The 144,179-nt window shown below is 39.2% G+C and overlaps 4 protein-coding genes and 1 pseudogene across 9 annotated transcripts in view; 3 read left to right on the forward strand and 2 right to left on the reverse strand.

The window, feature by feature from the left end:
• Positions 1–26,027: 26,027 nt before the first annotated feature.
• On the forward strand, positions 26,028–62,705 carry LOC128734227 (grpE protein homolog, mitochondrial). 2 transcript variants are annotated; one of them, XM_053828292.1, is made up of 5 exons: positions 26,028–26,223; positions 26,291–26,465; positions 26,523–26,687; positions 46,174–46,329; positions 62,469–62,705. In XM_053828292.1, exons 1-5 carry the CDS (start codon positions 26,165–26,167, stop codon positions 62,574–62,576), a joined length of 663 nt encoding a protein of 220 aa, XP_053684267.1. In that variant the 5' UTR covers positions 26,028–26,164; the 3' UTR covers positions 62,577–62,705. The 2 variants fall into 2 exon arrangements, with proteins under 2 accessions (XP_053684267.1, XP_053684268.1); XM_053828293.1 differs by having other exon boundaries at positions 26,029–26,223; positions 26,523–26,684; positions 62,469–62,701.
• LOC128734226 (putative pre-mRNA-splicing factor ATP-dependent RNA helicase PRP1) lies at positions 62,621–104,765 on the reverse strand. Its single transcript, XM_053828290.1, has 8 exons — positions 104,587–104,765; positions 104,063–104,503; positions 103,185–104,005; positions 102,866–103,129; positions 76,214–76,336; positions 75,967–76,157; positions 63,152–63,314; positions 62,621–63,092 (listed from the first exon to the last, which is right to left on the reverse strand). The coding sequence occupies exons 1-8, from the start codon at positions 104,634–104,636 to the stop codon at positions 62,965–62,967; spliced, it is 2,181 nt and encodes a 726-aa protein (XP_053684265.1). The 5' UTR covers positions 104,637–104,765; the 3' UTR covers positions 62,621–62,964.
• A 6,028-nt stretch (positions 104,766–110,793) lies between these two features.
• LOC128735878 (uncharacterized protein K02A2.6-like) lies at positions 110,794–114,921 on the forward strand. The gene is made up of 4 exons (XM_053830362.1): positions 110,794–110,973; positions 111,482–111,533; positions 111,591–113,329; positions 113,449–114,921. The coding sequence occupies exons 1-4, from the start codon at positions 110,794–110,796 to the stop codon at positions 114,919–114,921; spliced, it is 3,444 nt and encodes a 1,147-aa protein (XP_053686337.1).
• A 10,659-nt stretch (positions 114,922–125,580) lies between these two features.
• On the reverse strand, positions 125,581–126,334 carry LOC128735879 (protein l(2)37Cc-like; annotated as a pseudogene).
• A 2,084-nt stretch (positions 126,335–128,418) lies between these two features.
• LOC128738371 (1-phosphatidylinositol 4,5-bisphosphate phosphodiesterase gamma-1) overlaps positions 128,419–144,179 on the forward strand; it is a 375,128-nt gene continuing 359,367 nt past the window's right edge. For all 5 annotated transcript variants that reach the window (XM_053833430.1, XM_053833431.1, XM_053833433.1 and 2 more), the window contains exons 1-3: positions 128,419–128,638; positions 128,697–128,898; positions 128,960–129,453. In XM_053833430.1, coding sequence (XP_053689405.1) covers positions 128,495–128,638; positions 128,697–128,898; positions 128,960–129,453 — 840 coding nt within the window. In that variant the 5' untranslated portion in view covers positions 128,419–128,494. The remainder of the gene's footprint in view (positions 128,639–128,696; positions 128,899–128,959; positions 129,454–144,179) is intronic.

The raw sequence follows: 144,179 nt of genomic DNA on the forward strand, positions 1-144,179 counted from the left end.
TTCATGCATACAAGCTACATCCGTAACGGTCATCAAAGTAGAAACATTGTATACATTCAATCCTCAACCGATTTTGGAGTTATATCCATGAATTGATTGAATCTATTTTATTAAAACGAAACCAAGTTAGCAACTAAACCAAACAGTAAATAAATTTGTATAATATGTTTCTACGTTGAATAGTGCTTTTCCTCTGGTAATCGGGTAGACGGTACGCGCGAGTTTTCAAAAAGTTGAAAATTTTGCGCAACTTTTCTCCGGCTTACAAAAGGGCACGGATAAAGCATTTACAACCTGCAGACGTATTGGAAGTCGCAGAAAATGTCGCCTGTGACCAGAAAACTTATTACCGTCATTGGTTGGTCGTCCGCAATGGCCAAAAATCAATTATGGTATCAACTGGGCAGGAAAATGTAATAAACTCTTCAGTCGTTGTGTGGCCCTTAAAAGAACCGATTGTTTGATTATCATAACTCCTGCTTACAATAAACTTGCACTAACGCATTAAACGTAATTCTCTGTTCGGTAAATTGGAGTACCGATAACCGCTAACCAGGCACGGCTTGTTGCAACGGACCAACCGGGAAGTCTCAGCAGCTATGCGATCAACGAAACCGTTCGTGTGGTCCTGAATCACGATGAAATACCACTCCAAGTGGCCAGCTGCAAGTGACGTAGGATGCTTCATGCTTCTGGTCGTTTTGTTGTCGCGAGCAGCATATGTTGTCCCAATTCCAGAACTCCTGTCGCCAGATATTCCATCACGGCAGCGAAATGGTGCTTCAGCTCCAACACACAGTCACACGGTCAGCCGCCGATGAACACGTGCACGAGTCGAACGTGACTCCCGTTTGCCCTGGCAAACGATGTTGGCACTAGCTCAGCTAGCGTTTGAATAATGCTGTTCGCCGGCTTACCACGTATTATGTACCAGAGCAAGCGACAAGAAACGACCACACCCATTTTTCTTGGTCCTTCATTCTATCATCTACGTGAAATAAAAAATAGAGCATTTTAATTTCAGTCTGAACAAAAGAGCAAAGTTACCAGCAACAAGCGACCAGCAGCGCGAGAGGTGATCGGTTAAAATTATTTGAAAGAAGCGAACAATCAGATCAATCTAAATAAATTTAAATTTAAATTTAAATTAAAACAATTTAAATAGAATTTAAATCTGTGAGTGAAAATTCCTCAAATCTTCATAAACATATGTTTCGTTCTTAAAAGAACGGTTTTTCGACGTGATATGCTGGAAATTTAAGCCTTCTTTTCCGTCTTCTTGGGCAGCAACAAAACAGTTTGGATGTTCGGAAAGACACTTCTCATAGCAGCGGTGACACGGGACAGCAATTTGTTCAGCTCGTTGTTGCGTTGTTGTTGCGGATGGCCAGCTGTAAGTGACGATAATTCTGATCGTTTCGTTGTCGCGAGCAGCATATGTCCTCCCAATTCCAGAACTCCTGTTGCCAGATATTCCATCCCGGTAGCGATCATTGAGTGCTCCAGCTCCAACACCTCGCTTGGTGAATTTGCATGTCTTCGTTGCCTTATCCATATGAAGCAGCAACAGCTGAACGCTCAACAATTTTCGATCGGATTCTATAGGGCGTAAATTAAATACAATCATAAGGAAGCTTAACCCATAGCTTATATCGTATATATTTCTGTCATCCGTGCTACACTCAAAATAATCCGCACATATCTAATGGAAAATTTCCATACGAAAATCCTTATGATTATTATGTGCCCCATATAAACACAATCCGCCCAAAAGTACACATGAAAATTATATGCACATGAATAGTATGTGCAAATTTTAAAGGTAAATTTTAAAAACACATAAAAGGTAACTGTTTGGCACATAAAGTTCATTTACTGGGCACATGGAAAAAATCTATGTGTGAAACACATAGAAACTATACGAAAAGTTTTTTCAGTGTAGGGAAGCACTGACGAGGGAAGGCAAAAATATGAAAATAATTCAAATTTTCAAAATCAATTCAAAAACAACAATTTTTCAAATTCATTTTCAAAAACAAAATCAATAGTTTTCTATATTTTCAATCGATTTCCCGATCAATTGGTGTAAATATCTTGGAAATCTATTGAAAATTGACTGAATTATAAGCCGAAGCGTTAAAACGCGTTTCTACTTTGATGACGTCATTTCCAACAACCAATCACGAAGCGAGAATTCTGGTAAAACATAGGTTCATTATTTTCAATTTTTCAATAGTTCAACATCAAGAATCCACACTTTTCTTTATTTGGGTCAATTTTTAGAAGATTTTCCAATCGATTGGTGTAAGAATATTGAAAATCGATTGGAGAACCGCTGAGCTATTAGTGCTCAAAACCTTTCATTTTTCGTGACGCTCGCATTTTTCGATTTTTTGGAATGACACCCTATCTCAAAACTTGCCGTAAGACGTAGTCCTACGTCAAAAAAGAGAAGGAAGTATTTTTGCTATTGTTTTCCCACAAGTTTTGACAATTCGGCATGGGTTTTCGTGTAAGTGCGAACAGGCTTGAAAATTTCATTCACTTTTGTAGTCACGAATTCGCGTTGAAAGCAGTAAAAGAGATTTCGTGGCTGCTCGCACTTACAGGAAACCTCGTAACGAACTGTCAACGTGTGAGTAACGAAAAAATCAAAAATATACTTCCCTCTTTTTTTCTCACGCCTGAACAATATCAGCAAAACCGCGAATCATCGATGTTTAGCTTTTTAGCGAGAAAAAAAACAGAAGGAAATATTTTACTTTTGACATCACGCACGCATTGCCAATCCACAATGAGATTTCGTGTGAGTGCGAAAAGAATTGAACATCCTTTTTTAGTTTCGCGGAAGAGCCTGCTCGCGCTTGCACGAAATCTTAAACGGGAAGATAAACAAAAGGAAAAAATATTTCCTTCCTTTTTTGTCATGAACAAACCTCAAAATATCAGCAACACTTTGCAGAGCTGCCAGATATTTTTTAAAAGAATTATTCTTTATCGAATTTTAACGCCGAATCACGGAAACAATGATTTTGTGCATTCTGTTTCATCTATTTGGATTTATATTGATTTCTAATATAAACATATCTTTTAACCATGCCGTATTTATAATATATGTGTACAATATGTGGTAAGCTGAAAAAAGCGGGATATCTGGCAGCTCTGCCCAACACCAGCTGCAGGTATCGCAAGCGGGCGCTTCAATCACTTAAGAGAATGCAAGTGGCAATAAGCAGTTAGATGTCGCTAGAGTCATTTTACACACGGTTTACGAAGCTTTTTGTTCTAGCTTGGATGTCTGTTATCTGTGACCAAACTGATTATGGTAATGACGAAAACGATGGTAATGATTGAAATGAAGACTACTCGTATAATGATGAAAATGATGACGGTAATGATGAAAATGATGATGATTATTACAAAACTAATGATGGTAATGACAAAAATGATAATGTAAATGACGAAAATGATTATTGTTATTACGAATATGGAGAGGGTAAGGACGAAAATGATGATATTTATGTCAAAAATGATGATGAAAACGGGACAATGAGAAGGATGATAATGACCCAACCGATGATAGTGATGATGGAAATGATGATGGTTATGATAAAAATAATCGTGAAAATGACGAAAATAATGACTATAATTACGAAAAGGATTATAAAAATGACAAAAGTGATGATAATGACGAAACTGAAGATGATGATGAAGACAAAAAATTGATGAAAATAATGTTTTATCAAGATAATTTACCAGAAGAGTAGGAGAGGGGGTGAATGTAGGGAACGTACGAAGTTAGAAGAATTAACCTAAAAATAAATCTAATGAAACTAAATCATTTGTTTCAGTGTAACTGAAATTGCTTTGCATGTGTTGCGAGAATGTGTCATACGAACGGTAAGAGACAAGCAGAGCAATCTTGAATCGCTCAATATGAGACTCACGTATACTCACACATGGCATGATAAAGCTTGCTCTAAAAACAAAGAGTCAGTTTTTGGACGAACGTAGACGTTTACGGACGTTGTTCCGTGTTCCGGAGGGCTCGGTCGGAGGCAACCGAGACAGACACTACAGACTCCGCGTTTAAAGTTAATGGCGGCTGTAATCGGGATGCGGCTGATGAAAACGGTATTGAAAAGTCATTCCCTGAAAATCGACCAGATGATTCTATGGACTGATTCCAAGACCGTCTTGGCGTGGATACAATCGGACCATCGCAATTACCGTCAATTCGTCGCATGCCGAATAGGTGAGATCCTGTGCAAGTCGAGCGTAGAGTAGTGGCGCTGGGTACCGACTAAAGAAAACGTAGCCGACGAGGCGACAAAATGGGGGAAAGGTCCTTGTTTATCTCCGGAAGGACGGTGGTTTCTGGGCCCGGATTTTTTGCGTCTACCAGAATCGGAATGGCCCACGAGTGCGCAACATATTCTTGAAGAAACAGAAGAGGAACTGAGGTCATGCATGGTTCATCGAGAGGTAGGACGAGAGATCGTTCTTTGGCACAACTTCTCGCAATGGATACGTTTAAACCGTACCGTTGCGTACGTGCATCGCTTCATTAAACTTATGCGACAGAAAGAACGGCCAACAGAAAAAGAGATGGCAAACGTGAAATCTGTGCTTCGGAAGAAGAAATGGTCCCTGTTGGAATTTGATCCGCTTGAACAGGAAAAATTATGTTTAGCAGAGATTACGATTTTCCGATGGGTGCAAAGTGAATGTTATCCCGACGAGACGAGAATGCTTATGAGTAATCGAGGGGTGCAGCCAAGACGTCAGACGCGACTGGTGAAAGACAGTCCCATCCGCAAAGCTTCGCCGTATATGGACGAGGCCGGTAGTATCCGATCGGACGGAAGAATAGCAGCAGCGACATGTATTACGCTTTCCACCAAGTTTCCAATTATTCTACCGAAACAGCATCGAGTGACTCAACTAATCTGCGATTGGTACCATGAAAAATACCACCACGCAAATCGAGAGACTGTAGTTAACGAGATGAGGCAGCGCTTCCATATCTCGCAGCTCAGAGTGTTGGTGCGAACAGTAGCGGCGAATTGTCAGATGTGCAAGATAAATCAACCGGTTTGTGTAGTGCCACGAGAGTCTCCGCTTCCCGCAGCCAGACTGCAGGCGTAGGTCCGCCCATTTTCCTATGTGGGCGTGGACTACCTTGGCCCGATAGAAGTACGAGTACACCGTAGTATCGTCAAGAGATGGATCGCGTTATTTACCTGCATGACCGTACGAGCTGTACATTTAGAAGTGGTATATACGCTTTCTACCCAATCCTTCAAAATGGCGCTTCGCCGGTTCATTAATGCGCGGGGGTCCCCTGTCGAAATCCACAGTGATCGAGGCACGAACTTCGTGGGAAAATGATACTGATAATGAACTAAGAAAAGAGTTGAACAACATTAACCGACAGCTTGTCGAAACCTTTACCAAACGAAATGGGTATTCAACCCACCTGGGGCGCCCCATATGGGCGGTGTTTGGGAGCGGTTAGTGCGATCGGTGAAAAGAGGGCTTGCAGCCATAGATACGTCCCGAACACCCAACGATGAGACTCTAGTGACTATGGTGAAAGAGGTGGAGAGTGTGGTAAATTCACGGCCGCTGACTTACATCCCGGTGGAAACCGCAGAAAAGGCGGCTCTCACTCCAAACCATTTTCTCATGCTAAGTTCAAGTGCAGTGGTGCAACCTAAAAAATCATTGGCAGTCGTCAAGGAGGCAAGTCGGAACGATTGGAATAACTGCCAGATGATGATCGACCAATTCTGGCGCCGTTGGATACGAGAATACCTCCCTCCCAAGCAGCACTATTTATTGCATGAAGGGTTACGCAACTGTAATTGAAACATTCAAATATGGTAAAAGTTCGCATCAGTTACCTTTATCGAACTGTTATGTGATTGAAAAAGCGCAAGAGGTGGAGCCTATATGCAACCAATTGTTACACAGATGTTTTGTGGAGCATCAATGCGCGTTATCTATCCATCCGTGACTACGATACTAAAAGAGATTTTAAGCCTGTTCGCACTCCCACGAAATCCTGTGCCGCGTTGTCAAAACTTGCGTGAAAACTAAAACAAAAATACTTCCTTCTCTTTTTTTCTCGCACAAAAACCAATGCGCGTTATTTAAATACAAGCAGGTATTCGCTACTACGATACTAAAAAAGATTTTAAGCCTGTTCGCACTCACACGAAATCCTATGTCGCGTTGTCAAAACTTGCGACTACGATACCAAAAGAGATTTTAAGTCTGTTCACACTCACACGAAATCCTATATGTCGCGTTGTCAAAACTTGCGTAAAAACAAAAACAAAAATACTTTCTTCTCTTTTTTCCTCGCACAAAAACCAAACAATTATGAGCAACTTCGTAATCGCGAATTATGTTTAGTGGGAACCGGGAAACAAATTTCCTCTCTGCCGAAAATTATTTTCATTATTGCAAATTGCATCAAAAACGCGAAATGCAAGAAACTTGCAAACATTTTGCAAGCAAAATTCCAGCAGTGAGCCGTCAATTATTCATGTCAATTTATTGGGATTGACACTTGCAATAAGTTGACATAAATATTTGACAGCTCGCTGCTAGCATTTTGCTTGTAAACTGTTTGCAAGATTTTTGCATTTCGCATTTTTGATGCAATTTGCAATAATATCCTTCCATAATGCGAAACAAAACTTAAGTTTGGTCCTATTATGAGCTAATCTTCATGCCATTCAAAATTTATCGTGCAAAATATAATTTTGCTTTGTATTATTTGATGCGCCTCGTGAAAGTTATTAATTTATTAATTTTCAAGTTTATTAGAATTAGAACAAGAATTAAACCAGCCAGATTAAGAATTCATTTACGATGCAAAAATGCGGTGGAAAAATCGAACTATATATTGTAATCAAATAATATTCTAGTAAATGCCATGGATTTCTGATGAATGTTCGTGTAATTATTAAAATATTAAAATAAGAACATTTCTACGTTGAAAAGTATTTTGTCATAAAAATATGGCGGAATATGATATTACATTGATTGTATTTGTTTGGTTACATTAAATTTAAAAGTATGCCGTAATCAACATGATGCAACATCATGTGACATTATTGTTTAGCAATGACATTATAATAACACGATGTTGCGATGAAGTTTCATGTTACTAGATATAGACTAATATATTTGTGACAGCCAGTATAAGTATTGGATAACCTGAATCTAACGTATTAATAACATGAAGTTGCTTATTTGTTGCGTGTTTCAATACTGTAACCGGTGAAGTTTTTTGCAATTTAAACAAGACTAAATAGCAACATGGAAAATGTTGCAAGTGCTGCTTGGGCTACTATAGCACGACGAACCAAATGGTTTGAAGAGGTGAAGCAAATTGAGGTCGGCGATTTGGTGATCATAGTGGAAGAGAAGGTACGCAATGGGTGGATTCGTGGGCGCGTAGTACGCGCTATCACCGGACGTGATGGACGTGTGAGGTCAGCGGTTATCCAGACGGGTAAGAATACGTTCCTCGAAAGACCGGTAGTTAAGTTGGCACCACTTGAGGTTAAAGGTGGTAAAGCGGATTCGGAGACCTGACCAGCTTTACGAGTCGGGGAATGTTGCGAACGAACGCACCTTGGTCAAAAGTACTTTGACATGTTTCTTGAGCATAGCTGTTATGTCAGCTGTCGGGGCAAATGGTAAGAAGAAGTAAACAGAGGAAATTGAAAGTACAAGAAGAAAATAGATTGATTGCAAAATTGAGCGGAGAATTGAAGCGAAAGTGAATAGTAAGATACGAAAATAAAGCAGAAAATATATTGCGATTATTATCTAAAATTTTTCTTTCGTATAGGTTTAGTTTAGCTGAAAGTAACACAATGTTGCTGTTTAGTAACATTGTAATGTTACAAGGTTATCAAAATTTGACGTAACATTTAAATAAAAAAATGGTAGCATTGTTACGTTCAAATGTTACCTGTAGGTTATGTAACAATAACATTAAGTTTGTTACATTTCAAACTTAATGTTCTTGTAACATAACCTACAGGTAATATTTTAACGTAACAATGCTACCATTTTTTTATTTAAATGTTACGTCAAATTTTGATAACTTTGTATCATTACACAAGGAAACTATATACCGTGTACCCCCGTTGGTATGACCTTCTTTAATCTGAACATTTTTAATCTGTACCCCTATGGTATGAATGCGTTCACATTAAAAACCGATCAAGCGTCACACACAATTGACGTTAAAGTGGACCGGTAAATTAAAAAAAAGCAAAAAATCTTAATGCGTTTCCTCTTGCTCAGGAGCTTTGGCAATATAGCTCATATGCAACTTATCTCTCTCCAGCACTCAAAATAGACCATTTTAGTCGAAACTGCCGAGCCATTTTCGTATTATACAAACCGAACCTTTAGAATTTGCGCATGTTTGAGATGTTTTCAAAACGTTTGTTTTCGACAAATCAAAACAAGTTCATAGGGTGCGCGTCTTGCGCTTGTGTGAAAATGAATAGAGTTACCAAATATTCAGATTAAAAATGAACTCGCCCAATCTGAACGAGCTGTTTTTCATATTAGCGGGGGTTGAGTGTATATAGTAATTACCCAGTCAACACTGAAAGTAACACAATATTGCTGTTAAGTAACATAAGTCCAGCGCCTCTATGATTCAAAGGTACAAGTACCAGTGAACCACATGCCCTGGCGGGTGTTGTGGGTTAGAATCCGGTTATAATCTCAGATTACAGCTTGGTTCGACTCATGCACCTTCCAGCATTGGACAAAAGGTAGGAGTCAAAATGACTACTTGTCAAACATAGCTACCAATACCCCCCCCCCCCCCCCCCTTTCCTTTCCGCTCTTCCCCTCCTTCTCCAAAAAAATTTTCATTTCTTTCCCCTAACGTCCCTTCGTCAATTGTAGAACCATCGTTTCAAAAGAATTTTATCTGTCAGATAGGAGCAAATGAACACAAAAAGTTCATCCAGTTCCAATCCGGATTGAATAAACAACATCCCGCCTAATGTTGCAGTTCCGCATTACAGGTAAGAAAATAATATTCAACCTGTTTCTGCGGGATTTAGTTTCTGCTTTTAAAGCCTCACGAAACATTTTAAATGGTCGATTCCAATAACGTGCGTGCTCCGTGCATTCTTTTTGTTTTCAAACCAAAGGTCCCGCTCATCTGGTTTCAGCTTCTGAAATGCACCGAAAACTAACAAAAATAAGCTGAACGTAAGAATGAACAATAAAGTAGTGTGAAATGCGCAAATGTATTATTGTATTTATTTATGATGACAGCTTTTTTTAATCAAAAAGTTACGCAAAAAACAAACCGGTTGAATCGGTTTCGGTATCGGTTCTGTTCGACATGGCTGACAGAAATCGAACAGAAATCTGGCAGACAAAACCGTTAGGCGAAATTTCTGCCAGAATCGGTTGTTGCATTTCTGCTAGTTTTCACGGGTGACGGCGGCCAGAAATCTGGCAGAATGCCTGGCAGAAAAAGTTTTTCGCTGCCAGACCCGCTTAGGCGCGTCCAGCAGAAATCGAACAAAAATCTGGCAGCGAAAAACTTTTTCTGCCGGATACCTGCATACGCGTTGGATTGGTCGTCTGCTCGATAGAGCATTGCACGCAGATGTCAGTGCGTTTTATTCCTCCCAGATTTGACAGTGTTGTGAGGTTTGTTTTGATTACTTATTCGCAAGACCCAGAAGCAAAAAATAGCAAAAAGGACAAAAATATATGTTGTACAGAACTGGGGTGACATTGCGCATCTCGTTTCGATTGATTTTGGTTTGTTTCGACCACGTTAAACAAATCGGGCGTCTCGAACCAAAATCACTCGAAACGAGAATCGCAATGTCACCCCTGTTATCATTTTCCTGCTTCGAAAAAGTCGGGTATTTCCGGTTTCCGCAAACAAGTGGTACCAATTACAAGTACCCAAGTAACCATAAACATTAATCTAAAACCGTATATTGAAAATATTTCCGCATCCCTAGTGCCAAACTTTTGTATATTAGTAATCTTAATGCTTATAAAACCTATAAAATAACATTGTTGATGCATAGAAGCATTAACGTAAATCAGCATTAAAGAAAGCAATATATGCGCATATAACGTAACAATATAATGCATTTAGTCAATTGCATTAAAATGAGCCGTAAGTGTTGATAAACGGCTTGTACTTGACTTCTTATTTTGCTATTCTACGGCCACTATTCGTGTCCTCTTCCACCCAACGAAAGCCGTCTTTTTCTACCCTATTGGTAATGCAGGACAAGTAACTATATGATATGAGAGGGAATATCACCAAGATTTAAATACGATTAATTTCAACTCACTCAATCACATCCGCTATGGTTCAGATAGCAAAGGTGCAAGGAATGAGGTTGCATGACTAACTCCCGGTTCAAGCCCTGTCTAGGTGGTAACATTATCCAGCATTTCAAAAAATGCTAGATGCAGTAAAAAAAATGGCTTGCTTTTTTAGTTTTTTAAATCCCGACCGAATCTATTTTTATTTTCCATATCAAGGCTGTGAACCATTTCGCGAAATTTTTAACTTTTTAGTTAAAATTTGACAGTTTGATGGTTATTTCTCCTCGAGTGGTTAAAATCAGTTCAGAATGCGAACCATTTCATATTTGACGTATTGATAGTTTTTTTTTTGTTCAATGAGAGCCTATAAGGTGATGATGAAAATATTGTTTATTCTGTTCGAGTTAAAATTGGATGAATTTTTGATGTTGATTTGCTTTTATTTGATAGATAAAATTCATCTCATTTCAACCCGGGTTGTTTGAACAAATTTATTATGCGATAAGCATCCATACCAATAGACTAATCTCAAGATTTTAGTCTTGACCTTGGAATGAGGTCATACATATATTAATATTTTTTTTTTTTTTTTTTGAAACGATGGTTCTACAATTGATGAAGGGACGGTAGGGGAAAGAAATGGAAAATTTTTTGGTGAAGGAGGAGGGGGAAGAGCGGGAAGGAAAGGGGGGGGGGTATTGGTAGCTATGCTTGACAAGTAGTCATTTTGACTCCTACCTTTTGTCCAATGCTGGAAGGTGCATGAGTCGAATCAAGCTGTAATCTGAGATTACAACCGGATTCGAACTCACAACACCCTCCAGGGCATGTGGTTCGCTGGTACTTGTACCTTTGAACCATAGAGGCGCTGGACAAAAGGAGACCGCAAAATCCACTTCTCAAGGATAGCGACGCGTTTGGTTGGGTTATCGACACATATTGTGCCGCTTCCTGCATCAATTGCAGATTACCACCGAGCGAGAAGTTTTAATCTAACTACTATTTACTTTCAGGACGACGACACTATGCCGGCCCTTACGACTTGCAAGGTACTGCACGTGACGCTGTTCGTCTGTCAGCGTATGTTAGCCGCGTTTCTCGGCGCGGTTTTTCGAGGGAAGGCCCCGTTCCTATGTAATAGACTAATCTCAAGATTTTAGTCTTGACCTTGGAATGAGGTCATACATATATTAATATTTTTTTTTTTGAAACGATGGTTCTACAATTGATGAAGGGATGGTAGGGGAAAGAAATGGAAAATTTTTTGGTGAAGGAGGAGGGGGAAGAGCGGGAAGGAAAGGGGGGGGGGGGTATTGGTAGCTATGCTTGACAAGTAGTAGGAAGCGGCACAATATGTGTCGATAACCCAACCAAACGCGTCGCTATCCTTGAGAAGTGGATTTTGCGGTCTCCTTTTGTCCAGCGCCTCTATGGTTCAAAGGTACAAGTACCAGCGAACCACATGCCCTGGAGGGTGTTGTGAGTTCGAATCCGGTTGTAATCTCAGATTACAGCTTGATTCGACTCATGCACCTTCCAGCATTGGACAAAAGGTAGGAGTCAAAATGACTACTTGTCAAGCATAGCTACCAATACCCCCCCCCTTTCCTTCCCGCTCTTCCCCCTCCTCCTTCACCAAAAAATTTTCCATTTCTTTCCCCTACCGTCCCTTCATCAATTGTAGAACCATCGTTTCAAAAAAAAAAAAAAATATCCATACCAATGTAAAAAAATTCCAACGAAAAATCAGTGAAACACGTCGAAGCTCTCTTCCTCACCTGTGCATATCTCATTGGCTCTGAAGCGAACCATCGAACTGTCAAAACCTTGGTCAAAACTAACCATGCTCCCGAGCAGGGTTATTTTCGAAAAAACATCGAACTGTCAAATTTTAACCAAAAAGTTAAAAATTTCGCGAAATGGTTCACAGCCCAAGGACACAATATGCCGTCGATACTTTTTCGATACGTCGATAATGTAGACAAAATGACATTTCGATTAAGCCTCAAACAAACACTGATAATGTTTATTTGATGCTTGTGGCGTAGCATTTTAATAACCCTCTATTTCGCCTTTTTAGCATTATGTGAGTTCTACAGAAGTATATAAAGAAAAATATGCTTTTAATCATACACTCAAAATAATCCACACGTCCTTTCCACGTGAAAAATCACGTAAATTTCTCTACAGGGATTTACGTGACTTTCAGCTGATTGTTATTGGAAAAAATAATAACATCTATCTGATTTTCACGTTAACGCATTAGTATGCGTGCGTACTACCTGAAAATCACGTAAATAGTACAGGAAAAGCTGGATGGAAAATATTCACATAACTTTTCAGGTAACTTCGACGTGAAATATATTTTGAGTGTAGTTCTGTATGCTTATATAATGTTGTCCAAGGACTAGTGTTAAGTGCTTACTGGTTACTTGGGTAATAAACCCACTAGCAATAAAATTAGGTTACAAAGGGAATCAAAACAAAACACACATAAACGTCAAACCAGAGTTGAGGATAGGCACCGTGCAAAGGTTTACACGCTCAACCTCGGCTACTCAAAATTGAGTTAAAAACTACTCAGTTTCGGAAAAACCGTGGGTACGCAAAAATGAGTAAAGGTGTTGTCACTCAAAAATGAGTAGGCATACATTTTCTCCAAAATGAGTAGTTTTTGCTCAGTTTTATTTACTTGGATAAATGGGTGGAAACTACTCATTTTTGAGTAACCGGGCATTTTGTCAAAACAGAGTAGTTTCTACTCAGTTTAATTAACTAGAATAATGGGTGGAAACTACTCATTTTATTGAAGGAAATGGTTAGAAAATACTCATTTCGAATATGTTATTTCAATTAAAATATCTAATTTAGTATGATGTATTATTATGAATATTTATTTGTAATTAACCTTCGTAATGCATCGGAAAAAGTTTCACATTATTTGAACTTAAGTTTTGAGTTTGCCCTCATTCTACCGTTTTCAATCCGAATTTCGTTTTCTTTATCTCGTTTCAAAAATATGACCCAAAACTGGCACCTAAAGTAAGTTGAGGAATATTTTGTTGACTAATGGCCACTTCAGCGTCGGTTTCGGAACATCCGGTAACTGTTTCGGGTGACATTTTTGACGTAGGACTACGTCTTTGTTTACATATACTGGGTAGCAATTTGTGAAAACGAAAATAGAAGTGTAACGTTTTAATGAATCTTTCAAATGATATTGTCAGTTGCAAGGAAAATTGTCCAATCAATCAGTGCGCAATCGCTCATAAAAGTGCTATTTTAGCTTAAATCGTTTCAGTCTCTTAGGCGCACTTATTGCTTGGAAGATAACGAAAAAGTGCGCCGAAGACACCGAAACGATTTAAGCTAAAATAGCACTTTTATGAGCGATATCGCACTTTGGATGGTACAATTTTCCTTGCAATTGACAATAATAACTACTAAACTACTGAATGAAACCGAACCGGGATTTCTGTCTATCTGTCTGTCTGTTCGTATGTTCCTTATATACTCGGAAACTTTCGGCGTAAAAATTTGCATTTAGGGGTTCTTGGGGCCAAGAAAGGTTCTTATGATAATTAGAGAACCGTATCTCTCCTAATACGGGGTGCTCTCATACAAATGAAACACAAATTTTTGCATAACTAGAGAACTTATCAAGCAAATGGATCCAACTATGACATGTGCGGGGTTTTGGAGGCAAGAAATTTTTCTATGGTGAATTGAGACCCCTCATCTTTTCAAGAGGGGGCTCCCATACTAATAAAATACAAATTTCCTCTTAACACAGACATAACTCTTATAAGAAAAATCAACAAAAATTATCGTACCTAACATTTAGCCTGAACACTAGCACCATCTATGATCGACATTCCCAAATATCAAATAGCAACATGGGTATCCATCGAAGTAGCAAGTATTTTTTATGAGGAATTCCACTTTCGTCAAAAAGCACCAATTTGACCAAAACGGAGACATTCCCAATTGGGTCCTAAAGCCCTATGTCGTTTTTAGCTTGAATCGATGAGGTTAGGGTTAGGAACACATATTTTGATATTCAATTTTATATTTTTAGGCTATTGCCGTTAAAAACCTTTTTTTTTAATTTTGTGAAATTTTGAACAAAAAATAAACATTTGGACAACCTTATATAGACAAACTATAGTTGTGCATGGTTGTGTCAAGCGGTGTCTAGACAACACGAATTATAAAAAGAAACCATAGTATGTCTTGAAATGTCACGGAAAACTTTTTGTTTACCTTCACGCTCATGTGTGTCAAAAAGTCAAAAGTTGCAAAGTCAGGAAATGGCTTGGCAATCGCGACCTAAAACATTTTCTGAGTTTACAGCTCATTTTCCGGTTCCGGTCATCTCAGTTTAATTAAGGCCTTTATCAAAATCAGCAATAAGCGTAGTGACTGCACTTGGCCACAGCGTGGATGGCTTCAGTTTTCGGATGCAACACCCGCCATCGAGATGCGACCGTGTTTAGTTAGAAACGCACAGAAATTTTTGGTCTGCCGTTCTCCCTACTGCTGATTCACATCGGAGTAGCAGAACATACCAATCTGATTGATAATACGGTGCCATTTTCGGTTGGCGTTTTTACCTTTGTTATACTATAACAAAGGTTTAGGAATTGGTCGAAAAACACGAAATTGATCCGAGGCCCGGAGGGCCGATCCACATATACCAATCGATAGGGTTCGACGAACTGAGCAATGTCTGTGTGTGTGTGTGTGTGTATGTGTGTATGTATGTGCGGGGCGCAACTTTTCTATCGCCTGTTTCTCGGAGATGGCTGAACCGATTTGTTCGCTATTACTTTTATTTGAAATGTATTATTGCCTAGTATATCACTATTGAATTGTTTCGAGGTCCGACATTTCGTTTAAAAGTTATAAGTAAAAACGTGAAAATTACGTGACACGATTTTCTCCGGAACCAAATGACTGATTGCAACGGTCTTGGTATCGAATCAAAGCTCTTGTTAATGCTAAATTTTTCGGGTAAATTTTATTGAAAACAAACAAGTAGTTTAAAAGTTATCCTAAAAAAACCTGTTTTGACAAGGTAATAATTATCGCCTGTTTCTTAAAGATGGCTAAACCGACTTAGGCGCTATTAGTCTCATTTGAAAGGTAACATAGCCTAATAGACCACTATTGATTTGTTTTTTGATTGGACGTTTAATTTGAAAGTTATGAGCAATTGAATACAACACATGAAAATTTACAATAATTTATAACTATTTCATCTAGGATGATTTATCTAGTTTGAATTATTTTTGCATCAAATTAGAGATTTTAATGCTGCAAATATATCTGCAAAATTTCAGAAGAATTGGTTTTGCCGATCAAAAGATATTAACCCTCCAACACTCGCGCCAACTTTTGTAATACGGTTACTCGCGCGCACAATGGCCCAAAGCCAAAAAGGCATGCGCACTAGAGTTTTGACTGGGAAAACTTGGTTTTAGGTTTATCGAACCTTTGGAAGAATTTCTTGAAATTGAAAATTCTATCGTCTGGTGCAATTTAAATTTTGATTAATCCCCCTAAAAGAGAAATAAAAAAAAATATTTTTCTTCAGTTTCAATATAACACATTGAAATCCCTACGCTTGTTTTGAGAAGATGTGCGGAAGCTCTCTGCGAACCATTGCGTTTCATCTGCAACCGTTCAGTAAGCCAATCTACATTTCCGGACCGTTGGAAGAGCTCGATCATGTTTCCAGTGTTTAAGAAGGGAGAAAAGCGGAATATCTCTAATTACCGTGGCATAACATCACTAAGCGCAGGATCCAAGCTGTTAGAAACGCTAATCAGTAAGCAGCTTATACAAGCCGTTAAATCGTATATTTCAACCGATCAGCACGGCTTCTTTCCTGCAAGATCTATTTCCACAAACTTAGTACAATTCACGTCACATTGTATGGTGAGTATGGACGAAGGCATCCAGGTTGATACCGTCTACACGGATCTGAAATCAGCGTTTGACAGAGTCAATCATAAGATTTTAGTCGCCAAAATCGACCGGTTAGGTGCTCCAGCTAGCTTTGTGCAGTGGGTAACATCATATCTTGCCAATCGACGAATGCGTGTGAAACTGGGATCCCACGAATCGAATGATTTTGGAAGTGATTCTGGTGTACCACAGGGTAGTAACCTTGGACCGCTACTTTTCTCTATATTCATCAACGATGTTTGTTTCGCTATATCCACTGGATGCAGGATGTTTTACGCTGATGACCTGAAAATTTATGTAAGGGTGAAGTGTATTGAGGATTGCAAGCAGCTACAATGGATGATAGACTTGTTTGTAGATTGGTGTTCTGCGAATCGCATGGAAATCAGCGTGAAAAAATGTGCAATTATCTCTTACTCTCGTAAAAAGAATCCACTGCACTGGCAGTACAGGATTGGGAATGAGTTGATCGATAGAGTCTCAACCTACAAGGACCTCGCAATACTGCTCGACACACAACTTTCGTTTAGAGACCACTACTCTTATATTGTAACAAAGGCTAATCGGAACCTTGGATTTATCTTCAGGATCTCTAAGGAATTTAACGATCCGTACTGTCTGAGGTCACTGTACTTCTCGCTTGTGCGGTCAATACTCGAAACGGCAGCCGTGGTGTGGAGTCCATATCATGATATCTGGATCAAACGGATCGAAGCTGTTCAGAAAAAATTTATTCGCTACGCTTTGAGGTTTTTGCCTTGGAATAGTCCGAACGACCTGCCACCTTACGAAAGTCGATGTGCTCTGCTTGGCATGAATACTTTGTAGAAAAGGCGCGACATTGCAAGAGCTGTGTTCATTGGAAAACTGTTGAAAGGCGACATAGATGCTCATGAAATTTTGAGGCAGATTGATGTGAACGCTGTTCCCCGAAACTTCCGGCTCCGGCAATTTCTCAGGCTAGACTTTCATCGAACCGCGTACGCGCAGAACGAACCCATTAGAGGAATGTGTGTAGTTTTTAATTTTGTGTTTGGCCAATTTGACTTTAATGTTGATATCAATGTATTCAGAAACCGATTGTACTTGTTTCAATTTTGACGATTTAAATAGTTGTAAGTTAATTTATGTAGACCTATGTGTTCGATTGATGTATTCTGCAAAGTTTTAGAGCATATTATTACAAGAAATTTTGCTGAAGACAGTAACCCTCTATCTCTTCAGCAAAACTAGAAAAATCTTATTTATTGTATATGAATTAGTGAAATCAGTTTTTTATTTTAGCTCTTTTCGTAATTGTTGTATGGCTTTTTCATATATTACAAAGTTGCACAAATAGTAAAAATACATAACTTTTCTGTATATAGTATACCTCTACGTTTGCTTGTACGTTGGAACTGTAGAACTTTGATTATAAAAAATACCCTAATTTTGACCCCGAATTACTCGACTACCAACAGACGGATACATGTTAAATATTTTACATTATTGCTGATTGTTTTGATGCATATAGACACCATTTTTCCATATGAAGAAACGAGAGAAAATTCCAGTTGGGCCAATTCCGGTACACTTCATATGCTGATGCTTCATTTCTGTGATGTCAGTTTATGCTGATCTATTTTCCCAACAATTTAAAGTATTAATGCATTGAATAATTATGACATTTTGCTCATAACAAGTTTATTGAAGAATATACGTTAGTTACACAACGAATAGTAACTTTATAACAATGTGGCGTTTAAAAACTGACACGTGTTATACAAAATACAAAAGCGTGAGTAGCCGAAGGTTAATAAAAATTGATGAAATTTATTCTGGAAAACTTTATTGGTGTGAATCAAATAGGCATTACAGGAAATTATGCATAGTTCAAAAATCTATAAACTAGACCTTTACTACGCAATGTATATGTTGAAGAATAATATTTGCTCTTACAACTTACCTTTACTTGCACTTACTCAAATTATTAACAACTTACTTATCCTTACTCAGCACTTTCATGAAAAAAGGATCTATCAAAATTTATAAGTGGTCATATTTTGTTCACATTTTGCAAACTTATTCAATTTTCAAAAATTTTATGTAAAGCAACGCGCTACGTAACGTTAACCAATAGATGAATTATACTCCGAAGACGTGTCGATTTCTATCTCAAATAGCAAGTAAGACCGTATAACAAAGGTTCCTTTCACCACTAGGTGGATTAAATCGGGTTTTTTTCATACTGTTCTGCGGGGTCGATTGTACCGAGATTATACTGTTGGCCATCAGTTTGACATCGTTTAGTCATTCTTAGCGCAAACTAGATTTGGACAAAGTCTAGCACCGTGAATCGATGGATTGGAATACATTGCCCGAATCAAAACTTTTATCCGATAACTAGTACAAATTTGATGTTCCACTTCCTTACGACCAGCAAAACGCAGACAAGCACAAGAGACAACTGCGAAGCTGTAAGCTGTAACTGTCAAAACGATCAGCTGCTCTAATGTCAAACCAGAGTTGCCAGTGAGAAAAAGTTATCATTGTTGCCAGAAACGTGTTATTTTCGTTATGTCAAGGAAGATCTCTAATGTCAAGGGAGAATAAATTACAATATTTTTGTTTTTTAATTTTTTAGTGCTCTGCATCTTTTTAAAAAAGAAAAAACTATACTCTGGTAGTCATAATGGGAAGCTTTATCGTTCCTTCTAAAAAAATCATCTTTTTATAACAAATTTTAGGACCCAATTAACCTAAATTTGAAATGACGTTTTAATCGGTACGAAGAATGGAAAACGAGTGTTATGTCTGTTTGTCTGTGCTCTTAACTTGAGGACTAATCAAGCAAATGGAAACAAATTTGTCCTGTGGGGGGTTTAGGAGGCAATACTTTTTGACGTAGGACTACGTCTTTGTTTACTATACTGGTAGCACTGGTAGTCAGATGCTATACATTAGTTGAATAAGCTACTTGTAAACAAAAATGTTTCTCGTGACGTGATTTTGCGGCTGCCGTGCGGGAATGGGATAAGCAATTGCAACAAAATATGTTGGAATGATAGCGTAAACCGAAGATATCAGATGGCTCTGCAACATGTAGGCTGACTGACTTTTCCCTGAGAGGGCCAGGCTAAAATACTCAGCAGGTTGCTATAGGCATTTCCTTGCAGCATGAAGGATTTCGTCACTTCACAACTTAACTTATCAATTTAATAATTTTTGCAACAAGTATGAGTATGAGTTGCTATTAAAAAATGTGATGTGATTTCATTATTTTTTCGTGCATGAAAATCTTACGTAAGAAATGATTAAACTCCCTCCCCCCATCATGCCTGGAAACAAGCAGTTGTTTTACGATTCATTAATAAATTAAATAACTTATGTAGCCTAAAATCATCCCAAACTCGGGAACCGTATATTATACGACTCCAAAATGTTCCTATTGTACATCAGTCTCATTTCATCATTTGTTCCGGGATCGACGCTGAAGTCGCCATTAGTCAACATCAACAAAGTATTCCCCAACTTACTTTAGGCGCCAGTTTTGGGTCATATATTTTAAACGAGGCAAAGAAAACAAAATTCGGATTGAAAATGGATGAATGAGAGCCAGCTCAAAACTTGAGTCGTATTCACCCCAATGAATAATGCTCATGAACATGAGGACCACCTACCGGTAGTGTCGTATAAACATGGAGAAACGCTGGCAATGGCTATAGATTGGATAAATTCCAAGATTTGTGAGAAGGAGAAGCTACCAGAGGACTGGATGGAAGGAATGGTTTGTTCCATCTACAAAAAGGGCGATCGGTTCGACTGCTGCTGACCCTAGAAATGAGCGCAAATTCCGCCAATGATCAATTCCAAACAATTCCGGGGCAAAATTTGTGGCATTAACCAAGGTCAGGCTGCAATAGGCCAAGGATACAACATCTTATTCTGCTCCCTGAAAATAGAAAGACGTACCAACTACTAAAGATGTGTAAGAATAAAAAAACAAAAGTAGTAAAGTAGTTGCTTAATAAACCAATACATACATAAAGAAATTATGAGAGTGCATTCATTGCAAAGCTTGGTTAATAAATAATGCATATAAATTATTATTGATATTCGTGTGCAATAATTGATGTATTCGAAATTGATGCAAGATTACAGAGGTGGGCACTGCTAATCAGCTAACCGCGAACTAGCTAGCGCATAGTGCGTTCGTCAGGTTTCAAATGGGTTAGTAGTTTTGTTAGCTTGGTATAATAGGTTTTTATAATCTTATGAACGCATAAGGTAAATGGTAAAAGATGGTAAATGGTTGGATAAAGCGCAAAACAGATCCCATAGTTGTGCTTAGCCTCCTATCCCTACGTCCACGTGATACCAGCCGAAATACGAGCTACCTCAGCGGAGATCCGGTAACCAACCCCGGTAGAAACAGAGGTCGTATACCAACAGGGAAGGAGGCACAGTGTTGTCTCGACACTTTAAGATGGCAACCCCATCACGAGACTTGGTAGCGTAGGGCTTAGTACCGTCTAGTAGTGTCTAAATCTAAAAAACTAAGAGTCAAGAAAATTGTACTCAGAACATTCGGCATAGACAAAGGCGACGTAATAAGGACATGCAATGGAATCTTGGTACTGCAACTGCAACTGGAACTGCAGATCGCTAAATTTCGTTCGGTGGCGACAGAGTGCTACTCGATCAGTTAGAACCCCGAAATTTTAGCATCGTGGCACTGCAGGACTGTCGCAAAGGCGAAAAGGTATGCAGGGTCCGTGGCGGCAACGTGCAATTTTACCAGAGCGTCGGAGCGACCAACGAGCTGGGAACGGGCTGATGGGCAAAATGGAGGATCATAAACATGTATTGTCCACACGAAGGTAGACCCGACGACGAGAAGGAAGCGCTCTATGCGCACCTCTAGCCAACGTACGAGAGCTGCTCACCACGGGACATCAAGATCGTCATCGGGGATATGAACGCCCAGGTCGGCAAGGAAGCAATGTTTAGACACAGAGAATAGACATTCAAGCAAAAGATCCCCACTAGGATAAAACTTATGTCAAATTAGTTGAGAAACTATAGAGATTTTGTCGCTAAAGACGCATAAAATTCTACAATAAACTCACAACAACTAGCTTCTGGCGCTATTGTCACGCTTATATACTAGCGCCTGAGGAGCCAAAGGTTATCAGTGTGCAAATCAAAAGAGTCATTTAGTTGGGAAACTATAGTCTCTGTGCTATAGTGGTGGTGACGCTAGCACACGCTATGTCCGAAGGTACTTATTATTTAATTTACATACACTTCAGATTTCTCTTCACAGGATTCACAATCCCCCTTGCAGTGACATGCAGTGAAAAATGAGTATTTTCGAAAATCTGAGAAAAATGGAGAAGCGTCACTGCAAGGGGGATTGATCAATCCGTACAAAACTTTGAGAAAATGAATGTGGGGTCGAAATGAGCAATTATCCCAAATTTGGTTGAAATCGGAGGTGGTGGAATACAACGGATATGATCACTAGAGAGGGGGTGACCCCTAAATGACCTTAAAAATTGAATTTTGCAAAAAACCTAAGATAAAATATTTTAAGACCTTCATTGAATTAATTGTTTTGACTAATACTAACATCCTGTGAAGAGAAATCTGTGGTGCATGCCGGTTAAATAATAAGTACCTTCGGACATAGCGTGTAGCATATTAGGTGTTTTAATTTGAAATTTTGTCCGAGAATTCCCGAAAAATTTGAAAGAGTCTAAAATTACTCGAGTTCGATTAGTTGTTGAGTTACGCAAAAATTTCTGTTTTATTTGTATGAGAGTCCTTATCTCCCTACCACAGGGGTAAGGGGTCTCAAACTATCATAAAAAAATCCTGCCTCCAAAACCCCCCAAATGCCAAATTTGGTTCCATTTGCATGATTAGTTCTTGAGTTATGAGGAAATTTGTATTTCATTTATATAGGAGCCCCACCCCTCCTCAAGTTGGGAGGGGTCCCAATTCACCATAGGAAAAATTCTTGCCTCCAAAAACCTTCACATGCCAAATTTGGTTCCATTTGCTTGATTAGCTCTCGAGTTATGAGCAAATTTGTATTTCATTTGTATGGAAGCCCCCCCTCTTAAAGGGGAGAGAGGTCATAATTCCCCTTCTAAAGAGGGGAGGGGTCTCAATTCACCATAGAAAATATTCTTGTCTCCAAAAACACCCACATGTCAAATTTTGTTCCATTTGCTTGATTAGTTCTCGAGTTATGCAGAAATTTGTGTTTCATTTGTCTGGGAGCAGATACCCTCTTAATGGGGGGAGGGATCTCTAACCATCATAAAAATCTTCCCCGGCCCCAAAAACCCCTATGTGCAAATTTTCACGTCGATCGATTCAGTAGTTTTCGATTCTATAAGGAACATACGGCCAGACAGACAGAAATCTATTTTTATAGGTATAGATTTGTATGGGAGCCCCCCCCCCTCGTAGTGGGGCAGTGGCGACTCGTCCGCATGTTCAACCTGTTCATAGGACAGGCAACAAAATTCAACCCGACAAATTTTTTTTTCATCACTAGTTCATGATTTCGTTTGAACCGACGCATATGCAATACGAATAATTCGGTAAATTATTAGTTTAGTTTACGAAGCTGCTGAGCAAACCGTTCAACACGACGTTTGAACGTTGCTTTGATCTCAATGCACAAGCATATATACCAACACATTATTCCTGATGTTGATTCTGGGTACGAAGGAGATAAAAAGAGAATGTGAAACAGCTTTTACTCGAAAGCGCGGGCGCATTATTGTCTCATTACTCGTTCATCTTCAGCATTGAACAACTTACTACCACATATCCCTATGGCCTGCGCTTTGATTCCATTTTATCTAGTCACGAAGCTAATGAGCAAAACGTTCAATACGACGCTTGAACGTTGCTGTAGAGATTAGCACCAGGAACAATGTATTGGTACGAAGGGGATGGCATGCATTATTCGCCAAATTTTCTCATTAACTCGTTCATCTTTAGCATTGAACAACTTACGCATATTGCTTGTGGTGCGTGTGGTGGTTATTCTTGAATTTGGTTCAATAGGTAAATTGAACGGAAAGTCTTAGGTTCGTAGTTAAAATTCAGAGACGAGTTTGCTGGTAAAGTAAACCGCCGTATTCCGTTGTTATTTAAATAATAGGGGTATTCACGTAGCGCTTGTTATGTTGCGTATACGGAGTATTGCGTATTTATACTGCCGCTACTCTACCGCTTCCATAGAAACCGGAACTGCTATGCGAATTGCGGCAGCATATACACGAAATACACCGTTTACGCAACATAGCAAGCGCTACGTGAATACCCCTAATGTTTGTTTTATGAATAAAATATAGAATTTCGATAATAAAAAAGCTGCGTATTAATTTGTATTTTTCGCTGGTTGAACAGGTAAGCTAAACCACCACGAGTCGCCACTGTAGTGGGGTAAGAGATCTCTAACCATCATAAGAACCTTCCCTGGCACCAAAAACCTTTACATGCAAATTTTCACTCCGATCGGTTCAGTAGTTTCCGATTCTATAAGGAACATACGGGCAGACAGAAACCCATTTTTATAGGTATAGATTACCAACAAATGCATATTTAATTTTTATCGTAGAAGCCACTCAAAAACAAAACGCAGCCTTCAGGGTTTAATTGGCTTTGTAAGCGAATATCGTTTGCCAGACACCCAAATAAGTAAAACTGTTTTTAGTAATCATTATAAAATAGATACGATAATAAGAAAACCGCTTAAATAAACAAGAGATAATTTGACAAAACAGATCTTAAAACATTTAAATCAATCAAAAACTGAATTGCTTTCCATCTGGTTCCTCTCTGACGTCACTGTTCTGGGGCAAATTAAGCAGTGTCGTTTGGCCGACTGGCATATAGGCAACACCTCGCGATATCCTCTGCAGCCTCAATTCTTCGCATTTCTACAAAACCGTCATCGCCAATTTAGCCAAAAAAATTCGCTGCTTCAGCATTCCCCTCCGCCGATACGACAGCGGCTTTCTTCTTCTGTTTGGCCTTCTCGATTATGAAACGATCTTGTCAGCTTCCCGTTAGGCAACTTGTTACATTTATATCGCTTGGGTAAATTCATTGCTGAAAGTCAAATGAGTAACGGAAATGTGAATTGGCCAGGCTGAAGCCGACTTGCGTGTGTCGAGACGCACAATTAATTGGCTACGAGTAGCGCAGGATTAAGTACAATGGAGAGGAATTCTTGATGCGGCAAGTGCCACCGCGGCTCTCGGCTGGTAAAGAAAGAAGAAAGTTCTGGAAGCCTCCGATAAATTAAATATTTTCAAAATAATAACAAAAATAAGCATGAGATGGAAAAAATGATAAAACTGACCATTGGCGGTCGCGATGCGAGTAAATATAATTGATATAAATAGATAGTTGCATTATTTCCAAGAAAATCCTATACTTATTTAACTAAAGTTTATTTAGTGGAAGCTAATTGGAAGCGTTAACCCATTTAAAACCTAGTGAACACACTATTCGTTAGCTAATTCGCGGTTAGCTGATTAGCGGTGCACACCTCTGCAAAATTAAATTAGTAAAACATAAAAAGTCAAATTTAAAACTATACAATTTACGATTCTGCGTTTAGCACGCAGAACATCGTAGTTATGTGAAATAATTAAGTTCAAAACAATCTCACCGGCACTTACAATATGTTCTCTTGTCCGTTTCACCAGCAGCAGCACATCTATGAATTTGCTGCAGTCCAAAGCAGGTCAAGGTCATCTCCAACAGTAATTAAACAGTCAGCTCTAACCGCTCCAACTCGCGATTTGCACCGAACATCCACCAGCAGTATTTAAAAAGTTTGATGACTCGTGCATCTTGCGTTCACTTTTGTTCACAAAAATAAACCAGTAACTATTTTAAAAAACTTAAAAAAAAACAAACGAGAGCGAACAAGCGTTAAATCAACAACAAATTTTCGCGAAAAAATCTGATTGCGGCAACACTCAATTTTGAGTAGTTTTTGCACAGTGACAATATGCAATTCTACTCATTTTTTGACAGCCCCATACAACGATTAAAAAATGAGTAGTTTCAACTCAGTCACTGAGTAGCCCTGGCTAAGCGTGTGTATAGGAATGACACTGACAGATAATTGTCATTCCAATGTTGACATTGTCGCCACTCTATATATAGTCACTCTACTCTCTACTAAAAATGATTCATGATGTTCATGATTATAGATACCAATGATTACTTAAAATTATTATTGATTACTACACTATAATTACCTAGATAATTACCATTGATTACCTAAATAATTGGTAAACTTACAAAAGTAATATCTGATTACTACGCACTTATACGCCTTACTGGAAACCCCTTGTATACGCCTTACTGGAAACCCCTTGACTCTCACTTCAGGAAATCGAAGAAAATCCAAGAGAAAATCTCATGCCGAACTGTCAAACGTGTTCTTTTCCCTCTCTTCCTTTCTCGGTCATCGATCATCGCGAAATAGGCGAAATTCGCTATGTAAGCACAAATCGATCTCTTGTACTCTCATGGAACTGCCATATGGAAAGTTTGTGAAGATTTGGTGCAAAGTTTTGTCTATCCTTTTCACTCTTTAACAAACCTGTGCACAGACTTCACAAATAGAACAAACTTGGGAAGGTGGCAGCACCGTTTCGCGCACATAGTGAATAGTGACTCTTGAATACATTGCAGTTGCAGATTGCATACCGACGTCACGCTTTAAACTATACAAAATTCGTATAGTCTTTCAATTCAAAGGTCGTTTTCAAGTATCGTACAACTCCTGTTGTTTTAAATAATTTCAGCAATACTTAACATGCAAGCAATATCGCAGTTAACGAGGATAAAACCGAGATGCGTGAAAACTTTATTGAAGTAAGTAATACATTCAACGCAGCATTTCAAGATGATGTAATCAATATGCTCAAATTTGTAAATTTAGTTCTACAAACCAGCTCTGGACTGTGACAGTAACGTCCAAGTTTTGCGGAGTAAGAAATACTAACGAAGTTCCAGAAAAAGATGATTCCCTGGAAGCTGAGAGGAAATTGTCCATCGAGATAGACGACCTAAAGAAAGAAGTTGAAACACTTAACAATAAAACGAGAGAGCTTGATGTAACAGAATGTAACAGAAATAAACAACGTAATTGATAATACCTATGTCAATTTCAGGATAAGTACAAACGAGCTCTTGCTGACGGAGAAAACTTGCGACGTCGATTGACGAAGCAGATCGAAGATGCCAAACTCTTTGGTATACAAGGTTTCTGTAAAGATCTTCTTGAAGTGGCGGATATTTTAGGACATGCAACTGAAGCCGTACCTAAGGAAGAGGTAGTTTGTAGATATTAGTTTTATATATATTAAGGCCTCTTCGGAGTTGACCGACTAGCGATTTACAAGATTGTCTTTATTTTTTATTTAATCTCGTTTATTTGATTTGGCTCTTTCGTAGTAACTTAGCGGAGCCGTACAATATGATATATTTTAAACCTCATTGGGAGTCGTAAGGCTTTTTTATAAAAATGGTTTAGAGGTGGTAGGGGCAATATGGGCCACCTAAGTAAAACGCGTCATAAAACATGTAGCGCGTAATCAAAATTTCAATAATTATAAATTAACAATGTTAGAATATTGATTGACTGTGAACAGCCATCAAATTTGATTGTTTAAAAAATTATACTTTTTGCTTCTCTCTAATCTAATCTAATCTCACACTAACGCAGCCAATTCTGGAAGGCATCCTGGAAAATGACGATTACTTGAATCAATCATTTTTCTTGTCAACGGCCAGGCCAACTGCGCAGCATGTACCGCAGAGAGAATTCCAAGGAATCAAGTGGAACTAGAACAAATACCTAATTCCATCAAACTCCTTGAAATCAAGGGAAGGAAGAAAGCGTGGACCTCCCGTACCAAACGCTTCCCATATACATAGATAATGATTTATTTACAGTCGTTGGGAGTATCTTTGCTAATAAGGGTTAAGTGATACTCCGGACCCTCAGGGATGAACTAATGGCATTTAGACCAGAAGCCAGGCTGCAATTGGCCAAGGATATAGCGCCTTATTTCGCTCTCTGAAAATAGATTAGTTTACCAAAAAATTAGTATAAATCATATAATACTTGAAATTAAAGTCGTGTGGTTTAATGGTTGCCTAAAACTACATTTGTAAGGGTAGGACCTGAAAACCGCACGACCCCGCACCTCCTAGCTTGGCTACTCAATTATACAAATTGAAGTATTTCCAGGTATGGCCACGTGGAGGCGCTAGGTAGGGGCTTGGGATGGCTAGAGCTATGTTGGGCGCTTCTTCCTAGTTGCCTTCCCCATTTCATACCCTAAAAAATTATACTTTTTGCTTCGTTCAAAAACCATACGAGGCATAATGGGCCACTATACGGGGCAATATGGGCACTTTAGTTAAAGTTACCATTTTAGCCAGTATTTACTAGAAAATAACAAAAAGATTATATAATATAAAAGAAAAGAGAAATGAAATGAAGAGAACTATTTTCATTTCATTTACCGGTTGTTTTATGATTGCTTCTATTTACCGATTTTTTTTCAGTTGAACAACATAGGCAACATGGCGGTTCAAGTGGCAGGTAGATAAAAGACACAACTTTTGCTCTGTAACTGCTATTTTCGGGTTGATTGTTGCGTACAATTACGCAGCATTGTACTTGACTGTGTCATTTTAATGTTTATACCTATTACTTTCCAGCGTTTATTGGTTATGTAAAAAAACATTGCCAGGTATGCTCATTATGCCCCTTACAGCTATGCTAATAAAAAATAATCCTTAATCAAATTATCGAAACTGATTGTCCAATATGGTCAATACTTATTGTTTGCCAACTAATGAGCGACCTCTGACACAAGGTACTATAAAATTCATTATAAGGTTTATAAGGTATAAGGTCTATCATAAATAATGCCATCAATCGCACCCAGCTTAGCTAAAGAATTAGCCTTCTCATTACCCGGTATGGAGCAATGAGAAGGGACCCAGGCTAAGGTAACCTTAAATTTTTTATCAGTTGAAGCACTCATAAGCTCTCGTATTTTCCCCAAGAAATATGGGGAGTGCTTTGCAATTTTCATCGATCGCAGAACCTCAATGGCACTGAGGCTATCTGTGAAGATGAAGTAGTGGACTGTGGGCATAGTTTAGATGATCCCAAGGGAGTATTGAATTGCAGGAAGTTCTGCGACATACACGGAAGCAGGAGCATCGAATTTGTAAAAAGCAGTAAAATTTTCGTTGAAGACACCGAAGCTAGTGGACGCGCCGAGGTAGGATCCGTCAGCGTAACACATCTTATCGCAACTAACACTTTTAAATTTATTGAAAAAAATTTTGGGGATCTCTTGCGATCGCAGTTAATCCGGGATACCGGAAGTTTCTTCTTTCATGGTGGTGTCGAAGAATATAGCAGACTTAGATGTATCTAGTGATGCGACACTTATGGGAGCATACTGGGAAAGGTTGATATCTTGAGTCATGTAGTCAAAATATAAAATCATAAATCTAGCCTGAAATTGAAGTTTGATCAGCCTTTCGAAATTACCAATTACTAATCTCACATCGAATGAGTAAACGATAGGACAACTCCCAAAATCGATTCTTCAACGGTAGAATCCCCGCCAGCACTTCGAGACTCATCGTATGGGTCGATTGCATGCAGCCCAAGGCAATACGCAACGGTACTGTATTCTTTCTAGCTTGATAATATGCGTGCTAGCGGCGGACCGGAAGCAAAAGCATCCATATTCAAGAACAGACCATATCGTTGTTTGATGTAGCCTTCTAAGGTCTTCTGGGTGAGCTCCTCACCAAGTTCCGGTAATTGTACGGAGAAAGTTTATCCTCTGTTGGCATTTTTGAATCCGATACCTAAAGTGGCATGCCCAAGTGCACTTTGAATCGAACCAGATACCAAGATATATGTAAACCAGTACCTGAGCGATCGTTTTACCCATAAGTAGAAGCGGAAGCTGTGCTGGATCATGCTCCCTGGAAAAAACGACCAACTCTGATTTTTCCGGAGAGAATTCGATACTCAGCTTTAACGCCTAATTGGACAAATTGTGCAAAGTATCTTGCAAAGGTCCTTGCAAATCCTTAGCCGTGGCTCCTGTAATGGAAACAACGCTATCTGCAAGTTGCTTTAGCGTGCCTGCATGACTCTTCGAGACAACCATCAATGTCCTTGACATACAAGTTATGCAAAAGAGGACTTAAACATGAGCGCTGGGGGAGACCCATGTAGCTACTTCGAGAAGTTGTCAAATCATCATTGTAGGGATCGAGCGGGGCGATAAGAGAAAAATATTGTTTGTTTGTCTGTGGTTGAGGACTTAGAAGCAGTAGAGATAGGGTCACGTACTCTCCGCACTGAGAGAGTAATACTGATGTGAAAAGGGAGAAAGGAGAAATAAACTCAGTCTTGTGATTGATCATGTTGCGTAAAGACGTGTATTTATTTCGCATTTACAGTTCGCATTTAACAAAATGTCCGTCAATTTGCGAAATTGCCACAATCATGTGTAAAAATCATGCGTTTTTCCGACAACAAATTGAGCAAAAAGTTGTTCAAGATTGGTGAAAGTCCCTGCAAGTGAAGTTTCTCGGTCAAGAGTTCTACAGAGACGCAATCAAAGGCCCCTTTGAAGGATCATTTTCTCCATTAATTTTCGAATGCAGGAAAGCATCGCAATCGGCTTATAAGAATTATGATCGGAGGCTGGTTTTCCGGGTTTCTGAATGGCGATGACTTTCACCTGCCTCCAGTCCTGCGGAACAATATTCAGCTCGAACAGGTTCAACAAGCGTCTTTTGGTAGGGTCAGGCAAATTCTTCAACAAGTTGAATTTGATTCTGTCTAACCCTGGAGCAATGTTGTTGCAAGAGAGGAGAGCTGTAGAAAATTATACAATTGTGAAAGGAGGTTCATTCGTAGTCAAAGGGGACGCGTCGCGAAAAGATCTCTGAGCCGGGACAGAGTTCGGACAGACCTTCTTGGCAAAGTCGAGAATCCATCGGTTGGAGTACTCCGCACTTTCATTCGTAACGTTACGGTCCCGACGCGTCTAGCGGTGCTCCAAAGAGTGCTCATCGCTGTTTCTTTCGACAAACCGTTCACGAACCGGCGCCAATATCCGCGTTTTTTCGCTTTCTTTAAGCTTGACTCCAGTACCTCGTACTTCCAGAGCAGATCTATCGAGTCGTGTTTTCGAAATTCCTTATACGCCAGGGACTTTTTCGCGTTTCTGAGCACTCTTTGTCCCACCAAATGGTGGAAGACCGCCGATTGATCGTTCTCTCGGGCATCGGTTTCGTCTGAGCTTGAGTCGAGGCGTCGAGTATCAAGCCAGTGATAAAGACGTATTCTTCCTCCAGAGAAAGTTCTTCGCGCGATTCGATGTTTTCCGAGATTATGGTCGATGTTTTCCGAGACTATGGTCGCGTAGTGTTTCCAATCGATATTGCGTGTGAGGTCAAATGTAACATTGATTGAATTCACGGGCGAGTAACCATTAGTAATTGATATAAGGATTGGCAGATGATCACTACTGTGGGGATCATTGATTACTTTCCATTTGCAATCTAATGCTAGTGATGTCGAACAGAGAGATAGATCCAGTACGCTTGCGCGGACTGGAGGATTAGGTATACGTGTCGCTTCCCTGGTGTTTAGAACTACCATATCGAAGTCGTCAATCAGGTTATTAATCAGGGAGGATCGATTGTCGTCGTATCGCGAATACGTCACAGTTGGAAATATTTAATTATTGTTTGAAAAGGTCGAATTTGGGGATGATACTTCTGCAGTTCCACTGTAAGACAGCGATAGAGTTCTCAGCATTGTTTGACGTATTAGTCATCGAAGGATACAATAACTGAAAAGAGGGGCTATTGTGCTGCTAGTTGCTTCAAAAATGGTTTAACTGTGGGAAGAAAGGCAAGTAGAAAGCTTTTGAGTAGATCCGAGATGTTGAAAATTTCAAATCTCCAGTCCACAATGTCAGAGAACTTCAAAAATCCCTTTCCCGATTTGATCTCTGAATGTAAATTGGATGCGCCAGGGGTTTTGGTGCACCAGAAAGCGATGGGTACTCCTGGTTTGGTTTACAATTTTGCAACCCTGAGGGTACGGGTTCGGATTTTTTTCATAACTTTTCTTTGCAAATTTGCTAATTACGTGATATGGTGTACCGTAGTCGGATTCACCTAAATTATAATGAAACGATTCAGCTCGCTGAATCGTAGCAATATGATAATTTAGTCTGCAGTGACCAGTCAGTGATCTGACAAGAGTACTGCAATTTACCTTTGAGTGTTGCAAAAGAAATTTCGCCACCTTCTCATAAGGCTTAACAATGAAACGTTTCATTTGACGACAAGTTTCAAGTTTCAATAACGTTCATGTTCAGATGAAAACCAAGATCGAATCTTTTGTTTTATCCAACATGCCGCAATTGGTAAAGTAGGTTCCGGTCCGAAAACCGACTTTTCTGCTCCAGATCTTGCTAGTTCATCAGCCCATTCATTTCCGGTTATACCAGAATGGCCAGGAACCCAAACCAGATGAACGGCATTTAGAATGTTTAGTTCTTCTAATTGGGTGTGGCAGGCGATGACTGTTTTAGATTTAGAATTAGCCGCACAAAAGGCTTATATAGCGGCTTGACTGTCAGAACAGATGTAGATAATCTTGCCTATCAGTTATTTTTGAAGTGGAAACTGAGCTCCGCACATAATTGTAAAGATTTCAGCCCGAAAACGGTGCAGTAACTACCCAACGAATAGGATTCCTCCAATTCCAGCGAAAGATACGTTATCAAACGCGCCTTCAATATCTACAAAAGTTACTAAGCAAGATTCCTTTTGTGAAAAAGCAACCTCAATTTTATCCGTCACATCATGTAATAAAGTGGTTGTAGACTTGCCACTTTGATAAGCATGTTGTGCTGAATGAAGAGGAACTTCTACTAAGCTTGTTTCGCGGATGTGATGATCAACAATCCGCTCAAGTGATTTAAGCAAGAAAGACGTTAGACTGATTGGTCTAAAACTTTTTGCTTACTCGTATGTCGCGTGTCCACCTTTAGGAATAACCTTAATGGTTATTTCACGCCATTGAGTTGGGATGTACCCAATAGCAATACTACACACAATCATCCTTCTCAGAATGTGTTTGAAGTACTTGAATCCTTTCTGCAGTAGAATAGGGTATATTCCATCTGTTCCAGGAGATTTGTATCGAGAGAAGCTGTTCACGGCCCACTCAATCGCTTCAGTTGTGACAAGTCTCCGAGCAAAAGCCCATGAGTCTAAGCCACCTAAAACGATTTCTGGATCGTTTCGTATTTCAGCTTCCACACAGACTGGAAAGTGACTATAAAAGAGACATTCCAGGATTTCATTGTCATTCGAACAGTATTCGCCGTTCAAACTTCGAATGTTATTAACCTGATAATCTTTCGATTTTGACAGTATTTTATTAAGTCGACTTGCCTCGCCGAAACTGGAAACGTTGCTGCAGAACCTGTGCCAGCTCGTGCATGCTGAAGATGCTGCTTGAAAGGCTCCACGCCATCCCTACGATGTCCATTCCAGGCTCTCCTGCATCTGCATCGTTTCTTTAGTTCCGCGAGATGAGAGTTCCACCATGGTGTTCCTATAGTCGTTTTAATAGTTTTTAGCGGGCAGGCTACTTCAAAAGCTCGTCGGTTCGAATCCTTGAAATTTCGTCGCCAGTTCCCAGTAGGAAAATCTCGGATTGCGAAATGTTGCAGCGTTCAAGGAGACACCCAAATAATCAAAATATATAAAGCAATGATCAGATATTGGTGTCTCATTTGAAACATGCCATTGTGCCAACTCATGACTGATCCTGTTAGAGCAGAGTGTTGTAACTAACACTTCCTCTCTACCAGCTCGTATGAAAGTTGGACAATTGCCAATGTTGACAATTCCAAGGTTGGTACTACTCAAATATTCCATCAAATCAGAGCCTCAGATTAATATTCGAGCTGTCCCAAATGATGTGATGGGCATTGGCATCACTGCCTGGGAAACGGTTCATCGTGTGGTAAGTATGCAGAACAGTGAACATAGCGCCTATGGACATCATTCACGACGAGTTCTACTGTGACTGCACAAATATCTCGAGTAGTCAACTCAGAGATAAGACATGCACTTATTGACCTATGCAACAAAATGCATGCCCTGGGACTTCAGCAAAACTGGTGCGAAAATATGGCTCCTGAACCAATGCGATGGTGACAGACCCATTAAAAAGTTTTTCGCATAAATACAAATTTGCTGCCCGTTTGTGTTGAAGATTTATTTGTGCAACTCTAACTATTTGACTAACGGAGTGTATGCACAAACAATCTCCAGCACAGATCAGACAGCAAATTGTAAGCGAAGCCAATTATGTTGGCCAGAACGCACTTGGCGTAGAACCCATAAGGGAAATTGGGCAGGACTCCTATGTTGTTATCGCGAAACGCAAGGGACAACAAAGATCGATCGTATCAGAGCCTCGCATGGCACAGTAGGGGCAACATGCCCAAAGCACTCCGTTCGCGACTGGCATGTTTTCACCCCTCCAGCCATTTAGTTATCGGCACGGAGTTAGACCTTGACTTAGGGGCTCCTGATTTGCCGACTCTCACGGCAGGATCAGGTCCCGTGGCTCAATTTTTGCCCGAACGTACAATTAAGAGTCTCTCTCTCTGTGCTAAGACAGCAGAGAAAATAACTCTCTCCCGGTGTGCCTAGACCCCGCAGCCACGCCCTCCGAAAAACCGGCGCCGAACTGCATGATTAGGTAGCCGGAAACCACACAGCGAGTGTTCCACCTTCTCTGTCTGCGTACGACAATCAAGGTTGCGCTTGTTAAGGACATTACACATCATCCTCCCTTGCTGGTTACTATCCGTCAACAAATACGTCTTGACGTGACCACCGGTCGTCTACTATGATTTCGCCCATGCGGACTTCAGGGAAATCCAAAGAACCCTGACTAGCATCAATTGGGATGCAGTTTTGGACAAGGATGTTAATTCTGCCGCAATGACTTTCTCCAATATCCTGAACTACGCTATCGATCGACATGTCCCAAAAAGAACTATGCCGCTCTGAAGCAGATACCCTGGGTAAACGCTATGTTACGACGTCTGAAATCCGAGAGAAAGACCGCTCTCAAGAAATTTTCAAAATATCGAACGTTGCCACTCCGTAACCACTACTTGTCGATCAACACGCGTTACAAACGATTGAGTCGCTCCTGTTTCCGGAACTACCTGAGCAACATCGAACGTAGACTGAAAAGGAATCCCAAATCCCTTTGGAAGCACGTCAACGAACAGCGGAAGGACAACGGGCTTCCTTCGGTAATGTTCCTGGGTAGTGAAACTGCCAGTAACACAGAACAGATTTCCCAACCATTCGCGCGGAAATTCTCCAGCGTATTTACTGACGAAAGATTCACAAGAGTAGAAATTTCCGCAGCCATCCAGTGCGTCCCCGTACTTAGCAATTGCTTAACTCACGTTTCCATCGCCGACGCGATGGTCATATCAGCCGCCGCGAAGCTAAAATCCTCTCGTTCTTCTCGACCGGATGGTATTCCGTCTGTTCTGCTGAAACAGTGTAGCAGCCAAGGCGTTGCTGCTCCGATGAGCCACCTGTTCAGTTTATCAATCAGTACAGGTGTCTTCACAACAATATGGAAATCGGCATACATGTTTCCTGTTCATAAAAAGGGGAATAGGAGAAATGTGAATAACTATCGCGGCATCTCTGCACTAAACTCAATATCAAAACTGTTCGAGCTTGTTGTGTATGCACCTGTATTTGCATTCTTTAAGCAATATGTCGTAGACGATCAACACGGCTTTATGTCCCAGCGGTCCACGACAACCAATCTTCTAACTCTTACGTCCGACGTGATAAAAAGTTTTGACGACCGGTCGCAGACGGACGTTATTTACACGGACCTTTCTACTGCTTTCGACAAATTGAACCATCGAATCGCCATCGATGCTGATTTTTGCAAAATAGTGCACAGACAACGGCATGCTGCTAAATTCCGATAAATGTGAAATAATTACATTCTCAAGGAAATTGAACTTTCTCCTTTTCGACTACATTCTATCAGACGTGCCTCTACGCCGCGAAAATTGTGTTAAGGACTTGGGAATACTGCTTGACTCTAAGCTCGACTTCAAACAGCACATCGCATATATTGTCGATAAGGCATCTACTGCTTCAAAGCTCTCTACTGTGCTCTTGTCCGGTCCAACCTCGAGTACTGCGCTCCTGTGTGGAGTCCGTACTATTAAAATGGAGTTGACCGAATCGAGTCAGTGCAGCGCCGATTCATACGTTTTGCACTTCGAAGATTGCTCTGGAACGACCCCTTTCAGCTGCCCTGCTATGAACAACGCTGCACACTCATCGATCTTGACCCGTTGAACACTCGTCGCGACCTGATCAGAGCAATGGCAGTCGCCAACATACTGACCTCGAGAGTGGATTGTCCATGTCTACTCGCGAACCTCAACATATACGCCCAAAGTCGTGTTCTACGCAACGGTCCATTTCTGCGTGTACCGCATTGGCGAACCAACTATAGCACATTTAGCACAATCATCGGTCTGCAACGCCATTTCAATCGATTTACACATAGCTTCGACTTAAACGTCAGCCGCGAGGTACTGAAAACTCGTTTCCTGGCACTAGCACGTATATTCTAGTTTAAGTGTATCAGTAGGGCCAGTAGGCATGTTGAAATTTTTTTTACAAATAAGCAAATAAACCAGCTGCGCAACTTTGGTTGCCGTAGCCCAGCCGGCACCTCGTGGAGGTAGAGATAGGAGTTAGAAAACAGAGGTGATATATTTGCACATGTTCACTCATTTGCCAGCCTGAGGGTAGCTGCTTCGGATTTTTTCACCGCTTTTCTTTGAGTTTGATGTATTTTCCGTTCCGCTCGGGGATATCTTAAGTCCTTTGCGGGTAAGTCGAGGAGAGTAAATCGTAAGAGCATAAGAACATCCTTCGAGCGGTTCGTCAGATGTACCCTCATCGGTTGGCTAAAAGGTATAGATATTTTCGTTGGTCAATGGCTCGGCTCTCTTGAGTATTCTGCAAACGAGCGCTTGGAGCGTGCCATAAGGGAACGCTTAATTTTTTCCTTGCGCTGTTTGTGGGACATGCCGCGAGATCATGAGGGGTTTCCTCGTAGTAAAGACACTTCTCAGTGTTTTCACTGAGAGCGTTCTCCACATGATTGCCGCCACATTTGCTACAGCGCGCCTTGTTGCAACAGTAGGTGGCTGTACGGTCCAACTGCTTGCAGTTCAGGCAGTTAATGACTACGGACTACGGTACGGCGGTACAAACAGGCGTACAGGCAGACGAACCCTATCCAGAACGATGTAGTTTGGCAATGCTGATCCGGCGAAAATTACCCGAAAGGATTCCGAAAGGTGGAATATTTTCTTCCCGTTTTCGACCGATGCTGAATGCAATTGCTTGCAGTCCAGCACCTTCACTTTTTGCAGCATGGGGTTCTTGAAACAGCCAACGCCAGCCTCCAAAATGTATTCGACGGTGAGCTTCCTATTGGTAACTACACCGTCAATCTCTACTTCCTTGGCAGGGATGTACACGCGATACTCCCTAAAGCTCGCAGCTAGCAATTGTGTTTTCTTGCTTCAAGCTTTTCACGGCAACTCGCAGTTTATTCGGTCTTGTAATCTCGGTTACGTCCGAAAACTGTTGTGCCATGTCTTTACCAATTTGTATAATATTCAAAGGTTTCATTTTGGGCCGGAAGAAGACAATAAACGGCCCCTTCGAGTCATCCGGATAAGCCTTAATCCGTTGAGTAATCTGTTGGTCCGAGGCTGGCGAGCCGGACGGAGGTGGGGAACCAGACGAGACTGAAGGACTTGGCGGAAAGTTCAAAAGAGGTGAACTAGGCGGGGTGATATCTAGCTCATCTATTTCATCCTCATCCGTTTCGACGTCGACAAACATCGCAACGTTGAGGTTTTCCTTTTTAGCGGGAGCAATAAGCTCTGCCGCTCAAAAATCTTATAAACTCGAATATGGGTTGGTTATCAATTGGACGGTTTAGAATCAAGAGCCAAATTATTAATTAAAAAAAATATAAATAAAAAAATTAAATAAATACGAAGATCACAATGCTTCACCGAACGCAATCCAAACCGGCTGGTAGGTGAATAGATGATATCTTCCAATCTAAGCGCCGCACGAACAATACCACAGCACCAACTGATGTCGTTCGATGTCTGCTGGCAATAGGGCTTTTGTCTAAGTGTAAGTGTATTAGTGATCTGGGAGGCACACAAAATCTCTAAGCCAGGCAAAATGGTATGCAAAATGTGCTTGACTAACGTTTATTTTGAATATTTCAGAATTTGTGGTCCGTTAGTAGTACTCAAAAGTATTTTAGTGATAAGTTTACTAGATGAATAATGTTGTTTGCGGGTATTGAAATAGATGGTTTTCGGAGGTCTATTCACTTCCAGGTGTAAGATTCCAGGAATTCTTAACACATTATTCACAGAGACTATTTATTTTGATATTGTTGAAGGGAATTGGACATTTTTGCAAGTTTTCGTGTACGAGCATGCTATGAAGCATTAGAAAGTCAAGGCAGGAATGACTTCATTTATAAATTAAAATTTGTAGGCGGTGACTTTTGCAAAAGTGCTGTATTTGTAATTTAATATCCACAGAATTGTGAATTCATTTTTAGTCAGTTAGTGTTAGGAATCTAGCCTGGTCAACCTTCAGGTTAGCAGATTGTCAGATATAAACATTCAATGCTACAGAAACCTATTGAGTAAACTGAAGGAAACTTTGAGGGTGCATCCAAGTTGTATATTAGGTATCTAGTCCGAATGTTCGTTATTCTTGCACTTCTCCCTGCAAGGCAGCATTTAAATGTTAAATGTTATGAAATATTAGGTATTTGAGTTTTGTCGCTTTTAGATTAACGGTAGCAACTAGCAAATAGCAGCGTGTTTCGTTATGCCAAAAACACCATTCTGCAGCGCACATACGGCTAGTAGCACGAAAGTTCGGGAAGCTAAACAATGGTGCTTCACATTGTTGCGACACACTTGTGTCGTGTCGAAGCGAACGACACTATGCACTATGTACAAATTAACAACCTGATTAACGCGAGTAAAAACGAAATTCATTTACGAACAATCGCACAATACGTTCAGAGGTGGCACCGCTAACATTTTAGCTAACGAGTAGCCTGCGCGTTCGCTAAGTTTTAAATGCGCTAGCGCTTTTATTAGCTTCCAATAAATATAAATACCACTAAATAAACTAACAGTCACTAATGTATGAAATATATTACTGGCCTGAATTTTGAATAGGTCATAACTGCAAATGAGAGATTCTCTTTGCGTCTATTACAAGTGCCTGAAAGCATTTCAATGCAATTTTTCTTAACGATTAGATAGCATATGACGCCAAGAATTATATCGTGCGAAAAAGATGCCGTCAAGTGTATTCGCAGCGTCGTGATAGACGTAAGAGAGGAGACGTAAAGAGAATCTTTCATTTGCAGTTATGACCTATTTAAAATTCAGGCCAGATTTACTCGCGTCGCGACCAACAATGTCCAATTTTATTAATTTGCAAGGAATCACACGTTTATTTTTGCTATTGTTTTCAAAAATTAGCGGCTTCGGTGGTTTATTTAGTAGCACTTGAACTTATCGGAAGCTAGCGAAAGCGCTAAATTATTTAATACCTAGCGAACGCACTACTCGCTGGCTAAAAAGTTATCGGCTAGCTGATTAGCGGTGCCCATCTCTGCATAATATGTTTATGTTATATGCTTTAGAGGTTCACAAGCTTACAGTTGATGACAGCAATCCGCAACTATGCTATGTGTGAAAAATAGCTAAGAAAAAGGAAGTATGTTTGGTTTTGTTTTCTCGCAGGTTTTGACAGTTTGGAACGAAGTTTTGTATATGCTGAAGGGGGCTCTGCAGCCGCATCAAAGTCTGCTTGGACAAGCGAGTAATTGTAGGTTCGAATCTTAGTAACAGGCTTGTTATTTCCTCACTCATTGTGCAAAAAGTGCAACTTTTCTTTTCAACACAGTGAGCAGAACTGCAGTCAGAAACGAGAAATAAATTCACACAAGGAGAAACAGACTAAACACAAAGAGAAAAACTGACGCGCAGAAAAACTTCTTATTGCGCTCTTTAAATGAGCAACTTTCGGTTTCGCTCTCGGTCCTCTCGGTAGCTACAGCAGTAAGCGTGAAAACGAAACAACCGGTGCGCGTACAGAAACTATAGACTCAGAGGTGTCCAGGCCATCAAAACTCGTTAATTTTTTAATCTTAGCGGAGAATTAGCTTTGTTATGGGAATTCCAATGTTGTCATATCTAAATAACATTGTTGTGACTTGCCTAACCATATGATGCAGTTGTGATTTTAGTATGGGTCAAAGTGATTTTAGTGTGGGTTTATTTGTAGGATTGATTCGTCCTACGATAAAACTGAACCTTGTCGTGGTGAATACCCACATTCAGAAGTAAACGTGATAAACGTTTACTGATTAGTTAAAAAGCCCTACAATATGTCAAAATACTTTTGTGATTTCAAGTGGGTCTCGGGGTAAAAATTTACCAAACGTGATTGTTGCGTTGTTCAGAAAGTGCTTTTATTTCGTTTAAGTATGAGGATCTCTGATAATTAATAGATGAATGTTTCTGGGATTCTTTCCTATTTATCACAGCTGTCAAACAAAGCGTCAACGATCTCGAACCGATCCGTTGCGGCTTTTGTGAAGCCAGCTATCATATTAATCAACAATGCTGCGGTTTCAACAGTCGAGTGTGCAAGGATCTATTCCTGCAAGGGAAAATTATGTTTATTTGCCCTACATGCAGAGACATGCTCAATGGTCGTTCTATCTCGGCTTACATGGCAAATTTGCAACTGAACGTGCCATCACAGTCGCAACCTCTCACCGAGCTACCAGCGCAGGTTCAAAAGCTGTGTGATGTTATTGATGGCCTAAGCAAAAAAATTGACAATTTGCCTAACAAACCGATGAATGCAGATCATGAAACCTCCTCTACTTTGCAGACCACTCCTGTGTGGCCAAGTAAGAGTGTGAAGCGTCGCCGAACCGAGCGGGTACCGTTTGCTGCTCAATCTGATCGTGGTGAAAATAACATCGATCTTAGTGATCTTTCTGTGCCATCCATTGCTTCCGTAGCAGTACAGAAACGCTTTTGGTTATATTTGTCGGGATTGAATCCACAGCTAACCGACAACGACATACAAAAAATTGTTTCTCGCTGCCTAAATACTGCTGAGCCTGCGGTTGTTATTCGTCTCGTGAAAAAAGGAACGGATACGTCCACTTTTTCGTACGTCTCCTACAAAATTGGTCTGGACCCGGAGCTGAAAAATGTTGCCCTAGATCCTGTTTCGTGGCCCACTGGACTGCTGTTTCGTGAGTTTGTAGATTTGCCAAAAAACTAACTGCTGGATTTGGCCCGGGACGCACCGAAATAAGCAATTTGGAAGCCCCTAATCCACTCAACACAGTCGCGCAACTGCAGCCTGCGTTCATCAGCCGTCCCGGTCCTGTGTTTGAGAATGGAGAGGGGGTCTTCCAGCTTGCTAATGTAGGCAAGTATTCCTCTTTCGATTTTAATTCCGAGCAATCGGTACCTGACGAATGTTCTTTCTATGTGCAAAACGTCCGTGGCCTCAGAACAAAAATTGACGAGATTTTCCTATCGACAACTGACTGCAACTACGACGTTATATTTATAACTGAAACTGGACTAGACGACCGCATTAGTTCACTACAACTATTTGGCACATCATTCAACGTGTTTCGATGCGACCGAAACCCAAGCAACAGTAATAAGTCAACTTTCGGCGGTGTTCTGATTGCCGTTGCGCAGCGTTTCCCCAGTTCGATCGTACGAACAACGAATGGTAACCATCTGGAACAGGTATGTGTAAGTGCAACTGTTCGGGGTAAAAAGCTATTGCTGTGCTGTGTTTACTTGGCGCCTGAAAAATCTCGAAGTGTTGACGTCATCAATGAGCATATTTCATCCGTCTGTGAGCTGTGTGATGCCTGTGCGGAGCATGATAACGTAATAGTTTGTGGCGATTTTAACCAGCCACGCATTGAGTGGGAACCATTCGACAACACGATGCAACCCGTCTCCACTTCCCTGTTGCCGTGTGCCAGTGCGGCACTGGTCGATGGAATGAATTTTTTGAATCTCTCCCAAGTAAACACGCAGCGAAATTATCTTGGTCGTATGTTAGATCTTGTGTTTTGTTCTTCGGATTGCGCTCTTACAGTTGACGGTTGTATCACTCCGCTGGTTCCCGTCGACCCGCACCACCCTGCTCTTGTATTGTCGCTGCCAGTGAGCAACAATAGTGCCGTGGCAGATGCCTGTGGAGACGATAGAAATAAACTGAACTACAGGAAGATTGATTTCGCCGCTTTGAATGAATTTTTGACAAATATTGACTGGAGTTTTTTGTTCGTTTGCGAGGATGTTAACGAAATGGCTGTACAGTTTTGTAATACCATTTCTCAGTGGCTGAGCATGAATGTACCGCTTGTAAGACCACCAGCCAGTCCTGCGTGGTGTACTTCCCGCCTCCGACAGCTAAAGCGTGTACGCAATAGTGCCCAGCGTGCTCACCGCCGTTGGAAAACAGTTTTGACTAGACACAATTTTAAGCATGCTAGTGATCAATACCGCCGTCTGAATGCATCATTGTATAAATCATATGTGCTGCGTGTGCAATCCGATCTTCGCAGGCAGCCTAAAAAATTTTGGAACTTCGTCAATTCTAAAAGGAAATGTTCTGTAATCCCTTCCAACGTGTACTACGATGACGTCGAATCAAGTTCAACTCCTGCCTCTTGTGAGCTGTTCGCGAAGTTTTTCGCCTCCGTTTTTGCTGATGGAACTGCTTCTGACGGTGATGCTGATATTGCGGCTGCGCATGTCCCGACCAATTTGGTGGATTTGAGTTTGTTTAACATGACTACTGATCTGGTGATAACTGCAACCAAAAAATTGAAGCGCTCCTTCTCTGCAGGGCCTGACGGTATTCCCGCCGTAGTTTTAAGTCGATGTATAGAAGTTTTGGCGAATCCGTTGTGTTCAATTTTTAATAAATCTTTCGAACAAGCTAAATTTCCTGACATTTGGAAACAATCGTATATGTTTCCGGTATATAAATCTGGCGATCGTCATAATGTACGGAATTATCGCGGAATAACCAGTCTCTCTGCGGCATCAAAGTTGTTCGAAATTATCGTGAGTGGTGTAATACAGTCCCGCACTAAGAACTACATTTCAACGGCTCAACATGGCTTCGTGCCTGGTCGATCGGTCTGTACTAATCTGGTGGAATTCACTTCGATGTGCATTTCGCAAATGGAAAACAAGAAACAAGTTGATGTCATTTATACAGACTTAAAAGCTGCTTTCGATCGAATTGACCATGTAATACTTTTGCGGAAGCTTTCCCGACTAGGTGCTTCCCAACAAATGGTCGAATGGTTAAAATCCTATCTGAGCGGTAGAGTGCTACGAGTCAAACTTGGATCCAGTATTTCATCGGAATTTATCAATATATCTGGAGTCCCTCAAGGCAGTAATATGGGACCTTTGCTTTTCCTGCTGTTCTTTAACGATGCTGCGTTACTGTTGGGTGTTGGATGCAAGTTAGTGTATGCTGATGATTTAAAACTGTTTGGTACCATAAGTAATAAAGACGACTGCTGCCGCTTGCAAGTTATGCTTGATGTGTTTGTTGGCTGGTGCAAACTGAACTGGCTTATAGTCAGCGTTGCAAAATGCGAAGTGATGAGCTTTTATCGCATCAAAAACCCGATAAACTTTAACTATATTATAGATGGTACTGAGCTGCGCAAAGTCGAACAAGTTAATGACCTCGGTGTCATACTTGATACTAAACTGACATTTAATTTGCACCGTGAATCAATTATCTCTAAAGCATCCCGGCAACTTGGATTTATCTCCAAGATAGGGAGAAACTTTAAGGACGCCCATTGCCTTAAATCGTTATATTGCGCCCTAGTTCGACCGCTTCTGGAGAACTGTAATCTGGTTTGGTTTCCGAAGCAGCTTACTTGGACCATACGAATTGAACGCGTACAAAGAAGATTTATTAGACTAGCTTTGCGTCATCTCCCTTGGCGAAATCCAGAAAATTTGCCACCCTATGGAGATAGATGTCGTCTACTTGATCTCGACACACTGGAACACAGAAGTAAAATGCAACAGGCGATATTTGTAGCTAAAATGCTTAACGGGGAAATTGATTGTCCACAACTGTTATCCATGCTCAACTTCCGGGCATCGCAACGAACTTTACGCTCAACGGGACTGCTGCAGACACAGTTCCATCGGACGGCATTTGGATCTTGCGAGCCAATGACTGAATGTATAAGAACTTTTACAAAAGTGGAAGAGTTGTTTGACTTCGGCGAACCATCGCGCGTATTTGCAAGAAGATTAAAAAGATCAAGCTTACTTTAAGATTTTTATTCATGTAGACTAATTTTTTTGTGTCAGATGAATTACCAATAAATAAATAAATAAATAAATAAATAAGCTGTCACAAATATCTCCGAAAAATGTCGGATTGATTGGGTCAGTCGGGCTTAGGGTTAATCAGGGGATGTAATCGGGATAACAGATCCGGTTGTATGCCAAAGGACCACTATACAATGATTACGGGTAATAATAGAAGTGCATAGGTATCAGATGGGAAAATTAGTTCAATTCGTGTCGTGTGTTTGAGTCTCCGCTGAGCGGTGCTGCTAAATAGAGTCAGTAGGATTTTTGCACTGGCCCGTAGCTGTCCTGTGCTCTGATGGCCGACCACGGGGTCTGTCGATGGGGAAGGGCCGAGTCTTAGAGAGACGTATAAGCCCACAGCTTTACTGCACTAGCTCTTTGGTCCCGAGGGTTGGAAGGCGGGTGCGTCTCTATATTTTAAAGCTTCTGTCGACTACCGCGAAAATTGAAAACGGTCGCGCGGTTGAGGACCGGTGTTAGGCGGGGCTGACGAATCCTCCACTTCCTCACTATACTACATTTTACAACTCAAGTAGTACAATAAGTCCAAAGCATTTACAAATTCGATCTACCATTTTTCTTTTCATCATCATCATCATCATCATTATATTTAAAATATGACAATCCGGACTTTGGCAGAGAGATCTTAGAGTCAGTTCGTGGAGTCCGCGCTGGGTCGGAACGCCTCCGCCTGCGGGCTTAGGCGCAACGGCTATGCTTGGGCTCTACCTGTGTTTTAGTGGGCGACATTGCCTGTCTCGTCAGGTAGAACTGATGTTTGAGGTCTTCCTAACATTTTGTTGACATCACGCAGTTTTATACGCTATTAAGCGACCAGTTGGATAACCCGAAAAAAAAGAAAAAAAGGTTTATCTGTAGGATTGATTTGGAATTTAAAAGTATTTTACTACGCGAAATTAACTAGAAAACTTAGAACTAGTTTGTTACCGTATGCTTCACTCGGTAGTTTTAGCAAAAGAGAAAAAGTTTAACGATAGAAAATGTCTTTATATATTTGCTTATGCATTGTGTGTTTGATAACGGTAACGTCTGAGCACTGTTATAGAGGGGCACACTGTCAATTTCCACACTTCTCCTCAGTGCGTGACCCGTGAATCCCCGTATCCATTCCCAGTATTCTAGAAAAACGTCGCCAAGCCGCTAAAGGTTTTGTCAGTAGATCTGCAGCCATCGAATCTGTTGAGCAATATTTGACGTCGACCTTCATTATCTCGCTTAAATTTTTCACGAGCTGCTGCCATAAGCGTCTCGGAAAGTTTAGCGTTTGTCATTCCAAATTATACATCTAACTTCTGGATATATTAACCCTAGATCAAAGTGTATTTTCCTTTATCACGAGTAAATTCCATGCCTAGGAATGATTTCTGTTTACCAAGATTCGTAATGTCTCAAACTTTCCAAAATTTTAAGAGTTGTTGCATTATCGGCACAACCAAGAACGATATCGTCGACATATACTGGCAGATATGCCAACTTGCCGGGAGGCTGCTTCATAAACAGCTCCTCCTAAAGCTCGCCGGGTCGATACGCTGCTTTTACATCTAGAAGCGTAAGCGGAATGTTGAACCGACTCGTAACAGCAAGTAACGTCCGGAAAGAGGTTTTATTTGTAACGGGGGTGTATACTTACTCGTTGTCTTCACCATGATGCTGTGAATAGTCTTGCGCTACTAAACGAGCCTTGTATTTGACTACTTCTACGAGCGCATCTAATTTTACTTTATATAACTTTTCTTCTGCCGGGAAAGTCGTTTAATTCCCACGTCCCATTCTTATCGTGGCTTGACAATTCCTCTTGCATAGCCGTTTCCCAGTTGTTTGCTCCACTAGATTTTCTAGCCTGTGAACGTTACATGGCTCCTCCTTGGCAAAACGTACAGCATTAGCTTCAATAAAACGACTTTCTTCGCTTTAAACCTTTATTGATTTGCGATGAGTGTCGCAGTTCTTGAAGCAATTCTTCACTTATGAAAGAACATTAATTTAAGTAAACTATATGAAAAATATGACCTATCTTGCCTCGTGACCCGCCTTGCCTTATCTTATCTTACCTTATCTTATACCTTGAAGTTTTTTAAGCAGGCATGAAATATTACATATATTTTTGCATAAGATTTCAGATAAGAATCCTCATTTGAAGAATCTATACGAAGGGCTAACAATGACCAAGGCACAGCTTAACCAGGTGTTCAAGCGTCATGGATTGGAACAAGTTAATCCATTGAATGAAAAGTTCAATCCCAACCTTCATGAGGCGTTATTCCAACAGGTTTGTACTATTTGATTCATATTCGCTCGCTAGCATGTTAAATTCTTATGAATACATCTTCCAACGTCCGTATAGAGTAAGGAGGGGTAAAAGTGCGATGCGGGTAAAAGTGCGATTCAATGATTTATCGGTGCAGATTCCGAGTAAATTTTCTACATTGGCATGGATGGGTGATTACTTTGACAGCTTGAATCTAACGTAAACTTGACCAAACTCGTGACTTTAGTCATGACCTTGAAATGCGGTCAGGCATATATTAATATTTATTTTGAAACGATGATTCTACAATTGATGAAGGGACGGTAAGGGAAAGTAATGAAGAAGGATTTTTTCGGGAATGAAGGACCAGCGCCTCTGTGGTTCAAAGGTACACGGGTACCAGTGAGCGACACGCCATGGCAGGTGTTGTGGGTTCAAATCCGGTTATAATCTCTGATTACAGCTTGGTTCGACCCATGCACCTTCCAGCATTGGACAAAAGATAGGAGTCACAACGACAACTTGTTAACCATAGCTACCTATTACCCCCCCCCTTCCTTTCCACCCTTCCCCTTCATTCCCGAAAAAATCCTTCTTCATTACTTTCCCTTACCGTCCCTTTATCAATTGTAGAATCATCGTTTCAAAATAAATACTAACGTAAACTTTGATTGCTTACGAAGCATAGTTGCAGAGTTATGTGCAATTGTTATTTTAGGGCGGTTTTGATGTAATTTTTCGTTATACGGCAAATACGATATCAACAAGAGAATATTACTTGTTGAAAATTTGTAGCAGCGTTTTACATCACTCACATATCTGTTTTGAGAATACGGCGAAAATAATTTACAAAATATATTTCGCTTTTCCGTAATTTAATCTAACCCCGTCAAGCGCCTAGCGGGGTAAAAGTTCGATTCACGGACGGGGCAAAAGTGTATAGCTAATTATATACAGCTTTAGGCACTATATTACAGATACTAGAAATGAAAGATCTGCACAAAACTGTGTGCTCTACAGATGTTGGCCGAAGAAAAACAATGTGTTTCCGCTGATGAAACAAAAAACAAACGTTTGGAAAAGTTTCGATCTAACGGTGGCTGCAATACACCAGCGCCAAATAGAAAAGGTGCAAATTGAGAATATCATCTAGTGCTTTTGATGGTGTACTACCGGTTGCTCCAGAAATGGAAATTGTAGCAAATCTTTGCAACTTCTCCAGTCTATTCTGTGCATGTTTAATTTTAGTTTTCGGCCACCATACTAAGGCTGCATATGTTATTCTGGGTCTTACTATTGCCGTATAGATCCAATGAATCATTTTAGGTTTCAATCCCCATTTATTTCCAAACGTTTTCCTGCTTATCCATAAAGCATTCATAGCCTTATTTATTACTTCATCTAAATGTAAATTCCAATTTAGTTTGCTATCAAGTGTTACTCCTAAATATTTGACTTTTGGAGAAATATCTAGTTTGATACCTTCCAGGTACAAGTCGGGAATTTTAGTTTTTCTTCTTCGTGTAAAAGAAATCACGGTGGTTTTGTGAGGGTTTATAGACAGCCCCTCGTCCCTACACCACGCTGTTGTGACATCGAGAGCGTGTTGTAACCTATCCCTAATGACGTGTTCGTATTTCCCACGAACTATGATAACAATGTCATCAGCGAACCCAATTATTTCAAATCCTAACGTTTCAAGATGCGATAATAATTCGTCAACAACAAGTGACCATAGCAGAGGCGAAAGAACTCCTCCTTGTGGGCAGCCCTTTACAGTCTTTACCGTGACTGTTGACATTCCGTGGTTACTAGTTATTTCTCTATTTTGTAACATTTCAAAAATCCAATCTACAATAGCTTTGTCAAAATGTCGTTTTTCCATAGCATTTTTCATTGAAGTGTGAGATGCATTATCAAATGCTCCTTCAATGTCCAAGAAAGCAGCTAGCAGAACCTCCTTGGCCTCAAAAGTCTTTTCAATTTTTGTTACTAGTGTATGAAGCGCTGTTATTGTTGATTTTCCATGCTGGTATACAAACTGATTTTTATTTAGAGGGATTAGTTCTAAGTATTTTGATTTAATATAGTCGTCAATTAGTTTCTCCATCAATTTTAGCATAATTGACGAGAGGCTAATTGGTCTGAAAGATTTTGGGTTTTTCTTATCCTTTTTGTTCGCCTTAGGAATAAAAGCAACTCGAATTTGCCGCCAACTTTTTGGAATATAATTTAGGCGCAAACTGGCTCTAAACATTTCAGTTAGACAAGCAGTAAGATTTCCATTGCTTTTCTGAATCATTACTGGACGAATTTCATCATTTCCTGAGGTTTTGTATGGCTCAAACGAATCTATTGCCCATTCAACCTTTGCTTGAGTGAATATACTACTTGGTAGATCTTGCGAGTATTCTCTGGTCACGTTTTGCCCAGTTGAACTTGCAATTTCATTTTGTCCATTGGAAACTGTAATACTGGTCTTTTCTGACCCAGCGCATGAGTCCGAGGAAGCAGTATCTCCACTCAAGATTGGCAGAGATCCTGGAAAGTGTACTTGCATCAACAGATTTAAAGTTTCGGTAGCATTGGAAGTGAAACATCCGTTGTCGTTTTTCAAAGTGCCCAAACCATTGGTATGATCCGTTGACAGAACTTTTTGTAATCTAGAAACCATAGGAGTACTTTCTATATTTTCGCATAAGTGCCTCCAGTTTTTACGTTTGGATTTTCTTATTTCGTTATTATACAAAGTGAGTGAATACACACAAATAATGTGTTGTATACGATTGCTCATAACTTTTGAATTAAACGTCCAATCAAAAAACAAATCAATAGTGATCTATTAGGCTATATTACCTTTCAAATGAGAATAATAGCGCATAAATCGGTTCAGCCAACTCTGAGAAACAGGCGATCATTTGTACCTAGTAAAAACCGGTTTTTTAAGGCTAACTTTTAAACTGCTTGTCCGTTTTCAATAAAACTTGGTAAAAAGTTTAGTAATAGCAAGAGCTTTCGTTTGGTACTAAGATCGTTCAAATTGGTTGCGTAGTTCCGGAGAAACGCGTATCACGTAGTTTTCACATTTTTGCTTATAACTTTTAAACGAAACGTCAGACAGCAATGCAATTCAATAGTGATATACTAGGCAATAATACCTTTCAAACAAAAGTAAAAGCGGTCAAATCGGTTCAGCCACCTTTGAGAAACAGGCGATAGAAAATGAGCTGCACACACACACATACACACACACACACAGACATTGCTCAGTTCGTCGAGCTCTATCGATTGGTATATGTGATTCGGCCCTCCGGGCCTCGGATCAATTTCGTGTTTTTCGACCAATTTCTAAACCTTTGTTATATAGTATAACAAAGGTAAAAACATGCTTTGGGTTCCTAAGTTGACGCATGATTTTTGCCGTGTACTTTATTTGACGCATGGTGTTCCTTATTTGACGCACTTGGAAAATAAGTTTAATACCGTCAAACGGGGTAACTTGCAACAGCGGGGTAACATGCAACAACGCAATATCGATCGAATTTTTTGTATTTTTGATGTTTTACTTCAATTTTTAATCTTTATCAGTCACTGAATCTTGTTAACAACAGGTCAAAGAAGCCTTAGAAATTGATATGTGGATTTTCTGCTGTTTTGGTAATTTAAAAAAATCTTACAACATGGTGTCAAATTTATTGCCATTTTTTCGTCTGTAAAACGTTTGCTACGCCCACAAGGACTTCAAATAAAAGAAGCCTAACATGCATTTTTTATATTAAAGTGAATAATAAGGAAACCAAATATTTGATTTATGATGACTAGTTTTGTTTATCCTGATTGTTACCACATTATTCGTAAAACAAGTACTTAAACGGGGTAACTTGCAACAGCTGGTAGATGTACAAAACTGTGTTTCGTTAACTTCACGAAGCAAATTATCATTTAATTTTGCATCAAGCTATACTAAAAGCACAGCTGAAGAGTGTAAGGTGCTTTCGGTAAGTCGGAAATATGCCAGTTTTTTTGAGATTCAGTATATCCCAATGTTCATAGAAGAGGCCAAAAAGAAAATAATCTCACTGAAAGAAATCGACCAGCAATATGCTAGTTTCTAGTTACGATCACTCGTAACGTAATGAACATTCATATATTACGTAACCAAGATATCGATGATTTTTAACCCCCCTGATCCCCTTTATTTGATTTTGTATAATGGATATACGACGTGGAATGCGTTGTTACACAACTCCCGCTCCCATAAGTACGTTACGTAATTTGTGAATGGACCTTAAAGAAGCTCTATAGGATCTAGACACGGAATATCAACTGCATGAATAACATAAAAACTAAAATTCATAATTTCCGGTACGCGGTCATAAATTATTTTGACCAACATGACATAGGACATTTATGCGAATATTCATAGCAAAAGCATTAAATATTGCAAGTCGTATTAACATTTGCATATTGAAGTCAAAAGAAACTCATACAAATCATTAAATTCGTTCAATGTCCAAAAATATATTACTTGTTGCAAGTTACCCCGTTGAAGGGGTTACTAGCAACAAACTAATTAAAGATTTCTAAAGCAACCAATATCGATCGCATATTTTTTCTCAATATGTGAAGTTATTCTATTCTAGACCTAATAACTTCATATTAATTAAATGCCCTCAAATGTGCTGCAGATAAGTTTTTACTTGCGCTCATAGTTGAGAACTGTTGCAAGTTACCCCGTTTGACGGCATTAACAAAAATGGCAGTGTCTTTTGTATTTTAGATAATTGCGCGTTAATTTCAAATAACTGGACAAGCGTTATTTATATGGACGTATTTCTCCCCAGTTTTGGCGAAAATGTCGTGAGAATTTGAACAGTCGATTTTTTCATATTGCAAACACAAGCAGACTTATAACAATCTGTCGTTGTTCGATGTTACATAAGCTTCAAAGTAACTGACCTGTTTATACGTTAACCCAACATGTACGATGTCGAATTTGGTAAAAAAGAGACACCAGTATTTTTAACATTAAGGGGGCATAGTACTTTTTCAATTTTATAAAATCGAAATTTTTTTATTGATCATATCGAAAAATTAGCATTTTGAGCATATGTGTTTGAAACCGTTTGGATGAATTCCAAAAAATGACAAAGTTACAGCTATCTGTATCGCGCATGTCTGGAGCAATTACACAGCGAATAAAAACTTCAACGCCGTTTTTCTCGAAACCAGGTCTTTAAAATCGGAACCATAAATATCTCAAGAACGGCTCAAGCAATTCTCTTGATTCTTTTTTTGTTTAAAAGCTTATAAAATTATCTAGTGTTTGACCCATCCTTTTTTGAATATTGCAGTTTTTATATTTTTTAGAAATGTTTAAAATCAATTTTTTCGTCTAAAACCCTTACTTTAACATTTCAATGTCTGCCATTTCGTTATGTGCTCGAATTTTAAAAAAAGAATGGGTCAAACACGAGATAATTTAATATACTTTCATATCGTTTTGGAATTTTCCAATTCGAACAAGCCCCCAAGCGCCACTCCATGGTACCGCAAATCATGTTTTTTCGAATAATCATGTTTAAGGAGCCGTAGGGGAGAGGGGAAGAGGTTCACCTATGAAAACAAAATTGTAAATATTAGTATAAAATGCGATGTTTAAAATGCAAAAAACCCGAATCGATTCGCTTTTCGCGTTATCGAGAAAAAAAGATTTGAAATAAGGCAAAAAATATGGTGTAAAAAGTAGTATGCCCCCTTAATACCGAAATAGCTCAGGATCGGTCTAACTGCATACACGAATCAATCAGAGGATAGACCGATAGGAGCTAACGATCACTTGATCAGTAGCCATCCGATAGCGAACGAATAAACGCAAGCACGTACGCGTCCAATTTTATAGCCTGAAATAAATGTATTTTATGAAGAACAAATATATGAGAGTTCACTAAAAGTGCTGTGATATTTTTATTACGCCGAATTCTAAGGAAAGGATTTCGGAGAAGATTGGATATTGGACAGCTGGAAAGAATTGGATATTGGTCAACGTCAAAGGAATATAGGATTTCTAGTTACATACTGATAGATAGGCTAGAAGAGAGAAGCTGCCAGCCGTGTGAGTACGGTCCTATATTTAGTGCGATACGAAATTTGTCTTGGTTAAGCCCGCGAACCACCTCCCAATAATATGATGCCGTGCCCAAGACTCGCGGTTGAAGCTGGTCTATTATTCTGAAGGCATTGTATAGTACAAAGGATATATTGGCACTATTCCGTCATTTTGCTGGCACTTGCTTCGATTGATTGGATTTGAAATATTCCACCTATGACGAGCTACAGTACATTATAGCAACCATATTGGCATTATAGTGTAATAGCAGCATCGGTCGCATTTCCTTGGGCTGCTAACTAATAATTAAATACAAGGCCTATATCAAATAGGCCACAGGTGAGTGGCTTTCCAAATCTTCAAATTCGCTTTTCGGTGCTTCGTGGATCATTTTTGTCTTGCATGTTATTACGTCTTGGAGTATTGGCGGCTTTCATGGTTCGTAGCAGTAAGCAACAGCATATCGGTGGAACTCAAATCGGTGACGATCATCGGCGGTTAAGATCGAGGTACTCTATATAGGACATACTAAGGCGGAAGCTAAAATTATTTGTTATATATTCAATCAAGGACTATTATTGACAGGCCTCAGGTGAGTGCCTGTCCAATATTTTCGGAGTAACGGATTTCTCAGTAAATGTAGATTTTCTCATCCTTCAACGAGTGACGTCTGTTTTACCAGCAGCTAACGTTTCCGTATCAAATTGGAAAATTCCGAGAGCATTCAACTGGCAGATCCAGATTTCAACATAAGCAATAGGATCGACCTTTTAAGTGGTGCGGAACATTTCTATCGGTTCCTTTACAAGCGACAGCTGAATCAAATTAGGTTGGGTCCTGGTCTTCCCGTTTTGGTGGATACTGTTTTCGGTTGGATGGTATCGGGAAAGGCCACAAAGGAAAAGGCTACTTCTATTAATTACTGTCTGGCCACAGCATCGGTAAATTTGGAAGGTTTACTCGAACGTCTTTGGGAGATGGAGAGTTGGTCGAGAGAGGAACAAGACAGTGAGGCTCATTTCGCGAAAACTCATAGCAGATTGGACGATGGACAGCTAAATTTCGACAGGATGTTGAGCGACTCTAGAAATATGGCGCTAGATTGATTTATAAAAATGGAAAAGCGATTGGACTGTGATTTAAAGATGAAAAAACAGTACCATTCCGCCATACAAGAATATTTGGACTTCGGTCACATGCGGAAATTCTCAGACGAAGAAGTGCAACTTGAGTCTGATCGATTGGTGAAGCGACAAGTATATTTCCTTCCGCACCATGCGGTGGTTAAGCAATCAAGCAGCACGACAAAATCCGTATTGTTTTCGACGGGTCAGCCCGGTCTAATAATGAATATTCTTTAACACTAGATATACCAGTATTTTAAATATACCTATTTATACCAAAACCAGTCAAAATAACTGGTGGTTAAGAAACGATTGGTGAACGACTGAATAATGTGCAACACAGACCCCACAGTGGTGCTTAGCCTCTTATCCAGCAACTTCTATCTCCACCTCGTGGTAGGGTAACCAACCTGTTTTGGACCTAATCTGCAGCTGTACATAATTTGGACACTTCCATTTGATTTTGCTGTAAGTGTCCAAATTATGTACAGCAACAGATGGGGTCCAAAATAGGTTGATTACCCTACCAGCCGGAATACGAGCCTTCTCAGCGGAGATGTGGTAACCAGCCCCGGTGGAAACTAAGGTCGTATACCAACAGGCAAGGAGGCACTGTCTTGTCTCGGCACTATACGATGGCAGCCCCATCATGAGACTCGGCAGCATAGCCCCTGGCAAGTTTTTTATATCTAAAATATTACGAAAAATCAAGAAAATTCAACTAGAAATATTTAGCACGGACAAAGGCGATAAAACAAGGATTTGGAATGGATGCTTCCTACCTGGAACTGTAAATTACTAAATTTCGTGGATGGTGGCAGGATGTTGCTTGTTCAGTTAGAACCGCAAATGTTCGACATTGTGGCACTACAGGAGATATGTCGCAAAGGCGGAAAGGTGTGGGGATCCGTGGCGGCAAGGCCTAATTTTACCAGAACGGTGGAGCAACCAACGAGCGAAGAAACGGGATTCGTAGTGATGGACAGAACGCAGGATCGCGAGAGGATGTGTGTGTTGAGGATAATAGGCCGTTTCTTCAACTACATCATCATAAACGCGCACTGGCCACACGAAACATATGAAATGGGAGCACTGCCAGTTGTCAAAATCATCTCGCACGGTTGCCAGATCTATCAGATTATAACGAATTTAACAAATCTCGCAGATCGGTACAGCATCGGCACAGTTCGGCTCGTTTCAAGTCGCCTAACATAAAAACGACTGTGCCGAGTGACCGACCCCTTGGTCGATTTTCTTGTTCCACATTCTTGCTGATTGATAGAGATTATATAAACTTTTCTTGATGCAGCACACTTTATATGCGCTTGATTCATATCCAGGAGGTTCTTTCATAAAAAAGGTTTTATCCAAATCACCATAAAGGTACGTCATTTTTACGTCTACGTGTTTCATCAGTAAGTTTGTTTTTCCAGCAACAACCACCTGCAGTATCAGGGTGAATTGCTCCGCGACTGGTGCAAACACTTCGTCATAGTCGTAGCCATGCTTCTGTGTGAATCCCTGTGCTACTAGACGCGCTTTGTAACGAATTACTTCACCTTGATCATTTTCTTTACGTTCTGCTCATTTGCCAGCTAGTAGGCTCGTCATGATCTACGTATTGTTGCTTTTTAAGGAATTATTTCTTTATCCATGGCAGTTTTCCATTCATTCCAGTGTGAACTATTCTTTGCTTCCGAGACTGTACGTGGATATTGCGACTTCGCAGCTAACGCCGTGTCACTACAACGTAGAGGTGTAACTCGCCGTCTGGGACACGATCATGTCTTACAGAATGTTGAATTTCAACAAACCGCCTTCGTCTTCTTTAATGCATAGTGTATCATCTGGAACAAATCACACATCTTGACTTACCGTCAGCTTGTGTGTAATCGCATTGATCAATCTGATGCCTTTGTGGCAATCGGAATATCCAAACATGGTCCTCTTTATAGCTTTGGGATCCAGCTTTGATTTTTCTCCTTGGAAATATAGTCAAATGCGGAGATTCCAAAAACTTCGATGCGCCAAATCTGGTTTCTCATTGTGCCATAGTTCAAACGGTGTCTGCTTTATGCTATTGGGTCTGCTGTTGGGAGTAGGTTCTACAAATAATTCGCCGTATTTACAACTTCTGCCCAGTGCTTGTAGGGTAGCTTCGCCATCTCAACTAATGATCGATTCTTGCGTTCCGCAACACTATTCTGTTAAGGTGTGTACGCTGCCGTGAATTGCTGCTTTATTCCCTCTGCTTTGCAGAACGATTCCATCTCAGTGTTTTTGAATCCTCTTCTTTGGTTTAATCTAAGAATATTTGAATTGCTTGAAACGATCTATTACCTCTAACTTCTGCCTTAAGAAATGTATAATCATGCACCTGCTGTAGTCGTCAATCAGCGTCAAAAAGTATCGGCAGCCCCCAAGAGTTTGTGTATTCATTGGCCCGAATTAACTCACACTCTTAAATGATTCTACCTGTAAATAGGTCGGATTTAGTTAAAGCTAGGTTGAAACTACTCAAAATGCCCTTAAAGTGTACAAACTCAAACTTTGGGTAAAAATTTCAACCAATTTTGGCTACTTGCTACCGATAATTGAATTATTCTCTATGACAAATAACGCAATTTTAAGTTCCTACTACCAATTTTTTGGTTGAAAAGCTACTCAAACTCTGAGTTTGTACACTTTAAGGGCATTTTGAGTAGTTTCAACCTAACTTTAACTAAATCCGACCAATTTACAGGTAGAATCATTTAAGAGTGCAGTATTAGGGTACCGCCAGAGTGCAAGCGACATGCGACGCGACGCGACATTTCTTGCTGAAGTTATACGCGCAGCCCTTTTTCGCCCGAAGCAGGACTGTGCATTTAGCAACATGAGAGCGATGTCGTGTCGCGTCGCTGTCGCGTTTACTCTGTACGGGGCCTTAGAATTGACTTAGTTTTGCCTTCTACCGCGTCATCTTCCTTTCAATGCAGCTTTCACACGTACCGTTTCGAAAACCACAATTGCGGATTTTGATTTCAGTTGCAAGTTCCAACTTCTCTAGTTTCAGTATCAAACATAGATCCGACGACGAGAAAAAAGCGTTCGATATCCAGCTGGAGGCACTATACGATAGATGCTCGCCACGGGATATCATCGTCATTGGGGACATGAACGCTCAGTTCGACAGGGAAGCAATATATAGTGATAACGGCCAGCGATGCATCAACATTGCAGCTTCCCGAGGCCTGGGGATCAGAAACACATTCCTTCCCCGCATAGATCTACAAAATCACCAGATCACCTAACCAACTAACATTGAACCTAATCAACCATATTCTCATCGAAGGCCGGGGTTTCTCGAACATCACCAACGTACGCTCCCTACGGGGTACGGATATCGACTCAGATCATTACCTAGTAGAAGTACACGTGCGCTCAAAATTATCGACGGTATATACCTCACGACAAAGCCACCCTCCTCGGTTGAACATTCGGTAATTAGACAACCCGCAAGGTGCTGAGAACTACGCGCGTACTACGCGCCTTCCTCTGTGGCCAAGGGCTTCGACCCTCGAAGATAAATGGAGCAGGATACGTTCGGCCATCAGTGATGCCGCAAAACTCCAGAAGCAGAGCTAGAACCACAATTTCAGGCTAGTGAGATGCGCAAGTTCTATGAGAAGGTGATCCGATCTCGTAAAGGATACACACCGATGCCTGACATGTGTAGGATCGAGCAGGGGAACCTGGCCACGAGCGCGACGTGGTTGGTGAGTGGAAGCAGTTCTTTGATAGGGATCTCAATTGCTGATATAGCAAAAGGAAATGGAGCAAAAGTCAACGTATGAGAGCCTATGGGCGTTTCAACTTCCGATCTCAAAGAGATCCCGTCAGCTGAAGAATAGAACCGCCGAAAAGGACCGACTCTCGACAAAACTCTTCAAAAATGGCCAAGAACCATTAGAAACGGCACTTCACTGAATAATTTCATGCTTCGGACTACCCTTTCTCCCGAAATGCTACATTTCTTCATAGAATCTCGCACCAGTCATTTTGATTGGTGTTGGTATAAATGGCAAAAACAAAAATTATATTTGTTACTAATATATATAAAGTAACATTAAGTTCATAAAATGTATTCTCTACTTATAGTTACAAAAGTCATAACATCGTTTCTAAAAGGAAATGTTATATGTTGTAGAAATTTCAAATTGAAATTGCACGACCAGTCAAAATGACTGGTCTGGTATATCTAGTGTTAAAAGAAACGTTACTCAAAGGGCCGATAATTCAAGATGAACACTTGAGTCTTCGTAAACGATTTCGTAAACATGAAGTGGCGCTAGTAGTAGACTTCGAAAAGTTGTATAGACAGGTTTGCGTACATCCTAATGACAGTCCACTTCAACGAATTTTTTGGCGGTTTTCTCCTAACGATACGAAAATTGATGGACAAGACACACACGTATCGCTCTTACAACATTTAAGGATAAAAACAATAATAATAAAAATTATTTTTACCTACACGTCGACCGGTTTCAGGCACTCTAAGTCTATAATCAGGACGATGCTGATGTCCAACTGATTACGTGTTGTTTGTCTGATTGAATCCACGTCAATTTTCGTATTGTGGGGCTCTTACGGTGGCACGGAAGCAAGAAAAAGTTCTCCTAACGAGCCTATCGGCGTGTACGAACTATTAACGGTTACGTTTGGACACCTTCGCCATTCTTAGCAATCAGGGTACTTCATCAGCTGGCGGTCGACGAAGGGCTTAAATATCCAAACGCAAAGGCAGTTCTGCTCAAGGATTTTCACGTAGATGATGGTGGGAGTTCTAATATCGATGGAGCGATTCAGTTGCGTACCGAACTAAATGAATTGATGTCCAAAGGTGGTTTTCTATTCTATTTGGTTTTCTATTTCTTTTGAATTAAATCCTGGAGAAGAAATAAAAACTTTAGGAATTATTTGGGAACCGCGCTCAGACCAACTCTGTTTTGTCATTGACGTCGACAATAATAACGTCATCTGGACTAAAAGGCACATACTCTCTAAAATAGCTAAGCTGTTTGACCCGTTGGCGTTGATATCGCCCATAGTTATATCAGCAAAAATCATCATGCAAAAGCTTGCGTTGCTGTAAACAAATTGGAATTTGGTGGTACCTCAAAAGAAAAAATGGACGGCCTTCTATAGCCAACTACCCAAATTAGAAATACGCCTATATCGGTTCGCATTCATTTCGGAATGGGTTGACGTTCAGATATATTGTTTTGCCGATGCTTCAGAAGTAGCCTATGGCACTTGTTTGTATGTGAGATCAGAAGATCGGCTAGGAAACATTCACATTGAGCTTTTGTCCTCCAAATCTCGTGTCGCACCTTTGAAAAGGTTGACTCTTCCGCGTCTAGAACTATCAGCAGCCAAGGAGGCGGCGATTCTGTACTCGAAAGAATCGCAAGCGTTAGCTCTTAACAAGGTTACCTCATATTTTTGGCCGGATTCTACAATTGTACTTCACTGGTTGAACTCACCTCCTAATACGTGGAAAACCTATGTAGCAAAACGCGTTTCAAGTCTTCACACATTGACCTATGGACACCAATGGCGCCATTTTGCGGGGAAAGAGAATTCGGCTGATCTAGTGTCGAGAGGAATGTCCATTGACGATTTCTTACAGAGTCAACTTTGGAAAAGAGGTCCATCATGGTTACAAGAGACTGAAGAAAATTGGCCTTCTGAGACATATTCGTGTAGCTATTCGGAAGAGATGTTAGAGACTAGACAGCTTGTACACACTATAAGGATCTTATCCGACACTAATGAGTTGTTCATGTTACGTTCAGTTTTGGAACCACTTTTTCGGATAACAGCATACTGTATACGCTTCTTTCAGAATTGCCGTAACCCAGATGAACGCAATCGGTCTCCTTTTCTTACTGTGGACGAAATAGCAACCGCCACTAAACTAACATTACTAAAGCTGGAGCAGATGGAATGCTTTGAAAATGACCTGAAACAACTACGCAAAGGTCACGCTGTGAACCACAATTCTACGCTCAAATTGTTAAGTCCCTTTTTAGATAAAGATAACGTTATTAGGGTTGGCGATCGCCTCTGCCACTTCAAAACTTCCACTTCAATCATCCATTCATAAAATTCATCATAGATTATTTTCACAGACAAATTATTCACGGAGGTCGTCAACTAACGTTGTCGACGATGAGACAAAAGTTTTGCCTATACACGGTAAGCAAGCGATCAACTCAGGCTTGCGAAAATGTTATCGCTGCTTTCGCTTTAATCGAACACCCATTCAGTAACCAACTGGTTAGCTCCCAAAAACGCGTATTCGTCCAAGTAGTGCCTTTCTCATTACAGGAGTTGACTATTGTGGGCCGTTTTATTTAAAGCCCCCGCATCGACGTGCTGTTGCTCCCAAAGCATATATAGCGGTGTTCGTCTGCTTTACGACGAATGCAATGCATCTGAAAATTTTAAGTGATTTGTCAACTACTGGATTCCTCTCCGCCTTTCAACGCTTTATTGGATATCATTAAGACTATCGCAGTGGCCTTTTAACCCAAAGCCCTTCTGGCATACAAAAAAATTGGATATCATGGCTTATCGCGCGAAGTTCATTCGGATAATGCAAAACATTTTGCGGGGGCTAAGCATGAATTGAACGATTTATATTGCATCCTAAACGATGAGTCAAGCTATAAGCGTATAAGAACAGAACTTGCCCAATACGGAACTTCCTGGCATTTCATTCCTCCTAGAGCACCAAATTTCGGAGGTTTGTGGAAGGCAGCCGTTCATTCTGTCAAAACATGCCTCAAGAAAGAAATCGGTGACCGCCGCCTCTCTTACGAAGATTTCTCGACACTACTTGTCCAAATTACAGCGGCTCTCAATTTTCGGCCGTTAATGCCATTGTCAGATGATCCCACCGAACTGAAGGTATTGACGCCGGCTCATTTTTTAATTGGGACTCCCATGCAAGCTGTACCTGAACGTGATTTGCGCAATGTTCCCACTAACCGCCTCATCCACTACCAGCAACGACAGCAATTGTTCCAGCACTATTGGTAACGTTGGAGCAACGAATATCTCACCGAACTACAGGCAACCAGCAAGAAGCGATAGACAACAGCAGTCCAACAGGGAAACATCGTGGTACTACGTGAAGACAAACTACCGCCGTTACGTTGGCCTATGGCGAGAATTATCGACGTGCATCCTGGAGCTGATGGAGTAGTTCGCGTCGTAACTGTGAAAATGACTAAAAGAATCTACAAACGTCCAGTCAATCGAATTTGTCCCTTGCCATAGTGGTATTTAAGTTTTTTTGTATATACACTAAAGTCGCTTTTTACGCGGTTTTTTACGCGAATTTCGGAATTTACGCGGTTTTTTTACGCGAATTTCAGAATTTACACGGTTTTGATTTACGCGGGACGTATCCTTCGCGTAAAAAGCGACTTGAGTGTATTCGTAAATGTTTTGCTATATAAGATAAGGATTGAAGCGAGTTCAAGGGGGCCGGCCACCGGATTCTGAGACACATACCGCCGCTGAACATGACTTCGAAAAAAAGATTTTTTGCGGTAACCTTTCAACAAGATCAGATATCGAAAAATCATTTCGGCGCAACACGTCTGAAAGTGTTAGCCTGCCGGAAACTGTAATAAAAAATTCGATTATATTTGAAGACATGTCAAATTGTATCTCATATGACAAATAAAATGGTATAACAAAGGTTCCTTTCACCAACTGGTGGATTAAATCGGGTTTTGAAGTAGGACTACGTCTTTAATTTATATATCGGGGCGCACTTTAGAAACACGAAAAGGAATGTATGTAACGAAAAGTGGTTATAGTTTGCACGCTGATAACTCAGCCATACCTCAAGAGATTTTAGAAATAAACTAACTAAAACTCCACGCTCTGTGATTAGTCGGAAGTAGTAGTACTGATTTACGGTGGCGATAATGATGTTTTCATATCACAAGCAGTACACTTATTCTAGTTTTTAAACTTGCATTTAATGGTTCTCGTTACTTTTTTCCTCTATTTTTATAAAAAACATGACAAAGATGATACTAATTTGATATCTGTGCTTGGGAACGCCAGAAAAGGTGATAAAGTCCTCTCGTCCTAACAACATTTCTTAGGACTGCTATAAACCTAGACCTCACCTCACCAATCACCTCAATGCCTGTGTAAGGGAAGTGCGCCAGAAAAAGTGATAAATCTCCTCATCCCTGCAATATTTCTTAGGGCCACGATAAAACTAGTCCAATTTCATGTCCTGAAAGTGAACAATTATAAAAAAGTGACCGACCCTATCTTTCGCCCGATTGTATCCGTATACTGAAAGAATTTATTCAAAACTGATGTACTATATGAAAATTTTTCGCTCAACCATAAGTTGTACGTCGAAAGACAAATATTTTATGTTTTAAGCTAGATCCTTAAGCCAATTAACATACGTTTCAAGCAAGTTACCTAACGTTGGCTAGTGCTACAACAAGTCACACAGAAATTTTCAGAATGCGACATCGTCGCCAATCACCAGAAGAAGTGTGATTGTGGCCTGATGAAACTCTTAGTGGAACTACAAACTCTAAGAAACGGATATAACTGATATACAGAGCACGAGCATTTATCACATCGTAAATTAAAAGTTTGCACGACAAACATTTGCAAAATGTCAAACTTTGTCGAATTGAATTGAGCCCCACGTTCGTGCTCCTAATCACAGACTTTCATAATTTTTCTTTAGAATGTAGACCATTAGGATAAAATAGATGCAGTCCGATGAATTTGGTCCTATGCCTAAATATGAGAATGAGAAATCAGAAAACTAAGATTATCTATCATTTCTAATCGAGCAGTTTAAAATAGATATTTTTTCATTTGTATTTTTTCAGGAAGTGCAAAATGTAGAACCAAACACAATAGTAGTGGTGAGCAAGATTGGATACAAGCTGCATGAGCGGTGCATACGACCTGCTTTGGTAGGAGTAGCAAAAGGATAATTCTGGTTAAAACATCAAAAAAATTGAATAAACAAATTCCGGTTTATTTGTTGTACTATTTCGAGGTTTGATTGTATTACCAGTTGCGCGGAACGATATATTAAACAATAGTTTAGTTAAGAATGTGATCCCACCTTAATAATGAGAAATGCCTTCCATGTTATGCATCGAAACTGATATCTTTATTCTTAACAGCAATTCGTGTAACTATTTGTAACGAATATGTATCAAGTATGTAATCAGATACAGTGCAATTTTTTATTCAATAGGACAGTTTCATTACAATTACTGAGAAGATTGGGAAAAATGCAAAACTAAGCAAGTGTAAAGGTACATCGGAGTTAAAACAAAAATATGTAGTATCTAACTGAAGAATGTATAAACTGAGCTAGAAACCCTGTTGATACTGCTTTGATTCAAGTTTAGCTCCTATCACTTCCAGTTGACGTTTGGCTTCGCATTCTGGAAAATTATTCATATCGTAGTATTGTGGTGCAATTAATAGTAACCATTCCGCTGAAAAGGAAAATATTATTTAAACGCCATGAGTTAACTACAATAACTGCAAAGCTTACGTTTAACATCCGTAACTGTACGAATGTAGTTTTTGGTCGTTAATACAAATTCGTTGTACATAACCCAATTTGGCCTGTGACCTAAGCAAGTAGACGGATGCAGCTGTACTATCTGATTATCTTTAATAGTAACGTAGTGCTTCGTTTGTTCCAGATATGCCACCTGAAAACGACGAACAAAGTAAAAAAGAATTAAAACATGAGGCTTTATTTAGTATTATCTCTGTGTTCCTCTCTCCCGTCCTCTTCTCTCTCTCTCGCCCTCTATTTTCTCTCTCTCTCTCTCTCTCTCTCTCTTATTCAGGGTAGCCACGCATTCGGGAAATGCGGGAAAAAGTCGGGAATTTATCAAAAGTTGTTCTAAATCGGGAATTTATGAATTTACGTGCCAAAGGCTGACGTTTAGTGCCAAAATATTACTTGGAGGTATTGACAGTCCTGTCATTCTGAGAGAAATAAATATGCACCCCCCCCCCCCCCCCATTAACAAAAACTTGTATCTGCCATAAATCTCCTCAACCTGCAAGAACGAACTGCAACCTGAGCGTAAATATCTAATAGCAAAGCGTTATATCTGTCAGTTTTCTCGTATATGTGGAATTAAAAAAATCTAAAATTTATCTGTAATTTTTTTTTCAAGAGATATTTGGTTTCACTACAAAAACTATTTTTATGCCAACGTAAGAACCGATAACTCAATATTTAGTGAACGTGATATTTGGTTCCTACCGCCGGTAGTGCTGGATTTACCGGGAATGTCACTAACCGCTAAAGTTATCAACTACCCTTCTAAACACCCTTTCAGTCGCTTGGACATTGACTTGACGTACTATGCCATAGTTTCTCTCAAACACTTGAATAACGATTCCTAGAATTTATTGCTTTCGGAGATTAGCATCTATGATGACAACTAAATCTCCCATCTTTATGCTTCTGATTTTCGATCCATTTTTATCTCCTATTCAGGGTAGGTAAATATTCTTTAGTCCAACATGTCCACATTTGGTTAGCCTAGACTGTTTGAAAGCATCCGGCAAAGCACCTTCATAGCAAACAGCAACATCCACCGTCATGTCCACATCCTTTACAGCACCACGCAAGACATGATTAGGTGTAATCGTCTCATTTTGTGGTGAACCTGGTAGGAGATATAGCGACGGGCGCGAAATAATTATATCTTTTGCCTCGGATAGCGACGTGGAAAAAATTGCATTCATCAGCCTTCGACCGTCATCTAATGCTTGTACAATTTATTTTCCTTCCACGAATTATTTTAAACTGGTAACGCTAAACACGCAACCGATGGCACTTACAATACGAGTAACTTTTGATTAAGCCTAAAAAAATATCAATTTATGTTGCAAATCTCTATATTTTACACGTTTTTTAAAACAGATTGGAATGTCCGTTTTCCTTTTATGGATCTTGTTGTTTATAATAGGATAGCGACCGGGGCCATTAAAGGAATTCTGGTGTGTTTTGCATGAAGAGGGTCCACTAATGGCGACAGTTCGCATTGTTAACCATGAAACGGACCCTAGCCTGTTGAAAATATCGATTTTAAGGCATTAATCATTAAATTCAGCTGAAATTTTATAAACTGAGCTGTAGTGTGATATGTTCAGTACTATCTGTTTCACGTCATATATCCTCGGAAATAAGAAGCACAAGCTAATAAACGCCGAAACTGTACCCGAGGTCCATTATAGGTAAAGGGTCCACTATAGGTTAATTTACCCTACCATGCATTCCTCGTTCGTGTGGGAATAAAGCTCACTTTACAGTGGGATTCGTAAATTTTTCTGCTGCTTCATTATTATTTCGCTTTATTCTCGCCAATTCATGGCTGCCGACAAAATTTAATCTGAAGTTCCGCGATCGTTGATACATTTCCGAATTTCCATCAGGCATCAAGTAGATGAAAATGCCACTCACCTTATCCCCCAGCGCCCAGCGTCGTCTTACATCAACTTCTACCGGTCCTAACTAGTCTACACCCGTCGACCTAAATGGACTGAATTTCTCGTGATAGCACAATATTAATCTGTCAGTAACCGTATGTTCCTTAGGGAGGATGATCGGAAGGAAAATCAGCCTCCCGGAGTCTGCTCCAACAACCATCCAGCATAAGACACATTTTATATGTATGAGTGGACCTTTCGATTGACACCAGAATTCTTTGTGATTCCTGGTTCAGGTTTCTTTGCAGAGTTCCTCATCTCTATAAATTAGCAATAACGTTGATGATGCCATCAGATCATAAAATAGTTTTATAACTCGCAACATCCTAAAAAGTCGCTGGATTGATGTGGGATTGGATTTAAGTATTTTATTTTGTTTTAGGATTGATTTAAAACTACTGTTGGCTAACTAACTGCTTTTTAAGCCGGTCAAAATGATGAAATATTTTGTTCGCAGGTAAATCCGACCATCTTCTATTGGAAAGTTGGAGAACTGCGTCCATTATTTTGAATTATTCTGATAATCCCCGGATTTATCCTACGCATAAAGCTTGCTTACTAAACTTGTAGTGATAGGATAGCAGCAACATCGAGAAAGGTGCAAATCTGGGATAACTTGGTTTATAAAACTAGTGAACCCTGATTGGTAATGCATGCCAAGTCTTCGTAGATCCTGAAGTCTGCGTCCTAATAGCGCTCCACACTTTTACAGAAAAAGTTTCGAGATTTTACTCTCGACATTACAAAAATGACAAATATCATCATATCATCAACCCAAAATTTCGGCCAAGATTGTTTCAGCTCACTTAGTGATGTCCGGATTATTCGATAACCGAATAATCGGTGAGCGTTGTCTGCACTAATCGATTAATTCAATTATTCGTGCTAGTAGTGTTCGATTAAAAATATTCGAATATTTCTTTGATTAATACGATTAATCGAACGATTATGAACGATTAACGAGCATTATTCGGGAATTATTCGTGCTCATTGAACTATTCGATTAATTCAACTATTCGTGCTGGCAGTATTCGATTAAAAATTATTCGAATATTCCTTGTGTTATTCGATTAGTTGAATTAATCGAACGATTAACGGACATCACTTAGCTCACTCTACCGCACTCAGTCAGAAATTCCCTAGAATGGATCTGGGTGAATAAACGGAGAACTAAAGCCGTATCCAGCAGGTTGGAGTTCATTTCCTTCTACGCCTGTATAAACTTTATTCTATAACTGAAAAACGAAAAAAAAAATTGCCAGGAAAAAGTCAAATCCTATCGGGAAAAAGTCGGGATTTTTTTTTCCAAGGAGTAGTGTGCCCTGCCTGTTATTTTTACCATCTTTTTTTAAATTTTACATCCGAATCCGAATGGCCGTATTATGGCCAAAATCCCACCTATGAGATTTTGCACAACCTCAAAATCGACATGTTTTGCATATTTATCCCTACTTTCTTCATTTCTTCAACTGTTTTGACTACTTTAGGATATTTCAGGAGATTGTGCTCCATAAGCCCAGTATTTTTCGATTGGCAGCAGCTCCGGCGTTTTTGGGGGGTTGTGATCTTTTGGCCCGAAATCGACATTATTTGTCTTATGCCACTCCAGTACGACCGTTGCGTAATGGCGTGAAGCCAAATCCTACCAGAAGATAGTAGGACAGTAGTGAGACTTCAGTGGAATACTGGTTCCCCGGAATCTGGTTGTAGTCCGCTTTCACGTAGGCCTCGTCGTCCATAACCCATTTTCGATGCAGGTACTTGTGCAAAAATTTTTCACGAACCTGGCTCTTCTTTCGACACCATTTTTTAGATCTTTGCACGCCTTATGAAAAAACTCATACAGTGTAAACAATGCACTTTGAACTTTCTCCATGCAAAATTTCAATTAATTTTCCCCAACGCACATAAGAAGGGCTCCATATAAAGTAGCGGCCAAAATTGCCGAATGTAAAATTTCACATTTTAGCACATGCTTAAACGCGGTTTTGTAGCAAATTACCTATATTTTTATGATTCGCGAATTAAATTTTGATAGATAAAAAATATCATGTAGAAATAAGCCGTCAAAAGTAGTCCATTTCAAAAGTTTTAAAAATAAGTCATTTTAAAAAAGTCAAAAAATTAAATACATAGTTATCGCGGATGTAAATCTTATTGTTATACAGTAATGACCCGATTTTGTCACCCCCATGATGAATTTAGGGGTGACAAAAACGGGGCAGTGACAAAATCGGGTATTTTTTCCAATTTTTATTTTTTTGCAGATAACTTAGAACGAACTACATATACTTCATTCTGATCACTTTTAGGGCATGTCGGACTTCCTTCTACCTCTATGTGGACATTTGTCACCTTTTCACAGCACTCCCAAAGGTATGAAAACACGCGTTTTTTAATTGCGCCGAAATGGTTGATTATACTGATTAACTATGTTCAGAGAAATTTCACAGCGTAAGAAGCTCTTTCTTATGGTATGAACGATTCTTTGATTAACCCCCCTAAAAGTAAGATAGAAAATTTATTTTTCAAGCAGTAAGAGATAGAGCAAAACAATGTTCTACAAAACTTTTGAAAAGATTATTATAAAGAACTTTGCCAAAGAAAGTAATCTTCTAGTTATTATAGTTCTGGAGATAAGAAACAACTTTTGTGGAAACTCCACGATAATCAACTTTTTGAACACAGTTCTTTTCACGGTGCACGCTATGTCTGAAGGGTGCGATTATGCAACTTTGATGTACATAAAATTTTCTTTCACAACGTGTTAGTACAGGTCTTCACGATTCAGAATATGCTAATTTAAAAAAAATCCATCGGGAAAAAATTGAAAAAAGTCAATTTGAATGTTTTAGCTGCACCCGGTTGATACAGGTGTACGCACTGATCAACAGTGCTCCGATTTTGTTCAAACTTTGTAGATTTGTTCTTTTTATGAACATTTTAGACACGTATTTTTAATTTGGCGCTTAGAGTGCCCCGCTTGATTCGGGGTGGTCCCAAAAATCAGCATCATAGTCATGACACTTTCTTTTGAGTGGCCAAATAGTATTAAAAACAGTTGATTTTTGGCTAACTTCAACATTTTTATCGTGTGATATTCTCCAAATTTGCTACATAAACAAATAACAAACAACACGGTTTTGTAAAAAGAAAGGACGACGGACGAGGCCTTCAAATTAAGTGAAACATTTTTTGGAGAGACAAATCCAAGTGTCGCCATATTAGATTATACCAAGAAATCGACTTATTGCCACATTAATCGATTTCATCTAAGATCTATGATGGCCGCTAACATTATTTCCATTAAATTTGAAAGCACTATCTTTCTTCTTTACAAAACTATGCTGTTTATTACTTATTTCATAGCAAATTTAGGATATATTACATTACGAAGATATCAGGATTTGCTAAAAATCATCTTTTTTGAAAACTGGTGAGCGAGGGGTTCACTGTTTCAAGTTGTTAAAAGTGTAATTCTTAGTTTTTAGTCATTTTCAGTTAACCAAGCATAACTTCAATATTTAAAGACCCCTTGTCCGTAGTGGTCTCGTTTTAACCCCCAATTGATTCTCATTCTATATTTTATTGTCTGATTTCGGTATGTTTCTATTCGCTATGTGCGCGAAACGGTGCTGCCACCTTTCCAAGTGTGTTTTATTTGTGAAGTCTGTGCATAAGTTTGTTAAAGAGTGAAAAGGATAGACAAAACTTTGCACCAAATCTTCACAAACTTTCCATATGGCAGTTCCATGAGAGTACAAGAGATCGATTTGTGCTTACATAGCGAATTCAATCGTTTGAATAGAAACATAGCAGAAGAAATTTGAGTTTGGAACAGTCAAAGTCTGAAACCCCGATTTAGATCAATCGGGTATAGGCAAACCCACTTACTAAACTGTATCTCCAAAACAAACAAAAAATAAACGATTTTGTAGAAATTTTTTTTTTATATAAAAGCTGGGATCTTATTGTCGTCATTGCATGGAAAACATGTTCAAGGTTTTTGTAATTATGCCATGGTTTGGATGGTTTGGGTTTCATAGCTAATATAGGTTATAATGCAACGTTTTTATTAGATACTCATTAATGTACCTCTCGATTCCTATCAAAATTGTTGTTTTCGGTTGAGCAATTCAAAAGTTAAGTATTTAAGAGAAAGTGTCATGACACAGATGATGATTTTAGCACCACCCTAAGTGGTCCACACACCGTATCCCAAGAGCATGTACCCTAAGCATCAAACTAAAACTACAAGTCTAAAATTTTCACAAAAAGAACAAATCCTCATAGTTTGAACAAAATCGGAGCACTTTTGATCATGGAATTACTATGTGCGTACACCTGTACCTGGTTGGTTATAGCTAAAATATTCAAATTGACTTTTTTCAATTTTTTCCCGATGATTTTATTTAAAATCAGCTTATTATGAATCGTGAAGACCTGTACTAACACGTTGTGAAAGAAAATTTAATGTACATCATAGTTGCATAATCGCTCCCTTCAGACATAGCGTGCGGTGTTTTAACACATTTGACGAACTAAGCTTTTGATAAATCAAAAGCGTGACAAAATCGGGTAAAAAACGTGACAACATCGGGGGTGACAAAATCGGGTCAAAAACGTGACAAAATCGGGGAGTGACAAAATCGGGTTACCACTGTATATAATTTTAAAACTAATATCTTAGCCTATTAAAAAATGAAATGAAAACAAATTTAAACTCAATGAGGTGCGCCATAGGCTTTAATAAAAATGAAATTCTCATAAACTTTAATAAAAAAAAACAACTCTTATCGCCTCTTGTCGCCGCAGTCTTTAAAATTTTAAGTACTCTTTCAACAAATGTGATTATCTTTGTTACTAAATTTATTTAGTACCTGAAGAGAGTTTCAATGAGAAAATGGGAGAATCCCCGCGAGAAAGAAATTTTTTTTTGTCAAGCAAATATTTATATCGGAAACATTTGATCATTTTTCCCCAAATCACCCTAAACAACAGTTCCTATAAGTTTAAATCATTTCTTGTGTAACAAATATAATCTAGAATCAATTTGAAACTAAAAAATAAATTTGGCCAAAAATCGCAATTTTCCGACTATTGTGCAACGGTTCAAAAGCTATGGAAATTTGAGAGTGTTGCATTTTACCGTGGACACCCTTTAACCTGTTTTCATTAGCGGAAGCCACCTGAGAGAGATTTAGCCCCCCCCCCCCATAGAAAAACGAACCTGGCCGACCAAATAAAATGTTCGAAAAAATTGCCGGAGGCTATAGCCCCCTCTAGAAATAGAGCGCTAGTTCCGCCAATGCCTGCTTCTCAACACAATGAACGGGAAATGAATCATAAAACCCCAACAGCCTTGTTTTGAATGATAAAAGTTAAATATTTCGCGAAATGATTCACAGCCTTAGAATAGCATGCAAGTAATTTGGTAAAATCGGACATTTTCAGTGGCATTTTCAACAAAGTTTCCTATGGGCCATGTGATCGGTGTTAACACAGACCGAACCTAGTCGCAAAATTAAAAAAAAAAACTGAGTTAATGACAGCAAACGATCAAGAATTTTCTAAGCTGTATTTTATTCTAATCAGACTACATAAATATTGCAAACAGCCAGAGTTATGAGACGATTTCGAACGATTGGTAGCTGTAAACTGTACAGAGCAGCAAACTTTAAACGCGTTTTTCTCGAAATCAGAGTTTAATCACTTGGTTCGATCTGACTTAACACTGACCATGTGTTCTACCTCATACTTCGAAAAAGGTCGAGTTCGAAAAAAAGTACCAAAAAGTCGATTTTTGACAATTTTTTTAATATTAACACCAGATCCCGACTATTTCTTGCTAGAGGTTAAAAATCTGTACACTGATTTTTCGAGTTGATTAAATTTTAGAGCCCACTGATAATTGATTTGATACAAAAATTCTTTACTCCTGTCCAAAAAGCCTATTTTACAGGGGAGTGACAAAACTTTAAAAACAATTTATAATGACCTAATTTCATAATAAAAAGTGCTCCGATCTTGTTCAAACCTTATAAACTTGTTCATTTTCTGAAAATTTTAGATAAAAATTTTTAATTTTGGGTGTTCTTAAAAATGATCGACCCTATTTTATTAAAAAGTTATATTCCCAAACCGAAAACATGAACGTTTCTGAAACTTTGATCTTTTTAGGTATCGCATCATAATTCATTGATTTTAAAATTCTGCAAAAGTTTGAATGCCAAAATCTAATATTTTTCATATAAAGCTCGTTTAGGTTATTTTTCTTGAAAGCTTATTATCAAATCTTTCAGTAGCTATCAAAATTATTAAAATCGGTCGAGTGATTCAAAAGTTACGAATTAAAAAAAAGGCCTAATGGCAAGGATTATTTTTGGGACCACCCTAAATCAGGAGGGGGAAGAGGGGAACCCTAAGCGTCAAATAAAGAACACAGGTCTTAAATTTTCAGAAACCGAACTAGGTTTATGGTTCACAGAATCTAAGCGCTTTTTATCATTAGGGCAACCAACATATGGTGAACCCCATCAGCAGCTGTACATAGGTTCCGAAAATATTGGGTAAGACCAAAAACATTCCATCAAGAAGACTGACTACTCTGCCAAAAGTCGAGAGACAGCAACAGCAATGCTCTCTGCCGAGTTGAAGTTGAAATACCACTAGTGTGTGTATATTAGAATCAGGAATGGTTCGATCACTTTGACTCAATTTTGATTCATTTGATAGTACAGTAGTCTTAACGGGGCCAAATATGACAAGGTTATATTTGGGATATTTGTAGAACAGGTTATTCTTCTATATAAAAATGGATTTCTGTCTGTCTGTCTGTCGGGATGTTCCTTATAGAATCAAAAACTACTGAACCAATCGGCGTGAAAATTTGCATGTAGAGGTTTTTGGTGCCAGTAAAGGTTTTAGTGACGGTTAGAGACCCCTAGCCCCACTAAGAGGGGGGGCTCCCATACAAATGAACACTTATTTCTGCATAACTCGAGAACTAATCAAGCAAATAGAACAAAATTTGGCATGTGGGTGTTTTTGGTGACAAGAATTTATTCTATGGTCAATTGGGACCTCTCCCCTCTTTAGAAGGGTAATTATGACTACTCTCCTCTTTAAGAGGGGGGGCTTCCATACAAATGAAATACAAATTTCTTCATAACTCGAGAACTAATCAAGCAAATGGAACAAAATTTGGCTTGTGAAAGTATTCGAAGAATATTTTCTATGGTGAATTAGGACCCCTTACCTTTTAAGAGGGGGGATCCCATACAAACGAAATACAAATTTCCTCATAACTCTAGAACTAATCAAGCAAATGGAACCAAATTTAGCATGTGCGTGTTTTTGCAGGCAAGAATATTTTTTATGGCGAATTAGGACCCCCCCCCGCTTTAGGAGGGGGGGCTCCTATACAAATGAAAAACAAATTTCCTCATAATTCGAGAACTAATCAAGCAAATGGAACCATATTTGGCATGTGGGTGTTTTTGGAGGCAACAATTTCTTCTATGATGAATTAGGACCCCTTACCTTTTTAGGAGGGGGGGCTCCCATACAAACGAACTACAAATTTCCTCATAACTCTAGAACTAATCAAGCAAATGGAACCAAATTTAGCATGTGGGTGTTTTTGTAGGCAAGAATATTTTCTATGGTGAATTAGGACCCCTCCCCACTTTAGAAAGCGAGTTATGACCCATCTCCCCTTTAAGAGGGTAGGCTTCCATACAAATGAAATGCAAATTTCCTCTTATCTCAAGAACTAATCAAGCAAATGGAACCAAATTTGGCATGTGGGAGTTTTAGATGGCAGAAATTTTTTCGAAATTTAGGAGGGATGTCTCCCATACAAATGAAATACAAATTTCCTTATAACTTGAGAACTAATCAAGCAAATAGAACCAAATTTGGCGTGTAGGAGATTTTGGTGTCTTGAATTTATTTTATGATGTTAGAGACCTCTCAGCCCTGTGCTAGGGGGATATAGACTCTCATACAAATAAAACAGAAATTTTTGCGAAACTCAAAAACTAATCGAACTCGAGAAATTCGAGATTCTTCCATAAAACATTAGTCAAAAACAAGACAACAAAAACTATCTATAATAACACTAGATCATTCAGGACGAGACGGCTGCGAGTGTTGCCGGTGACCCGCCGTCGGAAGCGCCGCCCACTGGGGCGAGGCAACTCCCCGCAGAAATCACTACTGTCTAGGTTTATTTGTTTTCTTAGGTCTACCTGGGTTTCCTGGAACGAGCGATAGCGAGTAAGGAGAGGATCGCGAAATGGTACTTTCCACAAAAAGTTTTCCGTGAAATGGTACATTCCGCTTAAGGTTTTTCGCAAAATGAAATTCGGCGAAATGTACAATCATGGCAATTTCGCTTTCTATCCGCTATCCGCTTTCTGGCTGTGCAATGAGGTGACAGGGGAGTTGTTTTCTACTTTACTGTGAGGAAAAATTGCAAATTTGTATATTAAACTGGTAACTAATAAGCAATAACATAAGCAGCAAATCAGCGTATCTGGCATTTTATACTGAACGTTGTTGTATATTAGCTTTTTGACTGCATAGGTGTTGTAAATTTAAGGCAACTTAAATGCGTTTTCTTTCCGTACATTCCTTTAGATTTACCGTGAAAGCACGGAAAGAAAACGTGCGATGTATTAGGGAAATGTCAAAAATGCTGCTCAAATATTACGAACACGTCCGCCATTATGGCTCGTAAGAAGCTGGATAGCATTGATGATGCTTATTGGTTACCTGGGATGCTTTCATAGTTACGTAACTGCCAAAATGAATCATCTAAGGTTGAACTTCTCAGAAACTTGCAAAACTCGAAATTGTGACAAAGATCATCCAAGACTCATGATTTATGTACAACACAGTTTAATTTGTGGCAATACGAAGTTTTTCGGGTCATCTAGTCTTATATATAAATTCTGCATATATAAAAATGGATTTTTGTCTGTCTGTCTGTCGGGATGTTTCTTATAGAATCGAAAACTACTGAATCAATCGGCGTGAAAATTTGCATGTAGAGGTTTTTGGGGCCAGGGAAGGTTCTTATGATGGTTAGAGACCCCTCCCCACACTAAGAGGGGGGCTCCCATACAATAATTCGAGAACTAATCAAGCAAATGGAACAAAATTTGGCGTGTGGGTGTTTTTGGTGACAAAAATTTTTCCTATGGTAAATTGAGACCCCTCCCCTCTTTACAAGGGGAATTATGACTCCTCTCTCCTTTAATAGGGGGGGCTTCCATACAAATGAAATACAAATTTCTTCATAACTCGAGAACTAATCAAACAAATGGAACCAAATTTGGCAAGTGAAGGTTTTTGGAGGCAAGAATTTTTTCTATGATGAATTAGGACCCCTCTCCTTTTTACGAGGGGGGGCTCCCATACAAATGCAATACAAATTTTTTCATAACTTTAGAACTAATCAAGCAAATAAAACTAAACTTGGCATGTAAGTGTTTTGAGAGGCAAATTCTTTTTCTATGGTGCATTGAGACCTCTCCCCTTTTCAGGAGGTAAATTATGACCCCTCCCCCCTAAAAAAGGAGACGCTCCCATACAAACTCTCATACAACAGAAATTTTTGCGTAACTTGAAAACTAATCGAACCCGAAAAATTTTAGACTCTTCCATAAAACATTAGTCAAAAACAAGATCACCAAAAGCTATCGATTAGGTTTATTTATTTTCCTAGGTCTATTGACCTCTATTACTTTCTTTCACTTGGGTTCGAGCGAGCGACAGCGAGTAAGGAGAGAATAACCCCTGCGAAATGATACTTTCCACGAAAACATTTTCCGTGAGATGGTACATCCTGCGTAAGGGGTACGAAGGCAATACGAAGTTTGTCGGGTCAGCTAATTATCTATAATTTTGCTGAATAAAGGTTTGCTGATCTTTTGTAGTTACGGCGCTACAATGCTAGTATCTTATTAGATCTGATGAGTTACGAGTGTTGTAGCACCGTAACTACAAAAGATACAGCAAAACTTTGTTCAGAAAAATTGTAGATTAGAATTAGTTCTACATATGTCCCATATACAACATTGTCATATTTAATATTTTTTTGAAACGATGGTTCTACAATTGATGAAGGGACGGTAGGGAAAAGAAATGAAAATTTTTGGTGAAGGAGGGGAAGAGCGGAAAGGAAGGGGGGGGGGGGGGTATTGGTAACTATGCTTGACAAGTAGTCATTTTGACTCCTACCTTTTGTCCAATGCTGGAAGGTGCATGGGTCGAACCAAGCTATAATCTGAGATTATAACCCGATTCGAACCCACAACTTGTACCTTTGAACAAACTGGTACTTGTACCTTTGAACCATAGAAGCGCTGGACAAAAGGAGACCGCAAAATCTACTTCTCAAGAATTCTCAATCAATTGTAGAACCATCGTTTCAAAAAAATATTAATATATATGTATGACCGCATTTCAAGGTCAAGACTAAAAACTTGAGATTAGTCTATTGTCATATTTGGCAGCTGAGACGGTACTGTCAAATGAATCAAAATTGAGTCAGTGATCGAACCATACCTGATTAGAATATGGATGTACACAAACGCGTATGAAATGCATTACCACACTCGCATATATCTTGTCCCACCCAAAGTTCACACAGCTTCAACTTTTGTCGGGAGGGGTACGCTGTTGCTTCTGTTACTTGTCATTTGTATGGGCGCGAGGAATAGATGCCAGTCTTTCTTGATGGAATGTTTTTGGTAAGACTCAGACTTTTGATACGCCTGCCCACCTTCTACAAATCTACAATAATATAAACCCACTGACTTGCTGACACTGATTAAATTTACTTGCCTGCATAAAGAATCCTTGTACCAATGCTTTCCGAATATTGAAATAGTAGTTGGTCGTGTTGAAGTCGGTACTCGTACGTTTCAAATTGAAACGATCCATAATTCGAGATAACTGTTGACGTACATTATCGGCTGACTTTAATGAGCGGTAGTTAATAAAATTATCGTAGCACCAACTAGGATCTTCATTATCTGGAAATATTAAATCATATATTAGTCAAAAATATTTTGGTTTCGAGTACACTTACTTTGTTTGAACGCATGATAAACGTTTAAGAGAGTCAAATGATCGCCGTCAAGATGGGCAAAGCGTTTCTTCGCGTCGTCTGCAGCCTTTTTCATCTCGTTCGGACGTACGAAACACTGCGGGACTAAACACAAGTAGGGTATGGGATGCACACCGCAGAAAAGCCGAGCGCACGTCCCATCAAATATAGTTGTTTGTATTGGGCAATTCATTGGTTTAACCTAAGACTTTAATTATTTAGTTGAATTCAAATATGAACTGAATCAATTTCGATAAGCAAGAATAACCTACAAATCTTTTTATAATATTTTAATAGTGATTCTCTCGATAATTCAGATCACATCAGAATTGTAATAGTGAAAATAAATTATATTGCTTCGAGATGGAATTAGAGTTCTAAATATGACATGGAGTTAAGAGAAGCATATGGTCAAGCGTCTTTTAAAAAATGTTTTTTTATTTTATATTTCCTTTTAAAAGAAAGGAAAATTTGCAATGTTGTTAAAATACTAACTCAAAACGATTGTATACTATTCCCCCGAAAACCATTCCCCAGAATTCCAAACCCCAGAATGAGCCATTCCCCAGAAAACTATTTTCCAGAATATACCATTCCCCAGAAAGTCATTATCCTGAAAATACCATTCCCCAGAAAGCCACTTCCCAGATCCTACCATTCCATAGAAAATTTTGTCCCAGAATGAGCCACTTCTTAGAAAGTTAGATAGATCATTCGGGCGAACGTCACTGGCCGAATATCAGTAGCTCGACTGTAATTCTAGCGGTTTGGAGGATCTCACCGTTTCAGTTGTGAAACGTTTTTTGTTTTTTTTTGTATGCCAGAAGGGCATTGGGTTAAAAGGCCACTGCGACAGTCTTAATGATCGTCTTTTGTGGCAGGCCCCGATTGCTGTACACAGTTTACGGACCGCTCATACCCATTGATGGAGTTGAGCGGAATAGTTGTAATCCTGTGCCCCAATTCGGTACTACATGGTTTATAAAGCCAATGACCGTTTTGGGATTTAGGCTCCATAGCTGATATGGAGTAAGAAGGAAACTTCCTAAGAAGTTGTGCCTTGATAATGCAAGAGCTCCGCAATAGCAGAGCAGATGCGCTGAACTTTCAGGTTCAGAGTTACAAAAGCGGCAGGTGTCAGATGATACCTTGCCGATATTCTTTAAATGATAAAGAGCGGGGCTGTGTCCTGTTAGGAGTCCCGTGATCGTACGTAGTTCACTACGAGTTAAATGGAGTAGTTTTTTAGCTAATGCAGGGTTTGGGTAGATAAACTGTTTAGCTTGTCTACAACCCTGTGTTTGATTCCAACAGGATGCTATTTCTAGCTTTTCCCATGTCATCAGTTCGCCTTTCACGGCGGATGTGGAGGTGCCCAGAAACGGTTCAGGACCAATAAATTGCTGAGCTGATCCTTGTCTTGCTAGGTTGTCACCAAATTCATTGCCCTCGATTCCGCAGTGACCGGGCACCCAAAGTAATAAAACTTTGTTTTGGCGGGAGAGTTCCCTCAATGCTGTGCTGCACTCCCAAACTAATTTGGACACGCATTTGGCGGACTTGAGAGCCAGTAGTGCTGCTTGGCTGTCCGTGAAGATACCGATTTTCGCATGCCTGTACTTTCGTTTCAAGCATATTGTCGCACAGATGTATATGGCATATACTTCTGCTTGAAAAACGGTGGGCCACTTTCCTAATGAGATAGTTTCCCTGATGCCGGGTCCGTAGACTCCGGAGCCTGTGCAGGCCCCCATTTTTGAACCATCTGTAAAAAAACAGATAGTTCCAGATGGAAGATCTGGCCCTCCATTATTCCACATTGAGCGATCTGTTTCAATCACCTCATATGGAACGTCCATATTGGGCCTAGCTTCCATGCAGTCAGAGACTGAAGTTACTAAGGGTGTCAGATTGAATTCCCGAAGTATGCGAAGATGAGCGATTTGGTCACCTTCGAGTATGGTTTTACTCCTTTGCAACCGTAGTGCGCCGAGCTCTGCTTCCTTCTTCACATGAAGATGCAAAGGCAGTAAGCATAGCATTGCCTCCATGGCTGCAGTAGGTGTTGTACGCATGGCACTGGTAACTGTAAGACAGGCCAGGCGCTGAACTTTGTTTAGTTTGGCTTGGGCTGTCACCTCATTCACCTTTGGCCACCATACGACTGCAGCATAGGTTATCCTAGGCCGTGCAATAGTAGTATATGACCAGAAGGCTAGTTGAGGTTTCAATCCCCAGGTTTTGCCAAACAGTGACCTGCATGCCCAGATAGTCGAAGTTGCTTTCTTAACAGCATAATCTAGGTGGGCAGCCCAGTTCAGTTTTTTATCGAGAATTATTCCGAGGTGTTTGACTTCATTACTGAAGCCCAGTCTGACACCATTCAGTATAGGCGGAGTAATGGTATGTTTCCTTCGCCTAGTGAATGGTATAACGACTGTTTTGGTGGGATTTACATTAAGTCCCTCTTGTGAGCACCATAACATGGTGGTGTTTAGAGCTCCTTGCAAGCGACTTGACAGTACTGCGTCAAACTTTCCTCTGACGATAAGTACAACATCGTCGGCGTAAGCAATGGTCTCATAACCAAGCTGTGACAGCTTGTGAAGGAGTGCGTCGGCCACCAGTGACCAGAGCAGGGGGGAGAGAACTCCTCCCTGTGGACATCCTTTGATCACCGAAATCGTGACCGACGTATCTCCCAATGATGCTGTAATTTATCTGCTCGAGAGCATTGCTTGAATCCAGCTCATTGTAGTGTGGTCGATTCTCTTTTGACAGAGAGCCGTATTAATTGACGCAAAGGACGTGTTATCGAAAGCGCCTTCAATATCAAGAAAAGCACAAAGTGCCGTCTCTTGATATTTGAGCGATTTCTCAATTAACGTCACTAAGCAGTGCAGTGCGGTTTCCGTAGATTTACCGTGTTGGTATGCATGTTGATTTACATGTAACGGAGAGTTTTTTAAAAACTCATAGCGAAACGTTACGAGGTCACACAGTGTTGTGAATCAAACAGTTAGAATCAACAGGTAATCAGTTACTATGAATATAAAGAACAAACAGATGGAATTTATTGCGATAACTGAATTGAAGATTTCCAGGACCTGCACTGCCCAAAAGCATTGTATTGTACCTTAGTTCGCCGCATTTTTGCAAACGCCAACGCGCGTTTAATTTGGACTCCGCATAAACTTTATTGGAAGCTTCAAAATGAACGAGTGCGGAAGAGGTTCAAACAATTGGCCTTGCGTAGTTTGCCTTGGTACAGCCTAGAAAATTTTCTCCTTTATCCCGATCGCTACTGATCTAGATAATTAGAAAGTCGGAGCAAAATTCAACGGGCTTTGTTTGCGGTATACTGTTACATGGTTGATTCACCGCAATTACTTTAGTTAGTGAATTCCCATGCAGTACAAGAATCTTTGTGACCATCCCCACCAATAATTCTACCAATTCGGCCTAGTCAATTGTTGGGTATATGCTGTACTTACTCGCTGCCGCTCATTCGGACTTAACTAAAGGATAACCCCTACTATTCAGTAAGCCTAGGAAATGCCGTACGCGAGACGGCCGTAGTTCGCGAATGTTCGTTGGCGACCTGCCGTCGGAAGCGTCGGCCACCCCCCCGTAGAAACCACCTCCATTTAGGTGCACGCATTTTTCTACGCTTACTGACTAGTAACAGTAGGTGTTATCCCTTAGTTTAGTTCGAACGAGCAGCAGCGAGTAAGGACAGCATATATGTACTTATAAATTGACGAGGCCGACACTTAAACACCTCGCAATAATTTAAAGTTCGAAATTATTAATCAGCAAAGCCGCTATTACAGAAACTTCAATCCGCTGGTGTTACATTCGGGTATGTGGAGTTCAGGGTATTGGGGACACGGTGAAACATATTCTTCTTTTCCTATAATTTTGCTTCTAGTTGTAAACCAGCCCTTTTTATTTCTAATGTCGTTTTCGTTTTTGCGGTGTAGCTACAGCGGCGTAGCTTTTTTGCTCCAAAACTGTTCGTTTTCGATTTTTGTGCTACACCATTGCTACACTTTTTCTGCACCATCTACACCAGAAAAAAAGAGAGTGTAGCTGGTGCAGATAGGAAAACACCAACACATCCATACCACACCACTGTTGCTGCACTGCGAGCGTTCGTTTATCAAGCGAAAAGTGTAGCACCAAACGGTGTAGCTACATCTCAAAAACGAAAACGGCATAACTTTCTTTCTGGTGAATGGTTTTCTGGGGAATGGCTTTCTAGGAAATAATTCGTTCTGGGGAGTGTCTTTCTGGGGAATGGTATATTCCTGAAAATGGTACTTTCGGGGGAATGGTTTTCTGGGAAATGGTGCTTTCTGGGGAATGATGCTTTCTGGGGAATGATTTTCTGGGGAATGGGATTCTGGGAAATGGGTTTCTGGGGAATGGTATACAATCACTCAAAACATGGTGTTCATACAAAATATAAATAAATACAAATAAACAAGGAAAACTCGCAAAAAATTTGAGGACAATGTGTCTCCCTGAAAAATAGAATGGTATTATATTTGCTCACTGCGTTTGCAGAGTGCATATGTATTGAAGATCCGTTGGGCAGGCAAAGGTGATAGGTTCGTTTAAAATATACGGGCTGGAAACTGGATTTTTTTTAAATTTAATTTTACTTTAATTAGAACAGAAACTGGGGGTATTCACGTAGCGTTTGCAATGTTGCGTAAACAATGGTATATTATGTGTATATACTTTTGCTATTTTCATTACAGTTCCGGTTTCTATGGAGATGGAACTGTAATGCGAGTAGCGGCAGTATAAATACACAATACGCCGTATACGCAACATAGCAAGCGCTACGTGAATACCCTTATTATAAGTGGCTTCATAGATTTAGCAATATATTAATACTAGGTTGACTCACCGTGGCTAGCCTTGATACCAAAACTTTTGAAAATGTAATAAGGTACCCGGGGCAAGTGGGTCCTAAAATTGCATAGTTAGAGTTTATTCGTCTGTGTAATCAACACCTATACAATGATTTTAAAATTCTAGCGGCACAGAAACTCTTCAGTATCACTTCGAAGGTTTAATTACAAAGAAGGACTATCGATTTACATAAAATGAATCTGAAGAGAATTTTTCAAAATCATGGCGATAGGTCCCACTTACCCCGGTAAATGGGGCAAGTGGGACCTATATTCAAATTTGATTAAAAAGCTTAAATAACAGAAAATTGTGCATGTTATTAAGCAGGAACGTGTTGGCATTGAAAAAAGCAACCAAAGACAATGTTTCCGATAATGGTTCATCCAAAACACAATTCGTGAGCAATTACGCAGTGATGCAGTATTGTAACGCTATGTAGTTGAACATGTAGTTGAATCCAATTCTTGCGAGACGTAATTTATGTTTAACTATTCTTTAATAGCTTAAAAATACGATTATGATCCGTTTGTTCTACCATGCCCAATACGACAGAGCTACTAGTGAAACTATCATAAGAAATAGTTACGTTATAACAATCGTAACGCTTTATTGTTTGACATGTAGACGCAGATTTGCTTAATTATATCTACTCTGCCTTCCCAGAGTCAATTAACATCGTTTATGAATCGTCCCTCATTCATAAGGCACGGAAATGGACTTTCTTTCTGGGTCCTCTTGGTTTAGTCCTTTTCGGTTTTATTTTAAAGCTTTACCGATATAAATATTATGTAATTATACTGAAAATGTTCGGTAGTACATCTAAAAAATGTGTTAAGATAGGAAATTTTGTTCTGAAACACTGAAACCTTTATATTAGGTCTCACTTGCCCCGGGTCCTTTGAAGTGCCACCCTTATTTCGACCCATATATTTAACGCCGTTTATCAAATTATGCAACTAGTTTTCAGGTGTTGCTTGTTAATATATTTATTATGTTATCTACTATCAGAAAAACATGTAGGGGAACAAGGGGCAAAAGTGCCACTCTTCGATTTTTCATGAAAACGACGAAGAATTTTAATATGGTTATTTTTTTATGGTTTCTAAAGTGTCTAACAATATACTATAAGAAAATTCATCGATAAAAATATAAACTCAGGCATTAAAATGATTTTGAAATTTTACTTTTTGAAAATTGCACAAAATGATAATGACTACTCCGAAAACAAGCATACTGAAATCTTATTTATCTTTATGTGTATTATTTTTGGTCTAACACATTAACTAGACCCAATTCCTACAGATAGAAGTTAAAATTCAACATTTCTCTACTTGCGGTCATTTTCCCCACCATAGTGGCACTTTTGCCCCGTACCTATTAATATCGAGCGAAAAACCATTTGAAACGAAAAGGTTTTTTTTCTCTATATTTATATTATTTTGATTGAACTCACTGAAACTGTTTATATTATACCCTTATCTAAGTTTTAGGCCATTTCAGGTTGAATTCAATTGATTCTTTTTGCACGTAATTAATTAAAAAAAGTTAAGGTGTCCTTTATGCCCCGGGTTCCCCTTCTTTTATAAAAGCCTGTGAAAGGTATTTTTCTATCTTCGTTGAAGAGATAGAAGGTTACTGTCTTCAACAAAATTTCTTGCAATAATTTACTCTAAAACTTTTCAGAACACATCAATGTGTTATATTGAAACTAAGGAAAAATAATTTTTTTATTTCGCTTTTAGGGAGATTAATCAAAATTTGAATTGCACCAAACGATAGAACTTTCAATTTCAAGAAACTCTTCCAAAGGCTCCATAAATCTAAAATCAAGTTTTCCCACTCGAAATTGTAATGCGCACGTTTATGTAGGTTTGGACCACTGTGAAGCCCCACGGGAATAAGTTCCGGAATGACCACGCCGGGGCAAAATCATCAAATAGAGTCAAAACAATGAGAAATAGTCTTCCGGAGTAATTTCATGAATTTAGATACCCAATTGCCAGTGTTGGAAATCCGAACAGTTCTGTGGCCACAGGAGGTCCCACGGAAACTTGTTCCAGAATGGCCATTCCGAGGATAAATCATTATACTGTTTTAAAACTATGAAAAATGTACTTTTGGAGTAATTTTGGATACCAATATTACTATGATTACACCCAAAATCATAAAAAGTGCTTTAATTCCGGAACACATCCTCGGAATACCGGATTTCCGGGAACCAGATGAACCACCTCCGGTTCTGTTGTAATCCAATTGGAAGTGCATAAGTTTCTAAATCTTTAGGTGGTAAGATGGTCCAAATCGGTCAAATATTGCCAAAGTTACAAGCGTTTCAATTTGCGGGTACCTTGTCGAGCACGTAAAGGGTAAAAAATTTCGAAGCCCCCCTTTCCTCCCCCTGAAGTGCTACATGGAAATTTATTTTATAAAAAGTTGTAATTTAGGGGCCGTACACTAATTACGTAAGGCATAATGGGGGGAGAAGGGGTTTCGCAAAATCTTACAAAATCTTATTTGGGGGGGAATGGGGTTTAATCATTTCTCACGTAAGATTTTCATACACGAAAAAATTATGAAAAATTCACATTTTTTAATAGCAACTCATGTTACAAAAGATTTCAAATTGATGAGTTAAGTTGTGAATTGTCGAAATCCTTCATGCTGCAACGAAATACGGAGCAACCTGCTAAGTATCTGAGCTTTGCCCACTCAGGGAAACAGCAGTCGACCTACTTGTTCCAGAGCCATCTGATGACATCGTTAATGCTATTATTCCAACATATTTCGTTGCAATTGCCCAATCCCGCAAGGCAGCCGCAAAATCCCTCCCCGTGCACTAATTACGTAAGTCATAATGGGGGGAGGGGGGGTTCCGCAAAATCTTACAAAATCTTATTTGGGGGAGTGGGGGGCTTAATCATTTCTTACGTAAGATTTTCGTACACGAAAAAATTATAATAAATTCGAGTATTTTACCCTTGCCCACTCAGGGAAACATCAGGCGACCTACTTGTTCCAGAGCCATCTGATGTTATCGGTTTATGCTATTATTCCAACATATTCGGTTGCAATTGCCTATCCCAATCCCGCAAGGCAGCCGCAAAATCCCTTATGATATCACTACAAACATTACAGCTAATGTATAGCTGTATCAAGGGAACAAGCGCTTGATAAGCTACTGTACAACAAAAATGTTTCTTGGGATGTAAGACCATGTCGTGTGTCATCTAGAAGAGGCAAAGAAGTTCTTTGTATGCTACTGCACGAGGACACGTGTTCAGAAGATGTAGAGTGGATCAATGCAAATTCTGGCTTCAGTTTTCAGAAGGTCGCATAATGCATGCAAAAGGGTTGATTATGCGACCTTTTGAAAACTAAAGCCAGAATTATGTGTATGCTAGTGAGTTTCTGAACATATACCAACATCTATTGACAACCTCAATGCTGAAATACGTTCGGTTCGTGAGTGGGCTATGAAGGGATTTACAACAGATTTGATTTTGCGTGTTTTTTATGAATTTGTTTGAAACTTGGTTTTTAAGAACTTGTTTGCACTTTGTTGACTGTTTCAATATTCTTTCAATGTCTAACATTTTAAATAAAACTTGCATTTTGATGTTTCAAAAAATCTTATTAAGATTTTTTACGGGGGGGGGGGAGGTGGGATTCGCAGAATCTTACAAAATCTTATATAGGGGGGAGGGGGGGGGGTTTTCAAAAATGAAGAAAAAGCCCTTACGTAATTATTGCACGGCCCCTTACACACAAGAAACATTTTTGTGTTAAAGTATCTTATTCAACTAATGCATAGCTGTACCAATGGAACAAGCGTTTGATAAGCTGATCTACAACAAAAATGTATCTTGGGATGTATCGTTCTACTGTTTTCAAAGATCTTGCCTGCTGCTTGTGACCAGACTGGGGTCAGTATTTTGCTTCAAAGGAAACCGTGGATGGTCATTACAGAACTGTACATTAGACGCAATGCAGTACCAATACCAAAATAAGACCATATCGCGTGTCATTTAGAAGAGGCAAAGAAGTTCTTTGTACGCTACTTGACAAGCACACGTGTTCAGACGATTTAGAGTGGATCAATGCGAATTAAATGAACGCTAGTGAGTTTCTGCGCATACACCAACATTTATCAACAACCTCAATGCTGAAATACGTTCTGTTCGTGAGTGGGCCATAAAGAGATTTACAGCAGATAATGGATATTGTTTGTTTTTTTATTAATATGTTTCAACTTTGGTTTTTATGAACTTGTTTGAATTTTGTTGACTGTTTCAATATTCTTTCAATGTCTAACTTTTTAAATAAAACTTTAATTTTGATGTTTCAAAAAATCTTACTAAGATTTTTTACCGGGGGAGGAGGATTAGCAAAAATCTTACAAAATCTTATATAGGGGGGAGGGGGGTTCAAAAATGACGAAAAAGCCCTTACGTAATTATTGCACGGCTCCCTAGTTCTAAGATGTCACGGAGTTTCAGTATCCTGTATCGAAAACTTTAGAATTTCTTACTTTGAAATCTGAAAAGGGGGGGGGGGGTACCCTGTCGAACACATCACGGTTAACCAGCCGACTTGCGACAAAGACATATTTTATTGTATACCTGCATCAGAGCTGCCATAAATACAGATATTTGTGCATGCATAAATTTGGAACCCTACCGTTTTCTTCGGAGTATTTAATTTTCTCGATCTAATCTTTTAAATAATATAAATAGTTTATGGACTACTTTAAAATTCAAGAATATTAGTAGAGCCAGAAATCACAGCAACTGAAATAATTGATGGTTCCCAAATTTATGTATGCACAAATATCTGTATTTGTGGCAGCTCAGACCTGCATCACCAACAACCAGGGATACCAGACTTGCAGATTTGTCTGCAAATTCCAGATTTTTGGAACGGTCTTGCAGATCATTATAAATTTGCAGATATTTGCAGTTTTTTTTGACTTTTATTGTTTTGGTGCAGATTTTTGTTCGAAGCTCTTTAAACTTTCACAGACTTCCTAAAACAGTGTGCAGATTTTCGCAGATTATTTTTAAACCAGAAAATTCGAGTAGCCGGAAAACTGCTCGATTTTTTCGGTTTTCGAGCAGTTGCAGGCATTTTTTTAGAAAATATGGCATCTCTGCCAACAACAAGCGTTTGTGAGAGCGAGTGTGAATCAAAATATATTCGCACCGAAAGTTATCATTCTCACTGGTGTTATGGGACATTCCTTTGTCCTAATATTTTGTTATCGTGATACATTTTGGTTGCTATGTATGTTTGTTTTATAGGCAGAGAATAACTGGTTTATCGCTCTTCGTTTTTGTCGGTTATTTCTGCGTATAAACAATGATATTTTGATTCCCTGAACCGAACTCAAAGCTCTATACCAATGGTATGCACTTTGACAATTCGATTGACTTTCCATACTTCATATTATAGAGCTTTAGGTACCAGATCTTCCAGAACCCTAAAGTGATAGTCAACAAAATACTCCCTAACTTACTTTAGCTGCCAGTCATATCTTTCAAATGAGGCAAAGAAGACGAAATACGGATTGAAATTGGATGATTAAGAGCAAGGCCAAAATGATGGGTCATTTTTGAGCCCAATGCATAATGTTGTAGTATACCTTCATGTTTTATAGTATACTTTGGCATGTAGGGTAGTTTGCTAGTTATTGCACACCACCGAATTGTTCCAACTTCTCAGTTTTTGAATAATATAGGAGAATATCAATTTTATCAAATCACTCCAAACGGTCAAAACACAAATATATGTCATTGCATTTGTTTCAAATATGTGTAAACATGATTGTCAACAAACAAATATTTGACATAGAAAAATTGCCTCATAAAATCTGACTTTTTTACTTTAGGCTGTGAACCATTTCGCGAAATTTTTAACTTTTTGGTTAAAATTTGACAGTTCGATGGTTTTCCGAAAATAACCCTGCTCGGGAGCATGGTTAGTTTTAACCAAGTTCTGTGAGCCAATGAGATATGCACAGGTGAGGAAGAGAGCTTCGACAAGTTTCACTGATTTTTCGTTAGATTTTTTTACATTGGTATGGATGCTTATCGCATTATAAATTTGTTCAAACAACCCGGGTTGAAATGAGATGAATTTTATCTATCAAATAAAAGCAAATGAACATCAAAAATTCCTCCGATTTTAACTCGGACAGAAAAAACAATATTTTCATCCTCACCTTATATGCTCTCATTGAGCAAAAAAACTATCAATCCGTCAAATATGAAATGGTTCACATTCTGAACTGATTTTAACCACTCAAGAAAAAATAACCATCGAACTGTCAAATTTTAACCAAAAAGTTAAAAATTTCGCGAAATGGTTCACAGCCTTAAGTGGCTTGCCATCCTAAGACGCAGCCTGTTGAACAAGGTTTCTCCATTGACCAAAAACCTAGTGATTTTAGTCATGACCTTGAAATGCGGTTAGGCATATATTAATATTTTTTGAAACGATGGTTCTACAGTCGATGAAGGGGCCGTAAGGGAAAGTAATGAAGAAGGATTTTTTGGGAATGGAGGGTAAAGAGTGGAAAGGAAGCGGAGGGGGGTAATAGGCAGCTACGCTTAACAAGTTGTCGTTGTGACTCCTGCCTTTTGTCCAATGCTGGAAGGTGCATGGGTCGAACCAAGCTATAATCTGAGATTATAACCGGATTTGAACCCACAACACCCGCCAGGGCATGTGGCTCGTTGGTACCCGTGTACCTATGAACCAAAGAGGCGCTGGACAAAAGGAGTCTGCACAAACCCCCTTATTAACGTAGCGACATGGGTTGGGCTATTTTTAGACACAAATTGTGCCTCTTCCTTCACCTACTGTAGAGACCACCGACCGAGAAGTTTAATCTAACTTTGTGTTTACTGGTGGGACGACGACACTATGCAGGCGCTTGCGACTTACGCTGCGACGCTGTTCGTCTGTCAGCGTGCTAGTCGCGTGCTATCAATGAGGAATATTATAGCGAAAATACGCAGTTAAAGTCAAAAGTGACTGTGTGTGACCCATGATTGTGGACTGACTGTATATAAAAATGGATTTCTGTCTGTCTGTCGGGATGTTTCTTATAGAATCGAAAACCACTGAACCAATCGGCATAAAAATTTGCATGTAGAGGTTTTTGGGGCCAGGGAAGGTTCTTATGATGGTTAGAGACCCCTCCCCTCACAAAGAGGGGGGGCTACCATACAAATGAAACACAAATTTCTGGAATCAACAAATGGAACCAAATTTGGCATGTGCGTATCTTGGGAGCCAAATTCTTTTTCTATGGTACATTGAGACCCCGTACCTCTTCAGGAGGGAAATGACCCCTCCCCCCTATAAGAGGGGACGCTTCCATACACATGAAATATGTACAAATTTCATCATAACTAGAGAACTAATCAACCAAATGGAACCAAATTTGGCATGTGAGGGGTTTGGAGGCAGGAAATTTTTTTATGATGGTTTTAGTTCCCTCACCCCTGTGGTAGGGGCTACGGACTCTCATACAAATAAAACAGAAATTTTTGCGTAACTTAAAAACTAATCGAACTCGAGAAATTTTACTCTTCCATAAAACATTAGCCAATAACAAGACCACCAAAAACTGTCAATTAGGGGTCAGTCCCAGCGTAGTGGTTAGCATTCACGCCTCTCACGCCTAGGACCCGGGTTCAAATCCCAACCCCGCAGAAGTCACGAATGACCCAAAACTGGTTAAAGTGACTGTAATCTAAACAAAAAAAAATCAGAGGGGTTGTGTACAAGACACGACCGCATATATAGATGACGCAGCAAGCAGGACTACGTAAGTCTCTTTGTAGTGATAGTAGCATGTATTCATGCTTGTAATCATTCGATTCTTCATGTATACATGCTATATGCAACATATATGCATGCTACATGCGTTGTATGTAACATTTATCAAAGTAGTAACATTGCATACGTTCAATTCTCAAAAGATTGTGCATTTGAAAACAATTTAACAAAATCAAGAAGACAAAGCAATAGTCCTGCTACCTTACTGAAATTAAAGATTGTTTTTATTATCCATGGTTTACGTTGAAGGGATTTTACCAATTCAATCATATTTTATCAACAGCACATCTTTTCACTACACTTCTAATGAAACGGCATCGGCAAGCATGTGTATTCATACAGAGTAGTATTATAACCGAACACTACAACAGCTGTAGCACATTTTTCCAACACAAATAAATATCAAATACAAATATCAAATTCGCCGAGGTTTAATCGTCTCGCAGTAAAGAATTTACGATCTGTTGGGACAATGAACTTGTGTCATTTTTTCTGGCACACTTCCCTAACACAGGCATCAAATAGGACTAGGTTTAATCGCGTACGCGTTCGTAAGAAATCTGTTAGCACAGCCCCCTCGTCACTCTTTCTGGCGTACTTCCCAAGCAAGGACATCAAAATGGTCTAGGTTTAACCGCGGTGTTAAAAAATCTTGTTGAAATGAGGAAACTTTGTCACTTGTTTTGGCGTACTTCCCAAGCACAGATATCAAATTGGTATAGGTTTAGATCATCGCAAAGAATCTTCCAACCAATCACGAAGCGAGAATTCTGATAAAACATAGGTTCATTATTTTCAATTTTTCAATAGTTCAACATCAAGAATCCATACTTTTCTTAACTTGGGTCAATTCTTAGAAGATTTACCGATCAATTGGTGTAAGAATATTGAAAATCGATCGGAAAACCGCTGAGCTATTAGCGTTCAAAACCTATCATTTTTCGTGACGCTCGATTTTTTGGAATGACACTCTATCTCAAAACTTGCCGTAAGACGTAGTCCTACGTCAAAAAAACTATCAATTAGGTTTATTTATTTTCCTAGGTCTACTGACCTCTATTACTTTTTTTCAGTTGGTCTGAACGAGCGATAGCGAGTAAAGAGAGGATAACCCCTGCGAAATGGTACTTTCCACGAAAACATTTTCCGTGAAATGGTACATCCCGCGTAAGGTTTTTCGCGAAATGGTATTCCGCAAAATGTTATATAATCATGGCAAATATTTTAATGCTATCCGCTTTATTTTATCAGGCTAAGCAATGGGGGGAGTTGTTTCCTACTTTACTGTGAGGAAAATTTGTATAATAAACCACCCATGAACTCCTTAGAAACTTGCAAAACTCGAGATTGTGACAAAGGTCATCCGAGATTCACGATTTATGTACAACTCAGTTTAATTTGTGGCAATACGAAGTTTGTCGGATCAGCTAGTGATATTAATATTTTGTCCCTAATCGACCACATCTGCATTAGCCAAAATGACGAAGGAGTCTTCTTGATGTACGCAACAAACGCGGCGCTGATATTGCATCCGACCATCAGCTTCTTATCGCTGAGATACGTTTGCGTGTTGCACGTGTCCAACGACGGGAGGAGACAATTGGGTGCTGTTACGACGTCCGCTGGTTTGAGAATCCTGAGGTGAAAAGGGCCTTTGTCGAACAACTTGGATCTCGAGCCTCGGAGTTGCGACCTGGTGGAACCGTCGAAGAGTAATGGACCGACATCAAGAATGCCTTCATCACGACCAGTGACGAAATCCTCGGCAAAATGTGCAGCGGACAGAGGGAGTGGATATCGTTTGAAACTTGGAGGAAGATCGACGAGCGGAGAGAGGCGGAAGCCGAATGCTACTCTCCGGCGGCAGCAAGCTGGATTCCGTGCTGGCCGATCATGTGTACACAATATTACAACGCTCCGCATTATACTGAAGCAGATCAATGAATTCCAGGATTCTCTTCTGCTGGTGATCGTTGACTTCGAAAAGGCGTTCGACCGTCTCAATAACAAAGACATCTAAGACGCACTTAGGCGTAGAGGAGTTCCAGATAAGCTAGTGCATCTCACCGAGGCTCAGTACGAGGCATTCTCGTACAAGGTTTTGCACAACGGCGCTTTGTCCGACCCTATAAAGGTTACTGCTGGCGTGAAACAGGGCTGCATTTTATCACCGCTTCTGTTTCTCATCGTTATGAATGAGATATTAGTTGGATCAATTGACAGTGGATCAAATCGAGGATTGCCTTGGAATCTTCTGACGATAGAGCAGCTAAATTGCCTCGACCTAGCCCGCGACATTGTCTTGCTCGCACAACGCCGAAACGATATGCAGAGTAAGTTAGATGACCTCTCCGAGAGTTCCCAGGCGGCAGGTCTCACAGTCAATGTAGCAAAAACTAAGTCTGTGGTAGTGAACACTGACAATCCCACCAACTTCACAGTAGCGGGACAACAAGTTGAGCAGGTAGACGCCTTTCGATAGCTTGGTAGCCAGACAACGCCCGATATAGCCACACTGATAGCCAGACTGATATAGCCATACGGATCAGGAAGCCTTTGCAGGTCTGCGAAACATTTGGCTCTCAAAGCAGACCACTCTTCATGCGAAACCCCGAATTTTCAATTCACACGGTAAATCCGTACTGCTGTATGCCGGCGAAACGTGGTACGTCTCAGCGGAGACAACGCAAAAACTGCAGATATTCATTCATTCGTGTCTGCGATATAGCATTCGTGCCTGGTGGCCTGACAACTAGATATCCAATGAGGAGCGCCATCGTGGGTTTCATCAACGGTTGACAGAAATTCGTGAACGTAGGTGAAAATGCATCGATAATACCTTGAGGAAAGGAGCGAACGAGATCTGCAGAGAAGCACTTGACTGGAATCCGCAAGAACAGCGTAGAAGAGGCAGACCCAGAGGCTCATAGCGACGCAGCTTAGCCAACGACATCCAGGCGGTAAACGAGAACCTGTCCTGACGACATGTAAAAGCTATGGTGGGTAACCGTCAACTGTGGAAATCTCCGATTTCATCCCGTTGTTCTGCCGGACCGGCGGACTGTAGCCATGTAAGTAAATATTTGTCTCAAAACCAGTGTTGCAATATATCGACAGCGTTCCCTGAGATTGAAATATTGAGATTGAAATGTAATTGGCAGTATTTTGTGCTTTGTTTCAGAATGTGTAATCTTTCTTATCGAAGATACAAACCCCATGGAAATATTTCGCTCAAAGGCGTTAGCATAAATTTTGCACTCTTTTTCACTCGAACTATTTCAACTACATTAGTAAAAATGTACGTCAGTTGCAGAAGTGAAACGATTTTAGTGAAAATTTGTACTTTTTGTTAAATATTCTACCTTTAACGATCATTGCCATTAATGGGAGAAGAGATAACCGTGTGAAGAGATAAGAAGTGAAACGAATTTAGTGAAAATTTGTATTTTTTGTTAAATATTCTACCTTTACGATCATTGCCATTAATGGGAGAAGAGATAACCGAGAAATAGAAAGCAAAGGGACGAAAAATAACCAACAAACAAAAGAAACTCACTAAAACCGCGACTGAACTGAACTAATTACCCGCCATGGTGGTAAGGTGTTCGGCCAAGTTTCTATGCCGGCTGCATATATTTGTGAACATCAGAGCCTGCGTTACAGCGCTAGGCCCTGTGCAGATTAAGTAGCGAGGCCCTTATTTCTATGTTAAAAGGGCATTGGGTTGAAAGGCTACTGTGACAGTCTTAATGATTGTCTTTTGAGGCGGGCTTCGATTGCTGTACACATTTTCCGGACTGCTCATACCCATTGATGAAGTTGAGCTAGATAGTTGTTATCCTGTGGCGCGCAAATTTCCGAAGAAGTTATGCCTAGATAAAGCAAGAGCCCTGCAATTGCAGAGCAGATGCACTGTACTTTCAAATGCAGATTTACAAAAGCGGAAGGTGTCGGTATCATTCGATATTGTTTAAATGACAAAGAGCGGGACTGCGTCCATTTAGGAGTCCCCTGATTGTGCGTAGCTCACTGTTTAATTGTTTAGTCTGCAACCATGTATTTGATTCCAACGAGATGCTGTTTAACAGCATAATCTAAACTAAAACTTTTTTCTGACGATAAGTACGTCTTCGGCATAAATAATAGTATCGTAACCAAGATGTGCACAAGCAGCAGTGAAGCGTCCACATTGGCCACAAGTGACCAAAGCAAGGGTGAGAAAGCTCCTTGAGGACTTGCTTTCAACACCAAAAATGTTAAGCGATGTATTTCCCAATGACGCTGTAATTTCGCTACATGAAAGCATTGCTAAAATCAAGCTTATTATAAGTCGATTCCGTTTTGAAAGAGAGCCGTAAAATCTGAAGCGAATAACACGTTATCGAAAGCGCCATCAATATCACGAAAAATCAAAAGTGCCGTTTCTTGATGTTTGAGTAATTTCTAAATTAACGACACAAGGCAGTGCAATGCAGTTTCCTTTGATTTACCGTGTTGAATTGTATGCTGATTTCCATGCAACGACTCATTGCGAATATAAGAATCCACGATTTCCTCTATCAAATTGAGAAGCGGTCATGTCAAACTTATTGGTATTAAAGCCTTTTGCATGGTTTTCTCTTTTTTATCGGCCTTAAGTATGCTTTTAGGTATATGGCTGCTTTCCGCTAATTCTCCAGGATATGTCCCAAAGTGAAATTGGCTCGAAAAATGTTGATAAGCTCGGACATTATAATGCCCTTCATTTTCTGTAAGGAAACGGGCAGAATACCACCCGGATCTGGAGATTTTATTGGTTCAAAAGAGCTATGTGCCCATTTGAACGAATCCTCCGTAAACAATCGGCGTCTAAGCAGAGCGGAATCGTTTGGCACATTGTGTAACGACACATTCCAAAGCAACGAGGCCTTTAATCGATTTTTTCTTAACACTTAATACTCTACATTTCAATAAACGAGGAAAGAAAACAATAAAAATCATGCAAATTTTTCTGAACAGCCAATTGTGCTGTATGCAGAATTTTTCAATTTTTTCTCTAGTCATCACCAAGCGTGAGGCTACCCTGAACTGAAGCGCGAGGCTCCGTTCCACCACACAGGTTTGCCGGCCTAAACGCCGGCTTTGGTAAACATTATTCGTTGATCGTTGTCGACAATTTCATACCCTATTTTCCCATGAAACACTGTAACCTAGCTGTCTTGAAAGGGTTTTTTTTAATTTCGATACATACAAAAAAACATTTAACAGAAAAATAGTGCGGCAATCGGTCTAGTAACTGTCAACCACTTCCATTGCCGTGATAACGCGACGAATTACTTGCGGCCAGCATCGCTATCAATAGTGATGAAACCTATCAAATGTTGCGTAATCAAATTCGAATATGGAAGCTGCAATTCAATTAAATACAATTTTCAACATATTTTAGGAGCAGCGTCGCAATAATGTATTGAATCACCAACCGTGCATCTTAAACCAAAAGAATTCCGTCTCTTTTGTATATATTTTCAACGTAAGGAAGCAGTGCGACAAATCTAATCGCAATATTTTCAGAAAGTGAATGATAGAGAAAAGTGATGCGAAAAAAACGAAAATGAAAGTGACAGGCTGTGAGAAATCTGAAAGTTTTATAGAATGAAATGTCGTTTTGGGCAATGTTGCAGAAAATTGAGGTTATTTTACCATCATTTTCAGTTAGAAACAAGGACGAAAATGATTTTTTTCAACACTGCTCGAAACTAGATTTCATTTCGAGTCGACTGATAAAAAGAGAACGGAGATCCGTCGATAGACAACTGAGATATAGCCCTTTTAGTGAAATTAGTTCTGTAAATGTTGCCAGTAACCAATATGGATGTCAAACTTCAAGAATTCAGCTTTGTACGGTGGCGTATGAATCGTCCTACGGAGGCAAAAGTAGGCTCGTAGGTGTCGCGTTCGGTTTGTGCTTCAGAATAGTTGTAAGTTGAAGTGTCTTTAAAAGTAATCTTTTCTATGCATGGTACCTTTAAACTAATAGCGAATCATAATAGAATATATAATAGAAAACTTAGGAGGTATTCCAGCGAAAATTAAAAAAAACGATTCTAGTGTTGTATACTTTAATTTTTTAGAAATTTCAATTAAGTTCAATTAAATAGAAGCGTGATAAAGACTTCAAATTTCAAATGAATTTTAGAGTTTGAACGTTAAAGAGAATACGAAAAAAAACTGTCAAGATTTAAATCGAGGTGTGAGTTTTATGAAAATTAAACTAAAATTCAAGTTAAGAGCGAGATAGGATTTGACGTAAAATAAAAATTCGGGTTCGGATCGGGTCCTGGTTTGACTGAAAATAAAAATTCGGGATCGGGTCGGGTCCGGGTTTGACAGAAAAAAAAATTTCAGGCCCGGCTCGGGCTCGGGCTTGGACAATATGAAACCCGACCATCTCTAATGTGCGCTGCGATGCCCGGAAGTCAAGCATAGATAGCAATTTTGGAGAATCTATTTCGACGTTGATGAGCTTAGCCACGAATATAGCCTGATGCATTTTGCGCCTGTTTTCGTTTGGATCGAGGTAAAGTAGGTATACGACATCTATTCGGATACGGTGGTAGATTATCTATGATCTATCATAAACATCTCTAAAATTACTCCTAAAATCTCCTTAGAAATTATTGATTCTCGGTGTAAATTTAACGTCAATTTAGTGTTCAACAAAACACATGTTTGCTTATTCGGGCCCATTCGGGCTAGTTTCGACGCTTACAAGAGATAGGTACTGTCGATACAGATGCTGGTTAATGTATAGAAAACCCGATTTAATCCACCTAGTGGTGAAAGGAACCTTTGTTATACGGTCTAACTTGCTATTTGAGATAGAAATCGACACGTTTTCGGAACATAATTCATCTATTAATCAACGTTGCGTAATGCGTTGGTTTACATAAAAATTTTTGAAAATTGAATAAGTTTACAAATGTTGAACAAAATCGGAACACTTTTAAATTTTGATAGATCCTTTTTTCATGAAATTGCTGAGTAAGGATAAGTAAGTTGTTATTAATTTGAGTAAGTGCAAATAAAAGTATGTTGTAAGAGGAAATCTTATTCTTTAACATATACATTGCCTAGTAAAGGTCTAGTTTATAGGTTTTTGAACTATGCATAATTTCCTGTAATGCCATTCTATTTGATTCACATCAATAGAGTTTTCTAGAATAATTTTCATCAATTTTTATTAACCTTCGGTTACTCACGCTGTTGTATTTTGTACAACACGTGTAGGTTTTTCAACGCCATATTGTTATAAAGTTACAAACCGTTGTTTAACTAACGTATATTCTTCAATAAACTTATTCTGAGCAAAATGTCATAATTGTTCAATGCATTAATAATTTAAATTGTTGGGAAAATAGATCAGCATAAACCGCCATCACAGAAACGAAGCAATCAGCAAGCGAGGTGTACCGCAATTGACCCCAAGTGGAATTTTCTCTCGTTTCTCCATATGGAAAAATGGTGTCTGTATGCAGCAAAACTACCCAATGTAAAATGTTTAAAATCTATCGGTCTGCTGGTAGTCGAGTAATTCGTAGTCAAAATTAGGGTATTTTTTATAATCAAAGTTCTACAGTTCCCAAACAAGCAAATATAGAGGTATACTATATTCAGCAAAGTTGTGTATTTTTATCATTTGTACAACTTTGTAATACATGAAAAAGTCATACTACAATTACAAAAAGAGCAAAAATATAAAACCTGATTTTACAAATTCATATACAATAAATAAGATTTTTCTATCTTAGCTGCAGAGATGGAAGGTTACTGTCTTTAGGAAAATTTCTTGTAATAATATGCTCTATAACTTTGCAGAACACATCAATGTGTTATACTGACACTGAAGAAAAATAATTTTTTTTATTCACTTCTAGGCGATAGAGCTTTTAATTTCAAGAAACTATTCTAAAGGTTCGATAAACGTAAAACCAAGTTTTCCCAGTCAAAACGGCACGTTTTCTTTGGTTTGAGGCTATTGTGCGCGCGAGTAACTGTGTTACAAAAGTTGGCGCGAGTGTTCGAGGGTTAATATCTTTTGACCGCTACAACCAATTCTTATGAAATTTTGCACATATATTTGTAGTGTCAAAACCTCTCGTTTGAAATTCAAATAATTGAAATTAGGTAAATTATCTTGGTTAAAATCATTATAAATTTTTGTTAATTTTGGTGTGGTGTATTCGATTGCTCATAACTTTCAAATTAATCGTCCAATCAAAAAATCATTCAATAGTGATCTATTAGGATATATTATCTTTCAAATGAGACTAATAGCGCATAAATCGGTTTGGCCATCTCTAAGAAACAGGCGGTAATTATTACCTTGTCAAAACAGGTTTTTTAAGCATAACTTTTAAACTACTAGTTTGTTTTCAATTAAAAATTCCTGAATAATTTAGCTTTAATAAGAGCTTTCATTTGATACTAAGATCGCTGAAATCGGTCATGTAGTTCTAGAGAAACCCGTGTCATGTATTTTTCACATTTTTGCTTATAACTTTTAAACGAAACGTCGTGTCACGAAGCAACTCAATAGTGATCTACTAGACTATAATACCTTTCAAACAAAAGTAATAGCGAACGATTCGGTTCAGCCATCTCTGAGAAACAGGCGATAGAAAAAATCATTACATACACACACACACACACACACACACACAGACATTGCTCAAATCGACGAACCCTATCGATTGGTATATGTGAATTGGCCCTCCGGGCCTCGGATCAATTTCGTGTTTTTCGACCAATTTTTAAACCTTTGTTATAGTATAACAAAGGTAAAAATGTAACCGTTTCCGTTTCTGATTCTAACTTAAATCAACACATATTGAACTTTTACCACTATTTCGATGTCTGATTGAAACAATATCAATAATTATCGATTTCTGTGGAGACTAAATCTACAAAAGCCTAATGATATTACCGACGTACAACAATTTTCGAGAATAGGAGGTAATTTTTGCATCCGTAATCCAAATTCGATTGACGGAAAAATGTGTGCGGAAGTTTTTATGAGAAATTTTTGAGAAACGAAAATTATAACAAAAATAATGCCCTAGTCGTTACTAAAGGAAGAGAAGAGAGTTGTGTAGTGTCAAACTTTGCTATTAAAAAAGCAAAATCTCATCCAAAAACGCATACTACTGAAATTTTATGGATAGAAAACGTCACTGTACTCCTAGAAAAGTAGGGTAAAATTGCCCGGAACAGACGCGTGTCTAAACAAGGACTACACCCTTGAAATTAGCATCAGCATTAACATATAAGGTTGCACACATCATAGATGGCTATATAGGGGTGATAGGGGCATAATGAGCATAAAGGGCAAAATGGGCAACCGTTCGTGTGGGCATATTGGACAATCAATTTCGCTAATTTGTTTAATAAACTTGTTGACAATGTTCTTAATGAGCAACAAAAACCGTTTCCTTTTGCAGCACGAGGTGGGGCAGTTAGAGCCAAGTCTGTCCAAGGCTGAGAGAAAATGGTTGTGATAATGATACAAGAGCCCATTCGGACAACGCTAGCGCCATAGTGCGTTGATGATGATGAATTAATGAGGAGGAAGAAGAGATGACAGAACTTGACTCTATGCAGACCCGCTATAATTGTATAAGCATTAACAATGAATGTACTTATAAAAAAATGAATATACTTATCTTTAAATTCTCCTTCCTTTTGTTTATGCGCTTCTCTGCGTGTGTCAGTCTTGTTCTGCCCGTGTAACATTGATAAATCGTCAACATATTGATTGCAATTTGCGGGTTAGTAACATTACGAGGATTCTATATCTCCCCATTTCCTATGCTACTACCAACTAACTACTCGCTAGGATGAACGCTACTCATATTTCCAACTACCCATGTCATCACGATCGGCAACTCAGCACCGTCCAACCACCAATGCCCCTTAAAAGCCACAACTGCTTCTTTACCTGCCATCATTGCAGTATTGTAGCTGTTGGCATTTATTTTCGAATATTGTGTGCGGAATATTATTCAAGAGTAATATTATTGCTCAGAACTATCGAAAAACTACTTGAACTTCCGAAAAATAGAGCAGATGCGATATAATGGGGACTGGTACTCGCACGTATTATTCCCGGTGGCAGTAATTGCCTATTTGTAGCGGCAGTCAACCGATTTGCCGGTATGATCTTCAGATAGTGGTCAAATTGAAGCAATGCTGTAACTAAGAAAGGATGAGGCGGATCATGTAGAACTTGGAGATATGTATATATGCCGTGTTAAGTCTGAAGTGCAAACTGTCACTGAAGCAAGACTTAATAAGATGTTAACGAAGTTGATAACCCTCTGTGAGGATGGTATTGAATCGAAAAAATCCTCATTCCATGGCCATATATTATATACTATGACCATATTTTAGGAAGTTGGAATGATGATATATTGAGAACAGACCTTCGCTATCGCTTGAATCAGCCAGAGAAACGAATACCTGTTTTTACTTGAAGAGCTATACTCTAAAAAGATTTAGTTAGAAGTGGAATTCCAGTTGAAGTCTGCCAGGATTGGGCACCGGACAGAACAAAATGCATATCGATGCTATAAAGCTTTTCGAGAGATCTACTGCGTCCAACCCCGCCGACAGTAGCAAGAATGCAGAGGAGCAGACCAGCGGTGAGCTGCCACCGTCCGAGTCGTCATAGAACACTCAAACATATATTCATTCATACCTATACACCCATGCACACTCATACATGTGTATATATATATACATACACATGTATACATGCACGTGTGTGTATATTTTTCAATGCTGTGCTGTCCATAATCGCATAACAGCCACAAATTCTACGGCAATCCCATAGAAAATGTCTCGATTACGCAACTAAAGACATCACATCATTTTTGAACACCCGTTCGTTCTAACTAGCGTTAAATTTAAATTTTCATGAATAAGTCAAAATCTCATGAATGGTGGGTAGGATTTGGTTTCAGATTTCTAGAGAAATTTCTGTGCATACCAGCATTTCATCGAGGGAAGTGAGTAAGCCCTCCCGGTGCTCCGGCCTAAACGGACGTGATTTAAAATCAGATCCGTTCAATTCCGCTCCATTCCGCTTTACGAGACACATGCTATCACGTAAAGGTTAATTATACAATACTACATACTACACATATATCTAACTTAAACTATATTACATTCTACATGCGGAACTAAGGTTTAGGATGAATGCCGAGGGAATAAGCATCTCAACAGAAACCGCATCCAAATTCGTTAATATGTCTGAGATATTAGGAAACAACTCGAGTCGACTCAGAATTGTAAAAATACTATAAGAATTACAACCCACAAAATAAGCTATATATGCCATTTGTCGTGTGCTATAAACTTCTCCACTCCATATATGGTTACTATTACCATATATAAACAATCACTTTGTATAATTGAGATAATCTTTGTTTTACCGCATTATCATAATTATTTCTGATTAGCATAGCTGCAAGGGGCATAACGAGCATACCTGGCGATGTATTTATACATAAACCATAAAGACTTGAAAGTAATATATACATTAAAATGATACAGTCGAGTATAATGTTGCGTAATTGTAAGCAACAATCAACCCGAAAATTGCGGTTACAGAGCAAAAGTTGTGTCTTTCATCTACCTGGCTCTTGAACCGCCATGTTACCTATGTTGTTCAACTAAAAAAAAAAATCGGTAAATAGAAAAAAACGAACTGAAAAATGAAATGAAAATAATCACCATTTCTTTTTTCTTCGATATGATATAATCTTTTATGTTATTTTCTATTAAAAACTGGCCAAAATGGTAACTTTAACTAAAGTGTCCATATTTCCCCGTATGGTGGTCCATTATGCACCGTATGGTTTTTGATCAAAGCAAAAAGTATCATTTTTTAAACATTTAAATTTGATGGCTGTTTATAGTCAATCAATATTCTAACATTTTTAATTTATCGAAGACATGTCAAATCGTCAGTTTATGGTATTTATTATAATTTTGATTACACGCTACATGTTTTACGACGCGTTTTGCTTAGGCGGCCCATATTGCCCTAACCACTCCTAATCGCATTATATACCTGACTACGTCCGAACAACCACAGGGGAAGTGGGTATGAATGTTAGAGATAGGTGATGGCATCTACTTTTGAAAGTGCAAGGAACCCATACTACTTTCATAGATGTTACAGGAAAACAGAGGATTTCGTGTTAGTAGGGCAAGGTAAACAATACAGTAAGGATCATGGGGATTCAATAATAAAGTATGTATGTATACCTATATAGTGGGATTTCGAATTTGCCACGGCTCGATTTTGGCATGCTTCGATTTTGGCAACAAAAGTATCCGTTTTTGGCCACACAAAATATTTCACTTCCAAAAATCTGCTTAAATATCAGTCAATTTCCGCATACATGCTTTAAATGACGAAAAAATGGTGCTCTCAGTGTGTTCATGAAAAAATATTTTCGGTTATAGAATGTTTTGGTGCTTATTGCCGTAGGACTACGTCATACCGCATATTACCAAAAACTTACTTGAACCGGATGGATAGCTTTTGGCGGACTATTTAAACATAACATGGCTGCAATCGTTGATTAATAATATTTAGTCAATTTCTAAAGCATTAACATTCAATTTCTTCATATCAAAAAAGGATCTCGATTTTGGCAACATAGGCGACTCGCATTTGTTGCCAAATTCGAAATCCTACTGTATAGTATATATGGAGTATATATACCAATCCATGGAGTGAAATATAATTGCGTCATTTGAGTTTCCATCAGGACTACACCATTGAAATCCCTATAAAAATATCTTTCTTTTGATATCAAAATATTGAACGTTGCACAAAGGCATTTGGAGATATTGAAATAAATTCATGTAGACGATTACTATTAGTCGGATGAATTACATTATAAATAAATAAATAAATAAAGGACGTTTTGCGAAAAAAAATCCTTACTGCTCAATTCTTACAATTGAGTTGAATGTGTGCAATATTAGGCAAACGCTGTTAATCCAATGGACAACAGTGGGTCTTTTTACTGTTGGGAAAATCTCAAATTGCAAATTGCATTGTTTCCGGCTATAAAACGGTATCAAATGTTTTACTGAAAGGTCATTCTAGTTCCAAATTTTGATTAAAAATAACGTAAGGTATTTTTCCCGCGAAATAAGAAAAACTTAAAGTGCCTGTGTTGGGTGTGCAATAATTGGCAAATTACCTTGAATCATACCCAGATTTAGCACTGGTAAAAAAGGTAATGATAAGATTTTTTTTAACCCTCTCTGTCCCAGGCGTATTTTGGTGGTTTACAGTTTTCGACCATGTGAAAAAGCGAATAATAAGTAATTCGTCAAATATGACTATACAGCTTGTAAAATAATGTTTTTACTACGTTATAAAATCAAAATATCCATATTTAAATGCCTTAAAAATTTTATCGGCCTATTTTAGTCTCGGAAGTCATGGATCACCTGTGCTACCATGGGACAGAGAGGGTTAGGTGGAATAATGTCATAGGACATAAAAAACTTCACTAACACACTTTGCCCGTCCTAGCTTATCAGCTTTTACCGCTACCTCAAGAAAAAATCAGATATTTTTTTCATTGGCGGAACTGGCGCTCATTTCTAGGGGGGCAATAGCCCCGGAATTTTTTTCGACCGTTTTATTGGTCGGCCAAGTCAATTTTTCTAGGGGGGCTTAGTAAGGTCCGCCAATGATTTTTTTACTGATTCACCCGCCAGACCATACCCTCCTCTTGCATAAGCAATTCTACTGAATTCGATTATACAAAATGACTATTCATTCTATATCATAAGCATATATCTCACCAGACAACATCGCAGTTATTGACAGGATTTCATTTGAACAATTGTGGTTACAGCTTGCAATTAACATCTTAGCTAATTGCGGATCCAGTGGAAATTCAGCCATGACTGCTCCAAGGTCGGTGAGGTTTCCATCATCATCTAGGGCTGCTAGGTAATTCAATAATTCAAGTGCTCGCATCAGTGTTTCTGGAGCCGGTGGATCCATAAAATCAAAATGAACCAAATCATCAATACCAAGCTTTTTAAGTTGTAGAACGACTGTTCCTGTTTGGAAAATAATTTGTAACTTGGAATAAATTAAATGGAATATACCGCTTGCCTAAATTGGATCTCAAAATCTCTGGATAAGTATTTTCCTGCATTTCCGTTTTATATGCCTTTTCCGTATAAAGTCGAAAACATTTTCCTGGTCTGGTACGACCAGCTCGACCAGCTCGTTGCTGTGCGGAGGCTTTACTAATAGGGGAAACAAGCAAACTTTCCACACGAATGCGTGGGTTATACACTTTTTGTTTTGAAAATCCAGGATCAATCACAAAAACTACGCCGTCTATAGTCAATGATGTTTCGGCAATATTTGTAGAAATGACTACTTTTCGACCGATGGCTCCATTCGACCTTTTTGGTGGGGCTGGCTCAAAAATTTTTTGCTGCATATTCGGTGGTAAAGAAGAATATAACGGAATGCACTTCAATTCGCCAACTTCTGGCCCGAGGTTATCTATTTCTCGTTTTACTCTTTTACAAGCTTCTTCAATTTCTTCTTGACCAGTAAGAAACATAAGAACATCTCCCTCGATATCTTCACACATATGGATTTGGATGACAGTTCGAATTGCGGCTTCTAAATAATCTCTTTCCGGTTCAGGAGTATAGAATATTTCCACCGGGTGTGTGCGACCAGGTACGTTCATCAATGGTGCGTTATCAAAATATTGTTGAAATTTGCCTGCGTCTAAAGTAGCCGACATAATAACTAATTTCAAATCTTTGCGCTGACGAATTACTTCCTTTAGAACTCCCATTAATAAATCAGTTGCCAAGGTACGTTCATGAGCTTCGTCCAGAAGAATGACCTGATAAGCTTCTAACATTGGATCGCTCATTCCTTCACGTAGTAACATACCATCTGTCATATATCTAGAAGTTATACAAGACATTAAAATACACACTGTGGTAAATAACAGCCGAGCATACTTAAGTATTGTTTGCGGTGAAGAACAATCCTCAAAACGAATGCTATAGCCCACTTCAATTCCCAGCACTACATCCATTTCTTCAGAAACGCGTTGGGCCACAGACATCGCTGCCACTCGTCGTGGTTGAGTACAGGCTACTCCTTTATGGCTACTCGCTCTAGCAAAATCCACGCACCATTGTGGAATCTGCGTTGTTTTGCCAGAACCTGTTTCACCAACCAGTACAATACACTGATTTTCTGCTAAAAGACGCATAAAATCTGCTCGATACTCGAAAACTGGTAAAGTGATGCGTTTCTTGTACAGATTAAAATAATTTTGCGAATATATTTGTCCATTTAACGGATTCACCTTCCCTGAAGAACTATTCGTACTTAACAGGTTATTCGAGTCGCTTTTGCTAGAAGACGCCCCTTCATCCAGGATTCCCTTTTCCTCTCTGAAATATAAAAGAAAATTGAAAATACCATACAATTTTGGACGCCATATTGGCTTTCTTTGAGACAGAAGCGGTTGATATACCTCCGTTTTTTAATAAAAGGGTCCAGCACTTCGATTCGTCTTTTGGACATGGCTGCACCGTATCTCAGGACTATGAATATGGTATGAAATAACGTTTGACTGACGTGATAAACCTGCAATAAACAGTAAAAAGCACACGCAACCTCACGTTACGTTCCTAGACGAATATCAATAATAATTAATACGGTGAAAATGTTTGACATTTATTGTTGTTGCAGTTGAAAACCGTAATAACCGACGTGCGACATTCGGTTTTATTCTTGTTCTGTGTGTCGCAACTACGTCGCAGGTGGTGCGCTGTATAGCGCATCAATGTGCGAACACAGCGCACCACATGCGACGTAGTTGCGACACACAGAAAAAGAATAAAACCGAATGTCGCACGTCAATTATTACGGTTTTCAACTGCAACAACAATATTAGGATAAGGCCGGAGCTGGGGACCAAACGTGCCCACGAGGTAACCACGACGTTGATCCAAAATTGGTCCAATTTCTGATTGGTTGAAAGTGACATGCAACCGTTTGCTGGAAAATACAGCACGGTACCGCTGAAATATGTCGACTAACATTTGAAAGGGGCGGATAAGTCAACTGTCAAACAGAACGAGTGAGAGTGTTCATTTTCCTAGAGTGACTGTATACAGAGTGGCGACAATGTCAAAATTGGAATGATAATTATCTGTCAGTGTCATTCCAATCGAGCAGACGACCTATCCAACGCGTATGCAGGAAAGAGAAAGAAAAACCTTGGAAAAACCGCATTGCATACATTTGGGATGACTTGTCGCCACTCTGTATATAGTCACTCTACATTTTCCTATGCTGCTAAGCTGCTCCAGCAAAAAGTAACTCTCACTCGTTCTGTTTGACAGTTGGCTTATCCGCCCCTTTCAAATGTTGGTCGACATATATTCAAGGGTTTTTCCTTTTTCAGTAAGAAAATTTCTTAATATTAATAAATATTAGATATATTTAATATTAATATACACACACTTAACAAAAACCTCCGAATTCGGTAAAATTTTACCGAAATCTAAACAGCTGAACGTTCGGTAAAAATTTCGATGGTGCCAATCGACGTTTACAGATCATTAGTAATGTTTGGTGCAATAAAAAATTTTACCGAACGTTCAGCTGTTTAGATTTCGGTAAATTTTACCGAATCGTTTAAGTGTGCACACTTAAATTTTTTTTACCGAACTCTGAGCAGCCGAACGTTCGGTAAAATTCGATGATGCCAATCGACGTTTACGGATCATTAGTACTGTTTGGCACGTTTGGCATCATAAAAAATTTTACCGAACGTTCTGCTGCTGCTGTTCGGTAAAATTTACGATAATTTACCGAACTCGGTACTTTTTTTTAAGTGTGTAAGTACGTAGTAATCAGAGATTACTTTTGTAATCATTCACCAAGGGGTTTCTAGCTTGGGTTTCTAGCAAGGGGTTTCCCAGTAAGGCGTATCAGTGTGTAGTAATCAGAGATTACTTTTGAAATCATTTACGAATTAATTAGGTATTCTGGCGAGATGGATCAACTATGGTCGCAGCCCTGTCTGTCAAAGACAAAACATAAGAAAAAATAATTAGGTATTGCCTGTTTCTTTGGTAACAAAACGCGCTGCTCACTTTTTTGCAGAGGTGGGCACCGCTAACCGAAATTTTAGCTTCGCTAACTGCTAATCAGGGATACCAGACTTGCAGATTTGTCTGCAAATTCCAGATTTTTGGAACGGTCTTGCAGATCATTATAAATTTGCAGTTTTTATGACTTTTATTGTTCTGGTGCAGATTTTTGTTCGAAGCTCTTTAAACTTTCACAGACTTCCTAAAAAAGTGTGCAGATTTTCGCAGATTATTTTCAAGCCAGAAAATTTGAGTAGCAGGAAAACTGCTCGATTTTACCGGTTTTCGAGCAGTTTCAGACTTTTGTTTAGAAAATATGGCATCTCTGCAGCTAATCCGCTAAATCAAAACGTTAGCTTCAATAACCGCCTACCGCTAAATCAATCAACAATTTAGCGGAAGCTAACGCTAACCGCTAACAGCTAAATTTGTTAGCACATAAGAATCAACATCACTTAAGCGAAAAGCGCAGATTTCGGCAATAAAAGATAATTTTTGTTTCAAAGGTACACTGAGAAAATTTTTCGTATAGTTTCTATGTGTCCCACGCATAGATTTTTGCAATGTGCCCAGTCAATGAACTTTATATGTCAAACAGTTATAATTTATGGGTACGCGAAACTTTTGCACATACTATTCATATGCGTATACTTTTTATGTGTATAATAGAGGTTTTCCGTCAAAAATTTTTTTTCACTAAATGTTCGGTTTTGACTCTTAGAAATGATACCCATATAAAACTTTCTTTATTAAAGCCTCTAACTACTGTAAAAATGAAAAACTAAAATGCGTATATTTCAACCGGTCACTTCTCGGATGTCTTACATGCCTTTTTGTACCAGTGTCCTCTATTTTCACCACTTCGAAACCATTTGTGCCACTCTTTACTCTTGTGGCAAGCAACAAACGAAATGAAAAAGAAGGTAATCATTAGCTTTTCATTCGTTTTATCCTTTTCACTCTACCGCTGATACACATATGTCAAAAACTGTTATGCAATGCTGCCAGAAAATCTGAAAATTTTGATAAACAGTGCAGCCGAAACGAATTTTTTAAAACTCAACATTCGTGATTTGGTGAAAAGAAACTCAACATTCTTGCAATTTGCATTGTTTAAAAAATCGTAGTAAATTCTAGAGTCAACGAAAAAAATATATTTTTGCACCATTGTCACTCGTATTGGGAGTACTTTTGAGAAAAAATAAGAAAAGGAGGGGTATGATCTGACGGAAAACCTCTATTGCACATGCTATTCATATCCGTATAATTTTTATGTGTATTTCTAGGCGGATAGGGCTTTTGCCTATGTGTAAATGTATTAGTGATCTGGGGGGCACACATGGCCTTACAGCCAGGCAAAAATGAATGGGAAAGGTGTTGAATAAGATTCATTTTAATTTTTTTAAATAAGTATTTCGCTTAAGATACTCAGAAACAGCATAGCGATAAGTTTGAATGATGTACAATGTTTTGGTTTGCTTTAGAAAAGTTTTGGAAAAGTCTTGCTTTCTGTCAACTGTACTAAAAGTATTTTTTAACCTATATTTTACCGAAAAAAGTTATCTAATTTGATATCGTTAAGTATCTAACCAATTTTTATGCATGAAAATCATATACATAAGTCCTTAAGCTTGCAAAATGTTGAAGGTATAAACAATTTATTAATTACTATCAAAGATTGAAGGTGGCAAATTTATTGGCATTTTTCTAAAGTACTATATTTAAATATAGTTAATGTCAGCAGAATAGTTAGGTAATGTTTAACTACTCTTGTAGACTAGACGTTTTCAAAGATTTAAGATATAAGAGGTTTATATATTATCAAAATAGTTCAAACCTTGGTTCGTATTGCAATTCAAACTTCATATTGCAATTGCCTTGATAATATTCAGATTGGAAGCAGCAAGTTTACATGTTGCAGCAATAACTTTTTCACTGCAACTTTTCAGTAGTTAGAGTATGTAAGATTCTAAGTATTATAAGAAATATTATAAAAATTGGTCGGTGATTCCCACGAACACCGCGTCTATTTATCGCACAAGTTTTACGAAGTAAAATGCCTTTTTTATATTCTGGCTTAAAGATTTAACCAATTAAACATAAACAATATTCTTTTACTCACTTTTCGTACATAAAAAATGGTAAAAAGCAGTGAGAAATACAGCTAAACACTTTTTTATTCAATGTTTACATTTTAACTTGAGCTGGTAATGCAATGTGTGCCCCCCAGAAGTCACATTAGTGTTAGTGTGAAAAGCCCTATTGTGCTTATACCGTGGACCCCCGTTCGTTTGACCGTTTTTAATCTGAACACTTTTTAATTTGAACCCCGTTGGTTTGCACGACGTGCAAATTAAAAATGGTTCAAATGTCATTCTCAATATGACATCGTTTGCTTATGCAGACAATGCACATAAACGCGATTTGTTTGTACTGATCTAGCGTGTTCAATCTGTTTCACAATGCGTTTTCCCAACGACAAAGGTTGGAAAACTCGCAAAATGAATAGATATGCCGAGCATCGGCAAACGGTTTTTATCATGATATTGCTGTTGCAGTTGAAAACCGTAATAATCAACATGCGACATTCGGTTTTATTCTTGTTCTGTGTGTCGCAACTACGTCGCACGAGGTGCGCTGTGTTCGCACATTGATGCGCTAGACAGCGCACCACGTGCGACATAGTTGCGACACACAGAACAAGAATAAAACCGAATGTCGCACGTCGATTATTACGGTTTTCAACTGCAACAGCAATAAAACAGCTACGCGAGTGGTTCAATTCGCCTATAACAATGAGCAACATACACTCACGCTTCATAGCATCGCTGAATATACGAATATCGTGAACAACGCAAAAGTGCGATTTACCGTCTTCTGCTGCTTGTAAAGCCACTAACACTACTTTAAACTATTCCCTTTTCGTGGTAATATTATTTTGAATACTTTCCGGCGTCCCAGGGCATTCTATATCCGATAAATCGAACATACTCAATGTTCAATATTCAATTTTTGAACGAATTCTGATGTTCACAATGAGGTTCTGTTCGTGATAAAATTCGAAGCTGATGCGTGCATTATCGGCGAGGCAGGCGAATAGTGTATGTTCATCGATTCAAATGATCACTTTTTCGCGAATTCTCCAACCACTGCCCAACGATTATGGTAGAAATCTGATCGGAAAATGAAATATTCGCTGCTTGCAACTGCCAACTGAATCAAACCACCCAAACAATAACAAACAACAGGGCAGCCAGTTCACACAAGCTCCAGCATATTTGGGGTTACCAGTTGTTTAAATTAAAAGCTAACCCCGTTAGTTTGCATGAGAAATCATTCAAACGAACGGGGGTCCACTGTATGTGGCACATGATAACCATCTGGAATTTCATATGGAAATTTACCATTAGTTATGTGCAGTGTAGTATTGCTAATTGCAAGGAAAATTTTATCATCCAAAGTGCGCAATCGTTCATAAAAGTGCTATTTTGGCTTAAATCGTTTCGGTTTCTTCGGCGCACTTATTGCTTGGAATGAAACGAAAAAGTGCGCCGAAGACACCGAAACGATTTAATGCTGGATCGCAGTTTTATGAGCGATTTCGCACTTTGGATGGTACAATTTTCCTTGCAATCAGCAATATATTGCAGCTGATTTAATATTATATGTACCTTAAGCCTGGTATTGTCCGTTTCTTTGGTAACAAAACGCGCTGCTCACTTTTTTGATGGCTTGAAATCGTCGCAGAGAGAATTTGCTTGGCTGTATGTAAGTTATAACTATATATTATGCTTGTCTAGCACGTAAGCTATTGATTTACTTGACAAAATAAACGATATTTGCCCCCGCGACGATTTTGGCGACGGTTATAATTCATCGCGTACGAAAGGGTGGGAAATTGATAATATCGACCTGAAAAGAAATGGGCAAAAAGATATGCCAAGAAATGCTAAAGAAAAGATTTTCCGTTTGCGATTTCTTTACCAGTATGCACTTCACAAGAAATATTGTTTCATTTTCAGATGGCGCAGTTTTACATGCAAGTGAATTGAAATGTCACTTTTCCGTACGGAATAATATCCGGCGCAATTTTTACCACAAGAAAAAATGACAGATAATTGCTTGCCTTGCAGTTGTCAAAATTTCTTCGGTAAATAGTAAGATTTTTTCTTGAGCTGTTTTCTTTTCAGCTGGATACTAGCAAAAACATTCCATCAAGAAGACTGGCATCTCTTCGTCGCGCCCATACAAATGACGAGCAACAGAAGGAACAGCGCACCCCGCCCGACAAAAGTTGAAGCTGTGTGTACATGTATTGGTGGGAAAGTATGTATGCGAGCATGGCAATGCATTGCATACGTGTTTGTGTACATCCATATTGTAATATACACACACTACTATGTGAAAGTTCAACTTTAACTCGGCAGATAGCATTGCTGTTACTGTCGCTCGACTTTTAGCAGAGTTGCCAGTCTTCTTGATGGGATGTTTTTGATACTAGGCTTTAGACCTAAACGACAATACCTTGTATACAATGTACTTTGCCGTCATCAACCGACGTACCTTTGACATATACATAGATGGGAACATCAGAGTCGACGGAGTCGACATACGCATGGGATAGCAGAGTAGAACGGGATGACGAAAGGGGATTAGACACGCAACCTTTGGAAGAGTCGGACGTGATTTTGGACGTGACGGAATACCACAATCTGGCGACTAGGATTTCGGACCTTACATTTACAGCGAAAGGAAAAACGGTAAGATTTGTTTTTTTTTTCATTTACCGATAGCGAATATTCGTTCTGTGAGAGTAATTCCCGCAAAAGGAAAACTAATTGAGGTTAGCGGTGGCGTCGCTTGCAAAAAAAAATAAAAAAAATGATGCAATAAGCGGTAATGAATTGACGCTAACAGTAGTGTCGCTGGCAAAATGATGATTTTCTTTTTGATCAAGTAGGGAAACGAGTGTATGGATGCGGCGGAAACCATATGGGTTTCTCCGGAATGGCGGAATTCAGGATTTCTCCGAAGTAAAGTTTGTTGTGGCGGAAACTATACGGGTTTCCCCGGAAGAGGTAAAAAAAAAATCTTGAGGATTTCTCATGGCAAATCAAAGCGAGGGTTGATAGAACTCTCCTGAATGTTGTGACGTTATTCCAGGAAATAACGGAAGTTGAATGGGTAGTTTGATCGATTGAAATGGTGGACACTGAAAAAACGAGCTCTGGGAAGTTAAGTTTACTTTGCATCTTGTTTTTTTTTCAGATGCAAGATTCACGGCCAGTTTCGGCATTTCGGTGCGATCAAATCGAGACTAGTAAGCTAGCTAAGGAGTGGAAGGCGTGAAAGGAAGGGCTAGAATGTTACTTTGCAGCATACGATATTACCGATCAGTATGCAAAGAGAGCCAAGCTTCTTCATCTGGGAGGACCAGCACTGCAAGTCGTTTTCAAGAATTTGAAGGACTACGACCATGTGCCTTTGGTAACACTGGAACCAAAGTGGTATAACTGCGCGATCGAGAAGTTGGATGAGTTTTTTGAGCCCCGCCATCAGAGTACCTCGGAGCGACGAAAGCTTCGTTCGATGAAGCAGAAAACAGGAGAACGCTTTGCAGATTACGTAATCCGGCTGAAGCAACAGGTTTCGCAATGTGGGTTTGACAAGTACGGTGCTGAAGTAAGTGCCATCCTAAGTGACATCTATTTAACTGATACGGTAGTTGAAGGATGTAATTCCAACGAAGTTCGCAGAAGAATCCTATTGAAGGATTTATCCTTTTCGGAAATCGAGGCTTTAGGCATCGTACACGAAGGTGTGGATCAGCAAATAGATGAGATTGGAGTTGATCGGCGACCGGAGAAGATTTTCAAAATCGAGCAACAGGGGAGTAGCAAGAAGAAATTTGTTGCTACTGCTGGAAAACCGACGGAAATGTCTTGCTCTAACTGTGGCCGGCTGCGGCATATCGCTGTCTCACTGATTTGTCCCGCCCGTGGGAAACAGTGCCGTAATTGCAAAAGCTACGGGCACTTTGAAAGATTGTGTCGAAAGGCTAAGCGACCTCAAGACAGAAAAACTGACAAGTTTGTACGAGTGGTAGATGGAAATTGGAATCCTGATGTTTCGAAAGAGAATGTGGATAATAGCGAAACTAAAGTGTATTACGCCTTCTATTCGGGAAACGAATCAAACATCATTACGTGCGAAGTTGGAGGAGTTCTATTGGACATGCTGATCGATTCTGGTTCGGATGCCAACTTGGTTAGTGGAGAGACATGGAGGAAGCTTAAGAGTGAGCAAGTGGATGTGTGCTCCTCGACAAGGGGTAGCTCTCGAATCTTACGTGCTTATGGAAGCCCAGAACCACTTACGATTCTCGGTTCGTTCATAGCGTACATTTCGGCTAATGATCAACGCATTCGAGCGAAATTCTTTGTTGTTGAAGGAGGGCAGCAGTGCCTGCTGGGTGATGAAACAGCAAAGCAACTGGGAGTTTTGAAAGTCGGGTTAAACATAAACAATATTGAAGTTTGCCCTTTCTCAAAGATGAACGGCGTAAGCGCGACGATTCGAATCGATCCACAGGCTATTCCGGTATACCAACCTATGCGCCGGATTCCTGTACCTCTGGAGGAAGCTGTCGACAGGAAATCAGATGAAATGCTGAAACGAGACATCATCGAGGTTAAAACGGGACCTACCACTTGGGTTTCACCACTAGTTGTGGTGGGAAAATCTAATGGTGAACCCCGATTATGTCTGGATCTTCGTAGAGTCAATGAGGCTGTGTTGCGGGAACACCACCCCATGCCATCAGTTGACGATTATTTGGCAAAGCTGGGACGCGGTCGATTGTGGAGCAAGCTTGATATAAAGGAAGCATTTCTCCAGATAGAGTTAGCCGAGGACTCTAGAGATGCGACTACTTTCATGACTCGGCGAGGATTATACCGTTTTAAGCGTTTGCCATTCGGTTTAGTCACAGCTCCAGAGCTGTTTCAGAAGACCATGGACGAGACATTGAGCGGTTGTGAGGGGGTTTTCTGGTACCTGGACGATGTGCTGGTAGAAGGTAGCGATTTAAAGGAACATGATGAACGTTTGGAGAAGGTAAAGTTTAAGTACTGAAATAAATTTACGATTTTCTACCAGAATACCTCCTTTGATTAGTACTGTTGTGTGAACTAAATATAGATCATTCCATTTCTTTTTGTCCTAACATTTTGCAGGTTTTGTCACGATTGAAAAACCGAGGCATTGAATTGAATTGGGGAAAATGTCAACTGAGAGTTACAGAGCTAGACTTTTTGGGGCATAAAATATCTCAAGACGGTGTTATGCCTGCAAAAAGTAAAATACAAGCGATTCAATCGTTTCGAGCACCGCAATGTGAAGCGGAGGTTCGCAGTTTCTTGGGACTTGCAAATTACCTTGCTAAGTTTGTGCCAATGTTAGCTACGGTCGACGAACCATTGCGGAGATTACTACGCAAGGAAATAAAATTCGAATGGACCCAGGAACAGTCGAAGTCATTCCACGCTATCAAAGATGCTATGAGCAAGATCGAGAATTTGGGGTTCTATAGAGTTGAAGACCATACAGCTGTTCTCACCGATGCCAGTCCGTGCGGGCTAGGTGCCATCCTGATTCAGTTCGATGAGGCTGGTAAACACCGTGTCATCAGTTTCGCTTCAGAATCACTGACCGACACGGAGCGCCGTTATTGCCAAACGGAAAAGGAAGCGTTGGCAATAGTTTGGGGCGTAGAGCGTTTCCAGTATTATCTCCTGGGAAAAACATTCGATATCTACACGGATTGCAAAGCTTTAAGTTTTCTTTTCTCCCAGCGTTCTAAACCGTGCGCACGTATAGAAAGGTGGGTGTTGCGGTTGCAAGCATTCGACTACAAAGTAATATTTACGTCAGGAAAAGATAATGTGGCTGATACTTTATCACGGCTATCAATTCAAAAGGCAATACCGTTTGACTCTTCAGAAGAAATCTTTATTCGGGAAGTCGTTATGCACGCAGTAAATTCTTCAGCGTTGACATGGCGAGATATCGCAGAAGCGAGTAAAGCTGATTCAGAAATTCAACAAGTTTTGAATACCCTGGAATCAGGAGAAAATCAAGATTTACCAATCGTATACCGAGTAATCGCCAATGAACTTTGTGATTTTCAAGGCGTGCTTATTCGAGGAGATCGAATCGTTGTTCCGTGTTCTCTCCGAGAAAAAGTACTGCTTACCGCTCACGAAGGTCACCCACGAATCACGATGATGAAGAATCATCTACGTTCCCACGTTTGGTGGCCTAAAATGGATGTTCAGGTAGAGAAAATCGTGAAGAACTGTAGAGGATGTACCTTAGTCGGTGCACCAGAACCTCCGGAGCCTTTACAGCGGAGTCAGCTACCTAGTTATCCATGGCATACGATAGCTTTGGATTTTTTCGGGCCTCTGCCGGAAGGACAACATTTAATGGTTGTTATTGATTATTACAGCCGCTTCATGGAGGTATGCGAAATGGAAACGACAACTGCGCAAGATGTCATAAGAGAACTTTCCATTATGTTCAGCCGATACGGTATTCCTGTTACGTTAAAGGCAGATAATGCACCTCAACTTAGTGCAGACTGTGCGGAGTTTAAGCAATTCTGTGATGCAAATGGCATCAAACTGATGAACACTATTCCCTATTGACCGCAATCAAACGGGGAGGTTGAGCGCCAAAACCGCTCGATCATTAAGCGTCTTCGTAGCCCAAGAACTTGGACATGACTGGCGCCAAGAACTTTACAAGTATTTGCTAACTTATCATTCTTCCAAGCACCCAACGACAGGAAAATCACCGGGTGAGATTATGTTTGGTCGTCGCATCAAAAACAAACTACCATGTATTTCATCTTTTCAAGAAGATGCAGGGGTTAGGGAACGAGATGCTGTAGTTAAGCAAAAAGGTAAAGAGTACGCGGATCAAAGACGGGGGGCAAAACGAAGTATTCTAAAAGTGGGTGATCACGTGTTGGCCAAAAGAATGCGTAAAGTTAGTAAGCTGGACGGAGACTTCAGTAATGAAGAATTTGTCATTTGCCAAAAAAAAAAGGGACAGATACATTAATCCAGTCAAAGGACAATGGCAAGCAATACAGACGGAGCTCAGCGCATCTTAAAAAAATAGGAGAAGAGCAGCATTCTTCTGTTGACGAGGCCACAAGTAACCCTTTACACCCATCAAAGACAGGAAACACTCCTCAAAGCGTCTGCGCCCAATCAGCCATTAGCTAATCCAGATAAACGAATTAGAATACCTCCGTCAAAGTATCATGACTATGTCCCATACTGAGGCAACAATAATAATATACGTTTGACAAAATATAAATAAATAAAAATCATATAGAACAAAGCTTAGGTCTCTTTTATTTATTCAAAGAGGGGGTTGTAGTATATTGCACCTGATTTAATATTATATGTACCTTAGACCCAGTGTTACCAGGTCGATTGCCCATTTTCCCGCTGCCCAGAGGTTGATTTCCCGCTGAAATCCCGCTGTCTAGAGTCTATTTCCCGCTAGAAATCCCGCTGAACCAAAAGTCATATTATTCCTTCGTTTCTGGTGCAGAATATTCATTTCAGTAAGGCTTGCATTTGAAATCAAGATGATCTGCTGAAATTGAGAGGTTGCAATTAAATGAACATTATGCAAATTTGCTGCATTCATGTTGACGAAGCTTCAGGAAACAGAAAAAGAAGTATCTTGTTATCCCTCATATAATGACAATTTACTACGACGAGTCTAAGAACACATGCAAAAATTTCGAAAAAAGCTTTAGCACAAATTCTCTTTCTGTGTCTAGCTATGATAAAAATAATGCAAAATTTCAGCAAAGCTGGCAAATGGTTATGGTTTTTGGTGACAAAAAAGATATGTTTCAATCTTTATAAGCAGCCCAAATTCAAAAATATCTGAAAAGCGCATCGGCTCTTTGTTCTCGCTGATATTTTGTTTTAGCAAAAATGTACCGATTTGTCTTTTAGACTTAGGGTTTATCGGCTCATCAGCCGATTTTTTTTGGTTTTGTTATCATACAAATGCTGCGGTATATAGCAAATTATGATGTATATAGATACATAAGTTGTTTGTGTTGTTTTGTTTGCAATTCATGAATCAGTTGGATTTTGCCATTGGCAACGAATTAGTTTGTGGAAAAATTAGGAATACGCAAAACGGATTGGTTTGGTGGTCTTCTTGTTCAGTAAGTTCTAATGAGTATTTGTCAGAACTGATCCCATTCTAGGCAAAAACCACGGAGTTTTCTAATCAGCAGGATATACTGAACCATCTGCCAATGCATGAGCAGACATTAGACTGTCAATAAATGAAGTTTTTTACTGTCAACGTCTCTGTCAGCACTCTTCTTGCCTACCAAATATCGCTAAATCGAGATCCCGCTAAAATCCCGCTGAGTTATTTAAAAAAACCGCTAGATTCCCGCTAGCCGCCGTTTGGTTATTAAGTCCCGCTATCCGGCTTGAAATCCCGCTAAATCTAGCGGGAAAACCGCTGATCTGGCATCGCTGCTTAGACCTAAACGACAATACCTTGTATACAATGTACTTTGCCGTCATCAACCGACGTACCTTTGACATATACATAGATGGGAACATCAGAGTCGACGGAGTCGACATACGCATGGGATAGCAGAGTAGAACGGGATGACGAAAGGGGATTAGACACGCAACGCAACCTTTGGAAGAGTCGGACGTGATTTTGGACGTGACGGAATACCACATGCAGAATATTTTGAGTGTAGTAGTAAAATTTCAAGTTTTTAGTAAAAATACAATGAAATCAGAATAAAGGGAATTAGCAGGTAGAAAAATTGTAAAAACATATTTTGTTGATAATAATTTTCCTTGGTTGTGGTGAAAACTTTATTGCGTTGATACTTGGCCACCCCGGCTCTTGGCTTGTAAAGTACATACAAAAGTTTAGAATTTGGATTCCTTCGACCGAAGCCTGTGTGACATTTCTCACAAATTTTCCTTCTGCCGGAAAAAAGATAGCGGTTTATTTATCGGTACATAAATTTAGCGGAAGCTAACAAAAACGCTAACGGTTATAAAAATTAGCGAAAACGCTAACCGCTAACCAAAATGTTAGCTGAGCTAATTAGCTGTTAGCGGATTAGCGGAATTGTGCCCACCTCTGCTTTTTTGATAGCTTGAAATCGTCGCAGAAAGAATCTGTTTGGCTGTATGTAAGTTATAAGCACAGAGAACAGATTAACAGGCTCGAAGGAAAAAATCGAATTTTTGTGTGTAAAATCTGTCGGTGGCGCCCTCCAGAAATAGTTTGCCAAACGCATCAAAAAATGTCCATGTACCTTTATCAATATTACTTTGTGCTGGAGTTACATAGCAGCGATGGCAGCGACATCAAGATTTAGTTTGCCGCTCACTGCTCGAGGGGTGCTCTATTGAAGGATTACTCGTAGATTACATAAAAACCTTTACACACTTTTTGTCGATTACCTGGTAGTCTGTTCTCTGTGTTATAAGTATATATTCTGTTTGTCTAGCACGTAAGCTATTGATTTACTTGACAAAATAAACGATATTTGCCCACGCGACGATTCTGGCGACGGATTCGCCCGCGACGGTTATAATTCATCGCGTACGAAAGGGTGGGAAATTGACAATAATCAATGGTAATCAATAGAGTAATTAATGATAAACTTAAGTAATCATTAGTAATCATCATTATTTTATAGTAATCACAAGAGATTGATTACTAGTAATCAGGGGTAATCAGTAAAGTAATCAAAAGTAACTTTTTTCAAAGGTGCGTAGTAATCATTGCTGTTGGAAACCCCTTGGTCAACACGAATTACACGAAATGATATAATAAATAGTTATCGTGGGGTGGGAAATCAGCAACATTTTTGTAGAAAATCACACATATTCCGGAGTGATTCGCGCTAAGGGCGCAACTAACAAAGTGGGAACAACGAGAAATTTCACTGTGATAGTTTGCCAGTACATTTTCAAATCATAATTTAAATAAAAGTTATAAAAATCAAGTTTGAAGACATAAATTGGAGTAGAATAAATCAATCTTATAATTTCACAACAATACTGCATAAAATTTGTGCATTCAAGCTCAAAATCTTTTAAGTTTTATAGTTGAACCCCTTGGAATGAGCCTCAAAGCATTTTGACAATGAGATTCGCCCAGCCCTGTTTTGCCATGCTTTGATTTTTTTATTTAGTTTCGCCTGTTTACAATGCACCCGTGTTTTGAAAACAACGCAGTTACGCTCTTTACTATCGCCTGTTTACAAAACGATTTGCAAATAAAGCCTGTCACTTCATAACAATGCGAGGGGCTAAACTGCAAATTGTCTTTCGTTTTGATTAAACACTTCTATCGCCCATTACTAAAAACCTGTTTTAAATAATTCTAACGATTAAAACAGAAGAAAGGATTCTTTCCAAGGATACTATCACAAACTATACAGACACCACGCGTAGAACAAAAAGCATAAATTTTCAGGGACCAGCTTCATTTGAAGTGAGTGAATTTCGTCCCTTGCATAGCTCACGTATCGTTAGGGCTCTCAACACTATCTACACGGAGCGAAAAAGCTCCAGTTTGTTTCAAACAAAATGATTGTTGTTTTAAGCCTCAATAAAATATTTTTATAACAACCTGAAAATATTGTTGTTTCCAAACGAGATTCTGTTTGAATCAAGTAAATAACAGTTTTGAATTAAAAGTAAAATATTTTCAAATTTGAAGTTGACATTGATGTAACAATAAATATTTTCATTTCAATCATACATTTCAGTTTGAAACAAAACGAAATTTTTGTTTGTGCGTAAAACAACCATAAATATGGTTGAAACTACATTTTTATTCTCCGTGTATCTCTATTACTCTACTAACAATTTAAAAATTCACTCGCGATAAAACTAAGCAACCCAATTACATTGTATGTTTTCCTTTGGTTCATGTGTGCGAAACGGACTTCATGGCTGTTTACGAATTGAAAAGTAAATAATTGATTAAGTTTTTGTTATATATTTAGTTTTCGTTACTTTTTAGTCACTGAAAATATAGCAATAAGATGTAGCGCTTCAAACAATCCTAGCGCAGTAGCGAATCATTAGCAGTAGGATACTAGCGAGACTCCCAAGGTATCAAAGGTGTGTGGTAACGAATCTTTACAATTCCTCGATGCAACTTTCACCTGGACCAACGAACTTCTTCCACTCATCACGACGTAGATCGGAATGTAGCGAAGTTCGGGCATAATGGTCAGAATACCCCTCAATTCCTTACGTGAAGCTTCGTCGACGTATGACAGAAAGCCCCGGACAGGCGTCAAAAATGCTAAAAGCGTAGTTATGAGTGGTCAGCACCAGAAACTCGGGACATGGATATCAACACCAGCAAATTTTTTGCACATCTGCAGCAATGACATTTTCAGTCTATACTGCAGAATCTTCGGTATGATTTATTCCAGGTGGGAAATCGGGGATCGGGAAAATCGGGAAATCTGAATCTTCCGATATGATTGCTCAGTGTTATTTCATAATTTATTCACAACGCTTTCCGCTGTTTCAGTGGTCTCAACTCCCAAAGATTACGGCGTAATGACTGCCAGGATCAGGACAAATTCGCACGCTAGGTAACATCGTACCACAACTAAACAAATCTCTTGATCATCGCTAGGCTTTTAACTAAGATAAATATTAAATCAAACATGTGTGATGTCAACACAGAGAACAGACTGCCAGGTAATTGACAAAAAGTGTGTAAAAGGTTTTTATGTAATCTACGAGTAATCCTTCAATAGAGCACCCCTCGAGCAGTAAGTTGCAAACTAAATCTTGATGTCGCTACCGTCGCTGCTATGTAACTCCAGCACAAAGAAATATTGATAAAGGTACATGGATATTTTTTGATGCGTTTGGCAAACTATTTCTGGAGGGCGCTACCGACAGATTTTACACACAAAAAATCGATTACTTCCTTCGTTCTCTGTGATGTCAACATTGTAATGTTTCTTTTTGCCTTTCTACTATATACACGGAGAAAAAATTTCGGTCAAAACAAACCAAATTTAGGTTAATTCAAACAAAATATCAGTTTGATTTAGTCACAAACAAATATTCGGTTAATATTCACAATATTTGTTGTTTAAAATAAAATGCCATTTTACATCATTACAAACTGGCAGCTACAATTCATTTTAACAAGTATAATTGGGTAATTTTAACCAAATTCTTTATATTATTTTAACAAAAATTTGGTTATTTCAAATAAAATGTTTCTTTGAATGTAAATAAGGCTTTATTTAGAATCAGCATCGTAGTAGTTTGAATCCGACATATTTTTAATTAGCATTTACAATATTTGCTGGTTGTTTTAATAGAAGTTTCTCAAATGCTTTCTCAAATAAACTGTTTTTAGAAAGAATGCTTTGCTTATATAATATACATATTTATTATCTAATGAGAAATTTTATCATATACCTTTACACCACTTCACACAATAAATAATTTTTCCTTTGGTGAAATGCGACATTGCACGATGGAAGCTGCAAAAAATTTGCATTTGCATTTAGTTAAAAAGTTTGTATAACGAAAAACAATTATGCTTACCTCAATATCAATTTAGGACGGCTAGATTTGGCTTCTATAATACACTTGCACGTAATCGAAATGATTTTTTTACTAGATGTCCACTAGCGAATAATTCCGGTAGGTAGAAGCCAGAAGTTGAGACATTTGGGATATATGCATTTATGAGAGAAAGCAAAACCACTGGAATCTTTTGTTCCTAAATAACACTTCAGTTTATTTCAAACAAAAAATTGGGTTGCAGTTAGTACAAGCATCATAACTTGTTGAAATAATCCAAAATGATAGTTTGTTTTAAGCTACAATTGGGTTGTTTAATGGTATATGGGTTTTAATGGCATATGACGCAGATTGGCATAAAAAATAAGAAAACATAAACCATTTGGTTTTTTTTATTGTATAAACGTCAAAAAAAAATTTTTTAATGTTTATTATGTCAGGTTAATATTTAAGACTACATGCCATCGAAAAACCATTCGCGACATTCACTGCTTGATTGCCTGATAGTTTGCGACAACCTTACATTCAACATCAACTATAGTCCGCCGCGTTTGCGAAAGCTTTTGACATTTCTTGATGTCACAGTGATGAAATATTGTCCCTGTTGAAATCATCTTACGTGTCTTATGCATGTTTTTCAACGTGACTCACGAACGTCATTATATAAACGCAAGTGTCTTTTAATAAAAATTTAAAATAATGTTTTTTATAATATCGAAGCTGTAGACAATTTAAATGCAAAAATAAATTTTGTTATCTGTTCCTGGAGGTGTTCTTCGTGCATAAATGTGTCTAAATGAGACATTTCTCATGCACTAAACAACCCAATTAGAGGTTGATTGAAATGTTATGAAACAAATTTTGTTTTGTTTGAAACAGACAAACTGTTAATTAGCGCTAAGTAAATTTTAGGTAATTTTAAGCAAAATCACTATTTAGAATAATTTATAATTCAAAGCTTATTTCCAACATTACTTAGTTCAAAACAGTTTCATTTTTCCTTTGTTTATCAACCAAATTATTGCTTAAAACAAACTTATTAGATTATCTTCCGTGTAAATATATAGTATAAACACAGAGAACAGATTAACAGGCTCGAAGGAAGTAATCGATTTTTTGTGTGTAAAATCTGTCGGCAGCGCCCTCCAGAAATAGTTTGCCAAACGCATCAAAAAATATCCATGTACCTTTATCAATATTTCTTTGTGCTGGAGTTACATAGCAGCGATGGCAGCGACATCAAGATTTAGTTTGCCACTTACTGCTCGAGGGGTGCTCTATTGAAGGATTACTCGTAGATTACATAAAAACCTTTTACACACTTTTTGTCAATTACCTGGTAGTCTGTTCTCTGTGGTATAAACACAGAGAACAGACTACCAGGTAATTGACAAAAAGTGTGTAAAAGGTTTTTATGTAATCTACGAGTAATCCTTCAATAGAGCACCCCTCGAGCAGTAAGTGGCAAACTAAATCTTGATGTCGCTGCCATCGCTGCTATGTAACTCCAGCACAAAGAAATATTGATAAAGGTACATGGATATTTTTTGATGCGTTTGGCAAACTATTTCTGGAGGGCGCTGCCGACAGATTTTACACACAAAAAATCGATTACTTCCTTCGAGCCTGTTAATCTGTTCTCTGTGGTATAAAGGTATAGAAATCACTTGGAAAACCGGAAATGGAAAGAAGGTCCTGTGGGCCGAATGTTATATACCATTCGACTCAGTTTCGAAAACTGAGCAGTTTCTGTGTGTGTGTATGTATGTGTGTGTGTGTGTGTGTATGTGTGTGTGTGTGTGTATGTGACGCTTTTAATCTCACTCACTTTTCTCGGAGATGGCTGGACCGATTTTAATGTTCTTAGTGTCAAATGAAAGGTCTAGGTGTCCCATTGGTCGCTATTGAATTTCATACTGATCGGACTTTTAGTTCAAAAGTTATGTATAAAAATACGAAAAATATGGGACTTCATTATCTCATAGGTCTCTTAACCGATTTGAACAAAATTGATTGCATATGAAAGAGGAGCTTTGCAAACCCTTAACTTCCAAATTTCATGACGATTGGACTTGTAGCTTGAAAGTTACATAAAGAAATGTGAAAAAATAGTATTAAAACATATTTATGTAACATATAAGCATTAATTTAATGAAAAACATCACACATTTTATGATTATTTAAAAATTACTGCTGAGATCTATCAAACGAAACCGAGTTATTTAAAATCGGAAACTTCATTCAAAAGTTATTCAAACTTTAACATTTAAGCACCGTATATTAAACCGTCAAAACGTGTGAAATCAAAACATATCAATCAAATGTTCATTGTATTCAACGTGTGTGATGTATGTGTGTATGTATGTATGTATGTATGTATGTATGTATGTATGTGATGACAATTTGCAATTTTAAAATTTGCAATGAAATTCAAGAAAAGTGAGAAACATGTCAATTGTCTGAAGTTTTTGAAGCCTCTTAGTGGAATACGAACTCTGAAATTAAAGAAAAGAAAAAACTTTTACCGACTAAATTCCACTATTTAATATTTATTCGCGACAGATACGTATACGCTTTGAAATAAGACACTGATGAAGCCTGCACGTCGTAGGCGAACTACGTATCTGTTGCAAATAAATATTAAATAGCGGGATTCAATTGCAAAGTTTTTTCTTTTCTTTGATTTCAGATTTCAATTGTCATTTTCTTCACTTGCTGTTACTTACAATTGTACACGAAAAGCAAAAAGCGAAGAAAAGCAGTTTATTTAAGCATGTAGGTATAGTCAAAAACATCCCATCAAGAAGACTGGCAACTCTGCCAAAAGTCGAGCGACAGTAACAGCAATGCTATCTGCCGAGTTAAAGTTGAACTTTCACATACTAGTGTGTGTATATTAGAATATGGATGTACACAAACACGTATGCAATGCCTTACCACGCTCGCACACTTCTTTTCCCACCAATACATGTACACACAGCTTCAACTTTTGTCGGGAGGGAAGCGCTGTTGCTTCTGTTACTCGTCATTTGTATGGACGCGAAGAAGAGATGCCAGTCTTCTTGATGGAATGTTTTTGGTATAGTGGTGTATAGAATCAAAAATACTAGTGAGTTGATTTTTCCAAATAAATTTGTACAAATTCCAAACAAATTCTGCGCATCAATAGATGCTCTTTTCAATCCATAGATACTAGAGCTTAGAAATGTTATATGAAAAATAGGAAGTAAACGTTGCACGGTAGAAATTTTGTAAGATTTGTTTTCGTTGGTGATATTTTAAAGGACAGATGTCTTATGTCATGTATCATGTTTTAATAAATAAATCAAAAAAAGATATGCACTGGGAATCATATCGATCGTATTTCCCATTCTCAAGCATGTTTATGGCGCAGCTTTGGCACTATTTTTCGACCTCATCTTGTTTTCCTAACCCTCTAACATTGTAAAAACGATGCGATCAAGCTAATAACTATCTTTTCATGAAAGTACATTCAAAAGAAGCTTAAGTTTTGATTTTCATGCAAAAATAATTATCTGAAGGAGCGCTAGCTAAGAAATAGTTTCATTTCTCGTTTTCATATCTAATGCTCTATTCAGTAATTTTTTTCTAATTCAGATATATTGCAAAATTGAAGCCAAGCAAACCAATAGTAAAATTTTGAGATCAATCATTTTGTTGTCGATATCCTTTTTCTTCAAAAGCGAAATATAATAATAATTTTTCTGAACTCTTGTTTTTCAAAGATGCTAACTTTTGAATGCATGGTATTAATATCAAAATATCAAAAAATCTGCTATGAACAAATACTTCATATTGTCAATTCAAAACAAGTTTCGTATGTGGCTCTGAAGCCCGAAAGTTAAGGCCGTCTGTAGACCCGTTAGAGGGTTAATTTCTAATTTTCTATACATATTCATTCAAGTCTGTAAAAATAATCTTTTGTGTTTACATTATTTTTCTATAAATATTATAAAACTAAATAAGGTGTTCATCAAGTAACCTAAATGACGCTTACATGTATTTACGCACCCAAGGAAAGAAAAAATAATTATTCCACGCAATACGTTGTGAATTTTACTGGCAAATGACACATTCCAGCGTTACGGGACACTATCCCTACTATGCAGATCAGTTCCTGTTTCATCAAATACCTGGCATTCTAGTGGAAAATGAAGTACTTTTTAAACAACTATTTCATCAAGATATTCGCCAAAACATTGGTGAAACAGGAGGCGATTCACACGGTAACAATAAGTGCTAATTGTGTCCCGTAACGCTGGAATGGGTCAAATAAGGATTTTGAGGAATACGGAACGGATATTTAAAAATATTGTCTAATATAACATCTATACATCTACAATTAAGTTCCTGAGAAATTAAATAATGATTATTGTGGCAGTAGAAAGGCTAGGTCACACCGCTAGGTGGATTAATTCGGGTTTTTTACATAACAGTTTATTGGTACAAGTTCAATTTTACAATACAGGAATCAATTTTATTTTTAATAACTTCCATTTTATCTGATATTAGCAACCAATGCATATTTAATTTTTATCGTAGAAGCTACTCGGAACCCAAAGTGCAGCTGGCAGACGAGTTTAATTGGTTTTATAAGCGAATACCGTTGGCCAGACTCCCATATAAGTAAAACTTTTTAGTAGTCAGTAGTAGTTGTTCTATCTGGTTCCTCTCCAACGTCACTGTACTGGGTCAACTTAAGCAGATAGACAACACCTCGCGATATTCAGCAGCTTCAATTCTTCGCAACTCTACCAAACCGTCACCGCTCTCGCCAAAAGGTTTAGCCAATAAAGCCGCTGTTTTGGCGTCTCCCTCCGCCAACACGATAGCAGCTTTCTTCATCTGTTCGGCCTTCTCGACCATGCAACGAGCATTTCCAGTTTCCTGTAAAGCAACTTGTTTCATTTATACCGTATAGTGAAATGAGTAGTGGAGTTGTCTAGAATAATACCAAATTGTGCGGCACGTTCGGTAAGATCATCCGAAACCTGCGAAACCATTTCTCGCTGCGTGATCAACTCGCCGGCATCGAATTGAGCTATGACCGCCTTCAACACTTCCGTGATAATCGAAGGTAGTACTCGTTCGTCGTACTCTTGACCCAGTATGGTGTAAAGTGGTGTAAATCTTTGACAACTCATTCAACAAAATACGCAAATACGTAGACATTACACGTTTTGAAGATCTTTACTACCGGACACAATTGGAACATTTCTCGGTTGGGATCGAATATTGAAGATGATCGGTCGTTGCACTCATGGTACAAAAAAGTGCGTACCTTCTCTAGAGACCGACTGCTTGACACCAGTAATAGTAAATTGGTCACTGTCCGATGTCCACCATCCACATTCTATATGACGCCGAATTCACCACATGTCCAACCAACGTCCGCAACCAATTCCAATCCAATTCGACCGATTCTGTTTAGAAATTGTATAACCATCTTTTTGAAGATGGAAAAACACTAGCTATTTCAACAAATATGCGGCCGCCATCACGAAATTTGCGTAAAATAAATTGTTTGCTGGCCTTATGGTTTTACATGGTTACCAAAAACGTTTGTTTACCGTTGCTAGATAACCTACCGGTGAATTTAAATAGTGAAACAAATGAGTTCTTGTGAAGGGACGGTGAGTTACTTTCTCACGTCCCTTCTGGTACCTGGAAAAATCGTTCGCGTGTTGTCTGTATAGTTTGTGATATTATCAGTCTTTCTAAGGTTGATGGTGTAATAAAACCACCCCATCGACATCTCTATAGGGCTTTTGCTACACACACATGCAAGACGTCTGTTAGGCACACATTGCATCTTTTCCTATTCGATGCAGCAAAAACCCGTTGGATAAAATGATAATTTTTTCGAAAACTATTTATCCATTTAAAACAATTAATGTTTGAATCAACCAAGAAATGTGCTCCGATATATACACGGAGAATAAAAATGTAGTTTCAACCATATTTATGGTTGTTTTACGCACAAACAAAAATTTCGTTTTGTTTCAAACTGAAATGTATGATTGAAATGAAAATATTTATTGTTACATCAATGTCAACTTCAAATTTGAAAATATTTTACTTTTAATTCAAAACTGTTATTTACTTGATTCAAACAGAATCTCGTTTGGAAACAACAATATTTTCAGGTTGTTATAAAAATATTTTATTGAGGCTTAAAACAACAATCATTTTGTTTGAAACAAACTGGAGCTTTTTCGCTCCGTGTATGTTTACATTTAGAAACTAATATTGCAGTGAATTCGCATTAAATCGGTAAATCAAAAATACGGCTTTTGGATGCAGCATGCCGCATAGGCCAAGTTCAAAATAACTGAATGTAGCATAATTTATTGTTTATTGTCATTTTAGTATAATTTATTGTTTTCTTGGCCGAAAGCAATCGCTGGTTGTCGATATTTGTTCAGTTTTATCTCGCTAACATAGTTGATAGTTATATTTTTGGTCATTTCTACCACGTTTTAGCTTGTTTGTTGAAAATTGATTTGTTATTTAGTAAACAGATATATTACCTTGCTATACATAAAACGCAAATAGTAATTTCTGTTTTAAATGAAGAAATTAAATGATTTAAAAAGTCTCGCCCTTCCCAGCCCATATAGTTTATATGGAGCTGTCACTTTTGCCTGCCCAACAGCTCTCCAATACATATGCACTCTGCAAACACCCTATAACGAGCTGCAGTAAACGTCAGCGACAACATGTCGTGGGCTCAAAATTTGACAACGGGCCCAAATCAGACTGCTGGCAGTTGAGTGAAACGCAGTGCTGACATGCTATATCATTTTCGCACACACGAGATGTTGGCAGCGAAAACATGGTTGCCTGTCGATGGGGTGAATAAAACGATTTGTTTACAATTTGCCAGTTGAGCCCATATCGCGAATCACTCCGGTAATATTACAGTACCGCCCCGCTAATCCGACAAATTTATAGCCGGATTAGCGAATTTTGACTTGATAATCCGACAGTCAAACTGACGTCAGTGTGAGTTTGAAATGTGGTTTTGTTTACATCCATACGTAAACAACTCCGGAAATTTTTGAAAATATTTGTCGTAAGTACGCAATAACTATGTTTTATACGCGGTAATACTCAATTTCGTCAACAAAATACTTTGAAATTCTTAGTTAGTGTCGAAATAAGCGCAAGCATATCAGCCTATTGAGAATAGCAATGAAAATATTATAGCCATGGCAACAGTGAACGTAGTTAGAAGCAGCACCGTGTACCATTTCCATTTAGTTAGAAAGCGTACCATTCTGACTTTAACGGAGAAGCCAAACGAAGGTAGTGTTCGATTGAAAGAAGTCAAGTACAATACGTTTTAATTCGGAATTTTCCGGATTAGCGAGATCCGGACTATTGAGTCGTCGGATTATTGGGTGTCGGATTAGCGGGGGGATACTGTACGTTAACCTTCTGTGCAAATGAGTAAATTTTTTTAAGCGTGTACACCTGTGTTATAAAAACATTAAACTGTCATTCAGATCAACACACAACACGGTTAACACCAAAACCAAAGTTAATTTGCATATAGTTCAAGAACGTAAACTGATTGCCTGCCAGCTAGTTTTTTATATATTAGATGAGCTTTAGTTTTGGCCTTCCGGCACTGGGCGAGATGGAACAAATCATCTGCAGCCTGGAACGAGGAACCTTAATTCAGAAATTTTATGCGCGGAGAAAGCCTGAAAAGAAAACCTTAATGTTACATAGAGAAACGCGTCAGGTATTTGTTAAAGTATATTCCAATTTTAATGTTTTTATAATTTTTATTGTAAAACAAGGTAACATGGTCTTCACCTGGGCAAAATAGTAGATCTAACTTTGAAGGGGCGTTCGAACTTCGCGAAGTAAAAGAAGTTCGTCTTGGAAAGGCTTCTAAAGATTTTGAAAAATGGGCAGACGAAGCAAAGAAAATTGACTTACGAAAGTGCTTCGTCGTTTTCTACGGAAATGAGTTTAAGTTACGCTCGCTATCGGTTGTTGGTATGAAGGTTTGAATTTATAACCATGTGCAATAATTGATTTCATTCTCAATTGATCCTAGCTCTCTCAGAAAAAGAATGCGAAATGTGGATTAAAGGTCTTAAACACATGATAGCAGACACTCTCAATGCTCCATACTGGTTAAAAGTTGAGCGGTGGCTGAGAAGGGAATTTTATGCTATGGAGAACTCGCGCGAAGCAGTGAGTTTAAAAGAAGTGAAATCGTTTCTACCAAAGGTCAATTGCAAAATAACAACAGCTAAATTAAATGAAATCTTTAATGAAGTAGACACTCGCCGGCGAATCGAACTCGGATTCGATGATTTCGTTCGTCTTTACCAGAAATTAATGACAGCGCCAAACAGCATACATGAATACATCGAAAGTAATATGCTGCATTCACAAAATGAAATAGTTACATTACAGGAATTCCAAAATTTTCTAAATGAAGTACAAAATGAGTCTTTAATCGCTGAAGCTGTCTCAAATGTAATACGAGAATATGTGCAGGATCCAGTTCGAGACGTCCAAGAACCGTATATGAAAATACAAGAGGTAGGTAAATGTTTGACCATCAATTTAAAAGCGCCTAAGTCCAAAATGTGTAAGCAAACCGAATAAGAGTTAATTTCCCTATACTACTGTACGGTCGTGAAAAGGAACTTGTAAGTTTGAAATGTCACCTTTCCGCACCGCACTTCACTATGAACGAACGCGATTAGGAATTCTCAGTTATTTTTTCAAAAAGACAGGTAACATTGAAAGATTCTTGTTGTCCCTACCTTCCGATTATTACAGTAGTAAGCTTCTTAACACTTAGCTAACTATAGTGACGTCGACAACCGATTCTTGCAAAGCTAACGTGTTAATACATTTGCGTTGCCCGTGATAAGCGAAAGAGAGGAGACATGAAAAGTCAAGTGAAAGTATCTCTCATTGTTAAATACTTACGTTCTTTTGAAAAAGGAGCCGAGAATAGTTGTACAACATTTTCTCGAAAACCATTTCCATGAAACCAAGTTATCCGAAGGATACTTTCCCGAAACCTATTTCCTCGAATGTGCTACTTCCTCGAAAACCATTTTCTCCAATGTACTACTTCCCCGAAAACCATTTCCTCAAATGTGCTGCTTCCCCAAAATCCGTTTGCCCGAATTTACCATTTGCCTGAAAAGCAACGCTTTGTGTTTCGAGGTTACAGGTTGCCTGAAAAGCAACGCTTTGTGTTTCGAGGTTACAAATTATATGGGCGTTGAAGCTAAGCACATCAGAGATCACAATTAGACGTTACCGCGAGGCGCGCTAATTTTTTTCGGCTAATTTTGGCTCCTAATTCCATGCAAAAATGGTATTACAGTCAACAATCTCTCAACAAAATATGCACATTTTCTTCAACAATGTTTGAATGCTTGAGAGTATACATTCAAACGTTTGTTTCGCAAATGTTCTGTACGTTTCTCTAGGAAACCGCCAGCTTTAGACCAACAGCTGAAATAAGGCGTCGCCCGGAATAATGAACATTATTGTTTTTTACTAGTTTATCAAGCGTTTGTTCCGTGGAAATTAGATTAACAGTAGTTGAATATAATACAGTAGGATTTCGAATTTGGCAACAAATGCGTGTCGCCTAACAAAACTACCAAAGTGATTCGGTATTCTTTTTAAAAACTTACAACACAAGACTGCTGCGCGATGAAAGAGGATTAGCACCTCACGCGCAAGCGGTTTTATTGCTAAATATGCTTACATAGCTAAATTATCCTACCTGCACCTTTATTGGTGCAAACATGTGGCGTGATATGCCACGTTGTCACGATACGCCAACATAACGATTCCCCCCTTTGAAGAAAAGTCGTCCTCGACTTTCACGATCCTCCGCTATTGTGTAATGAATCTTGGTTGCCTGGTCGGGTGATCCATGTTGATGCTTCGCGTTGATCCGCCTAATGGATTAGCTTCATCCTTGTTGTCCGTCTCCTGATTGCCTTGTTGAATAACGATAGTTGCCTTCTTGGTCAATAGTATTTTGACGACACAGCTTAGCGTAATTCCGATCACAACGAGGGTTGACACCGAAATTGAGCCAAAAGATATCCAATGAAGCAGCTGAATCTTGGTGTGGATGCTTTCACTGGTAAGATTGAGGTGGTGGATGTAGTCTCGATGCGCCATATGGAGTACCTGTAAATATTCTAGAGGGATGCGATCTACCATGTTAGTAGTGTTTACCTTCAATCCGGTAGTTGGAATGAAAGCTTTGCTGGGAATTTCCACGTTAGTGTTGGTAAATTGTTCGCCATCTAGCAATATTGCACATTTTGAGAACTGGATGAGGTACGATCCTTCTAGTCTGCTATTATGCATGCTGCAGTTAGATTTTAAGACGATGTTCGCCTCATTGATGATTATTGTAGCGTCATTGATTCGTTTTATTATGTTATGGCCATAAATTTTCTCCATCGGGCAATGTGCTGACGAACCGCTCATCAATTTTTGGATGCATTTCGATGGTGGTTCGAGCTGATTAGAATGACATATGAGATGGTCTATTTTCCGGTCACATGTTGATCTTGTAGAGTAAGGCGTTGTTCCGTTCAAATAATAGTTTGCTTCTAAATGAATTCTGGTTCCGTTTGATATTGTTGGTTCGATCTGGTAGAGAGAATAGATTTCGTTCGTTAGCTTGGGTATTCTCAGGATGTACCTTATAGAATTCTTCGTTGTTATAACGTATGCTCGTGCAATCTCTAGTACGCTCTCCGCTGTGGCTATATCCAATCCTTGTTCTTTCAACATAGTTTGAGCGACGGTCAATTCTTTTAGGCTAATCAGGCGACTGCTAGGGATGTTCCAACGAGCCAAGGTTATGGCTTCTCCTATAGTCTCTATCTGCTGAGTGAGTTCGTCGATATTGAGCAGTAGGTTTATAGATGAAAACCCTTCGTTGACGTCCGATGAAAGATCGTTGTATCTCGAGATGAGTGAGTTAATGCTATATGTAATATTCCTGATCCTAACATCTAGTCCAGAGTTAATTTTAATCTGATTATTTTCCTGATCGATTATTGTATTAATTGTCGCGTTCACTAGTCTTAAGTCGTCAGCGTCTGGGCTTCCTGAAATATACTTCCATCCTGTTCCTAAGCTGTTCCATCGCTTTACTCGTTTTTCTACGATTTTAATCTTTCTGAATGATAGGGATAATTTTTCAATTTTTGATCTCATAATGGGATTAAGAACTCTATCGTTAACAATTTTTTCTTGAGCTTTTAAATAGAGATCGTTGATGGTTAGTTCTATTGGATCTAGATCGATTGGGTGTATAATTCTCAGATAGCTGTTGCAAATTCTGGCTGTTCTTATAGGAAGTATCACAATGGGATTTTGCCTTATGTCGCGTATATATATGTCCGCCTGTCCTTTCGTCAGCAAGAGTAGCCTGAAATTACAAAATTCGTTTTAAATTTTTTTTATGAGTTTTCACTTGATTTTGATCAGTAATCGTTTTGGGAGATTGGTCAGTTATTTCTGCTACTTTATATCTATTGTTGTATAATGTTGCTTTCCCTTTGCATTTTGCGTATACTTTTTGTGTTTCAATATTCTTATACTCTTCCTCGCTTAAACAAAGAATTTTGGAATTATGCTTTTTGACAGTCATTTCAATGTTATCTAAAGCTGTTTGAATTTTCCTACTATGGTCATTCGAAATTTTGAGTTTGTTAAGTGAACTGGAAGTTCCGTACACAATTTCCCTAGGGGCCAGCTTCGTTGTGGAATGTTTGGTTTCGTTATATAGTGCTACAATAAGTTTTAGCCCTACATATAGGTTTAGCTCGATTGTTTTTCTTCGGTTTGCTTGATACATTTCAATGAAAGTATTGTGGAATCTTTCAACAATTCCGTTACTGTTGCTACAGCTTGCAAAGTGTATTGATATGTCCAGGTCGGTTAAAAATTCTGTCATTGTCGGATTACGAAAACTTGATGCTTGGTCACATGTGATTTGCTTTGGAATACCGAAAGTTGAGAAATAACGTGTCAACGTCTCAATGATCGTTTCTGTTTGTTCATTTTCAATTTTGTATAGTTGTGCAAATTTCGAAAATGCATCGACTATGGTAAGGAATTTTTCAGTCTCTTTTATAAAAACGTCCATGTAGATAATGTCGAATGGTCTGTCATACATACGTCTTGTAATCGGAATTTTAAATGGATGTCTTTCATATTTTGCTAGTCTGCAGTCCTCACAATTTCTAGAAAAGTCTTGCAGTTGTTTGTAAAGTCCGGGGAAGAAGACGGATTTACTAATTTCGTCGTAAACAATTTTACAACTTCGATGACTGAAGTTATGACTTCGCTTAATAAATTCCTCTTGTTCCCTTGGTTCAATTATGTCCGGAAATTTCAGATTACAATATTCAATTTTGACTTTTTTCCGAAAAATTTTGTCCGCAACCTTTGTGCAGCGTCTCACCACCTCCAATGGTGCGAATATACCATTTGTTATCTTTGGATTGATATGTTCCTTAAGGAATCCGGTCAGACTTTCCTCATCGTAGTATGGTCGGTGATAAACGTGCCTGGTGTAACCTGCAAAAATTTGAACCAATAAGTACGGGCTTTTTCGTTTATTATCGGTTACCCTAAAAAAGATTTGATTTTTAAACCTATTCACAGGTGAAGTTCCATACAGGTTGTCGTCCTCGTAAACCTCGTTCTCCATCTCCCGGTTGTTGATTTCCGCCTTTGGGATCCTGGATAGGCCGTCCGCTACGACGTTCTGTTTACCTTTTTTATATAAAATTTTAAAATCGAATTGTTCAAGATACAAGCGCTGTCTCGTCACCCTTCCTGTAGCATCTGTGAGCTTCAGTTCTTTCGTGAGCGGCTCGTGATCAGTATAAATTGTAAATTGTTTTCCGTATAGATAAGGTCGAAATGTCTTTGCTGCAAAATAGATTGCGAGAAGTTCTTTGGCGGTGGCAGAGTAATTTTCCTCCGCTCTCGACAATGTTCTGGATAAATACGCTATAGGTCGTTCAACTCCGTTCACAAGTTGGGATAGGACGGCACCAATAGCGACATTTGAGGCATCCGTTGTCAGAATAAACGGTTCCTCAAAATTAGGATAAGTGAGAAGCAGATTACTAGACATGATGTCTTTAAGTAGTTCAAATGTTTTTTCATATTCGGGGCTAATGTTGATATTTTTCACTTCTTTCCTCAATTGTGAGGTCATTGGTTTTGCAATATGGGCAAAGCGAGGGATAAACCGTCTGTAGTAACTGATGGTCCCTAAAAATGATTTCAAATCTTTTCGATTTTTCGGCAAAGGCCAGGATTTAATTGATTCAATCTTTTGAGGATTCGGACGAACACCCTCTATTGTGACCAGATGTCCTAAAAACTCAACTTCTTTTCTCAAGAATTCGGATTTGTCACATTGCACTTTCAGGTTAGCTTCTCTTAAAGTTTGAAGAATCTTTTGTATATCACTCAAATGAGTTTGTAAATTAATACTATAGATAATGATATCATCCATGTATACAAAACAGCGTATGCCTAGGTGTTTCCTTAACACCGAGTCCATCAGCCGTTGGAATGTTGCTGGGGCGTTTTTCAGCCCGAACGGCATACGAACGAATTCGTATTTGCCGTGGTCAATATTGAATGCCTTGTTTGGCACGTCTTTGGGGTTCACCTCAATTTGGTAAAAACCACTTGCCAAATCTAGAACCGTAAAGTATTGTGCTTTACCAAGTCTGTCTAGTATTTCACTAATTTCGGGGATCGGATATCGATCTGCCGGGGTTTTCTCGTTGAGTTTTCGATAGTCGACCACTATGCGAAACTTACGTCTACCCGAGTTATCAATTTTTTTGGGTACCACCCAAATAGGGGACGTCCATTGAGAAGAGGACTCCCTAATAATTCCACTCTCAAGCAGTTTTTGAATCTGCGTCGAGACTTCTTCTCGAAGATGATATGGATATTTGTAAGTTTTCTGATGAATTGGTAATTCATCAGTGGTTTTAATATTGTGTTTGACTTCGTGGGTGAACGTTAATCTATCGTTCTCCGCGAAGAAAACATCTTTGTACGGTTTCAAAGTCTTGCTTAGCAGCCTCCTCTCTTCCTTATTCATATGTTCAGCAGGAAAATTAAGTTTGAAATCTTTTTCCTCCTGCGTCATTGAAAAACATTCACATGCAAACGGCCTAAGAGAGCATTTCACATTCTTTTCTTTCGCTACGAGATGCACCGTGGCTTTATTGTTTATCGCTTCGTACACTCCCGGTTTAAGTATTATTTTGTTTGTGAGGTAAATGTCCCTATCAATGAGGAAAGAACCGTTTGCTGTTGTGCATATTTCAAAAAGGTTTTCCTTCTGATCGTGAAAGTTTACTGAATTTACGCGGTATTTAGAAAACGAAAAGATTTGGTTTTTAATAATTAACGCATGATTGTTAGTATTAATTTTGGCTTTTGGGATGGCAAGGTTTTCATAGCCTAAAAGTCCATCAAAAAATTTATGGAAACGAAATACATGGAAAGGCAATTTTTCATCACCTGCTTCTGGGAAAAGGTTCACGTTTACCATTTTATCAATTTCAAAGGTTCCATTCTTATTCTTAACGACGGCGTATTGTTTGATCGTTTTTGCATTTTTGACATGTTCCGGATTCAAATACGATTTGTTTGCGCCAGTGTCAACTAAAATATTTAAATAACCTTTTGTTGTTGGTAGTCGAAGATATGGCAAAAAGTTTACGTCTTCAACTTTCTCACACGGACTCGCTGAAAATTTAATTCGTCACATTCTTCACTCGACATTTCTTCTGCTTCAATTTCTTCTTCACTGAGATGCGCATGTGCAATGATCCTTTTGTGCGAAAGAGAATTTGCAGATAAAGCAATGATCGTATTGACTCTACCAGCACCACCTAACTAAGAATTAAACACGAGACGGGGGCAACCCCCCGCATCTATTTAAACCACAGCTATTTGAATACATGTATTTTCCTAGGTTTACGGACTAGTAGGGGTTATCTTTTAGTTTAGTCCGAACGAGCGATAGCGAGTAAGGATAGCATATAACCAACAATTAAGTAGACCGAAAGCTGCGAATGTTTTCTATGACATACAGTCGAAATTTGCCCACTGCAAGAGTTAAATTCGATGACCCGTATTAATATAAAGCACTGTTAATGCTTATTGGTTACTTGGGATGGGTAGTTTAATATACAAATTTGCACACAATTTACAATTTTTCCTCACAGTAAAGTAGAAAACAATTCCCCTCATTGCTTAGCCAGAAAGCGGATAGTAATATTCGTCGTGATTGTATAACATTTCGCCGAATACCATTTCGCGAAAAACCTTAAGCGGAATGTGCCATTTCACGGAAAACTTCACAAGGGTGATCCTCTCCTTACTCGCTGTCGCTCGTTCGGACCCAACTGAAGGAAAGTAATAGAGGTCAGTAGGCCTAGGAAAACAAATAACCCCTCCAGTGGCCGGCGCTTTCAACGGCGGTTCGCCGGCAACACTTGCGGCCGTCTCGCCCTGAATGATCTAGTGCAGTGATGGCCAAACCGCGGCCCGCGGGCCGCATGCCGTCCTTCGTGATGATTCCTGCGGCCCGCGGACTAGTTTGGGGGATGACGGACTTATGAATAATTTTTTTGATGACAAAGGTCACTCAGATCAGTCGTAATACCTCGTGCATATTGTAGATCTGATTGTTTTCCAGTTTAAATCTTGTGGTGACTCCTAAAAGTCGGCTTTTGCTGCCGCCTATGTCACATTTAGTTATGCGCGGAATCGTCAGAGGTCATTGCGGCCCGCGAACTCGTGGGGTGATTTGATATGGCCCGCACCACGCCTATGTCTGGGCACCACTGATCTAGTGTTACTATAGATAGTTTTTGTGGTCTTGTTATTGACTAATATTTTATGGAAGAGTCTCAAATTTCTCGAGTTCGATTAGTTTTTGAGTTGCGCAAAAATTTCTGTAAATTGTAAATCTGTAAATAAAATAAATTCAAGATCCCAAAATCCCCCACATGCCAAATTTGGTTCCATTTGGTTGATTAGTTCTCGAGTTATGAGGAAATTCGTATTTCATTTGTATAGGAACCTCCCCTCTTAAAAGGGAGAGGGTCATTGTTCCAGTTGGAAGTTGAACTGTTTTATCATCGCAATATTATCGACATTCATCTTGTTTCTGCAACATCGATAACCATACTTTTGCATTATCGACATTTGTTTACACCCACCGTAGCGACATTTGTCCTGTTTAACCAACGTGCCTTTCTTCTGCTTTACCGATGCGACATTTGTACTGCACCCGCTTAGTCGACAACGATCTAGTTGGAACTTTATCTGCGCAGCCGTTTTTGTTCCAATATGAATTTGCACCATTCAATGGAACTCCCGTGGAACATCGAACGCAAGTGGTGGGGGTATTTACTTATGTACAACATTATGTATTTTAATAAATCACTTGTGCGACTTGTACACTTTAGGTTAGGACAGCGCTCCTTGTACGTTAGTTTTAAGTTTTAAGTGAAATATACCGCGTTTATATTCGATAACCAGTACCAGTGTTTTACTAGCAGTGTAGTCCAAAAGTGAAGAACAGCAATAGTCCTGACTCTAGTGCAAGTGTTTCCATCCCAGCGAGTCTGCAGAAGCAACCTAGTGCTCTGCAAGTAGTGATCCTGTGAAAGCAAGGTGTCCACCAGGAATCCTTATTCCGTCGCCTTGTTTGCTTCTTCCGACAGAAGCCCTACAGTCCATTTTGCTTGTTCCACCGAAGAGGAACATATGGTCTTTCGAGCCGGATCTCCGAGCCGGTTATTCCTCCTTGCCATTGGATACGCTGCTAGTTTGAGTGAAAAGTGAAAACGAACCCGAAGAATAAACACGTTAGTGAAGTGAAAAACAAAAATGCCAATAACGCATAGCCCACAGGGGTCGCAAGGGGCTAAGTCGCCCAATGATAAAGATGCAAGTGATAGTGAAAGTGAAAGTTTCCATGGTTTCGATGAAGGCGCGAAGCGCCCTTCTACAAGTGCTGTTGACAAAAGGATAACGGTTCTTTCTCGTCAACAATCTCAAGCGCAAGCGAAGATTCAGCGTATCGCTGCGATGATAGAAGATTCGATAGTTCCGCTTGCCCAGCTCAATGTGCCAAAAATGTCGAATGCGTCATCACACGCAGCTGCATGATGATAGCGTGTGGAGATCATCGAGATATCAGAATTCAAATCCATCAGTTACCGGTAAGCCACAATTTGATCGTTCTCCTGTACTAGCATCCAGTGCAGAAATTAATATTTAATACTAGCGATGCTGTAGCAACAACTTGTTCAATCGCCAAGTCCAATGCTAAGCGGACAGTCATGCTTTTAACGGCAATGGTCAACATCGTCGATCGTCGAGGCAAGGCTCATTCTTGTCGCGCTTTATTAGATTGTGGATCGCAAGTCAACCTTATCTCTAAACGAATGGTTGATTTGATCGGCTTGAAAACTTTTCCCACCAGTGTTTTGATTGCTGGTGTTAATAACAAGGCAAGCAAAAGCGACAAAAAGGCCAATGTGGAGATTTTGTCAACCAACAACGATTTTCGAACAGTCCTAGAATGCATCGTAACACCGTCAGTAACCGGTTTAATACCAAGCTCGTTTATTGATACTCGCAACTGGTGTATACCTCCAGAATTCCAGTTAGCCGATCCTTATTTCAACGCTCCGCAAGCGGTCGATTTGCTTATAGGTAACAGTCATTTCTTTGCATTGCTGAAACCAGGTCAGCATAAGCTTGGAGCGAATTATCCAGAACTCCGCGAAACTCGACTTGGTTGGGTTGTAACTGGAGAAGTATATGAGCCATTAGTCGAAGCTGACTCCGTGTATTCTCATAAGATAACCGTTGAAGACGTTCATAAAGCTATGCAACGTTTCTGGGAAATAGAAGATGTCGCCGAAGCACCAGTTTTGTCTTCAGAGGAGCAGGAATGTGAGGAGCATTTTCGTGCCACACATAAGCGTAATTCTTCAGGACGGTTTATCGTTCAGCTGCCGTTGAAGGAGAATGTTGTTCATCTGTCCAACTGCCGAGATCTTGCATTAAAGCGATTTTATATGCTAGAACATCGTTTTTCTCGTAACTCAGCGCTTCGGGAGCAATATGTAAAATTCATACAAGAATACGAAAGTCTTGGCCACTGCAAGCAAGTTGACGAGCGGAAGGATCTTCCAGCTCAGCGAAATTGTTATTTGCCTCACCATGCCGTAATTCGTCCAGACAGTACTACGACAAAATGCAGGGTTGTTTTCGACGCATCTGCTAAGCCTTCAAGTTCCAGTTTGTCTTTAAATGATGTCCAAATGGTAGGTGGTACTGTTCAATCTGATTTGTTCTCCATAGTATTACGGTTCCGTAAACATAAATATGCATTCACCGCAGACATTAGCAAAATGTATCGCCAAATTTCTGTAGATTCTAGCCAAACCAGTTTGCAAAGAATCTTCTGGCGAGAAGGTTCAGAATTACCCTTGAAGGTTTTAGAATTGACGACAGTAACATATGGAACAGCAAGTGCTCCATTCCTAGCGACACGATGCCTGAAGCAGCTAGCAGACGATGAAATAAATAATTATCCAATGGGAGCTGCTACTGCAATGAACGATTTCTACGTTGATGATGTCCTTTCAGGCGATGATACATTAGAATTGGCATTAGAGCGACAAAGGCAGGTCAAGCAACTATTAGCAAGTGGTGGTTTTCCAATCCATAAATGGTGCTCGAATTCGGACGAACTACTGGCATATATTCCTGCTGACGAACGGGAACAAAAAAAGGTTTTAGCAGACACCAACACGAACACAGTTATTAAGGTTTTAGGAATAATGTGGGATCCGCAGTTTGATCAGTTCATGTTTTTATCGAAGCCTTCTGAAGCGAATCAATCCTTTGATGTGCCGACCAAACGTATAATATTTTCTGGAATCGCGAGATTATTTGATCCGTTAGGACTCGTTTCTCCCGTAATTGTATTGGCTAAGATACTGATGCAAGATTTATGGCGCAGCAAGGTCGGTTGGGACGAACCAGTCGACATAGAGCACCAGTTAAGATGGAAACAGTTCCAGAACGCTCTTCCTCAACTTAATGATATTCGCATTCCAAGGCGCGTAATTTCAGACGACTGCAGTGTTCTTGAACTTCATGGATTTGCTGATGCTTCCGAACAGGCGTACGGAGCATGTGTTTACGTCCGCAGTATTCACTCCAATGAGTCGGCGCAACTACAGCTGCTTTGCAGTAAATCAACCGTGGCACCATTGAAAAAGGTAACAATACCCAGGTTAGAGTTGAGCGCAGCACGGTTACTTGGTCGCCTCGTCGCCAAGGTATATCCGACCATAAATATTTCTTTCCAGCAAGTGGTTCTTTGGTCAGACAGCCAAATTGTTTTGAGCTGGTTAAAGAAACCTACCGAAAGGCTAGATATATTCGTTCGTAATAGAGTAGCCGAGATACAATCAACAACACGAGATTTTTCCTGGAAGTATGTACGCTCATCGCAGAACCCTGCCGACATTCTTTCTCGAGGTCAAATGCCCAAGGAGCTAGAAAATAACACGTTATGGTGGTATGGGCCATCTTTTCTTGCGTCAGCATATGATCAGTTGTCGGACCCAGTAGAACTTCCAAACAGTGAACTTCCAGAGATGAAATCTTTAGTCACCGCCCTACCTGTAACGAAGGAACAACCATTAGCTGTGTTTTCAAAATATAGTTCATTTAGAAAATTGCAACGCATCATCGCTCTGATGCTGCGATTTATTCATAACTGTAAGCAACGAGATCCAGCGGCACGAGTCTTCAAGGAATTACCAACAATCGACGAACAAAGAAAGGCTTTGCTTGTGATCTTCAAGGTTGCTCAAAAGCTTGAGTATAGTGATGAAATTATGAGAGTAAAATCTGGTAGGATGTGTAAGAAACTAGCCGCTCTCGGTCCGATTTTAGTGGATGGATTGCTAAGAGTTGGAGGGCGAGTTCAACACTCTAAACTTCCATTTGCTTCTATGCACCAAATCATTTTGCCCAATAATAGTCCCTGCCTGCATTAAATGTTTCAGGGTGCGACCGACAGAAACATCGCAGTACATGGGTAACCTTCCTGCCTATAGAGTAACGCCCGCACCGCCTTTCGCTGTAACCGGTGTGGATTATGCTGGACCATTTTTTATCAAACAAGGTGTACGGAAGGGAGCTACAGTGAAAGCTTATATTTCAGTTTTCGTATGCATGGTTACACGAGCAATACATTTGGAGTTAGTGTCAAGCATGTCAACTAATGCGTTTTTGGCAGCCCTTCAGAGGTTCATCAGTCGTCGAGGTATCGTTCAGCAATTGCATTCAGATAACGGTACTAATTTTCGTGGCGCTTCACATGAATTAAATCAGCTGTACCAGATGTTTCAAAGAGAGCAGCAAGCACATAATATCGAATATTTCTGTTTGTCAAAGGCTATTGAATGGCATTTCATACCACCGGATGCTCCAGAGTTTGGTGGTTTGTGGGAGGCAGGAGTAAAAAGTACCAAGATTCATTTAAAGAAAGTATTGGGAAACACATCTCTCAATTTCGAACAATTTGCAACTGTTCTGACGGAGATTGCAGCGGTCCTGAATTCACGTCCTCTCTTCGCAACCACATTGGATCCGGACCAGATTAAAATAATAACACCGGCAGACTATCTTATCGGTCGTCCACTGACGGCAATTCCGGAGCCCTCCTTAGAGAACATTAAGGTTAATCGATTGGACAAATGGCAGCATTTACAGATGTTACGAGAACATTTCTGGAAGGCCTGGAACAGGGACTATCTTAGCAGTCTTCAACCTAGGAAGAAAAATTGGAAGGTAAATACAAACATCATTCCAGGAACGATTGTCTTGATTCACAATAAAAACTTGCCACCGCTTCAATGGAAATTGGGGTCAGTAACTAAAACTTATCCAGGCACCGACGGTTTAGTACGCGCTGCAGACGTTCGCAGTGAAAACACCACTTTTCGTCGCCCGATTACCAAATTATCAATCTTGCCGATTGAAGACAACAAAGCTGCTTGCTGCATGATAAATGCTAATCTAAAAAGGTATAATATTGGCAAGGAATGAATTGAAAAGATATTTCAACGGGGTGGAGTATGTTCCAGTTGGAAGTTGAACTGTTTTATCATCGCAATATTATCGACATTCATCTTGTTTCTGCAACATCGATAACCATACTTTTGCATTATCGACATTTGTTTACACCCACTGTAGCGACATTTGTCCTGTTTAACCAACGTGCCTTTCTTCTGCTTTACCGATGCGACATTTGTACTGCACCCGCTTAGTCGACAACGATCTAGTTGGAACTTTATCTGCGCAGCCGTTTTTGTTCCAATATGAATTTGCACCATTTAATGGAACTCCCGTGGAACATCGAACGCAAGTGGTGGGGGTATTTACTTATGTACAACATTATGTATTTTAATAAATCGCTTGTGCGACTTGTACACTTTAGGTTAGGACAGCGCTCCTTGTACGTTAGTTTTAAGTTTTAAGTGAAATATACCGCGTTTATATTCGATAACCAGTACCAGTGTTTTACTAGCAGTGTAGTCCAAAAGTGAAGAACAGTAATAGTCCTGACTCTAGTGCAAGTGTTTCCATCCCAGCGAGTCTGCAGAAGCAACCTAGTGCTCTGCAAGTAGTGATCCTGTGAAAGCAAGGTGTCCACCAGGAATCCTTATTCCGTCGCCTTGTTTGCTTCTTCCGACAGAAGCCCTACAGTCCATTTTGCTTGTTCCACCGAAGAGCAACAGTCATAATTCATCATAGAAAAAATTTCTGCCTTCCAAACCCCCCACATTCCAAATTTGGTTCCATTTACTTGATTAGTTCTCAAGTTATGAGGAAATTTGTATTTCATTTGTATGGGAGGCTCCCCTCTTAAACATGGGAGGGGTTCTAATCCATTACAGAAACATTTCTTGCCTCGGGAAATCCCCCACATGCCAAATTTGGTTCCATTTGCTTGATTTGTTCTCGAGTTATGAGGAACTGTGTATTTCATTTGTATGGGAGCCCCCCCTCCTAAACAGAGGAGGGCCCCTAATTCATCATAGAAAAAAATCTTGCCTCCGAAAATCCCCATATGCCAAATTTGGTTCTATTTGCTTGATTAGTTCTCGAGTTATGAGGAAATTTGTATTTCATTTGTATGGGAGCCCCCCTCCTAAAGAGGGGCGGGGCCCTAATTCATAAAAAAAATTCTTGCCTCCGAAAAACCCCACATGCCAAATTTGGTTCCATTTGCTTCATTAGTTCCCTTCGCCAAGTAATGAGGAAATTTGTATTTCAGTTTTATGGGAGCCCCCCATCATAAACAGGGGTGGGGCCCTTTCATCAAAAAAAATTCTTGCCTCCGAAAACCCCCATACGTCAAATTTGGTTCCATTTGCTTGTTTAATTCTCGAGTTATGAGGAAATGTGTATTTCATTACGAGAGCCCCCCTCCTAAACAGAAGAGGAGTTCTAATTCATCATAAAAAAACTCTTGCCTCCGAAAATCCCCACATGTCAAATTTGGTTCTATTTGCTTGATTAGTTCTCGACATAAGAGGAAATTCGAATTTCATTTGTATGGAAGCCCCCCCTCTTAAAGGGGAGAGGGGTCATATTTCCATTCCTAAAGAGGGGAGGGGTCTCAATTCACCATAGAAAAATTTCTTGCCTCCAAAAATATCCACATGCCAAATTTGGTTCCAATTGCTTGGTTAGTTCTCTAGTTATGCAGAAATTTGTTTTTCATTTGTACGGAAGCCCCCCCTCTCAGGAGAGGAGGGGTCTCTAACTAACATAAGAATCTTCCTCGGCCCCAAAAACCCCTGCATGCAAATTTTCACGCCGATCGATTCAGTAGTTTTCGATTCTATAAGGAACATACCGACAGACAGACAGAAATCCATTTTTATAGGTAAGGGGAAGTCGTCTATGCTCGGACACTTTAGGTTTTTAAGATAAAACACAAAAAATATCGGCTTTATTACTTCTATTTACATTTTCATGTAGAGAGAAATAATATTATAAGCAACAAAATTTGCGCTGCAAGGTTGATTTTGAATGTAGATAATATTTTGAGTACAAATTAGTTCAAATCGAAAGCTGTCCTCTATGCTCGGACATGATAATCTGATCTATTAAAA

The sequence above is a fragment of the Sabethes cyaneus genome, chromosome 2, assembly GCF_943734655.1.
Source record: "Sabethes cyaneus chromosome 2, idSabCyanKW18_F2, whole genome shotgun sequence".
Taxonomy (NCBI): Eukaryota; Metazoa; Arthropoda; class Insecta; order Diptera; family Culicidae; genus Sabethes; species Sabethes cyaneus.

What these genes read in the sequence shown, in the direction of transcription:
- LOC128734227 (XM_053828292.1), top strand. Translation starts at nt 26,165, where the DNA reads ATGCAAGCAATATCGCAGTTAACGAGGATAAAACCGAGATGCGTGAAA. An exon ending in TGCGTGAAAACTTTATTGAA is followed by an intron (nt 26,224 to 26,290) that starts GTAAGTAATACA and finishes TTGTAAATTTAG; the next exon opens with TTCTACAAACCAGCTCTGGA. An exon ending in ATGAGGCGTTATTCCAACAG is followed by an intron (nt 46,330 to 62,468) that starts GTTTGTACTATT and finishes GTATTTTTTCAG; the next exon opens with GAAGTGCAAAATGTAGAACC.
- LOC128734226 (XM_053828290.1), bottom strand. Translation starts at nt 104,636, where the DNA reads ATGTCCAAAAGACGAATCGAAGTGCTGGACCCTTTTATTAAAAAACGG. An exon ending in GATTTTGAGATCCAATTTAG is followed by an intron (nt 103,130 to 103,184) that starts GCAAGCGGTATA and finishes TTTTCCAAACAG; the next exon opens with GAACAGTCGTTCTACAACTT. An exon ending in TACAGTTACGGATGTTAAAC is followed by an intron (nt 63,093 to 63,151) that starts GTAAGCTTTGCA and finishes TTTCCTTTTCAG; the next exon opens with CGGAATGGTTACTATTAATT.
- LOC128735878 (XM_053830362.1), top strand. Translation starts at nt 110,794, where the DNA reads ATGGGAACATCAGAGTCGACGGAGTCGACATACGCATGGGATAGCAGA. An exon ending in TTACAGCGAAAGGAAAAACG is followed by an intron (nt 110,974 to 111,481) that starts GTAAGATTTGTT and finishes TTTTTTTTTCAG; the next exon opens with ATGCAAGATTCACGGCCAGT. An exon ending in ATGATGAACGTTTGGAGAAG is followed by an intron (nt 113,330 to 113,448) that starts GTAAAGTTTAAG and finishes AACATTTTGCAG; the next exon opens with GTTTTGTCACGATTGAAAAA.